The sequence below is a fragment of the Brienomyrus brachyistius genome, chromosome 17 (assembly GCF_023856365.1).
Source record: "Brienomyrus brachyistius isolate T26 chromosome 17, BBRACH_0.4, whole genome shotgun sequence".
NCBI classification, from domain to species: Eukaryota; Metazoa; Chordata; class Actinopteri; order Osteoglossiformes; family Mormyridae; genus Brienomyrus; species Brienomyrus brachyistius.
The window spans coordinates 2,478,820-2,602,335 of NC_064549.1; the positions used below are offsets into that span (position 1 = coordinate 2,478,820).

Here is a 123,516-nt window from a genome sequence, read left to right on the forward strand (position 1 = left end):
GAGGCTCCGAGCTCTGGGTGTTTTGTATTCCACCTCACTGGCGTGCGGACGAGCAAGTGCATTAGGCCGGCGGCTGAGGGTGACACCGATTTCGGCGATGTCTCTATGACAGACTGTAATCGCAGGTGCAGAGAGGTCCTGGGGGCCACCACAGCGGACGACGCGTCACCTGGCCCCTAGCGATAGGTGACGAGTGTGTCGGTGTCCTGTCTGGAGGTCAAGCTGTGTGTTCAGGCAGCCTGTGGTCTGATGGGAGATGTGACCCCCCTCCTCCCGTGAAAGGGGCAGGGCTTCAGAGGCTCCCCCCAGCTCCTTCGGTTCTTGGTGGCATGCCCCCCCCACCCTGCCATGGCAGGTTTTAGTGACTCAAAGGGAGAGAGGTGAGGCAGTGCCTCCCTGATGGAAACTCATAGTAGATGCCACAGCATGCCCCCCCAGGAGGGAGAGATGACATTTTCACAGAGTAAGACCTGAGGCCTCTTTGGGAGAAAGGTTATTTGCTCGGGGGTGGGGGGTGGAGTACTGGAGCAGAAGACTGGATGAGAAGTGCCCTGGGAAAAGGTACATAGCAACTGGGCTAAGTCAGAGTGCGGAGAGGCCATTCTGGGTGTTGTCTAGAGTGGGATGTTTCCCCGGACTCCTTTCTGCCATCATCACATGAACAGGGGCCCCATCATCTCACTCCTCTGCCCATAATCATAGCTGATACTCAACAAGTAGAACTTTCCACACTCCTAGGCTCATGAGGTGGGGGGTGGGTTAGGGTTGTGGTGAATTGTGACCTTTTGCTGTCGGCATTATGTAAACGTGGAGCGGATGTAAACAATTGTGGAGGTGCATGACTCTGCCTGTCTGTCTGCCTGTCTTTCCATATGCCTGTCTGTCTGCCTTTCTATCCGCCTGTCTTTCCATATGCCTGTCTGTCTGCCTGTCTTTCCATATGCCTGTCTGTCTGCCTGTCTTTCCATATGCCTGTCTGTCTGCCTGTCTTTCCATATGCCTGTCTGTCTGCCTTTCTATCCGCCTGTCTTTCCATATGCCTGTCTGTCTGCCTTTCTATCCGCCTGTCTTTCCATATGCCTGTCTATCTGCCTGTCTTTCCATATGCCTGTCTGTCTGCCTTTCTATCCGCCTGTCTTTCCATATGCCTGTCTATCTGCCTGTCTTTCCATATGCCTGTCTGTCTGCCTGTCAGCGTGAGGGTTTGAATAGACACGGGAAGCTGCATTTGTGGTCAGCCATCTTGCCACAGATCGCCCTTCTGGGTTCTTCTTCAATGTATCCCTGCAAAGCAGCGTCACGCTGCTCAGGCCTGCCATCATGGGGCCTGGGTGTGGGGCTTGTTGGGGTCACTCTACTGGGACGTTATCATTCTGTTAGGGCAGTATGTGGTTACTGGTGAGCAGTCTGTACATTGTGCATTGCTATTATCCCTAACAGATACGAGCTCATGTCCAGCACTGTCAAACAGAATCACCTGACTGGATAAACAGATGCTAACAGATGCTAACAGATGCTAACAGATGCTAACGTGCAAACCCCCCCCCCCCCCCCATTCATACAGCTATCAGCTCAACCTTGATCTTCAGGCCAAAGTGGCTGTTTTATTATGTAGACAGATTCCTTTGTGTTGTTATGCCTGATATTTATATTGCTTGAATAATAATGGACGTGTAGTGTGCTTGTTGGGTGGCTCTGGGCATCGCGATGTGGTTTGAGCAGCGGCAGCCATGACAGTGAGCTCCCCCACCCACTTCACGCTCCTGAGCTGGCAGCAGGACCCTTCGCGTCGCCATGGCTACGGTGCCGCACAGACCGCTGGCATGCAGTAACAGCTTTTCAGCAGCAGAGTGTCTCTGAAGTGGATCATTAGGGATTTGGTGGGAGACTCCACCCCCCCCCCACACACACACACACACACACACACACACACACACACACACAAGTGGGTGGATGAGTGGATCGCAGCCACGTGCGGATCTGGCCCGGCAGTGCACTTACCACGGCCCCTGACCGCCCCCCCCGGTTTTCTCCCCACAGCTCCGGATCGGCATCCATTCTGGTTCAGTTCTGGCTGGCGTCGTGGGGGTGAAGATGCCAAGATATTGCCTGTTCGGGAACAACGTGACCTTGGCCAGCAAATTCGAGTCGGGATCCCACCCGCGCTGCATCAACGTCAGCCCGACCACGCACCAGTAAGAATCACATGACCCCCACAGCTGGAACCCGCTTCTTGGGTCAGCAGTCCAAAGGGCTCGCTGGATAGGTGTCATCCAGTGTATTGTTCCGTTCTGGTGTCTGTGTGGGGGGGTTGTGTACCTTCTAGTCACCCCGCGTCCCCCACACACAACCTCGCTGACTTGACATGGTGCTCAGATAAATTATACTTCTTACATATTTTAGTATCTCTATAATTTCTGCTAAGCTGCCCCCCCCCACAACGGGGGCTTCAAAGGAAAAAACAATTTTAAAAAATCCAATTTTCCAATCCCCCCCCACACTGACTGCGGTCATGTCTGAACTGAAATGGAGAATAAGTCAGTGTTGCTGTGGTAACCGTTCTGATTTTTTATTGTTCAAGGACGCCCCCCCCCCGCCGCTGTTCAGCATAAGGGGATGTAGCCAAAGGACAGAGTGCTGCTGCACGTCCGTTGCATTTTTGCCATTACTGGGGGGAGGGCAGGGGTACAGTGCTCTCGCTGGTATCATTATATATTAAGGTACAGCCAACTCCACCTCCACTGCAGGATAGATGCTCTCAGTGCGTGCGTGTGTGCGTGTGTGTGTGCGTGCGTGTGTGTGTGTGTGTGCGTGTGCGTGTGTGTGTGTGTGTGTGTGTGTGTGCATGCACACGTGAACGTCGGAACACTGCTTTCCTGCCAGCTCCCGTCATTCCAGATGCTTCTGTAAGTCAATTTGATGCTCGATATGGACATTCCAGTGGAGTGACATGGATGATGTCACTCTTGACCTCATAGGTTAAATTTTTCACTAAAACTGCCCCCTACACAAACAGATGGCCCCCCAGCCTGGGAATCACTCCAGTCTTACACACCTGCGTGATGTTCCTCATTCAGGATGTGGGTTTCCCCAGACCTGTGGAAATGCCGCTCATTTAGGTTTTCATGTGAAAGAACAGGAAGCATTTGTTCTCTGCCCAGGTGGTTATTTTTGCTCTTATGTGTCCCTGCAGGCTGCTTAAGGACGACAGGGCCTTCACCTTCATGCCTCGGTCCAGGGAGGAACTACCGGATAACTTTCCCAAGGAGATCCAAGGAATCTGCTATTTCCTGGAGGCAGGGTCGTCACAGGGAGCCGCTCCGGTGGGATGCTCGCGATCTACCTCCTCCGCCTCCGCTGCCCCCATCCGCAAGGTGTCCTACAACATCGGAACCATGTTCCTCCGGGAGACGAGCCTGTGAGCACCCCCCGGTGGCGAGGCTGCGCTGCTCACTTAGCGTTCTGCCACCATTACTGGCTCACACTGGGCCGGTGGGCGACTGGAGGACAGGAATGAGGAGAGACTGAAAGAAGCGCTTAGAAATTCAGGAGCTTCTGCTCCTTCAGACTCTCCGCATCACACATCTGACATTTTACTCGCATAATTCGGTGCCTTCTGACCACGTTTGCCGTCGGAGAGACGGAGGATCCCTCAAGCACACCTTCACCGTCCACCGTGCCGCTGCCCATCTAGCCTGCCTGCCTGTTGAATGTCCGTCCGTCTGTCTTCTGGCAACATCCATCCCTCTTCCTCATCTTGCTTCCCGGAATTCCTAACACTAGGCCAGGTCATGTGACCGCGCTTCCCCGCCCCAGATAGGTCTGACGGGGTCATGTGAGCAGCTCTCTGTACTTTATGGGTCATGTAGTCAGCTAACAAGCCCTGTTCTTATTTGATTCCTGTGCAAACTGCCCACTTGTGGTAGAGAAATGCTGTAACACCTTTTAAATAATTGCTTTTAAAAAAAAAAAAAAAAAAAAACTACTTGGCATAGCCCATTACCAGATCCAAATCCTACTGACCATCCCATCCGATAAGCTGCGATTGGGTGGGGGGGGGGGGTGGATAGTGTCCCTTCTGTGGAAACATCACCACCCCGCAGTTGTCATTCCGACAGTCCCTCTCTGGACTCCAGCGGTCTGTCTGCAGTGCCCCGTTACCCAGCGGCCTGGGCCCCCAATCAGAGTGTACAGATCGCTAGCCAATAGCAGCAAATGACAGACTCTCAGGGGGGTCAGTGCGGACCAGGAGCAGGAGGCCTGCTGATTGGTCACTCAGATTCAACGGTACAACAGACTGACCCCAGCTGGCCGCGGAGCCGTTCTGCTGTGTGTTGTCACAGCATGCGCCCGCCCCCATGACCCGGTGTCCCCTTCTCCCATCGCACCATTAAAGCATCATAGGTGTAAACCCAGTCGGGTCATATCAGTGTTTAAAATGCGGTTCTGTGATATGGTGACGAAGAAGAACCTGGAGCTCTCAGTCTAATTTAACTTCATGCTCTAACATTGGAACAGGAGATTTTGTAAACTGTACTAAATGGACACTTAATGCTTATACTAATATATTTTCTGTTTGCCTTTCATATCTGACACTGAAATGCTGAGGTGTCTGTTTATAAGACTCAGATAATGAGATAAAACTCAGAAGGCAAGGCTACTCCACACCAGACCGATCCCTTTAAAACGGCTCCAGCACTTGCAGGAAAGCGAAACAAATATAAAAATAAAACAAAACAAAATAAATTAAAAGCAAAATGCTTTACTTACCTGTTGTCATTATTTTATAGAGTTCGGAGTCGAGTTTGAAACTCAAAGAAATACGTTTCGGATGGCGAAGTTGTCGGCCTGTGGGTCCGTCGTGCGCTGAGGTAAGGAGCCTCACAGATTGGTTGGATTCACGGCAGGTTCCCAGCCGCCTGTCACACACCCAGCACTGTCTGTCACCCGCCGGAGGGTGATGGGCCGTGTAGTGATGCCATGAGACACCCTCGCCACTTGGTGTGCTGTAAGTACAGGTCAATGTAGCACTGCCTGCAAGAGAAAGAGCCAATCAGAGGCCAGCACCTGCTCCCTTATGCGGTAGCTTAACGATTTGTTTTCTAATTAAAATACGAAACGTCAGGCAGCAATACGGATGGACGTTGTTTCTCTTCTGTATGGAAGCCTGCCACGCCTGAGGCTGAGATGTGCTGTAAAATAACTGTACATTATAAAATTTGTATCCAATCTGACATTTTAAGCAATAATGTAAGTGTTCTACTTGTGGCAAGATAATAAAGTTAGCGAGCAAAGCGAGCGCTTTCGTCCCAGGTCTCTTTTTGTGTCCTCCACAAAGTAGCTGATTGGAGGTGAACCCAAATTCATCTGCCAGCCTAAAGATGTGGGGCACTTTACTCACTGCCGGAAAACCTCAATCCACCAGACGCGGAGAACTCCAATATCAATATGAGACTGTTTTTTTTGCTCTCCTTTATAAGACTGATAAGATCTGCAATCACCTGTCACTCTATGTTCCAGGGAATTCTGGGGGGAAATGCTGTGCAAATAGACTACTGTCAGTCCCTGCAGAACCATGCAGAGCAGCTTGTGGGTGGGGGGGGGGGGGGGGGGGGGGTTGAAAGGTATCCAAAGTTACTTTCGATGCTACTTTGCAATGATAAAATGGAGAATACTGCAGTCTCAGTCCTAATGTATTTCAGGAGTCCTTCCCATTTCGATGTTGCTCCCTGTGGCCTGTTTCACAAATCACGTTTCTCAGAAACCAGCACATCCTGTCAGCTACAGGCCCCGTTAGCCACATGCACTGTTAGCCAACACCCTGCTACTAGCAACACGTCCCGTTAGTCCGTTTAACAGCGCGTCCCATTAGCAACACACCCTGCTAGCCACACACCCGGTTTGACCGGCACCCAATTAGCCACACGTCCCCTTAGCCAATGCCCAGTTAGCCACCCATTCCATTACTCGTGTGTCCCACTAACCACATACTTGCCCTGCTAGCTTGGGATGTCACAATAGTAGTTGTTCTCGATACCCAATTTAATACCGCGGTATAAATAAATAAACTCAATTAAATTTTATTATTTAACTGCAGTATCCAGCCGAGACACGAAAAGTATGAAAATAATAAATAATGACAAATAAAATGAAGCCTCTGCATGTTAACATTACAAGGACGGCGCGGCGTTTCGAATTATTTTCTAAAAATATGATATTAAGCCAGAAATGTAAAGCAGTAGAAAAAACTGAGTTAAGGCATTTTTTTACTTGCTTATTTACAGTTTTCAAGACTGGGTCAATCGGATGTGAAAAAAAAGCTTTTAATAACAAAACAAACCACAAGATTATTTGTGGCAGCGCACAAATGCCGTGAAGGTATTTTTCTTCCATTTATGTAACATTTTTGAAATCGGTTTGTGATCTGTTAACATTTCGTGACTGTCGGGATTTAAACTAGACCATGTCTATGAATCATAGTACAAGTGGTTCAAAAATAATAAACATTTTATTTCAGCTTTGTCCTACTTTTTAAACAGGTACCATCTTGCTTTCAAAATTTTGGCATTGACTTTGTACCGACGTGTTGTTTCTTATGACATCTATACTGCTATATCCACCGGCTGGAGTGAGATTTTCAATTAGAGACAACCCTGCACACACATTTACATGCATGTAGCAGTTTTATTATCTTGTAAATAGCCTGTAGGGTTTGCACACTACCCCATTGCTTTTGGTGTAGCTAATTTTAGGTTTATAATGGAAAAATGTAGATTTGCCATAAGATTTCTTGCGTGAGCGGGCGTCTAAAAGTGTGAGTCGTCCCAGATGCGTGAGAGTTGCCACATGCCCTGTTATTGCCGTTACGTTACCCACATGTCCCCTTAACTACACACCCTGTTAGCTGCGCGTCCCGCTAGCCACACGTCAATTGCCCGCCACATGTCCAATTAGTCACACCAGAAGGCAGACAGATAACGGGATACATTCGATACCATCATCAGTGTCTGATTTACACGTCAAACACTCTTATCCAAAAAGCAGAGCCAGCCAGCATGCCCAGTGCCCTCCTGCCGCTGCAAGGGCCAGAGCTGTTAATAATTCACTGCACTTCTGTCTGCCTGTGACTGCTGCTAAGCAGGATCCAGGCAGTGTTTCCCCAGTGTTCCATCCAACCACAGCCTGCCTGTGAATGCAGCTTCACCAGGAACCACGCTCTTGACTCCATTTCTGTTTGAACCACCCCCTCCTTCCTTAACAACAGTGCTGCTGAGGTGAGTCAGTCAATGCTGTTTTGTCTGTAGACTGCAGCGTGACTCGGTGCTAGAAGGGAGTGGAGGTGGTGACCTGCGAGTGAGTCACCTTCCTGTGGGGTTGTATCATTTCAAACACCTTCTGAGGACTCTGGCTGCTGCTCAGCTGTGTGTGTGTGTGTGTGTGTGTGTGTGTGTGTGTGTGGATTATGATTATCCCCTGCAATGTAATAAAAACCTGTTGTTTTGAAATTGAAAAAACTACAAAGGCCAGTAGTCTGTTTTTTTGTTTGGTTACTTATAGTTAAGGTCGTTATGTTGGGATTAGCGTTTTTGCCATAGAAATGAATGGAGAGTCCCCACAAATATATAATTGCAAACCTGTGTGTGTATGAGGAGGGGTGTTTGGTGGAGAGGGACGCAGAGAGTGATTTTGAGCCCCCCGCTTCTGAACACCTTGTGAATCACAATGATGCACCTGCGGTCATGCTACAATCAACCGTGAAGCCCCGCCCTCAGGACAGGCATTGCACCGTGGAGATCACATGACCACCGTGAAGCCCCGCCCTCAGGACAAGCTTGTTACCGTGGAGATCACATGATGGCTATATCGCAATGGACGGTATGTCCCCTTTCATTCCCATTTCAGGTGTGCTTCCATAACATTTCCATAACAGTTTCTCTCAACCAGGTGATTTGTGACATGTGACATAACCTAAAATCAACCTAGGAATATCAGTCGAGCCAACAAAATCACCTTCAGATCGTCGACTGTTTGAAAGCCACTTTTCTGTGCTTTGCCGGAAATCTTCAGAGCACTCCTTTTACCGCTTGGAGGGCTCACCGGTGCTACGTTAACCAAACAAGCCGTCACGCTGATTAAGAGCGGCTCATTACCTCAGAGGTTGTTAGCGATCATGACATCATGATCCTCCCTCTCCGTGCAGCCTCCAGACTCTCGTACCCTCTCTGTGCATGTCGGCATACGGCACTTCACCGTTTCTCAGTATCACTCATCCGTTTTGCAGTCACGGTCATCCTGGACTCCATCCCAGGGAGTATCGTGTGCGGGCTGAGATACAGCCAGGAAGCCCATTACAAGAAATGCCACCACTGTACACATAAACTATAGAAATGCTTTGGACATGACTGCTGATGTCATCAAACATTCCGTTCGACTTCTGCCACACCAAGCGCTCAAGTAATTTTATGCATTAATAACCTGTGAACAATTTGTAAGGTGGGATGAAGAATGGCGGGCTGGGAGCAACCAAATACCAACGCTGCGAAAATGATTATTCAAGGGTGAGCAAATAGAGAATGAGAATGGAACCGATATCAGAGAGGGGGATTCTGCGAAATGGTTCTCAATAGCGCAGCTTCATAGAACAAAAGAGATGGACAAAGTGAAAGGGAAAGTGAAGAAAGGTATGAAGAAATGAAGGATAGAGCAACAGCATCAGATATAGCTAATGACAGTCCTGGCATGGACTTCACGGGGTGGGGGGGGCGGGGGATATACATTTTTAAATCACATCAGCATGCAAATCTAAATGTCAATGTGCCTGAGAAACACAAAGAAGCAGAGTGGAGATGGACTCCTGAATGTCACAGTGCGGCAGAGATCGCACAGTCCTCAGGAAGATAAGCGGGATCCACCCAGGTGGCCCAGGTGCGGGATCCATGCATCTCGCAGTCCCTTCAAGACTCTGGTGACACGTAAGCATGTATCCCATTGAGGTTCATCCCTCATGAACTTAATCTATGATTAATCTATACCTGCCAGGACCAGAAAGCAAAGCTACAATGGGGATTTGGGGTTGAATCGAGGAAAGTTACACAGACACGTAGGTGCAGGAGAATGGCTGCCACTCAAACCACACGTTTGCCCCTGACACCTCAGGGCCCCCCTGTTGGCCACAAACAGTAACTACACTACAGGGGGCCCTGAAATGACTTTTTGAGTGGGGGTAACAACAAACCTGTCCCTGACAAGGACTTCTAGAGCCTGCTGAAGGTCCTGGTGTCTGGTCTGCGCTCCTGTAGCTCCTTCCCCCCGCAAACAGAGCTGCGTGTTAGTCCTTACAGAGCAGGCTGTCTCCTCCTGTTTGTTACACAGTGAAAGCTCCCGGCGCGAGGCATTAGGCTCGATGAACGCGCACAGGACTGACAGCGCGGAGTGACGCTTCAGAGGAAGAGGTTCCTGTACACACCGCCGTGGGAGGACAGCCGGGTAGTTTGCTGCTGAAATCGGCCAATTTTCTCCTTGCTTTTGCAGCCTCGCCACACCTGTGCCTGACTGGAGAGAGAACTTCCCTTGGAGAGGGAGCCTGACTGTAGCTGGGCAGATGACAGGTAGAGAACCCAAAACCACCTGCTGTTCATGGTGGAGGTAATTCATGGAGGGCTCAAGATGATCCTGCCTCCAACTGACTGCTTTAAATCAGACTCCCCAAAAATTTAGGAGGGAGGCCACCTGCAGGATGTCTGGAACGCTGTGGGATTCCCCATTACTGGCAGACTGATCACATCACTTGGTCCTTAGAGCAACTTATCCATATTGTTCCAGGGGTGCTGGATACTGACTGACCTGGCTCTTTGACCCAAATGGACCTCCCCAGAAGGGAGATGAACATCAGAACATTCAGAACGAGCCACTCTTGGAGCTGGGTCACCCCCCCCCCCACTGTGGGAGAGCAGGTCAGCACCAAAGCAGCTGCTTCAGAAGATCACTTCCCTATTTCACATTAATGGAATGGAGGTGAGCAGTGCATATGCAAATGAGGGTGCCATCAAAGTAATTGGGGTGGGATGGGGTGTCTCTTGCTGGGCTCCCACCATGCTGACATGTGACACATCAGAGGCAGGACTCCTGGTGAAATGCCCCTCCCTCTTGCATCATGAACATCACTGTACAGTCGCTGCCACCATCAAAGGCATGTCAATATCCAGGGACTAATTAACTAAATGGAACGCAGGCGCATTCAGCATTTATTAGAACAAACACTTTGCAACACCTGTTGGAAGGTCATCAGTTCATATCCCAAGGTTGACAAAGTGATGTCACCATTGGGCCCATAAGCAAGGCTCTTAAGCTCCAGAGACTGGCCGGTCCTGCTTAAGCTCCAGAGACTGGCCGGTCCCGCTTAACCTCCAGAGACTGGCCGGTCCCGCTTAAGCTCCAGAGACTGGCCGGTCCCGCTTAAGCTCCAGAGACTGGCCGGTCCCGCTTAAGCTCCAGAGACTGGCCGGTCCCGCTTAAGCTCCAGAGACTGGCCGGTCCCGCTTAAGCTCCAGAGACTGGCCGGTCCCGCTTAAGCTCCAGAGACTGGCCGGTCCTGCTTAAGCTCCAGAGACTGGCCGGTCACTCTTAACCTCCAGAGACTGGCCGGTCCCGCTTAAGCTCCGGAGACTGGCCGGTCCCCGCTTAAGCTCCGGAGACTGGCCGGTCCCGCTTAAGCTCCAGAGACTGGCCGGTCCCGCTTAAGCTCCAGAGACTGGCCGGTCCCGCTTAAGCTCCAGAGACTGGCTGATGTATGTCGATGAAAAAAAATCGATGTATGTCGCTTTGGGTAAAAGCATCTATTAGATAAGTTGTAGGTAATGTTTTTATAAAAAAAAACTCTAAGAATTGTGTTGAATCAGATCTACTTGAGTCAGAAGTTGATGTATATTACCATGTAAATAGATCTGGTTGGGTTGGGGGGCTGGGTGTCAGTCAGCCTGGAGGTAGGACATGTCCCACAGCTCCCTCGTACCAAATCGAGCTGGAGAAGCACAGGTCAAAGGACAGCGAGCACTGAGGGCTTCTGGGAAAGCAGAGGCTGACGGGCTCTGCATGTGACGCAGTAAATATGGGGTAGACGTCACTATGGAAACCCGTCACGACAGTGACGCAGCATGAGGAGAACATGCGGGGTAAACGTCACTATGGAAACCCGTCACGACAGTGACGCAGCATGAGGAGAACATGCGGGGTACACGTCACTATGGAAACCCGTCACGACAGCGACACAGTACTGAACGCAGCTGTTTGAGAGGTGATGTTAAAAGCCAGCGGAAGGGGGGCGGGAAGAGCAAACCTTTGTGGTGGGGGCATCACACACTTTTAACACTGCTGTGCACTCAGGGGAGAGGGGGCTTTGATCAGCACCATCCCGCATCACTGGCTTGATTTAGCACCCTCTGTAAAGCCTCTTTGATGAGCGGGGAAGTGTTCAAAGAACCTGGGAAAAATATATATTAAACTATCAAAATAAAATAAGCAAACTGACCTGGAAAATTCTGACCCGATTGCCGCATTGGGATGGTGAGTTAGTGGGGGTCGGTACTGGCCTTAGTGACCATATCACTGTAGCTGAGAGTATGCTGTGCTTAGCCTGGTACAGCCTGTCAGGGGTGGGGTGGAGGTGGCAGGTGCTGTGTGAAGCACTGACTGTGTAAACACAGCCAATGACTAGGACACTCCTTTTCTCCACCTACATGTTTACAACTGGGGTAATTAAACCATTTGACTCTTAGGGGGGGCAAGTTCAATCCGATTCAATATGGGATGCCGAAACGTGCATGAAAATACATGACAATTTGCTAAATGGAGAGGGGGGCTTAGACCAAAAAAAAATGGGGTGGCTGAGGCAAGGTCTGGAATCACCTACATTCACCACTACTCAAACCGCATATTTGCATGTGGCCCCAGAGTTTCGGGGCCCCCTGTTGGCAAAAAACAGTCACAACACAATATTAAATAACCTCGTTCTTTATTTACGAGATGCTGAAGCAACTTGTTCCGCTAACCAGCCAACTACCTATGATCTTCTGACACTACTCACAAACATCTGCAGTGACTTTTTGATCAGGAGTCCCGAAGTCGCCGCTTGGTGTGGATCCGAACGACCCGGATGGAGAGACAGCGTCATCACAGGCCTGTCTGTGAGCGATGTGCTCTGTGAGGCTGTCGGCTCGGCCCGCGAGGAAGCAGACACGGGCCCCCATCAGATCTCCTTGTGAAAACGCCTCCGCGGACCACAGAGGTGCCGGTGACATGGAAGTGAAATATACCGAAAAAAAACAGAAGTCATGTTACACAGTCCATTCCTCCTCAGAGGAGATCTGAGCTTTAGGTGCATGTGGTGGGGGGGGGGGTCTGCTGACAGCTAGCCACATTGCTCAACCCAATCGGATTTCACAGACTCGGCACAGGACACAAAGCTGTCACACCGACTGATTGGTATATTTCTCTCTCAAACCTAAAACTGGGGGGGGGGGGTTAGGGTTAGGGTTAGGGTTGGGGGGGGGGGGGGGGGAGTGAGACAGTACAGTGCCTGTGAAGCACCTCAGCCCGGTGCCAGCTGGTAGCTGGCTGCTCTGCACACTGCAAAACACCGGATGCTCCGGACCCCGACGTTTATGACGTCCACGTCGGCATGGGAAGTGGAGATCAGCAAGTCCATTTTAAGCCAGAGTTTCCGCAGGAACTCGCCTGAGAATAACAGGAGGTTCTGCTTCTCAAAGCTGATTTTAGTGATGAAAACACAAACAAACTTAGACATGGCCCTCCCCTCTCATACCCTGTGCTATATCTGTAGATGCCCCCGCAGAGCTGAGCTTCTGCGCCCCCCCCCCCCACTTTGACCTTCTGACCTATCTCAACTTTTATGTTGCAGCTGCAGACGTGAGAAGTGGCCACCCCCCCCCCATCCCGCCATCAGCCACGCATTGCAGCCCCTGTGAGATCATGCGGTCTTATGGGAAATCAGGAGAGGAATGAATTTTCTCAGCTGTGAATCTCCAGCTCTCCAGGGCGGGGGGGATGTAAAATTACCCACAGGTACGGAAGCAAGCCGACCTCTTCTCTCCTCTCCGGGCTTCAGGCTACACAGCTGCACTCGTCCTTTTTTAAGAAACATCCATCCATTTTGGGACCTGTTTAACCAGACCAGCTTTCAGTGGCATGGACCATGGGGTGGGGCACGGGACAGGACGGGCATGAGCCGAGGCACCGAAGAACGTGGGCAGGGTGGAGGCACTAGAGAGGGCGGGGCATGTGGTGAGGCACTAGAGAGGGCGGGGGCATGTGGTGAGGCACTAGAGAGGGCGGGGCATGTGGTGAGGCACTAGAGAGGGCGGGGCATGGGGTGAGGCACTAGAGAGGGCGGGGCATGGGGTGAGGCACTAGAGAGGGCGGGGCATGGGACAGGGCAGGGCATGGGGTGGGGCACTAGAGAGGGCGGGGCATGTGGTGGGGCACTAGAGAGGGCGGGGCATGGGGTGGGGCACTAGAGAGGGCGGGGGCATGGGACAGGGCAGGGCATGGGGTGGGGCACTAGAGAGGGCGGGGCATGGGACAGGGCAGGGCATGGGGTGGGGCACTAGAGAGGGCGGGGCATGGGACAGGGCGGGGCATGTGGTGAGGCACTAGAGAGGGCGGGGCATGTGGTGAGGCACTAGAGAGGGCGGGGCATGGGGTGAGGCACTAGAGAGGGCGGGGCATGGGGTGAGGCACTAGAGAGGGCGGGGCATGGGACAGGGCGGGGCATGTGGTGAGGCACTAGAGAGGGCGGGGCATGTGGTGAGGCACTAGAGAGGGCGGGGCATGGGGTGAGGCACTAGAGAGGGCGGGGCATGGGGGTGAGGCACTAGAGAGGGCGGGGCATGGGACAGGGCAGGGCATGGGGTGGGGCACTAGAGAGGGCGGGGCATGGGGTGGGGCACTAGAGAGGGCGGGGCATGGGGTGGGGCACTAGAGAGGGCGGGGCATGGGGGTGGGGCACTAGAGAGGGCGGGGCACGGGACAGGGCGGGGCATGGGGTGGGGCACTAGAGAGGGCGGGGCATGGGGTGGGGCACTAGAGAGGGCGGGGCATGGGGCGGGGCATGGGGTGGGGCACTAGAGAGGGCGGGGCATGGGACAGGGCGGGGCATGGGGTGGGGCACTAGAGAGGGCGGGGCATGGGGCGGGGCATGGGGTGGGGCACTAGAGAGGGCGGGGCATGGGACAGGGCGGGGCATGGGGTGGGGCACTAGAGAGGGCGGGGCATGGGGTGGGGCACTAGAGAGGGCGGGGCATGGGGTGGGGCACTAGAGAGGGCGGGGCATGGGACAGGGCGGGGCATGGGACAGGGCGGGGCATGGGGGTGGGGCACTAGAGAGGGCGGGGCATGGGGCGGGGCATGGGGTGGGGCACTAGAGAGGGCGGGGCATGGGACAGGGCGGGGCATGGGGTGGGGCACTAGAGAGGGCGGGGCATGGGGTGGGGCACTAGAGAGGGTGGGGCATGTGGTGGGGCACAGGACAGGGCAGACCTTGGACAGGTCCGCCAACGAAAATGGGGCAGGAAGGTGTGCAGCTTCCTTGTAATAAGCAGATTATTCATAACTGCGGCATTTCACAGCTTTGTTGCTTATTTACTGTCTGTACAGAAGATGCAAAAACCATCACTTACACCTGACAAGGTAAGCTGGAGTCTTCACAGGGAAAAATAACCCCATATTAATCTTATGTATGACTCAGAACTCCCCCCCCCCCCCCCCCCCCCCCCCAAGTGTACCCAGTTCTCTGGCACATTCTATTATCCAGGACAGAGTAGTCAGGGAGCATTTTCTAAATTACTTTGCGCAATTTGCCAAGTCTGTTTTATCAGCACCGATCCCTCATTTACATTGCAAACAAATTATTTTTACTTGTTGCAAAGTCAACAACCACCGTTCTAACAAAAAAATTATGAAATGCTAAATATTGCGTGTGAAAATGTCAGGAAAACCGACGTGTGTTGCACTTATGTCCACCATAAGAATTGTATTCACAAAATTACCTGATGACAAAATTTATGTGAATAAAAATAATGTTTACGCGAAATTATCAAAGTAAGTTAAAAACGCGAAATTTAAGTATATAGAAAACAGAAAAAAGACAGAAGAGGGTATTTTACGATGTTGCTGCAGATCTTGAGAATTTGTATGGTTCAATATTTTCTCAGATCATGACCGGAGCAGCCACTGATGTATTTAAAAAAATGAACAATGTCACTTTCACAACTATATAATGTCAGTTTCCTCTGTATCTACTGGACCTTCCATTGTTATGCTTTGGCATGCATCTCCACATCCACACAGGTCTGTACATGGCAGTTGATCTCTTCAGCAGCCACAGGACTTTCTTGAGCAATCTGTGTTACAGTTGCATTTCCTAAGCTCAAGTAGATCTTCTGGAGCTGGTGCCTTAAGGCAGAAGACTGGCTTGAGTTTGTCTTCAACTGATTCCCCGCAGTAGCTTGTGGGTGGTGGAAGTTGGACAGGGTTTCTGTGAGGACTTCCAGACTAGTACCACGCATTATGCTCTTGATGTGTATGGAATTAATGACCCCAGAGTTGTACCTTCTTTTCCTTTTTGACCAAATAGTATCCACCGTTATTCTCGAATAGAACGCGCCCTGGCATCACCTGTTTTGTAGAGCAAACGCACACAGCGCTCCGGTACTTAATGTGTGAGTCTGAAGTTAGCAGATGCATCCAGAATGTCATTATCTGCTTCCTTCCATGAAAGCCTGGAAAGGGCTCAACGCGCCTTTGCCTGCAAGTGACCCAGCGGTGTCTGTTCCTTTGAAGGTTAGGCGCCCTATCAATGAATCGGCATGCTTCTTACATAGTTTTATGTAGTTCTCTTGAATGGAGATTCTTTCGCCCTTTTCTCTAATGAAGGTAGTTTACTTGGGAAGCTGAAGGAAGTTACCAAGTAACAGCACAAAGACATCAAGTATGTACAGGGAAGACATCAAGGATGGAGTCTGGGTTCTTGTGCATCACATCACATGCATTCAAGTTGGTCTCCTTCGTCAAGGTTGTGGCGACCCGCTGATGTATCTGACCACAGAATTCTCACAGATACATTAGAAATGTAATCTGCATTGTAAATGCCATTAAACATTGTAAATGCCATTAAACATATGGAAATGCCTTAACAGCAATTTCACGCCATGTCGTTTCAGGGCTTTATTATGTGCAAAGTTCCCAGGCTTAATTAACTATGGAATAGCAGCCTACAAACATCACAACAAGCGCTAATTTATCATTTCACATCTGAACTTGCATGTTGTTACCAAAAACAAACCTCCAGATATGAAGAAACGTCCCCTGACTAGAGAGCTGGGACACGGATACGGGAGGCGGGTCCGCGAGAGACCCGACTGCCGTTTGGGATACTACAGCTATCGCATACTGGGGGTGCGTGACACCATGCAAGTGTGTCTTCTATAACTGGGGGGGGGGGGGGCATTACGGAGGGGGGGAGGATCTTGCACCAACCTGCAGGGTTGTGGTTTTGGAGGCAAGAACTGACCAATCAATAAAACATATATTAGCATCATATCTCATCCCATATCTATGAAGCTTGTCTGGAACATTCTGCAGATGGGATCCGAGATGGAGCAAAGCAGGTACTGTAGACGGCCCAGGAGACATGGAGCCATGCCGGACTCTGTCTAGCAGCAGTGGGGGGGGGGAAGGCACAGAGTGACCCACCGCTGGGCTGTGAGGTGCACTTGGTGGCGGCAGAATTAATTAAGCGTGGAGCCTAGGATGCGACAGGGGTGGTGGTGGGGGGCAGGATGGAGATGCAGGAAGTGGCCGTCTCTTAATAGTAGGAATGTAAAATTTGGAGAATTTCTTAATTCCCATATGTTCCCGGTAATTCCCACGGCAACTTTAAATATTTCCAAAATTTCCCCGCTTAACTTCCAATGGATTGGAAAGCTTCTGGAAATTTACTGTCCCATTGCAACCCTAGTTAACAACGAATCACACAATCACTTCAGGTTAATGAGACAAAATCAGCATAACAAACACTAAGGGGGGGACAGTATGGATGCACAGAAATTTACCCAGCGCCTGCTGGAAAGCAGATAAAGGCCATTTCCACATCAGTCAGGATAGTCCAGCAATCCAGGAATTATTATCCTAATGTAACAGATAAAGTAAAGCCAGGGAATAGGAGCGTTAACAGAAAGAACCATCTGCAACAAGTCGTTCCAAATAATCTACCACTTCAAACAAGAATGTTTATTTAATCTGCTTTTGCAATGATCACATTATTACATTGTAACATAATGTTTGTCAGCCCATGCAGGCTTGTACCTCAGCCTCATGCTGCCTGGATAAGTGACTAGAGGATGGATGGATGTAAAATGATGTTTGTTGCTTGTTAGAGGATGTTTCCGGTAAAGTGGGTCAGACAGTCTTTCTTGACAGGTTTTCACACTCTGCATGAGAGGTCTGAGGTTTGCTAACAGGCCACACAGAAAATCAGGCAACTCCGAACAAAGCAATCATTTCCTCACACAGCGCTGATGCCAGGCGATTTTATCTTCCGATCCTCATTGTTTATGACCGTACCGCACTTCCCCTGCTGATTAATCAGGAAACAACATGAGTTTATATATTCAAGCACATTAACACCTGCTTGCATCTGTGTTTAAGTGCCTGGTGAACTAAAGCTGAACCGAATCCTGAGACTATTACGATCCAACTCAAGGCAGTAACAAAAGCGGAAAACACACGTTTAATTTAGAAAACTTAACGAAGCAAAACTATAAACATGGTCAAAGATCATTAATGGCAAACCGAGTTAATCAGAAGGATCGGAATTATGTGGTGTGTGTCTGGATGAGGAAGTGATAAGGTGCTGTGCAATGTAAAGACTGATGGAGCAAACGAACCAACACTGAGCAGGACTCCTGCCTCCACCCCTGGTTCAGGCCTGACAGATTTTTAAGAGGCTATGGCAGAGGAGGCAGGTAATAAGCAGGGAGGAGCCAAGTTATGGAAGGAAACAGAGGAGCCGCTGGATCGTCATAGAGACACATAAGGATGGAGGAGAAAGGGTCCAGTTCAGATTTGCAGTGGGAAGAGGATCTTCAAAAGGCCCACAGGTAAGTTATCCATGAGCCCTCGTATGGCTCTGAACACAGATCAATAGCCCCACTCACTGCCCCACCCTAAACCCCACCCATGACTCCACCTACAAATCACCACACCCCCACCAGAGAACTGTCCTTAGTGCACATGAGTGAGAATACATACACATCTAGACACGAACCTCTGAGGTCTCAAACATAAGAACAAAAGGAATTTACAAAGGAGAGGAGGTCATTCGGTCCATCAAGCTCGTTTGGGGCAAACTTAACTAATAGCTCAGAGTTGGTAAAATCTTATCTAGCTCTGATTTAAAGGAACCCCGCGAATCAAACAAGCACACAAGTCCTCCAAGATGGTGTCTGCCGTCACGGACCCATCAGGGACTGGGCCCAGAATTCAGGTGTATGCCAGGCACTCGGCCTGTCACCTCAAATCAGAACAGACAGGGAAGCAGGCTGAGCACTGCACAGCCACTGCTGCAAGGGACACGGGCCCGACCATGGACGCGAGACGCACTGATGCGTGGCGACACACAGTCTCGGGGGGGGGGGGACTCAGACACACCACGGCTGCTCCAAAAATAAATCTACCTACTGCGTCTGGCTCAGCCCAAGAGAGCAAAAGGAAAGAGGAACAGCCTAGCAGTTGAGGCCCATGCTGCAATGCACCATGACGTCACAGAGTCACAGTGGAATATCGCCCCCTGCAGGGCTGGAGTCACTGATGTAATCCTGATGTTCACATTATACAGTCGCCTCTCCAGATTCATAATTTAATGAGAATATTTTTGGACCAAGCATAAGCAAAAAATATATACACAATGCTGAAAATACATGGGATCACACAAGATCATTTTAATGTTATTTAATACTTGTTACAGTAAGTGCATCTCTTTACTATTAAAAGTTACTTTCACTAAGTGTCTTCAGTACGCTGACATCTTTGTCTCGACAACCAGCCTCATGTTAGCTGGGTCTGTGACCCCGGAATCTCACGTTCGTCACATTAACTTTTAAACTTTTCGGTGTTGTTATTTTTTCAGTTTTAATAATGTACCCAAGTATTATTTGCGAATTTTCACATTTGTGGAGATCATCCGTCCCTAACTCTCACGAATGTCAAGGGGTGACTAATTTACCCACAATTCCATAGGGTTCTGGATGCCCGTCACAGACCTGGTTTTTGAGACCAGATATCTGGCATCTGCCACCATGGTGAGTCTTGAGGAGATTCTTGACAAGTCCCATGCTCGAGGATGCCAGGGCCTGCTTTCAGAAGGTTCCTTCCCAAGGAACCATGCATCAATCCAGCCACAACCTGAAGGTTTAGCAAGTGGGCAGATTGACACCTGCACAGAGGATGTTGAAGCCTGGGTGGGGTGGGGGGGGTGATGTCACTGCCCTCCCCCCACTGTCCTCACCTGAACACAGCTCCTGTACATCTTCACTTGTGTGACCCCCCAGTAGGAAGTCAACTGGGGGGGGAAATCGGACACTTTGGACCCTTGCCTACCTGGAACTACGGGCAAAGGTGGACAAAATAAACATTGAATCGCAAATCGGTTACAAATCGATGTAAATGTATGACGATTTAAACCGGCTGATGTGGAAAATGAATCACTACTTTAGGAGAACTTCACGGTAATTTACTGAAAAACTGGTGTAATATTACATTTGATTTCAATTTCACATTGTGAAAATTCAGATATCACTAATATTCACGTCGACGTCAGTTTTTGGTTTGGACTGCATGCGAGATGGAGTCAATTTGAAATTGAGGACACCCCCCCCCCCCCAATCTTAAATCGGGGGTGTGGCAGTATTTTAGCTTCCCGGTAATCACAAACGAAAACGGCGAGAAAAGCACAGACAAGACAAACACTGCGTGCAAACATTATAAAAGACCGCTAACATACAGAAATAGCACAAGGAACAGGCTTCAGCATGTCCACCGGCACCACAGTGAGCTCAACTCACCACCGCCAGAGCGAAGACTGTTAAAAGGCCAAACCACGCTAAAAAGCGGCACATGCAAGCCTTAGTTTATTTGGTTTACGCTTTACATTCAGTGCACCTTCATAATGCATTCATAGAACATTCAGTGCACCTTCATAATGCATTCATAGAACATTTATAAGCAGCATGCAAGTACACTTTAACATCCTAACAGCTTTAGTATACATTAATAACAAACATTACATGATTATACAGTTATAATGTTTCTTTTTATTATTATATAATGTTTGTTATTAATGTATATTACAGCTGTTAAGGGATGTTAAGATGTAAAGGTATACATGTTTATGAACGATTTCTGAATGATCTCTGAATACTTAATGAATACAATGCAATGCAATATAAAAGCATTATGAACGTGCAGTTAATGTAGTGTTAACGTTTATTTATTTGAAGATTTTACTTTAAACAATATTTTATTCAATTTCAGTTGCACTGTTAAGAAGAGGACACATTCTGCAGTTTAGAAAGATAATGGAATATTTTTGAATAAATTTGTCTGCAGCTCATTCTGTAAAAAAAAAAAAATGTGATAATATCGTATCGTGAACTCAGAATCGAACTGAGAGTGTATCATTACATCCCTACCCTAATAACCCATGTTATTAAATACTACAGTACATTTTACACTGTACTTGGCATTTGAATAATGAATTTTGGGGGGAGGGACGGCATGCTGGCGCAGTGGTTAGCACTGTTTCCTCACACCTCCACAATTCGAGTCTTCACCATGACTCCATGCGTGTGGAGTTTGCATGTTCTCCCCATGTTGTCATGGGGTTTCCTCTGGGTACTCCGGTTTCCCCCTACAGTCCAAAAACAAGTTACCAAATTGCCCATAGATATGTGTGTGTGTGTGTGTGTGTGTGTGTGTGTGTGTGTGCTCTGCAATGGGTTGGCACCCCGCCCTGCCTTATACCCATAGGCTCCAGACCCCCCATGACCCTGAATAGGACCAGTGGTTTCAGAAAGTGGATGGATGGATAATGAAGTGGTGTTAGGACGTAGAGGCCTGTGTAATTTCCCATTTATAAGCTCAGATGGTGTTTGCTTACTCTCCTATAAACAGAAGAGCTGCACATTGCTCTGCTGAGATTTACTGGCCAGTGTATAATGTCCCCATAATCAATACAGATCGTCTTACGGAAAGGGGCTGTTAGGGGAGGCATCCCCTCACTCCGTCATGGGGGATAGCACGGCAAGCTTAACCAGGGCAATTACAACCATTAGCTTTCTCTAATTAATATCAGGGGAAGGGGGGGGGGGCTGGCTGTTTTTATTTAGGCTACCATTGATGGCACACCTATGCATTAAAGGCTGGCATTAAGAATGGCTCCAGTACATGTGATGCGGCAAAAACAGATTCATCACTGGTGCAAACAGGCGATAATGACGCTGCTTACACAGTGTGAATAAACCGTGTCCATCAAAGTGACTGAAGATGTTTGAAATGCGACGGTCATAAACAGCCATTCATTTTTCGTTTCTTTTGCACTGGGAGGGATTAAGAAAATGCCCCAGATGTGGGGGATGGATCCCGACCAGCCCAGGAGGGTGTCATCATGCATCTCTGGGTACCAGGACGGGACTGCGTACTGGGAAATGCAGGAGAGATCATGCATCTCTGGGTACCAGGACGGGACTGCGTACTGGGAAATGCAGGAGAGATCATGCATCTCTGGGTACCAGGACGGGACTGCGTACTGGGAAATGCAGGAGAGATCATGCATCTCTGGGTACCAGGACGGGACTGCGTACTGGGAAATGCAGGAGAGATCATGCATCTCTGGGTACCAGGACGGGACTGCGTACTGGGAAATGCAGGAGAGATCATGCATCTCTGGGTACCAGGACGGGACTGCGTACTGGGAAATGCAGGAGAGATCATGCATCTCTGGGTACCAGGACGGGACTGTGTACTGGGAAATGCAGGAGAGACTGGCTGAGCAGGACTCGAGACCCTCTTTGAAACTGGAAAAGCCAAAAGCAAAGCTGTAGAAGTGAATCAGATGAAGGGACCATCAGACAGGGACCATGATAAGCAGAACCGTAAACCCCAAACGGGACCCATGAACCAAGATTCAAAAGCAGGTAATGGGAAGATTAAACAAGCAAGAGCAACCTGCAAGAATGAGCAAGAAGGGTTACTGAGAGAGGTTAGAGGCTGATAGATGACTGTAAGTGCGGTTGTCTGCGGCGATCGGCCCGTCTGCGGCGGGCACCCCGTCTGCGGCGGGCACCCCGTCTGCGGCGGGCACCCCGTCTGCGGCGGGCACCCCGTCTGCGGCAGGCACCCCGTCTGCGGCAGGCACCCTGTCCCCGTTTTCTTTAGAAAATGGCCGCCTGTCCTGTCAGACTGACTGCCTGAATGCGCAGACAGAAAGACATGGATACTAAAAGCTGATCTAAAACGAGCTGCGATGCAGCCGCCCCCCCGTGCTTGGATATGCGGGGGAACACACAGTGTTTCGCACGATTTAAATTCACGGGGCGCACTGTGGCCCATTAGAGTCGCTCCGTACTCAGCGCTGGCTCCATTACGGGCAATTTGTATCTGAAAGATGTGTCCGGAATGACCGCTTCCCCACACCGGGCCGAGCCGTGGCATGGAAAATCGACCGAGAAGCAGAGGACAAGCGGAGGTATCCCCTCCCATAGCGGGAACAGCGGAGCAGCGGGAACAGCCACAGGGCTCATCTCCACATGTGCACCCTGGCCAAAGACCGCCTGCCTCTACCTCACATACGCTGCTGGGTGCCATTTTATTTATTCATCAGACTCTTCTATCTAAAGCAACATACACTGGAGACCGCAGGGTTAAGGGCCAGGGTATAGCTCAGGCCATAGATTGGTAGGGGCCAAAACAGACCCCAACTCCCTGCCTCCTAAACACACACACTCTTTCTCTCTCACACACACACACACACACACACACACACACACACACACACACACACTTATTGCATATATTCCTATCATTGTAGGGACTCTCCATTCATTTCTATGGGCATGACCCTAACCCTAACTAACCCTAACTTTAACCATGAGTAATCAAACAAAAAACAAGACTTTTGGCTATTTTAGTTTTTGGATTGCAATCACAGATAATTTTATATTTAAAAAATGAGGTTTATATTGTGGGTACCCATAAAATGTCCCCACAAACTAAAAAGTAAAAGGTTTTAGACACTCTGTACTCCCACAGCATTGTAGGGACATCCCTATCGTCCATATTCAAATCGACGCCGTTGACGACAAGCTGGCCTGTCACCGTGTGCTTTGCGCCGTCAAAACATAAACCACTGAAACTGCGCCACATGCACAACTGTACGAAACCTGATCGTTTGACACTGCGAAGGTGCGCGCCTATAACTATCAAGCTGATTGATACTGGTAATCACTGCGTCATGACTGGCTGCAACGCTCCCATTTGCTGCTGGGAGACACAAACTTTGCGCAGACTTGCACATTAGGATAAGTCTCAGTATTTTAGCTTCCTTGTCTCATCTCCTCCGTAAACTTTCAATGAGTAACTGAAACAGACAAGGAAGAAAACGAAATGCGATTGAAACGCTCCCTTAATTTCACACAATGGGTTTTAGCAGGAAACGTTTTACCTTTAATTTTACTCTGATGATCTTAATGGCTGCCAAATTGCCCATAGGTGTACTTGTGCGAGTGAATGGTGTGCGAGTTTGCCCTGCGATGGGTTGGCGTCCCATACTGTGCCCGTAGGCTCCGGGATGGGCTCCAGACCCCCCACGACCCTGAACAGGATAAGCAGTTTCAGAAAATGGATAGAGTGATGGATGATCACAATGTGAAACCGCTTGAGGATCGCTACAAATACTGGTAGGAACATGTTCCTACCATCCATACCTAAATCCAAACCCTTGGTTAAGGACCTTGTTCAGGGGCCCAATGGTGAAATTACTCTGCCAACCCTGGGATTTGAACTAATGACCTCAGTCCCAACCCATGAAGCCTCCCCCTGCAGAGAGATCAGAACTATAGGTCTAAACCAGTGCATCCAGTCATGCTGCAAAGGCAGAATCATTAATGCTGCAGGGACAGTAGGTGGCAAAATGAGCCAATGCTGGTCATTTGTGCTGGTTTCTGTCGTTTAAATTCCTGTGTCTGGTCCTACATTTTCTACCAAGTCACACAGACAAATCCCAATCTGGTCTTTGATTACTGCTAATAACCGCATATCAAAAAGAAGCTTTATGCTTTGAATAATTGAACATTTTTGAGATGCAAGGAGGGAAATGTTTGGCAAACACAAGAGTGCATGTTTTTTTCTATATACATACAGAGTTTGCACACAGAGAGAAAAGGATTTAATCAGTGCCGTTTGCCCGGGTTGCTGCGGAGGGGAGATAATTGGGTATTTATTTCATCCGCTGTGGGAGAAAGGAGCCCCCACTCAGCAAACCAAAAAAAAAAAAAAAAACACCTCTTTGCAGTGCCTGTAGAGGGGTGCTGCAATCGCTTGGCAGAAACAGGGTAAGGAGGAGAGCAGGAGAAGCAGAGAGAGAAAAACCAACGAAGGATAATGAATCTAAGCTTCATCAGCACCTGGAGCCTGCCTGCAGTGGCAGGCTAGAGGTCTGCAGTGTGGACAGTTCGCCACATTAGGGCAGGCGGAGGACACCTACCAGCAACGGGCTGTGGATGCTACCCTCCCAGCCCCCAATATTAATCCCCGGTTGCCGTCAGTGACGACAGATTCACGGTACTCAGGCATATGTCCAAAAGCGGTTCCTTTCTGGAAGCTTCTAATTAACATGCGCAGAGACACGGGCGGCTCTGACTCACGTCTCGGCGTCGCAGGCTGAAGCATCACAGCCCGGTAAAGCAGAGACAGGCATTTTCCTCCTGTGTACCTTCCCATGGCATGTCTGTGCTTGAGGAAGACGATTCCGGTGAATCGAAACTGAGGGGCTTCACAGAAATTCACCCGCAATTATACTTCAGTCCTGGTTATAAATACGACAACAAGCCATAACATTATGATTGCAAGTGAATTATCTTGAGAATCTTAAAAAAAATGGTGCATGTCAAGGTTATTAGGTTATATTAGGCAGTAAGGTGACCGTAAGGTAAATCATTATGGCCTAACGATTGGGTCAGAGCATCTCCGACACGGCCCGACTCGTTGGGTGGTCTCAGTCGGCCTGAGGGGGATCTGAGGAGCTGCAAACAGGGTGTAGGGTGGCCAGGAGGTGAATAAAGGTGATCCCATGTGATACAATCCAGCATAAGCATTATGGCGACACAAATGACAGATAATTTTGATGATGATCACAGGAGTAATGTGTCATGGCACACAGGGCATGACCCTTTTGCGACCCCCCCCACCCAACACCAAGTACTTGAAGACTGACCCCCCCAGGTCTCTCCTGTTGAAGCACTAATAGTATGGCTGTTCTTCCTCCCCAGCCCTCACACAGGGTCTCCCATCTCCCAGTAAGCCCTACTGACGGAGCACATGCTCCCTGCGGACTGCAGGGTGTCTAAATAACAGCGTGATTGGGGGGGGGGGAAGGGAGAGCAATCCTGACGCCATGGCAACAGCACTTCCCACGGTAAAGATTTCATATCTTGGTAACTTCGGATCACAGCAATAAACCCTTTCTGTATAGCTGCAAGTGTAGAAGGATGCAACATGCTTTTTGGAAATCAACTGCGCATCACAAACCCCACTGAAGGGGGCGCTCTTTGAGAAGCCTCCTGGTACCCTGATGCCAGAGTGAAAAACAACCAGTAGACCTTGCAAAACGTTCCCGTGCACGCCGTTAGGATGATCTAACATTTGGACCCTTTTTCCTCTTTTCCCAGCGGAAAGGCGTTGCTCTGGAGCCTGGGGGGCCCTCAGCCGCCGTGCCACACCCCGAGTGGATTCAGGGCGGAGTTACACCAGAGGCACAGGCGACGGCTATAATTCCTAGCGTGCATTAAAACCTGCGTCTCTGCATGGGGGATGTGCCGTTGGTAAATTAGCCAGCTGTTAGCATGCATGCAATTTGCACATTATCAGCACTGGATAAGTGGTCACTGTGCCGTTATCCAGAAAAGGGAAATGCACAACCATGAGAAACGATGACAAATAGGGAAGAGGGGCTTTAAAAACCCACAGGGGGCGGGATTAAAGAACTGTCTATCACTCCACCCTGCTCTCCATTGACTTAAACCAAGGCATAACTGACTAATCCTGTCCTCTGTGAGCTTCAAAAACACATCCTTCCATCAGTATGAAGATAAGGGGAAGTTTTTTGTTATTTCTGCAAGCACACATATATAGGATTGAAGTATGGGTTCTGAGTGTGTGGTCAGTCATTTCTTCTGCCTGCCCAACCCCCTCCCGGGGAACGTCCCCCCTGCAGTGCCACACACAACTGGGTCAGTACCTCCACACAACCCTACGGTCATTTTTGGTTATCACTACAATGAGTGCTTATGACTACCCTGCATGAGAAGCGAGTCCATTTAAAGAATGCCACTGTGTTACAAAACTGGTCTAATTTGCCCCATAAAGTCAATTTGTGTCCATTCTAAGGACTGTTTGTTATTGCAGCGGACGTTGCTTGTTTACATATCAATAAGCCCGCATTGTGTGAGTCAAACACAGCAGTAGCTAATCACGCATACAGGTATGTGTCAATGGTAGATAACCTCCGATCAGGTGACATTTCACATCTCGATGAGAGCCTCCTTTCCGCCGCTGTTCAGTTTCATAACACACCTCTCAAGCCACCTGTTAAAACAGCTGGCCGAAGGCTACAAGCTGGTCCTCACTGTTGCCATGGTAACACACCAGCGCAACACGTTCATGGCGTCCACACTGAACCCTGCAGGCCGGCGACCTTCCGTTTGCGGCGAGACAAATGCATCAGCAGACCAGCGGGAGGCTGATGTGTCTCTGCCTCTGGGGAAATGCCAAGCAAAAGGACACTATTTCTCTCAAAAGCCAAAGTCACGACACCAAAAAAAAATAAAAAATTAACACACATATCAGGTTAAGGCAAAGAGACCTTTATAACAAATACATAACTGAGCTTGTTAACCTGACGAGATTTGAGGCACTGATAGCGCACGGGGAAATCGACAGTGACATGAAAGAGGGATGGAAGCGTGGATTTATTCCCATTAATGTGATCAGTCAGAATCATGCTTTCTGATCATTTGGCTGCATATTCAGAAGCATGAAGAGCAACAGCGCCACGACGTGGTCACAAGAATCATTTCAACGCGCTCACTCTGTACGTCACAGCATCTGGAACGATACGACATCATCTGAAATCAATCATCTGAAGTGATTTGCGAAGCCTAACGTGCAAACTTGACAACTGCAATATTTGGGAGAATGGCAGGTATAAAAAAGCACGGTCTTCCTGTGAAATTTACAGCTATAGTAATACGACGTTATTTTAATAAATCTTTAGACCTTCGGAAGCTAAAATAATTTGAAATATATCCAGCGAATTGGTTGTGTCCCGCAACATGCAGTTGTTGATTCATGGCATTTGATCACGTACTGCCGCTTACAGGTCGCTCCTCAGACTTAACACGGAGTGTTTCAAACGTGTGTGCGGTTAAATAAGCCAAGTCGGGGCATGTTTGATAAATTATGAAGTCACCCAGTGGCAAAAAAAAGAGTTAAGTCCTAACTTATCAGTACCACTTTCAACATAACTGAACGTTTCACATGTAACAATCATGCTTAATAACCGAACTATCAGGACGAATTCAGAACTCCAGGACATGGGCTCCGCACTCACCTCGCGGGCAATCCGAGCGCCGGAAGAACTCCACGAGAGCGGGGGCAAGACAACCACCATTTTACCGAATGACAAACCAGGAAAATAAATGATAAGCCTTTGGACCAATCAAAGAACAGATATTCACACCTGTGGCGGACATAAGTGCATGATTGACATACGGGCAACCAATCAAAGGGAAATATTTCATAGCGTAAGAGACGACAAATGTTTGATTGACGGGCTTTCATCCAATCGGAATAGAGAACTTCTTGCCCGTATTTCAGGTTTTTCCTATATGTTTTTCTTTTTTTTTTTTTTTTACCTTTGATGATGAACCCGATGATATTTATTCTGGTTAATATTCCGGTAAGTTAATTTTGATTTCGATCGGCAGTCCTCTAATACGAGTTGACCAGACCGCTGTTTATTTAACTTTCACGGGCGCCGCCACCCCGTTTACAATAAAACGGTAGTGTTCAGTGTCCAAAATGCTCCGAAATTATGTGGGCACGCATGCGACACCGTCATTCTCCAAAAAAGTGGAAAACAGAGACATCTGACGTATTATTCTTTTACAATTTACGCGCGGACCCCAGGATAAATGTCACGATGTTTAGTAATTAATATTTCACTTACTTATTATATATCCATGTTGCATACATTATATATTAGATTACAACCATTTTTAATTTGTTGATATTTTAAAATTATTTTGGCAGTAGCGCGGTAAATACTATCTGGTTCTTTTTATTTGTATTTATTTTAGTTTTGTGACAATGTAACACTAAGTAACGTCTCAGTTACACTAGGACGTCTCTTTATTCTTGCACACACCTACCTGGCTGTCTGCCTACCTTTCAGGCAATAAAGGTAGGCAGCCTGAGTTAATCTCCCAGGCTGGGTAGCAGCTGTTCTGAGGCGTTTTTGGACAGATCGTTAGTAAATCTGCCTGTACAGTGACTATCTGAGGAATGCAGGCAGGTCCGTTTCACTCGCTTGTGATTACAGGATTTAAATGTCGATGATGTATTTTTAGTGCTGTATTCAATAACACCGCATACATTAGGGGATGCGTTTCATTAATATATGCTGAATATATGCTGTATATATAATAATCATACATTTATTATTTGCCCTTTTGTTTATTGACAACATTAATGACAGGGAATCTGAGGTCTTACCTGATGCTTGGGATAGGATGTTTAAGTTACTGCAGTCCTTAATAAAAGACAATTATGCGTCATTAAGCACACATAATCATCGTGTTAAAATTTAACCTAACCTAACGCAAGGGCGGCGCTATTTACGAAACCGAGACCGCCACTAATCATTGAAATAGAGGTGAAATGTGGAACATCTTAATGGAATTTGCGAGTAACTGAAGAGTATGGTGGAGTAAGGCAGAAATCCAGTACCTATGTTGTGGGGGGGGGCGAGGATGGTTATTGCATGTGGATTTTTCCTAAGACCAGCACAGAAATCAGCAAACCATTCTGCCAGTGATTTTCTGTATTTCTTTTTTACAGACAAAGTGAAGGCAAAGCTCCTGCAGAAAGGAGAAACGCTGCCACATAATTAAGTGAAGCACGTCTAAAACAGCAGGTGGCGCAGCAGTTAATGATTGAGTGAGTTCAGATTTCTATGGAGGGAATTTGCTTCTGTTGATGACCCTTCTCCTGTTTGCAGACACCCTGAGAGAGGCTCCACAGCAGGGAAGGAGAGCCCAAGCGAGCATTACGGCACCCCCACCCTCCGGCAGAGCCGGTGACACGCCGACACCACGTCCTCCCAGCACCCAGCCGCCGCGCTGGACTTCCTCCAGATGAAGCACCTGAAGAGGAAGCGGAAGAGTAACTACAGCGTGAAGGAGACGCAGACGCTGATCCGGGAGATCCACAAGCGGCGCGACGTGCTCTTCTCCCGGCAGCAGAATACTGCCATCAATGAGCTGAAGCGGCGCGCCTGGGATGAGGTGGCCGACTGTGTGAACTCGCTGGGCGAGGGCGAGCTGCGCACGGCGGCTGAGGTCAAGCGGCGCTACCTGGACTGGCGCGCGATGATGAAGAGGAAGCAGATCCGGGCGGAGCTATCAGGCCTGAAGAGTGAGTACGACCACTCGTCACCGGATAATGACAACTCGCTGAGCGGGGACCAGTCTGTGGACCTGAGTGGCTTCCCCAAGGATTCTGCCTGCGACTGGCATGACCTGCCGGACCTAGGAGAACCCAGCAGTCACCCGTTGTCCAGCATCAAGCTGGAGGATGAGGAGGGCAGCACCTACAGGGTATGTTACTTAGCTTGAGGGTGTCTGGTGTGAGTGTCGCCCGCTCAGGTTGGAGGTGAGGGTTGACAGGACGTTCTATGGTGTTTTGCAGCTGGATGGCGAGGCTGGGGAGGCGGATGGCGAAGGGGAGGATGAGGACGATGACTGCTTCCCCTCTGTCCTGCCCGATGTGGAGCGCGAGAGCCGCATCCCAGAGGTGTTCGCCCACATCGATGAGTTTGGCATGCTGAGTGCCACCAAGCCATCCGTTGCCAGAGACCTGGGGGCGGGCTCGGGAATGGGTCTCGGGGCGGGTGTGACCGGAGTGGGCGTGTCGAGTGTGGCTGGTGCCGACGGCACAGGCGTGCTGATTGCCCTGGAGAGGCAGCGGCTGGATCTGGAGAAGCATCGGCTGCAGGTGGAAACGGAGCGCCTGCAGGTGGAGCGGGAGCGCCTCCTGGTGGAGAAGGACAAGCTACGTCAGGTGGAGGTGGAGCGGGAGAGGCTGCAGCTGGAGAAGGAGAGGCTTCAGGTGGAGCGGGAGCGACTTCGGCTGCTTATGTTTCAGGCAGAACGGACACCGGCCCCGCCTCCACCGCCACAGGCCACGCCCATGGATTGCGAGAAAGATCGCAAGCCCTGGCAGCCCGTGGACCTGGAGGCGGAAAAGCTGAAGCTGGAGAAGGAGCGTCTGCAGCTGGAGAAGGAGCGGCTCCAGTTCTTCAAGTTCGAGTCGGGCCGCTTGCAGATGGAGAAGGAGCGCTTCCAGGTGGAGAAGGACAGGCTGCAGCTGCAGAAGGATGGTCAGCAGTTGGCCCTTCATCAGGGCCACTAGGGGGTGCTGTTGGAACAGTCTGGAGAGGGGCACAGAGTGCCAAGCCCACCTCTTTGGGGGGTGGGGTGTCCAGTGGCAGTGAGGCTTGGTGGAGCAGGAGGGTGGGACAGAGCAGGTACAGATGGATGTGCTTCGTTATTTTGATGTGACAAGCCTGGTCCTAGAGAGTTCTCTGCTCCATGTTTCTGCCCTGGAAAGGAAAAGCATGTTCATTTCAGGTTACTGGTTACTTTTCCTTTCCAAACGGTTTGTTGTGGGGGTGTAAGGGGGGCATCACTCGGTCATCCTTAGAGTACACACATTCCTCTGATGTGCTGACTGTTGATGTGTGAGAATCCTGCGGTAGTGAAACCTTTTTCCCCCGTCTAGAAGTTAAAAAGCAGAAGTAAAGAAATAAAATGCGCATTGTATACATGTATTATGTATGTAGTATGTATAATATATATGCACCTACATATGTCATACATTAAAAATGTTGCAGCCGTCACCCGAGTACGAGTTAAAGTTTAGCTGTCAGTGTGTTGTTACCCTCCGTGACCTAAATGAATGACAGGTGCTGTGTGTCTTAGTCTAAGTGCCGCATGTACGCGGAAAATCAAAGCTGGTGTGGAAATACTGTCATTTAAGGCTGTGTACTGTGTGCGTGTTTTAAAGAAGAATCGCCGGGTATTTCTTTACAGTTTGTGAAAGTTGTAAAGTAATTTTCTTAAATGTTGATAGGCGTTACCACTGCCTTAATTACATTTCCTAAGTAAAGAGTTTAACGTGGACTCTGATTGCTGTGTATTTTATGGTAGAGAATAAAATGTTATGGAGTGATGTATTTGACTGCTTTCCGTGTATAGCGTGATGTATGAACATTTCCTGCAAATCATAATTTGAAATGAACATTGCATCGGACATCCGCACAAACACAGCGACATTTTTAATAACAACCTTCATCGCTAAAACTGTCGGGTTGTGAATTAGGCCGTGATTATTTAAATTAATTATATAAATTATACAAGGCTGGAGATTCTGGAGAAATGTCTGTGTGCTCACCGGAAGACGACATAGACCGGATTCCATTGGCGTCGGAAGTAGTCTGACTTTGGGAAGGACAGAATTTCACAAGATACGATGTGAGAAAGATTTCAAAATAATTTTAAAATAATGATTTCCTAATTGGGGGCAGCATGGTGGTGCAGTGGTTAGTACTGTTGCCTCACACCTCTGGGACCCGGGTTCGAGTCTCCGCCTGGGTTACATGTGTGTGGAGTTTGCATGTTCTCCCCATGTCATCGTGGGGTTTCCTCCAGGTACTCCGGTTTCCCCCCACAGTCCAAAAACATGCTGAGGCTAATTGGAGTTGCTAAAATCGCCTGTAGGTATGCATGCATGCATGCATGCATGCATGCGTGAGTGAATGTTGTGTGAGTGTGTCTTGCGATGGGCTGGCCCTCCATCCTGGGTTGTTCCCTGCCTCGTGCCCATTGCTTCCGTGATAGGCTCCGGACCCCCCGTGACCCAGTAGGATAAGCGGTTAGGAAAATGGATGGATGGATTTCCTAATTTAAAATAAGACTAGCACTGTGGGTGCATGTTGTTTCACCACTAAATATAACTAAAAATACATTAGTCATGTCCAGTATGCCTCTTTCCCCTGTGTTCCGTGTGGTGTGGTGCTAACAATCCACACTTGTTCCTCGTTTAACCCTGGCTCTCGTTTCAGCCCTCGTGTGGACGATCCCCAGGTGCCTCTCGTTTCAGCCCTAGTGTGGACGATCCCCAGGTGCATCTCGTTTTAGGCCTCATGTGGACGATCCCCAGGTACCTCTTGTTTCAGCCCTCGTGTGGATGATCCCCAGGTGCCTCTCGTCTAATCCTCATCTGTGGTGTATATAGTGCCTCCTCGTCCTAAGCTCCCCAGTCTGGTCATTGTATTGTTACGCGTGTGATCCTGCTGCTACCCCCTTGTTACCCGGCGCCCTGTGTTTCTCCCCTGCTTTCCCTGTCTTGCTGTCTTGTTTTGACTCCTCGTGGTCTGTTTCCTTTTACCTTTTGTATTGTCTTTCTGTGGACAAAATGCAGCAAAGCAGTACTTGATTTCGTCATAAAATAATGCTTTTTTGTGGCACAGAATTGATTTTGTGCACGAAAAGGAGCGCTTGACGCTTGGTGCCCCAGAATCCCCTGTGTGGCAGCTAGGTGTGTGTGACAAGCTTCATGTATACATCACTTAGGCCTACAAGTTTAAACTGCAAGTGTTTTGCTAAGCATACAAGTGATCTGCTGCATATTTTTGGAGTTAGGGTTGCGGAATGTGGCAAAACACATAAATCAAATTTCCACTCCAAACCATTTAAACAATATCAGTTAAAATATCATAATCTATAATAATGTAAAGGGCCTATATCTTCAATTCTTCAGATTGATCTGCCAGTGCTATGCCCCCTCCCCCATGATTTTTACAGATGGCCCCTCCAACCTCCACCCTGATGGGTAGGTCTTACTGCTGGCACCTCCTGCTTTTCTTAGCATATGATTGATGGTCCATCGTTTTTTAATTCCCTATCACCCCGGAGAAGTTAGTCTGCCCCTGCCCTCTAGGACACCAGTTTGTACCTTTGCTTGTCACTGGGGCTGTAGCCTCAAATGTCTGCCAACTGTACCCTGGCTGTAGGTAATCGTACCTTTTTTTAGGTACAGTACAGAGATGGACTCTGGCCCTTGAGGGTACTGCCCCAGTGACAAGCAAAGGTACAAACTGGTGCCCTTTTTATGGTGGTGTAGGTAGCAATCAGTGTTATAGCTAGAGTTAGGGTTGCTAATCAGGTTAGAGCAGGGCTTAAGGGTAGGGTCGCCTTAATCGGAAATCCCATGGGATCGATGTACTTGTCCAAATGAAGGCTTTAGGGCTAAAGCAAACCCCTTCAGTAATTCCTCACTAGGATTTCTCACTGCATAATCATTTTAGATTTTAATACTTTTTTCATTGCATTGTTGCATTGTTATTCAGACTATATTCTTCTCTAGATGTAGTAATAAATAAAATAAACCGGGGTGGCAGGGGGATCACACATAACAGCACAATGAACACAGCGCCTGTACACCAGCGCTAACCACTGCAATCTAACCAGAAATAAGCACATGCTTCTAGCCCGGCGCTCTGATCCAACGCACAATGGGGATCCGTGTAGCTAATGTCAGTGTTTTATTTCGCTTATGATAGATTACCTGTTACACTGACTTTCTTCTAAAAACACACCCGCCATCCCATGATCATTAATTGCCTTCTCTTGTCTCCAGTGATAGATGATCATCTGCCCAAAGTGAATATGGACGACTGTGGTGACTCGTTCACTACAGCTGGCGCTTAATTACAGAACATTGACAAAGTCTTTTAATTGCCGATGTTGCTGTACCCTCTGTTAGACACACGATTTTACAGGGGTGGGGGGGGGGGGGAACCTGTTCACTTGATCTGGTTTCAGTTCAGATCCATCAATGGTGAGAGAGCCTGGCTTGAAATGCGTGACACTAAATTGATATATTTAACTAATGAGTTTAAATTTTGAAAAGTGTTTCACGGGGGAGGGTTTGCATTGATATAACCCACTACAGCAGTATAGAAAGTTACTAATACTTTAGAAGGCTACTTCTTCTGGTATGCGAGCCAGGGACAAAAATCCACAGGGACTCAATCGCAATTACAAACCCAGCTATAGAGGTGAGCCTGAATGCCAATGAGCAGCTTGTGTGTCAGCTATGGAAGGGATCAGACCATCAGCCCTACGGGCCAATAAACAGACACCCAAAGAGGCCAAGCGGCCAGTGGCCGAGTTTCAGGCACAGGTCACAAAACATGCAGAATTATTTCATGTGTCAATGTGAACAGTCTCAGAAACCGTAACAGCATGTGACAAACTCAATCAGCAGAGGATCAGTGGTCACAAGGACTGAGTAACTGGGAAAACCACCCAGTCAATCCTCAAAAATGGTGACAGAACTCAATCAGCAAATAGGAACATTGGTCTCAAGCTGAAGCTCATCAACGAGGAGAGGTGGACTGGATAGCTGGTAAAGAACATAGAAGTACAGTAAAGCCTGAAATATGATGAAGGAACTCGATCAGCATCACCACTCGACGTTCCCATATTCCAAGATGATAATGTACCCATAAACCATGAACAGATCAGATCGGTTTCATGAGCACCGGGATGAAGTAGAATGACCTTCCCAATCACCACAGACAAACATCGCTCAACATTAATGAGAAGTTCTTAACCGCAGTGTGAAGTTACATTTTCACCTCCTTCATCCCTCAAAGACCAGGGGGCCTATCTTCTTACATAGTGGCCCAATATCCCAGTGTACCTTGCTCAGATCTTGCATGACAGCATTCCAAGATGGACTGAATGTGTTCAGAAAGCCAGTCCTGGCCTTACTCATCAGATACTTGATATTAATGCCCTGCTAGGTGTCTCCATATTCCTGTCCACCCGCTGTACTTAGATATGTCATCTGTGTGATATAAATACACTGAGATGTCTGGCTGTTTCTCTTAATTCTGAATTTGCCTAAGGGCTTGTCTGCGAGTTCTACTCACAGATGACATATTTTAAAGGATAATTCCTTTATTGTGAGAGAAACATATGTCACATCTACTATATGTTTACTACTGCTGAATGTAAAATGAGAGTCTGTCTCTGCGAATTGGGTTCTTGCATTGGGCTTGTTTTTACAGTAAAACCATCTTGTAGCCAGTTAAGTTAATATTGTTGTTACTACATTTCTCTCTGTGCTGAGAAGCATTTTTCCATCCAGGACAGACAGGCGGTGCCAGAGAAACCACAGGTGGGGACCACAGGAGAATGGCACTTAAGTAAGTAATTTTCTGTAAGGTGTGTCATCAGGGTCTGTGAGACCTTCAGCTAATGTCTGTAGGTCTGTGAGATTCAGTGGGGACATTTGGTCCACACAATGTAATACATGCATGAGTCGGGCACCCTGTGAGGTCCGTTTGCCCTTGTGTCAGACCATCAGAGATGCCTCTGTTTTAGCAAGTCTGTTTCGTTTCGTCGCGTTCCGAGTTTCCGGTCGAGTTGCGGTTGGATTTTTCTCAACCGACTTGTTCAAGTTCCAAGTTCCAAGATTTCGGGTTCCAAATCTTTCGGGTTCCAAGATTCCAAGATGCAAGTGGAAAAAAATCAATAGACCCATTCGGTGTCAGTTGAGTTAAGAAGTGTTCGAGTTCCAAGGTTCTACTGCGCAAGAGTTTGGGCATTTTTAGTATATTAATTGCAGTGACAAATTTTTATAGCTTTGAGTTTCCCCTTGTGGGGACCAAATAGGTGGTCCTCACAATGTTAAAAATGCAAGTTTTTATCACATTGCGGGGACATCAGGTCGATACAATGTAATATATACATGCTCTCTCACATATACACACACAAACACACACAGCATTATGTGGCCCATTCCCAGTCAAAAATGCACAAAACACGCCTATGTTGCAATATATATTTTTACTAGAAAAAAGTGGCTGAAACAAGAAAGTCCAATTAAAGCCAAAATGAAAAGCCAGTGAGGTTAGTTTACAGATAGAGGTGTCGGAACCGAAAACACGTGCTCTCTCCCTGACTGCGCTTTTTGTATAACTTAATAAACACTATTATCGCCTGAGAGGAACACCATGTCACAGATTGTTTCGCAGTAATATAAGCACCTCTCACGTCCTCGCAGGAGAGGGAAAACAGATCGTAAAATGTGAATTTTGCCCTCAGGGCCAGGAGATTGTCTTCTGATGACTCAGGACCGCTGGAAATGTCCGAAATAATAACAGACACCGCATTCTCTCCAAAGGAAATGTAACCGCTTGTGGATAAGTGGATTTCAGAGTACTGTGTTTCTAAGTGCAAGTGTTAGGAAAACAAATCAAAAGGCATACAGGAAGAACACAGTGTTAAAATATAATGGCCAAAGCCGGACACTTCTTTCTGACCGTGGCACTGATTACTGCGACATTGTCCGCATTTCATATGTTTTTTTATTATTAAAAATTATTTCAATTTGAAACTCTAATACGGTTGCTTTAATGAAAAAATAAAACTTTCTATATTTTTCTTTCTGATTTTTTAAACATTTTTATTTACTTTTTACACCCCTAACAGCTGAAACATTAGTAGTCCCCCCCCCCTCCCCAAAAAAAAAGAAAGAGGATAGTTAGACTACGGACATTAAGATATGTGCACTAATCATACGGATGTATCTGCTCGCCTCAAATGGTACGTTAAAAAAGCATTTGATGGCAGAACCGGGAGGGCTGGGTCCCGTCAGACAGAAGCGTGTGGTTCTGCTCCACGTTAAGCATGGACTCGGACGGACGCACGATGTGCCGGTGCCGCGACACACCGATTCTCCGTCCATTTATATATATGTACAGAATTGTGTATATACTCTACCGTTTCAAAAATGTCCTAATTACAAGTGGTGTCTATACATTGTATTTTCATTATTGCGATGAATAACTTCCTACATGGTCGTAAAAGAGAAACGTCCTTATATCTATGTATTTACATTGGTTTAAAAATCGTCCGGTTCGGTTACTGACGACATCATACTTTGTATAATATCATTAGTACCTTTCTCCATATAACTTATGTTTTGTAATATTTCTTTCTGGCTCAGTACAGTGACGCTTTACGTCTGTCAGTAATAATTTTATGAATGCAATTAATTAACCCCCGAGACACTGGCCGGTGTTACCCATGTCAACAATGGATAGTCGAAAGCTAATATGTTCTGGCTGCGGGGATCACAGCCAGGTGTTTGACAAGCACACTCACGTAACAGTTAATGGAAAACGCTAATTAGCACAGTTTATGTTTCAAGTACAGTTTAGTGGTCTTGTAGGCGTGTCCCTGCCCGTCCTCCAGCAGGCGGCGCTGTCCTGGTTTTGGGCTCTCTGCCTGGAGCCCAGAGCTCAGCTCATGCAATGACTTTGGCCAAATAAAGTCGTCTGCAGGGGGCGACGGCGCATCTAGGACGTGACGCGGTGAAAGTCAGCTTTTGTCAGTTCTTGTTTGTTCTTGGTGGTCTGTGCTGCATTGACTCGCCTGCCGTTCATTCCCGGCTGATGGTCCCCCTCCACTCCTCATTCTCTCCAGATTTCATTAACAGACGTTTTATTGGTGGGATTTTGCTCAGTATCTGTTCCCTCGCTCGCCATTGGTTCGTTGGACTGACGGTTGTATTTGTGATAAGGCACTGGGGTGTTTTTTGGTATTCACGGCAGCTCAGCGGACACCACGGCCAGACCTGGGCCCTGACGCAGGGGGTGAGCAGCGTGTACGGCCTTGGGGCAGTCGGGGGTCAGGACGCGGCCGTTCTCTCCCACGCTGCCTGTGATCGACAAGCGTGCCTTGTTCCGCATGGCTTCTGTGAACGTGAGCTGGAGGTGTGGCCAGGGTGGGGGAAGGTGTGGCCAGGGTGTGGGAAGGCGTGGCCAGGGCATGGGGAAGGCGTGGCCAGGGCAGGGGAAGGCGTGGCCAGGATGAGGGAGGGTGTGGTCAGGGAGGGGGAGGGTGTGGCCAGGGAGGGGAAGGCGTGGCCAGGGTGAGGGAGGGTGTGGCCAGGGAGGGGAAAGGTGGGGGCCAGTGACAGAGGAAAAACAGGAGAAAGAAAGTCTAAGTTTCCTTGTATTTCTACCTTTTTCTTTGAAAATACACTGAAACATAGAAGTGCACAGAACACACATGAACAACAATGCATTCTCACGAATGCACGCAAACCGCACACACTCGCATGCACACGCACACACACGCGCACACACACGCACGCACAACTAACAATTAACGAATGAGGACGACAAACAGCAAAACGTGAGGAATACAGATTTTAGACATCTGCATTTTCTGATGATACTGGAAATCCACGCTTTTTAGCCATAATGCTGCTGCTGGTTTGTCATAACGGGGGAAGCCGTCACCTCATTGGAGTTTTATAGATGCTCTTAGGTTTACATCTGCAGGGTTTTTTTTGCACGGGACAGTAACCCTTTACATGAATGTCTTGCTGAGTGACTTGGGGAGGTTCCTGTACGTCACTACAGAATAAACAGATGTCATTAAGTGTCAGTAAAGCACTGTGGGTGAATCACAGCAGGCTTCAGACTGTTCTGAGCTTCAGAGAAGGTCTCAGCTGTTCTTAACCACAAACACAAAGTTAATTCATGTCTGGTTACCACAAAAGGGACACATGCACTTAATGAGTCCGGCCATCTGTTACCCTTTACTACAAACAGTTGTGACCCAGCCAGAGAGCCTTATTGACGTTTAATAACACTGTGTGTGAGCCGTGCTTACGGTCACTAAATCAGCCCATGAAAGCAGTCAGCAGCACTCTGATGTAAAGCGTCTGTGTGTTACACTGTACCAGCTTCCGCTTAGGCTTCTCTCGGGTACAGGGGCGCTGTAAAGGGGGGGTAAACGATGACGATTCTCGGGGCCCATGACTGAGAGGGGGCCCAGAGAAGCCCCCAATAAACTGTGTTGGGGGCCCTGTCAAGATTCTTTTCATGGGGCCCAAAATCCTTAGCAGCACCCCTGCTCGGGTAAACTCAAGTCCGACCCAAAACACCTTTCTGTTTGACTTCGCTGTCATTATTATTATTAGTTTTATTTTGGTCTTGCATCGCGGCCCATCGGGACGGATGCCGTATATTTCGGGCCGGTGCGTGCCAGGTCGTACCCAATGCAGGTGCCTGTGAGCCAAAGTCCACAGCGGACACAACCACAAGCAGCCAAAGGACAGAACGAAAGCCGCGCTAGCAAGTCTGCCCCCCCCCGACAGCTCAGGAGGAGGGCAGCTCAGAACGGAAAAAAAACCGAAAAGAACCGAAAGAGAAACTGAAAATAAAACACAACCTGAAAAACGAATCAGAAAACAGAACAAACATGGAACTTAAAGACAAGAAGCTTTACAACTCGCCACAAGACGTAGCTCTATGAATAATGCACCACCCCACTTACTATAGGAGACCCTAAATCCTACCCCTATATCTTAATACTCTCGGTGCCGTACACGTTGTACCCTTCTCTATAAGTGGCTAAGTTCTGGGTGCTCTGGGAGAGATTGCGAGCTGGGCTAAGATTCTGTTCGGTCGATTCCACCTTCATTTTCTTGGCTTCAGCTCTGGACTTGTAACAGAACTCAATGAGGGCCACGAGCATGGCCAGGCCAAGCCCCCCCACCAGGATGTAAAACACCCCAGCCACGTTGCTCAGGCTGAGTGCCTGGGAGCTCTTGTCCTGGCGAGAGACAGGGAGAGAGCCAATCAGGAGGGTCGACAGTGGAGGGCGCGAGCAACACATTAACACAGCAGAACAACACTGAGTCATTCAGACGTTAACTACGCACTACTGCACAATCTGCCCCTACTTACAGCCCCCTCTCACAGTTCTATTACTATGACAACACACAAAATGGCTACAGCACTTTGACAACAGTTTCAGTGAGAAAAGTTTGAGCATAAATGGAATCTTGATGATACAGCACGGGCCGTTGGTGAGCTATGTACGAACACCCTACGTCTACATGTGATCCTCCTGCTCTCTCGCTGCTAGTCATGTCTGGGTAGAGCAAGATAACTTTGCACTCTGTCACTGGAGTTCACATTACTGCTGTTTTTTTGCGAACGGTTTGTTCATTAATCTTGTTAATTTGCACAGCATAGTGACTGTTAGTTAAGCGGGTGCTGGTCTGTATTGCGTAGCAGAGTCAGCCTTAGCTATCAGGGATGCTAGTGTTTGGTCTGCGTGAGGCCTCGTGGCAGGACTTAGGCCGTAAGTCACGCGTGTTTATGGGCGCACTGGCCCCTCATAAACATACACGTCTGTTAACACACACATGCAGCTGGAAGCTTCTTGCTCTGACACCTCTCTAGCCCTGGCGTGTGCTGTGAAGCTCTCTGGCTCCCTCTAGTGGTGTGGGAGTCTTTGCGTTTGCAGCAGTGGGTCCCCAGACTGTGGCGACTGACCTTACTTCCCGAGTCCTTGGGTCCACATTCTCCTTTATCGTACCACCATTTGTTTTTCAGCTTGTCTAAGACGCCTGATTCACTGAGTTTCAGAACGGCAAGGTTTACGGGGGTTCTTCACGTGGGAAATAACATAAATAACATCATATGACATGTTATCTTATGTTATTGAGTAAAAACTACACAGATCTGCAGTGCAAAGTGAGCGGAGTGCAGGCGCCAGCGGTCACACGGCCACTGGAGGTCGGGCCGCGGACGCGCGGCTGGGGCCTGCTCCGTCACTTTAAGCAACAGGCGCATACTGCGGTGGCCCCCGCTGTGACAAACGGGGGCAGTTACTGTGAACCCAAAACTATTGGCCATGGCCGCCCTCCCGTAGCACTTCCATGCGGATGAATACGTCAGCTGTCACATCCTGAGCTTCCCTGCCGAGGTCCGTGTCCCTTTCTGAGGACACAACGAGGCTGCGACCTCCTCATGGGAAATCAGCTGTCATTCGGCGCCAGTAAAGTGAAATAAACAAAAATAGCGACGGCACGGGTGTGGCAGCGGCTGCTTAAGGCCCCTGTCTTATCGCAGACGTGTTGAGAGCCGGGGGTAGAGCGAGACAGGCAAGGGGCGAATATTTTTGCTTTGACAGTAACTGCTCTCCCTGTGATGTTTCCATGGTTGCGTGGGAGTTCTGAGGGGTGTGACCACATTGGTGTGGGCGTGACCACACCCGTGAGTGGGCGTGGCCATTTTCAGTGTGGGCGTGGCCATGTCAGGACATGGGTGTGGTCAGGGCAGATGCGCTGGTTGCCCGTCGACATACTGTTTACCCGCATGTGGTGACATAGAGGCTAACCTTGGAGTCACTTCCTCCGCTGCCACATTCGCCCTTGTCGTACCACCATTTGTTTTTCAATTTGTCCAACAGGCCTTGCTCATTCAGTTTTAAAACTGCCAGGTTAACAGCATTTCTTGAAACGATAAAACATATTTTGTCAGAAGATGAACAAGTCATCGAGGATAAAGATAGGACAGGAGTGGACAGCTTTGTTAGTGTCACCCTACTCGGGATAAACCTCTCTTGTCCGCAGGTTGCCAGCGGTGACTAACGGCCGCCGGTTCCCCCCAGATGCTACAGCGGATTCCCCCCCTGCGATTTTGTGCCTGTGAGTCTTTGTTGCCCCTGCTGGCCAGAATCTACCCTTGGGGGACAGAAACTGACCATGTGATTCCAGAATGCAGGTGGTCTTTGCCAAGCCGCTAAGGCAGGTCACCGTTGGTGTCTTTCACATGCGTGTGTTTGCATGTTTTGGTGCATGTCTGACTGCAGCACCTTGGGTATGATTGCTGGGCCAGATCGATTGCGTGAGAGAGGTTTATCCAGAGCGAATTGTAGGCAGTGTCAAAAAATTAATCTGCAACAGTAAAAACAATCAAATCATGTATTTTGAGAAAACAGTACAATCGGGAAATTCCTCAGGCTTAATTAAAATAAATTAAAACTGCATAACACCAGCGTTGTTTTGGCGAGTTTGTGTCTCGCTGCCGTGCAAACAGCAGCGCTGCCTTTGGCCATGTGATCCCTGCCTGCGTGTCACTAGCTGCGCGTGAGAGCAGAGTGACGAGTGACAATAATCACTAACGTCATGGACCCACCGACAGCCCCCTGTCTGGCGTGGCCTGAACCCGCAGCCAGCTGTAACCACGAGCCTAAGACAGTCTGGGCCGCTCCGGCCCCCCGAGGGTGACAGACTGTCTGTCTCACCAACCGAGTGTGACCAGGCTTATGCACGAATGGGCTTCCCCTGCGTGAGCTCGAACCCGGCTCGTCATTGGTCCACCACGAAGGGCAGGGCATTGGAGCAGGAAGAGGATCCTGAAGGGTGGGGTGTGGGGAGCTATGGAAGCTTAAAAACATAAATCGGGAGGCAGTTCTTACAGCAATCTGCTACCGGGAGACTGATCCAGCTGCGGTATTTATCATCATTCGGTCCATGCACCTGCATGGTGCCCGTTGACCATGATACATAAAGTCATGGCCGCTGATGAATATTATCTGACCCCCCCTCCCTCCCCCCCCACCCAGTAACACGGGCAGACCCTGGGGGAGGGGTTGGGTTGGGTGGGGCGGGGTCACTGGCGTCAGGCTGGGGCTGCGTATCTGCACGGCGTGAGCGGGTGGCACGAACGCCTGCGTACGGCATGTGCAGGGAGGGAAACGGCAAATGAAATCCTCCTTTAGCTTGATGAACGGCCGTGGTTTTACCTGGGGGGTCTGAACCTCCTGCAAGATAAAAGAAGAGAGAGACAGACAAGGCCCAGGGCACTGTGCCTGGCGTGCACGCTCGTGGGGAGGTGGGCCGCAGGAGGAGAGAGGCACATCAGGGTAGGTGGAATACCATAACAACAGGTGAGGCATTGTTACACTATTCCACCCACCTTAACTGTGAGCCCTTGGGGGTGGCAATGCCGTAGCCCTTGGAGTCCAGGTTGCCCCCGACCTTCATGGTGTCGCAGGGCTTGCGCTGCTCTGTGTACTCGTTCATGGTGGACTCCAGCAGGAAGGCGTACTTCCCCTTGGACTTGCGCACACGGGCCACGCCCTCCGCCGTCGTCTTGGTGAACACCGTGGGCTCCGCCGACTTCATGTAGCTCCACATCTTCTCGTACACTGCTATTTTGGAGCGCTGTGGCGGGTGGGGTGGGGGGGGGGGGGGGCACATCATATTATTAATCAGGATATGAACCATGTTACTGCTTTGTCTTCATTCAAAAAAAGTGATGCTCATTATTTTAAATAATTAACCATTAATGATAAATCGCTCCTTCATAGTATTACCCTAAAAGTCAGAAGGCTAATTACAAATACTGGTTGTTTGGTTTTGTATACATTTTCACAGATGATCAGATATAGGGCTGTACTTTATGTGCTTTTGTTTTGACGTAGTTAAAAACGTTCTGGCTTCTCCATCGAGCTTCTGCGCGCCGTGATTTAAAACGTAACATTAACATCTCAATCATGCCTAATTAATGCTGAGCCTCCCTGCACAGAGAGGCAGCGTAGGCGGAGGGTGAGGACGACCAGGGTGGGGTAACTCTCAGCTGGAGGGTGGGGGGTGGACGATCATCTGTCTGTGGACAGAGGTGGTGGTGTGGGGGGAGATACGGTATATTTGTTTGCCTTGTCCCTGTTACTGTGTTCTGTGGGCATTTCTTTAGGATTTTCGTTCATTTATGCTCTACTCCTGCATCCCCTCTACCCTGCCCTGTGACCCCCCCCCCTTTGCCCCATAACCCCCCCAGAGCAGACTTAACGGTGGCAGGCTCCTTTATGGCGGTGGAGGTAATGTAGGTGCTGACAGCCTGAGAGGCGCTGGTGGCCTCCAGTGAGGAGAGACAGAATGCTTGGCAGAGTGTGACGGACGTCGCCGCGAATGTCAGTCACGTCTATCCCGGCCACCTCCCAGCCGCCCCGAAACAGGCTCCATCTTTCAAACAGTCTGCGGTCTGAGACCGCAGATGGAGTCGTGAGCCACTAATACCGGCCCTTTCATCATAAAAATCCCCCCCCCCCAATCGCGCTCCTGACCTCTCTGCCCACTTGAGAGCGGCCCTCGCGCCCACATGCACGACCCGGGGTGGCGAGGGGGAGCGGGACCGCACGCGGTGTTCTGAGAAGCCGGGATCATTAATTAGAGTGAGGCCCCTTTCCAGCCCGACGGATCTCCAGCAGCACGTCATGCCCAGCTTCTCGCTGCAGATGCCAGCCCATAAAATTCACATTAACCCCACCCTCAGCATTGCGGCTTGGCAGCGAGGATCGCGTCACACACGCAGGCATCTTTACCCTCGTTGTGTTTGACTGTATCTGCGTATGTCTTAGCATAGACGTACGTTTGATTATCTTTATGCAATGCATTTGCATTTGGGCTCCTAAGGCCCCCTGCTGGCAACAAACTATCATTACACTAAATATTAAATCGACACATTCCTTATTTAGGAAATGCTGAAGCAGCATGTTCTGCTAAGCAGCTAGCTACCTCTGATCTGACATCATTTACAACCTACTGGATTTTGAAACATCTGGGGGGGGGGGTTAATGGGGCCCCAGAATTAACAAATTCAGCAATGGTGAGGAATCACAGAGCCTCAATGCACCTCCACACTCTCCACATTCTCCGCACTCACCACACTCACCGCACTCACCACACTCTCCAAATTCTCCGCACTCACCACACTCACCACACTCTCCACATTCTCCGCACTCACCGCACTCACCACACTCTCCACATTCTCCGCACTCTCCGCACTCTCCGCACTCACCACACTCACCGCACTCACCACACTCACCACACTCACCGCACTCACCACACTCACCACACTCTCCGCTCTCTCCGCACTCTCCGCACTCTCCGCACCTACCACACTCACCACACTCACCACACTCACCACACTCACCGCACTCTCCGCACTCACCACACTCTCCGCACTCACCGCACTCACCGCACTCACCACACTCTCCACATTCTCCGCACTCACCACACTCTCCACACTCTCCGCACTCACCGCACTCACCACACTCACCACACTCTCCACATTCTCCGCACTCACCGCACTCACCACACTCACCACACTCACCACACTCTCCACACTCTCCGCACTCACCACACTCACCACACTCTCCACATTCTCCGCACTCACCGCACTCACCGCACTCTCCACACTCTCCGCACTCACCGCACTCACCACACTCACCACACTCTCCACATTCTCCGCACTCACCGCACTCACCGCACTCACCACACTCTCCACACTCTCCGCACTCACCGCACTCACCACACTCACCACACTCTCCACATTCTCCGCACTCACCGCACTCACCACACTCACCACACTCTCCGCTCTCTCCGCACTCTCCACTCCCTTTACTGTCACTCCAGAGCTTAGATTTTCATTACATCCTCCTGGTCTGACGACTTCAGGTTTTCATGCCTCTTAGAACCTGAATCTCTATCAGAACCTGCACGCCTCAGAATCGCCGCAGTCTCACCCTGAAGAACTCCTTGGTGGAGCCAGAATCCAGGGTGCCGTAGGCAATCTCCGTCTGCTTGGCCAGGTCTTCAGCGCTCTCGATGGGCGACACCATCCTCTCCACAGTGAGGAAGGCGGCCAGGTTGGCCGTGTAGGAGGAGATGATGATGAGGGTGAAGAACCACCAGACCCCACCAACGATCCGGCCAGAGAGAGACCTGAGTGTGAAAAGTGCTCACTGTCAGCACGAGGGACCATGCAGGACTGCTTCTCCCACTGGAGCAGTGACTGGGATTCCTGCGCACAGTGAGAATGGTGCAGACACAGTATACACTGCGCGTGTTGTTGCGGTTCTTTGTAGATCGTTTGGGAGTATATTTGTGTGTTTTTTTTTCAGTCTTCGTGAGTGTTTATCTGTCCTTGTCACTAAAGTGTTACCGGCATTTTCTGTCCGCATAGCTTCACAACGAACATCAGTTGTGGAGCAAAAGGACAGCTGTTCCTGAGCTTCGGTCACCAGTCAGGACTGGGAGGACTTTTCAGCTTTTTCCCGTTATCCTGTTATTCCTGGTTTCTTGCGCTTCTTCCAAACTTCGCTTTACGCGGTTCAGTAGGAAGTTATCCTCTGGTAAGTAATAGTTAATTTAGTTATTATAAGGGTTTAATGTTAAATGTTTTTATCTCTCTGACCCTATCGGATAACTAAAAAGATCTGTTTTAATGCGTTCACTCTGTTTTATTGCACTCAGCACTTTGTTGTATAAACTATAAGTTAATTTAATAAACTAAAAGTTTAATACTGTCAATAAATATACTGGACTGGGTGTAAGGGATGGGGTCATAGTGAGATTAATTAAGTGAGTTAATTATGGTACCAGCTCACTGTTGTGTTTGCAAGATGTTTGCGTCCAGTCGGACTTCACCGGCAGGCGATTTCAGCTGGTGGACTCACTCATGGTCAAGGTTCGTGACCTTGAGGAGTAACTGACTCTCATCTGACTGACGCACAGATGCGAGAGGGAGAGACACATGAGGACATGCTAGCAGGTCACCCTGTGCACGGCCTTTAGCCCCTGCAGCTCCTCACTTTCTGCGAGATTCCGGAAGATTCCATTTAAGCCTCTCCTCTCCTGGCCGCCCTAAAACTATGCATACTGGCTATATGCCGTAATCTCCGAGCCACGCAGGGAAGCTTCATTTCCCAGGAGAGGAGAGGGAACGAGAGATTTACAGGAGATGGAAGAAAGAGTGATAGAGGGAGGGATGGTGGAGCTGACAGGACCCCTGCCACGCCCCTCTGAGGTCACCTTGGAAACCTGCATCTGCATCTCCATGCCGCTATTGATGGAAAATTTCGCATCCCCTGTCTGTGTCGGATAGTGCAGCGCACAGAACACACGTTTCTACACGCTACATGCACTTTTTGGAATGATTCCATCCTCCCTGTTGTTCAGACACACACATTAAATATCGCCGCGTCATCATCTCCCAAGAAACAGCGTCAGAAAAGCTTGTCCCTGATTACATATTATGCTGATAATGGGCTCCTTAACTCACTAATTAATAAGGCAATTAGAATGCATTTAAATGAGCGTTAAGCAATCAACAGGAAGGTGTATCGTAATTTTTGTGACAGAAGTCATATTGAGGTTGTCAACAGGATGTGAAGGTCATGCTGCCATCTCCACTGAAGCCACACACACACACACACACACACACACACACCCCTACCTGTATTCATATCTTTGTGAGGATCGTACATTCATTTCTATGGGCAAAACCCTACTCCCAACAATGACAACCTTAGCCCCCACCCAGCCCTAACTTTAACCCCCACCCAGCCATAACCATGAGTAACTTTTGGCATTTTGCAGATAAAATTGATGCTATCCTTATGGGGACCGAATGCACACACACAGAGACACACATACATGCACATATGCACACACACAGACACACACACAGGATCAGCCATTACCATTCTAATGCCAGCCTGCTGTTTTGCACTAATCCGTTTCACACCAGGGAGCTTCGAGTCCCTTTTGCGCTGATCAGACGTTATCTCCCACAATGCACTGCTCTAACCCTTTCCCCCAGATCCATCCCCGGGGGGCATCTTCACCTGGCGTCCCCCTTCCCCTACCCATTACCATGCAGACCTATCACTGGCACAAGGGGCACATGAGGCATCCCGAATCATTAATTATTATCCAAAATGATGTGGTATTCTTGGGTCCCTTGACACAGTAATTAACCTTTGTCTGAAGATCCCTTCTGATGGTCTCAGGCATTGGCTGAGTAGCATAGTTGCCCCCTAAACAGGGGGTTCGAATCCTGGCCGATACCAACCAAATTTACGGAGCGCTTACTACCATTGGGCCCTCGAGACAAGCCCTTTATCCCAGTCGTTCCAGGGACTGTTTAACGTTCTTTCTGAATTGCATGTCCTTTGGATAAAAGATAAATAAATCAGCAGAAACCAAACTGTTATCCTCACCTTCATGGAGTAAAGGAAGGTGATGGAGGAAGGTCAGGGTGACCCTGTGATCACCTCAGAATGGAACGGTCATGCATGTGGCCTCCAGGGCTCCAACACACCGAGAGACAGACATGTGGTTGGCCGTAGCGTGGCGGTGTGCAGGTTACTGTCTGGCCGCCTTTCAGCGAGTGTCCACCGGGTGTCCTCAGTGAGCCAGCATTTTATTGTATCCCCTTCCTCCTTGGCTGAAGACCCCACCATTAATTTTTCACCAAAATGCAATCTGAGCTTATCAATAATATAAGACCTTATTCTTATAAAAACTAAAAATAAGGGTAGGCTTTTTGAAGGTACCGCATCACGGATTTATGGAACATGTTCCCGCAAATGCAAGCCCGAGCAGACGAGCTGAGGTGTGACCCCTCCCGTTGGGTTGGCATGTCCAGTGCCACCACCACTTTGTCCCCTCAAATCATGCATGAATTAACACCCTGCTGCCTGGTTGGGTTTCAGGAATCTGAACCACTAGACTCGTGGACTGAAGTTCTCCTTCTCCGGGTCCAATGTGACGTGGATCCAAAGAAATTGCTGTCATTCACGTGATGTCGCCATTTACGTCTGACACCAACACCATGTTATGTTACTTAAATACTGGCAGCTCTCGACAAGCATAAGCAATTCGTCCCACAAATCCTCATGTACATTATATTTTCCGTAAGTCGGATTTACCTTCCCATACCATTCAAGACACCTTATAGCAAAAAAACACAAGCCAAAAATATACTAAATATACCAAGAGCACATATTAAATGGAAAGATGAGGTGTAAATTTACTTACAGGTATATGTTACCTGTTTTCCTTGGTGCATCCATAAATTCTGTGCATATTTTTTGCGTAAATGCAGATTTAAGTTGGTTTTACGTAAATCAAGACCTGCCTGTACAACTGAAATGTTAGCTGGACTTTCTGCACGTCAGCATCTGCCTGATGATTACGACACCAGGAAAAGAAGAGGCGAGCGTCACCTGGGGGAGATGTCGCAGCCCTGCTGCATGAAGGCCCCCAGCGAGAACCAGAGGCTGTTGAAGATGCCGAACTCGTTGGGTGGCTGTTCGCCGGGCTGACCGTCGCTGTCCTCCTCGGGCTCCTCCGTGTGCCACTCGTAGGGGCTGAAGCGGCTGACCAGGAAGAGCACCACGCTGACGCCGATGTAGGCGAAGACGATGCACATCCAGATCTCGTAGGCAAGCGGGTCCAGGAAGGAGAAGACGCCCGGCTTGGACTTCTGCGGCTTCTTGATCATGATGGAGATGCCCAGACTCATGAAGGGTTTGGAGAAGTCGATGACCTCCTCCCTCACTAGGGTGATGGTCAGGGGGGCCACGGCAATCTCTGCTTTCTGGGCAGCCGGTTGAGTTGGGGGGGGGAGGTGGATAACAGAAGAGCATCTTAAAGTTTACAAAGTACTTACACAGCCTTTCCTTCCCTAATTATTCACCAGGTTCAGACAGATTCACAGAGGGACCACCTCGTCCCCTTCCCCCAGTATCAGCCCCTCTCCCCCCATAGGATCGCCGGCCCGATCCCGCCTTACCCCGTACACCAGCTCGCCAACCATGCCGTTCCAAATTTTGGTCTCGGGGTCTCGGGCACCGTACTTGCCGTCCGGCACGATGGAGATCTGGTACTTGATGCCGATGTGTTTGGCAATCTCGGAGGCCAGGTCCACGCAGTAGCCTTCGTACTGGTCGTTGCCCTCAAACATCTCCCAGTTCTTCTTCAGCATCACGTACGGGCCCTCCTGCAAGGATAGGGGCGGGCTGTGAGCCTCTCACTGCAATATCCGCCCTCACCTCTGCAGCCCCCCCCAGGCTCAACCCCCCCCACTATTCCAAAGGGCATCACAGATGGACAGCAGAGATAATGCCGATTGATTTAAAAGCTGAATGCATTTGGACTTTAAAAAAGACACACCAGCCATTTCAGTATTTCTGGGATATCTGCCCCATAGTCATGCCTAATGTAACCATGCAAATACCCAAGTTTGGGGTTAAGAGAAACATGAGGAGACCGTCCTCATCAAGCGGAGACTCCTCTGAGAGCATCCTCCATGTCTGCCTGTTTGCCTTTATAATAGCATCACAAAACATGACGCAGAAATATTAAATATGGCCTCAAAAGCTAAGGCGATATATAGCTCACTGATGATGTCCAACACTGATAGATGAAGGCATGGTGGAGGTATGGTGGAGGAATAGCAAGGGCATGACCAGGTCATGGAGGGGGCATGATGCGGGAAAGACGGGGGCATGAAGGCAGAATGACTGGGGCATAATGGGGGTATGGCGAGGGCATGATTGAGAAATGGGGGGAATAGCAGGGGCATGACTGAGGAATGGGGGAATAGCAGGGGTATGATTGAGGAATGGGGGGAATAGCAGGGGCATGACTGAGAAATGGGGGGAATAGCAGGAGTATGATTGAGGAATGGGGGGAATAGCAGGGTTATGATTGAGGAATGGGGGAATAGCAGGGGCATGACTGAGGAATGGGGGAATAGCAGGGGTATGACTGAGGAATGGGGGGAATAGCAGGGGCATGACTGAGGAATGGGGGGAATAGCAGGGGCATGATTGAGGAATGGGGGGAATAGCAGGGGCATGACTGAGGAATGGGGGGAATAGCAGGGGTATGACTGAGGAATGGGGGAATAGCAGGGGTATGACTGAGGAATGGGGGAATAGCAGGGGCATGACTGAGGAATGGGGGGAATAGCAGGGGCATGATTGAGGAATGGGGGGAATAGCAGGGGTATGATTGAGGAATGGGGGACTAGCAGGGGCATGACAGAGGAATGGGGGGAATAGCAGGGCCATGACTGAGGAATGGGGGAATAGCAGGGGCATGACTGAGGAATGGGGGGAATAGCAGGGGCATGACAGGAATGGGGGGAATAGCAGGGGTATGACAGGAATGGGGGGAATAGCAGGGGTATGATTGAGGAATGGGGGGAATAGCAGGGGTATGACTGAGGAATGGGGGAATAGCAGGGGTATGACTGAGAAATGGGGGGAATAGCAGGGGTATGACTGAGGAATGGGGGGAATAGCAGGGGCATGACTGAGGAATGGGGGGAATAGCAGGGGCATGACAGGAATGGGGGGAATAGCAGGGGCATGGTGGGGGCAGCAGGAACGGTGCCAATCCTTGGGTGACTGTCAGTGCTGTTTCACTTCTGCAGAGCGGCAGAGGGCTGACAGCACATCTTATGACATTCTGTTTTTTATGGGGGGGGGGGGGGCTGCTGAGGAGAGAAGCTGCAGGCTCGTCGGGGAATGCCAGGCGGGGGGAACGTGGCCTGCTGGCCAGAGCGTCCCTCAGAGGAGCACGGCACCGTTTAAGGACACGTAAGGCACAAGCCCGCATGGCTCGAAGGCGGCAGGTGAGGCATCCCAAACAGAAGCTTTCTCGTGGAACCACACACAGGATGATTCGCTGCACGTCTGGTTGAACAAATCGAGCAGGCAAACAGGGAACCCACAGGGGATTCTGGGAAGTGTGGCATGCAGACCCGAGCAGACTGTCCCATGGGAGTTGCATATGAACTTAGGATGGCTTGCTGACATTTGGACCATTTAATTGACTAACGGCGTGCTTGGTCTGGGTGAAGTGTGCGTCTGGTGGGGGGAATTATTGACCGGCACCGAGTGGCCCTGCGGCGTTACTCCAGTGATCCCCGGACCACTCCTCTGAGTAGAAACATGGGCTAATGACACTAATTAAGTGGTAGGTCAGAAGCAGCCATGCATTACGTCACTCCTGGGGTTCCCGAGCGAGCAGCATCAGTGCCAGTACCCAGCATGGTCCAGGGAACTGCACATCTCACCCGGAGGGTGTGGATTCAGGTCCTGGGAGATTGTGATTGTGCTACTCCAAGGAGATACACAGAAGGTGTAAAGAGAAAGGGTATAACAGCAAGCCCTCAGGGATTGGAACACTCACCCTGACAGGGCATGTGACCTTAATCTGCCGGGCACCTGCTGCCCAAACCCAGAGATTTGTAACCTGCTAGCAGGGAGCTGCCTATTGGTCAGTCTGAGACCCCTCCCCCCAGGGTTGTTCCAGGTTCCCTTGGCACCATCAAAGAAAACAGGATGACAGGTTCAGAACACTGACTCCTGGTCGGGCCCCGTCGTCACGCATGGCCTGGCAGCTTCCGGCAAAGTCCGTGCAGTTAAATGGGTTTGCCGAAGCCAATGTTCTGCAATTCAGAGATGCTCGGGCGACTTGAACAGGAGATAGAGAACAACATTGTTTTCTTATTTTAAGAAAGTTACAGTTTTTATTTAGGGCAGGGAGAGTGAAACTGACATCATTCAGAAATTCTGAGGACAATTTTTTACAGAGGGGGACAATATTCATGACTCAATTTAAGAGCACGGTAACGGGAAATAAATTTCCCGCTCTCTTTTTTTAACGATGTGTGTCAGGAGCTAAGCTACTCGGAAGCTCATCCACAGGTTAGGCTAATAAAGACTTGATGATGTCTCCCTGCTTCAAGGCAGCAGAAAGGTCAGGGTAGGACAACGACAGCTTACACTGAAAAATAAATAACATACAAACAAAAAACACTGCTGAACGACAGACTGCACAATCAGAAAACAGGACAAATTAATAAACTAATACATTTTTAAAAATAAAAAAATAATAATAAAAAATTAGGGTATCTGCCTGCAGAGGAAAGGTTTGAGATTAAAAAATACAGGCAGTGGTGGATCTTGGAAAAAGAGCATCAGTTAACTGTCAGGTGAAAAGGCTCCAGAACTGGTTTCCACAGTGACAGCGGTTATAGGACCCACACAGCTACACACCCACACAGCTACACACCCACACTGCCACACAGCTACACACCCACACTGCCACACAGCTACACACCTACACTGCCACACAGCTACACACCACACTGTTACATTCCCACACTGTTACACACCCACACAGCCGCACAGCCGCACAGCTACACAGCCGCACAGCTACACAGCCGCACAGCTACACACCCACACAGCTACACACCCACACAGCTACACACCCACACAGCCGCACAGCTACACACCCACACTGTTACACCCCCGCACAGCTGCACAGCTACACACTGGGGGGAGAACCTCGAGGGCCCATGCAAATACTGTTGGTATCCACACTTCATCCGGCCCTTGTTTAAAATTTCAACGACACGATCCTTCAGTTCACTCCACTGTCTCACATGCCTGCCTGCATACTTCTGTCCAGAAGATGTCAAAGGTGAACCATGACTACGGCCGCCTGGAGTGGGGGGCCAGGGAGGGGTGGGGTCCCACGGTGCCTTACCATTATTGTCGTCACCACAACTGTCCTGTTCTCCAGTATTGAGCTGTCGTTGCCGAAGAGAATTTCACTCTGGATCAGGACCAGCTTGTCGATATCATTCCAGTAGCCAATCTGGAGGGAGGTGGGGGGGTCGGGTTAGCAGTCAGTCAGTGAAAGGCGGGACTCTGCTGGTGCTTTGAGGCATGGGGGGGGTGTGTGTCAGTGTGAGGTACTATGGTGTGGCTATCACTGTAGGTACCGTTGCCACTGAGCCCCCATAGCACCAAAAACTAAAGAAATAGGTGAAGGAGGGGAACTGTGAGGTGCACGTGGCTTCCATAGGGCGATTTTAGGATTTTTAAAAGGGGGGGGGGGATCTAAGAGGGGTAATTATTCATATAGAAGGAGAAGAAGCCAACCTTATTATTAGTCAATGATATATTTGGAATAAGTGATTGACAGGGGAGGAGCCAATGAGCTTTCAGCTGGGGTCAGCACTGCTGTGGCCCCGCCCCTGTATACGGCGCTCCCGAATCTCTGCCGGTCACCGATGACTTACTCACTTAAGCCGCTGCCTCTCTCGCCCGCCGACGCGCACAGGCCTTAGCAGCGGCATTAACACTCGCGTTTGGCCATGGCAGATAAGCGTGCAGCAACTGCTTCCCAGGGGACACTAATCAGACACTTTCAGATGCTGCAGCGGGAACCGTGGCCTAAAAAGCCACTGCTCCGTGCACCGTTCCAGACGGACCTCAGCGTTTCCATCCTCCCCCGTAAAGTGCTGAAAGGTCAAACGGCCTATTCCTAAAGGAGCTCATTAATATGTAAGGTCCGGGGCCCTCTCCCTGGCTGCAGAATGCAGCTCTCATTGTAATTCCTCAGATGAATAAAGGAACTGCTGGCAATGGCAGCAGCTGTGGCATTATGAGTCCTTAACTACTCTGCCACCTGCTGACCTATTTTATGTGAGAGTGACATCTGCGGCGCTGCTGATGCGAGTGTGCTTATAGGCCTCTGGTGTTTGTGTATGCATGCTGCATGCCCACGCTGACTGGCGGGGGAGGGCAGGCGGGGAATAAAGGCTTTCTGGCTCTGCCATCTCGCGTGGAAGGGGACTGACAGGAATGACAAACTGTCACACATCAAGGACGAGCAGTCCTGTCCTTCAGTAGCGGCACTGGTGAGGCGTGTGGCCACAGCATGAACCTAAACACACCATGGGAACTCGGGCTGTTTTGTAGGTTCAGCATGCAGCTGGAATCGAATTCCAAGGACACGAATTATGACTGACGTTGTGCTCATTAGCTAAACGTTCAAACATTTATATTTTAGTTTTATTACTGTATACTTTTATTCAGACAAATGTCCGTGGGATTTGAACCGGCAACCTTCCAGTCACAGGCACACTGAGCCACGCACTATCACAGTCGAAATTTTATTGTACAGAAGTGGAGCTTGAGTGGGGGGGAAAGGGGGTAGGTGGGCCATTCATAAGCGTGGTTTTGGGGCCACCCTTTGAAATGTGCCTCTCAAGCCTCCGTTGTGAAGATGCCGACTTCCACACACCACGCCCACTCACCCTGCGGGGGCCGTTGCTCCGGAGCTCGAACACGTCCATCGTGTAGTTGACTCTGCGCCCATAGTGGTCAAACTGCACATTCCCGGTCAGGCCCTGGATCCTCACCTTCACAGCGACCACAAGAGTGACACTGTCACTTACAGAACCACTTTGGACTCTCTTATTTACATTTTTATTTACTTAACAGACACTTTCGTCCAAAGCAACATACCTTTAAAGAAAGCCAATGGGGGCTAAGTGTCTTGCTTAGGGACCCAGTGCCAACTCTGGGATTTGAACTGGCAACCTTCTGATCACAGTCCTAACACACACCCCCCATCTACCTGGGCTATCACAGCGTCACCTGTCTGACCTGAATCACAGCCCGTTCCCCCACCTACGGCTAGAATCTCCTCCTCTCCAGTATCAAGTGTGACTATTACAACTTACCCGGCAATATTTCCAATCTAAGCGAAATTAATGAATAATTATCTTTTATATCTAGAATTTAGCCATATTTTCTGTTCCAGCCATTTCTTTTTATTTCATAATTACCGAGGATGACATAACTGGTACGCAAACATGCATTTTCCTTAAAAGCGATACGTGAGCCGATTGATTGTCGTAACAGCATAAATGCGTCCTTATGCGCATTCGCGCTGCTATGACAAGAAATTACTGTGCATTTTAACCTGCATACTGCAAATGAAGTACAAATTAGCATATAAAGGTTAAAATGCAGAGTAACTCCTTGTCATATAACAACTGCACATAAAATGCACATGGAAGGTGAATGCGTACTTGCTTACAACTTATGCGCATTCCTGTATGTCTACTTTAATGCACTGTGAGGACTTTTGCCTTGTGCTGTCTCTTCCCGTCGCATGTTACAGACTAGATGGTGTGAGTAAGTATTCCTATGTACTGATGTGCAGGATGAAGAATGCTGTTCTTTGAATCACTGGGCAGTGCCTGTACCTGCTCTCCTCTTACCCCCTGCTGCTCACCTGTTTCAACGTTCGCTCCATGTCAATGCCCTGGTTCCAGGGCGCTGCCGGATTGGCCAGACAGTCGCCAGCGTTCCCGCGCCGAGAGATGTCGATCTTCTGCCTCCGCAGGTTCCGGAAAGCCTCGGCCATCACCAGCACGCCGTCGTAGGTCAGTGCCGAGGTGTACTGCGTAAGAGGAGGGGGATGTTCCTCGTGAGAATCCTGCCCAGGGGTCCCATCATCTCAAAGACCATGAGCAGGTGACTTACGGGTGAAGGAACTGTGCCAGAATGCTACACACACAGGTGATGCTCACTGCTGAATCACAACCACTGAGAATACTGTCAGCATGCTTGTCTCCTCCCTGTCATTGCTATGATACTGTCATGAGCACAAGAGCTGTTTCATGCTTAGCTGCAGGTCTGTGGAGGTTGCTTAATAAATTCAGATAATTTCATTTGGGAAACATTGATAACCCTTTAAGGAGAATTAGGCCTCATAGAAGGAGCTGTTAACTGTCCCCGGTGCCTTGATGAGACCGAGCTCCAGCGACTCCACCTTTAAACAGGGATAATTGCTGTTTAATACGCAGTGGACCATATTAACACAGAGTGTACACGGTACCCAGAATCCCCCTCAGGATCAATGGGAACCGCAAGAGGCCGGGCGGCGTCGATGCGGGGGAGGACAGCCAATCAGAGCCGTGACAACCAGATTATTATTCAGAGGATGGTGTTCGGGGGAGGATCGATGGTGGTGCATCGAGGCAGGCTTGCTGATGTAGGCTTGTCCCCATCCTCTCTGCAGGATGCACTGGGAGAGGGCTGGGGCGAGGAGTGGGGGAAGGGGTTGGGGGGGGGTGACTCCCACACTGAGGGGCAGTCTTAGAGCAATCTTAGAGATAGAGGTCATCTTACAATAAGGCTGTTAAAGCAGCTCTTAATGGCCTCTTTTAACACCATTATCTTAAAATAGACTAAACAACACCTTTGAGTGCTAACATTTCGTGTATATACACATGCATTGCTGTCGACACAAACATGTAAACAGGAATCTATAAACACACGCGTCTCTTCCTGCCTACCCGAGGTGATTGTATAATTTGACCCTTGGTGGGGGGGGGCCAGCCCCCACATAGGGCTGGCACTTTCAATCTGAAGAAATACGGTAAAATACTTTTTTCATACGGGCTGAGATAATAAAAAGGCTGGCTAATGTGTCTCTAAATGGGGTCTCGATCTGCTCTCCACACAAAGCTCACTTCCTTCTCTGAAGGTGGGATTCAACCCTCTCACTTCATCACAGCATAAGTGTGTCCACGGCTCTGACCAAACAATCCCTAGGAATCATATCAGAGGTGAAGCAGCATCCTTCAGGAATCAGCAATCTCTGGCCACAGAGGATTCTGTGTACAGTGGCTCCGAGTGGTAACCTGCTGCAAAGAAGGGTGCGGCCACTTACCTTGGGCGGGCTCTCGGAGCCAGGGTACTCCCTCTGGTCGAGTTTATTCCAGCGTTGCATGAGCTTGATGACCTTGGGCGTGCTGAAGTTGACGAGCTGGAAGCCTGTCACGTTTGCCCCGCCGTGCATGAAGCGCTCCAGAGAGATGTCTTTGAAGCCCTGGGGCCGGAGAACACAAGTGAGTAAATGCATCAGCGTCGGATTCACCGAAGCATCTGAAGCAGAGACACACTAGAGTCCTCTGAGGCTGCTATCTCCCTTAGACCCTAACATTACAACCTAATTGCCTACTGCGACGACAAATTCATTTCCTTCCACGCTTAAATCTTGCTGCAAATGATGTCCCTACTCAAAGTGCTCCGATTCACCCCCTCATGATGGAGAGCAGACTCGGCCGTCCCCAGCAGCCTTGACAGCGCCTCTGGGGAGCAGTAATCATATCGCCGTGACAGGAGATATGTTCCTGCCATAGCTTCTCCCAGCGTCACCTGTGAATGGATTAGCAGCGATTCCCCACGCTGTCTCCTAGCTGATAATCTGAAACTAATCGACCGAACAATGTGCTCCAAATAAGTCCTGGAGGTGCAGGACCCTCTATCAAATCCAAAGCTCATCAGGCTTTATTTACGTGGGGGTGTCCCTGCCTCAGGAAGGAGGGGCAGGCTGATAACACTGAATCCACACGGAATGCAAGCACAACTAAATAACCGATAAGAGTGCCTCTTACCAAATTTGCCATGATGTAATGGTAGCCCTTGACATGTTTTCCAACGCTGACAATCTAGAAAGGACAGTGGGGGGTAGGGGGAGGGGTAAACCGGACGGGGATAGATTAGTGTGACTTAATTGTTTCTTATACTTGTCAACACGAGAATTACGGCGGCTCTTGGGCAATGGTGGCGCATGCGACATGCAGCAATATCCTCGCGTGTGATTAATTAAGTGGCGGGGAAATTAACAGCCGGTAATCAGGGCTGCGTGAGGACACATGGAGGCTGGAGAGAGAGAGCTGGGCGGTCGTAATGTTCCTAAAGATTATTTTATGACCTGTCTCCATTATAATTAATAATCAATAAGGATATTGCAATAATAAGTATGTCCATTGAGGGTGCGTAACAAAACTGGGGGCTGTTTTATTGAGCTGTCAGACATCCCCCCTCCCCCCAAACTCACAGCTCTCTCAGGCGTGAACATTGCCTGGTGACCCTGTTTATACTGGATGCTGGGTGGCACTGAAATTTTGGCTGGTGGAACGTGGCAGCAAGGAGAGGAAGAGTGGCCACCGAATTAGGGAACTGAGGAGGAGGAACGGAGCTAGAGAAGGGAGAAACAATGTCCTCCTTTGGAGCAAATCAGTACAGCAAATATCGTGCCCAGGGGGTCATATACCGGTCCCCCTTTTGAGCTCCTCATGTCTGCTTGGCCGTGGTCAGATCAGTGTGATGCAAACAAGACACAGATCAGCTTCTGAGCAAAGCCTTTGGTCCGAAACTAGGATCCTTGGAGATTACGGATTCCCAGAGTCCATGAACAGCCTGTGGATTCGAGTGAAACCGTGCTAACCCTGCTGCTGGACGGTGAATTGAAATGCGAGATAAATGAGATATAAACAAGAGGAGAGGAGTGGAGAAACTCGCAGAGACTCAGATATTTCATTTTAAACACACAGAGGGGGGCAGCTATCGATCGCCCCCCCTATCGGATTTCTGCAGCCTGCCGGTTAGCTTTGGCCTGGGGTTACGCCTTTGCTGTTCGGACAGCAGATGAATGAGATCCCAGAGGCGATGAAGACTGGGACAATAAGAGGTCCGGGACACTTCTTGCTCTCGCCTCAGGCCAGTTAGCCCCTTTGAAGACAGGCAAATTCTTTTTAGAGCCGACCTCTGCAGCTTCGGACCGAGTTAGAATGGAACAAGTGCCAGGAGCCATTTGCCAAATTATGCATGGAGGGATGATTAGTTTGTCAGATGGCCAGGATAGACGGTGGTCTGGTTCCTATTGTGGAGCCACACAAAAAGACAGGGGCACAATCGAGGCAGATTGGAGAAGGTCCCGCCGTGCCCACCTGCTCCAGGAGGTTGTTCAGCCTCTCAGGCTCCAGATCGATGACGAATTTCTTCTCCTGGCGACGGTCAAGGTCCTCAAGGAGGCGCCGGTAACTGGCATCGTTGAAGCTCTCCACACAGATGGCACTGACCTGCCAGCCGTTCTGCCCCGCCTTCTCCATGATGGCCTGTAGGACGGCGTAGCCTGCCGAGCACGCAGACGCACCCGTTAGGAGACGAGGCAGCGCGGACCTGGCCCGGCCATGGCACGGTACTCCCTCAGTCCTCCAGCACTGAGAGACACCCTGCCCTTATATAATCCTTGCCCAATTTGCTTCAAAACATTTCAGGAGAAGGTCTCACAGTGCTAAAGGAATCCAATAAACAGAATAACCTTCTGAAACAGCCTTGACGCGCTCCTCTGCCGGCATGAGGAGACTCACTGGAATGATGCTTTTCCCAAGACCTCAGCAGTGTTAGGATCGCAGAATCATGTCTGACGTTGTACACATAAATGCATTTCCTCCCCAGAACGGTTTTCCCTTTAAAGATATCAAGAAATAAGGAATCGGGAATGCTGTGAAGCAACTGTGAATCTGACCCTTAGGAGAGATGAAACAGTTAAACAGATTTAGAATAATAATTCTTCATGGAGGCGGAGACAAAAGATAAGGTGGCTGATGTCTCCATAAATATGGTCTAGAATCGCCTGTGCTGTGAACTGAAAGTAAAATGATATGAGATGATTTATTTCGACTATATAAATGTGTCTGTTTTGTTACTGCAGGTAAATATACAAACAGTCCGCTGTAGCTTTAAAACTCAAAAATCAAAAATAAGTGACAAGGAAAGAACAACACCAAAGCATCCTGAGGGGGACAAAAACTAATTTCCACAAACGGTAAGTACAACTGTTTTAAAAATGGGGAAATGGGGCCCCTACAGTTTTTGTGGGATGGGAACCGGGCTGTGGAATGACAGATCTTTAATGAAGAAGTCAAGCTGGTCCTGAGGGAAATGCTCTACGTTGTTTGTTTGCACTTAAAGATGAATGGCATCGTATGCCTCTTCATCACCCAGTGGAGAGGCTTTTGGGGCTGGCTGGCATGGCAGACGTGTATGAGGACCCCAATGAGTCACATATTCCCGTTCAAGGTCCCAATCCCGACACTCATTCATTACACTGATAAAATCAATGGCTTTATAAGAAACTGGAGCACCGCTCAGACCGAGTGGTATGTAATCGAATGGAAATGTTCCGACTGATGTGTGGGTTCCAGAGCACAATGAGCTTGAACTTGAAAACATAAAAAGAAAACCCTCTCTTCTCCACCAGGCCCACGTTACCATTCTTCAACTGATATTTTCCACAGAAGTGGCTCTGCATCCGTACTCGGCGAGAGGCTGAATTCACTTCTATCAGATACCTGTAATGCGGGACGGACCATTTCGAAGGACAGAGTCTGCTTTGGTTCTGCTCGGTGAATTCTGGCGTCTAGTTAGCCTGGGGATACCCGACTGAAATCAAATCGTAAATGTTCTTTGCCGTCAACCTGTTTGTACTGTTTGAGCCAAAATTATGGTCTCAGAATGTAAGATTAGGTCCGGAATTTAAGCAAGCTGAGTAGTCCTTTATCACACTGTAATGTTTTAGAAAGGTCATGGCGTATACACCTCTGCTCCTACAGGAGAGCTAGTTAATGGTTCCACTGGTTAACACTGGCCAATGCCAGCCGCCCCCTCCTCTCCCTATTCCTCATACACTGCTTTCCTGGCCTCTGGCACCTGCCCATCACTTCCCACAGCACAGGAGTGGGTAGGGGAGGGTGCCAGGGCAAACAGATGTGTCTCCAGGATGAAACTCCTGTTCGCCATTAGCGGCTGGCAGTGTGTGCCTCGCGCTTCGAGGTCCAAGCTGCGGCATTATCATCCAGGACGACAGAACGAACATGGAGATTGAACTCGAGCTCAAAGCAAATTGGCACCATCAGCATCCCTTTAATGGAATTGGCACAAATTTAGCCTGAACCACCTCGCCGGTTATCAAGCCAGCGATTTGGCTATCGGACACATCTCTCCAAGGTCAAATCATCCGTGTCTGCTTTTAGAAGGGAGTTGATCCTATAATGTGACAGGGGACCGGAAGTCCTTGAGATATTGTTTAATAGGGCTCTGAGAAAATGGGCAGCCCTGAATCAACTGGAGTCACCGTGCCAAGGATGACCTCAGAAAATGGCCAATGTCACTAACGCACATGGAGCCTTTCTAAGGAGAAATGCATTGTGGGTCTGCACCTGCCCAAAGCACTCAAACACCGGAGCACAGGCCTTTCGCAGAAGAGACTAATGCAAATGATAAAAAAAAAAACACACTGCTAGATATAAACAAGGAATCTGTTAAAATGCCCATCCTACAGAAATCATCAGATGCTTCCCACAGAAGCAGTTCCTGTATGTAGAGATGAAATTTACTGTGTAAAATCCTGGCCTCACAGATCATCACTCCTGTGCCTGCAGCATGTTAGTCTGCAGTTTCGTTTAATTTTCACAGGTTGTCTGGCTCCGCCCACGTGGCCCGCCCACCGCTTCGCCTCGCACGCGTCACAAAAAAGGATATTATTGCAAAACTCAACTGACCAATAGGTGGCAGCTGCGTTTCACAGGTGCCAGCTACGTCCGACAGGTTTACACAAAAGGAACAGCAGTGGCCATTTGTGTTTGGGGGCTCACAGAAAAAATACCAAAAATCCCAGATACAGAGAGAAACTGTGTTTATGCCAACCAGCTTGCTAATGGGATTCACACTTCACAGTTCTGAGCTCACCTGTCCACTCAACTTGTGCTGAAAAGTGTCTGAAACCACCCTTTTAAGGGAACAAACCTTTATTTGAGTTCATTGCCCATCTCTTGGAGTGGCATCAATGCCATCCAAAGACTCTCAGTCATTGCCCATCTCGTGGAGTGGCATCAATGCCATCCAAAGACTCTCAGTCATTGCCCATCTCGTGGAGTGCCATCAATGCCATCCAAAGACTCTCAGTCATTGCCCATCTCGTGGAGTGCCATCAATGCCATCCAAAGACTCTCAGTCATTGCCCATCTTGTGGAGTGGCATCAATGCCATCCAAAGACTCTCAGTCATTGCCCATCTCGTGGAGTGGCATCAATGCCATCCAAAGACTCTCAGTCATTGCCCATCTCATGGAGTGGCATCAATGCCATCCAGACTCTCAGTGACATTCATTCAAAAATAAGCCAGCAGCGGCCTGGGGTATATAAACGATAGCATGACAAACAGCCTTCCTTTTTCATGAATATAACCAGCTAGGAAATTGAAAAGGAACACAGATTTATCAAGCCACAGCCTAACCCCTCCCCTACCATCTCTTAAAGACAAAGGTGAATAAATCACACATCAGCTGCCAGGGACCCCGAGGCGAGTCAGATGCTAACAGAAAGCACAAGGTCTGCTATCCAGCACTCGATGAGCCAAGAATATATCACCGATTCGTCAGTGATGTTCTCACCCCCCTCTCTCAAATCTGCATTCCTTCCTCATGACCACCAGGTGGCGTCTCGGTGTGGCAGGTCAGACAGACATGAGCACCGGGCTGCAGGAGGGTCCTGAGAGTGCGTGTTCTACTCTCAAGCCCAATACATCATACCTGAAGATGCAAAGACGTTACCACAGGATCCGTTGTTAATGTTTCACTACTGTGCCAGTCATTCTTTAAACGTGTGGGAGTAGGCGTAGGTCACATAAAAAGATCTCATATTAAACAATTCTGTTCATCTGCTAATTACTCCTTTTATTTATTATTTCACAGAGTTGATATGACCACACTTTCCTAAACTATCGGACTAAAAATAAGTCTAAAGTCTAAATAAACTGACTAGTAAACAAGTGTTGTACAGGGTCTGATTCAGCCTCCAATATCTCTTTCGTAAAGAAACACAGGGCTTCTTGTATCAAAAGGAAAAAAACGTTTTAGCTTTTTTTTTCCATGCAAACATGCTCGAAATTGACACAAACAAAATGTTTGCAATGATATGTCAATTTTCAGCTTGTTAGCGTGAAAAAAGTTTTGACACTTCCGACATTCCGTTTTGGGGGTTGAGAGGGGGTCCGGGGGGGTCTTAGGCCCCTCCTGCAGCCAGACGCCTCTCCAAAGAGAGGTCATATTACAGCCCAGCAGATACTGAACGTGTCACTTTGGTTCCTTTCGCTGATTCTGTGCTCACCCCTGGATTCAACTTCAGCAACGCTACCTGCAAGTGGGACAGTCTAGCTGACAGTTACGGGGATTTTCTAACTCTGACGGCTGTGGATTTGAGCCACAATTTAGTCCGAGGCAGCGTCCCTCAGAGATGCTCACACATTCGGCAGAAATCCAGCTGTGAGCTGTGAGCACAGCAACTGGAAGAAAAAGACCAGCTCAGCCCAGGCGCGGCAATGTCACTGAAAACAGTAAAATATTTAAGGTGCATTTTCTGGTGTCTTATAGATTCGAGAGGATAAGGCTCGTTAGCAAATCTGACACTAAAAGCAGTGTTGCCCACTGGGGGGGCAGAGAGGTCCCATGATGCATCTGGGTCATGTTACATCATAGGACTAGGCAGATGAAGGCAGGCGTATACAGGCTTTTCCCATTCCAGGACTTTTCCGCTTAATTACCTTTCCGAAGTGGCATGTTTGCAGTCGGCCACCTGGGACTCGTCATTGTCCATTCCCGTAAACATCAAAACCCCTGTCACCCAAACTAAACATCCACCATACTTCCCAGCATTCAGCTGTAGCTCGATCAGGCCAGTGCCCTGGCTTGTTTATTCGGGGTGAGCTGGACATCTGTAAGTGCGGAGCGCCACGCGAGTATTTATCTGCTCTGTAACGTCTCACATATTGAAGCTTTGGGGGGAAAAAAGCATTCAGAGATGCCAAGTTGCCTGCCTTGTTTATGGGGGGGGGGTTTACTTCATCACACCCTTTGAAGAGCATATCTACACACTGCAGACATAAACAAGAGGAGCTGGAGGACTGGAGTGGAGTATTAAACTCAAACTGCGAGCTGGTGATTTAAATGCAAAGCCCAGATCGCGGCAGGGGCGGAGCCAGGGCCCCCGTGCGCCTTCGTCTCACCCCCATTTGGGCTCCCGTTAGCAGGAGGATGGCCCAGGAATGCAGCCAAAGCCTCTGAGGAAGCCTGCACAGGCAATTAGGTTAACAGGAGGCTTCCAGGCCGGAATGCTGACCCCATTCCCAAGGAGGGCATGACGTTCTGCGCACTCCAAACCAACAGCTACCATTCCCTTTCCAAGGCATTCAGTGCTAAACCCTCCTAACAGCGACTGATTCCATCAACCGCGAACAGGTGCGACCAAACAGTCAGCAAGCCACAGACCGTAGATGTGGAATAAAGCCACAAAGGTTAGATTTACAGCAGCGTACTCACCCCGGTCGGTGTCATAGAGAAACACAAAGCGACTCCAGTCGTAGTGGTCCAGCAGGCTCAGCAGCGCCCCCCGGATGGACGGCCGGAGCTGCAGGACGAACTGGCTCTCGCCCTCAGTGGGGAAGCTGGGCGTGATCAGCGAGATGTGCAGGGCGCTGCAGAAGGAGGTGAGCGTGTGAACGGAGCGCTTGTCGTAAAGGCCGAAGATGGCGAAGACGCCCCGGGAGTACTGCGAGCAGACTGGGGGGGGTTACAGAGGAGGGAGAGAAAGGAGTGGGGGGGTTAGAGTCTGAACTGGTGTTTGCACAAACTATAGAGGCAAAAGGGCTGAAACAGTAGATTGATATACAGAGAGCTGCCGAATCGCACCTGAAGAATGACCTGATGGAAAGACAGAGGGAGAGAAGAGGAGCCAGGAAGAGTTTAAGCCTGCAAGCAAGGCAGGATCTGACAGTGTGTGGCTGACACCCCCTCAGGAAGCCCACCTCCAGCACACCTACAGCGCTGCTGACTCTGTAGTCTGATATACATGTAGATCTCAAATGAGCGCCTCCCCCCTCCTCACTGTAATGCCAGTCACACTGATGTATCTCTGCTAGCTTCAGGAGACACGATCATCCTTCCTTCAACACCAGTTGTCTAAATGGGGGGAGGGGGGGCACAGTGTGTTAGGGCAGCTCCATGAGAAGGGGGCACGCATTTCATGAAGGTAAGAGCTAGGGGCGAGGAGATCAGAGAAAAGCCGGGGCCTGTGCGTGCGTGTGTGTGTGTTCGTGTGCGTGTGTGTGCGTGTGCATGCGTGTGTGTGTGTTCGTGTGCGTGTGTGTGTGCGTGTGCATGCGTGTGTGTGTGTTCATGTGCGTGTGTGTGTGTGTGTTCATGTGCGTGTGTGTGTGCGTGTGTGTGCGTGTGCATGTGTGTGTGTGTGTTCATGTGCGTGTGCGTGTGTGTGCGTGTGCATGTGTGTGTGTGTTTGCGTGTGTGTGTGTGTGTGCGTGTGCATGCGTGTGTGTGTGTTCATGTGCGTGTGTGTGTGCGTGTGTGTGCGTGTGCATGTGTGTGTGTGTTTGCGTGTGTGTGTGTGTGTGTGTGTGTGTGCTCATCCAGATGAGAAACCCTCAGTATGACATCCGGTGTGAGTGACTTGTACACACACATGCACACATGCACACATTCACCCATGCACACGCACGCACGCTCGCTCGCACACACACACGCACACACACGCACACACACATGCACACACACACACGCACACGCACACGCACGCACACACACACACGCACACACACACACACGCAAACCTGCGGCCGAAAGCTTCGTCCTGTAGCCTGCAGGCTTCGTGAACCGGCATGCAGATGGCAAGTCCTGAACGGTGACAAAAAAAGCTAGGAGTCTCGCCATCAGGAGCCGGCCAATCAGAGATCTCTTCACGGGCCGGCATTGAGGCTGCCGTTCCTGGCAAGGCGAGCTTCCTTGGTCCGATGGAGCGCTTTGTTCTTCGGCAGCTGCCGGCCTGCGGTGGACTAAACCCAGAGGCAGAAGAGGGGTTTTCCTGGAGGCCAGACACGTGCTCGGCACGGCTGCGTCGTCCCAGCCCACGCTGGCGAGGTCCACCACGCCGCGGCGGTCAGGCAGGTGTGTGATGGGGAAGGGGGGGGGTCACCGAGAGCCTGAATTCATAGGAGCAGGGATTCAGGAGCCTGAGCCCTTCGTAAACAAGCGTGAATCCTTAACGAGCAGACGGCTGAGTCTGAAGGCCCCCTTTCTTCTCGACGGCGGGGGGACAGCTGTTAGGAACTTCAGGAGCTCTGGCCAAGTAAGCGAGCAGCCGCTGTTTGAGCGGCTTTAACGCCCGCGGCTTTACTCTACAGGGTGTTTAAACCGCACACGTGCCCCACACGCACACATACACAGAAACACATGTCTTGCTGGCTGCACCACCCCGCCCTTACCCACAGTGCTTTGCATGAGATGTTTTCATTGCTGTAATTGGAGAGGCAGCGAGTGGCGGTGATGAGCGAGATACTCGCTGAGCCTGTTGCTCCGATTTGCTCCGCTCTAATTGCCTGCTGTAGCTTCCGTCAGAGCTGTCCCCCCCAACCTCCCCCAAATAAGACCAATTCAATTAACCCCGCCCAGTCCCGTGCCAGAGTGCCATTTCACACACCCCAGGCTGTGCGGAGTAATTAAAGCGGCACGGCGCCCCCAGTGGGAGACCCCCACTCACAGAGAAGCCCCTTAAGACAGATTAATCTAATTCTCAACCCCCCGCATGCGCCCGTTTAATTTGGGACCCTAAACGCACGTGGGAACGTTCCGGAACAATCTTTGAGATGTGACGGAAATTGCGGTGCTTTTGGTTCTTTTATTCCACTTGAGGTTTAACTAGATAATATGCTGTTAATAGCTGAAAAAAGCGAATAAAGATCCAGTCGTTCGTGGAACTAAAAACAACAAAAGGGAGTGATATTTGCATTTAATTTGGGGTTTGGGTTTCAGTATAAAAACTTGCTGGCTCTAAATGTCTTAGTTTGCAGTATCTCCAGCGGGTCCCCGGGGCATGTATCGCCATTATTTGTAAATTATAAGTCTGTGCCACAATCAAAAATAATACTGGACAGTTTTCCAGACATAAAGATCATGTTGAGATGGACGTAATGGCCATGAGGGGTGGGTCAGATATGACAAAGAGACCCTGCAGTCCCGCACGGCCGGAAGATGGTACCCTGAGTGAGGGGTGGTGGCCAGAGCCCCTCCGAAATGTGCTGAATCCCACCTTGTGGGCGTCTGCAGATAAAGTCAGAATGGGCTCCTTCCGTACAGTGCAGTGTGTCAGAAAAGACCATGGCTGCTGGAAGGCCCCAGTCGGAGGCCCCCAGATGGAGGGCCCCTGACAGAGGGCCCCAAACAGAGAGCTCCAGAGAGAGAGCGCCAGACGGAGGCCCCCAGATGGAGGGCCCCAGACAGAGGGCCCCAGACAGAGAGTGCCAGACGGAGGCCCCCAGATTGAGGGCCCCTGACAGAGGGCCCCAGACAGAGAGTGCCAGACGGAGGCCCCCAGATGGAGGGCCCCTGACAGAGGGCCCCAGACAGAGAGTGCCAGACGGAGGCCCCCAGATGGAGGGCCCCTGACAGAGGGCCCCAAACAGAGAGCGCCAGACGGAGGCCCCCAGATGGAGGGCCCCTGACAGAGGGCCCCAAACGGAGAGCCCCAGACAGAGGGCCCCAGATGGAGGGCCTTAGATGGATCTCCGGTTTCAGCCACTATGGAACAGTTGGGGAGGGAGGGGCGATGAGGGGGAACCGGGTGTAAGAGCAGCCCCACCTCCATCCTGCTCCAGCGCCCCCCGGCGCTGACACCGCGCCATCTTTTATTTACCGTCAGCTGGCCCATTCATTCCAGCGGCCCGAGGGCTCTGCCTGTCACCCCAGCATCTCTCCCCAGGCGGGGAGGCAGAGGCAGGGCTGCAGGGGTTCTAAGACCCCCATCAATGGAGCCGCTGTTGCCACCTGCCGCAACCCCCTCCTCCCCCGTTACTACAGATTGCAGAGCCTGGTCGCGCCTGGCGCCCCCCTCTGCTTGGCGCCAGCACTGCGGCCTCATACCCACTAGCGACAGGCCTCCGTTGGTGTGGGTGCGAGGCTCACTGGATAGATCCAGCTGACTGCTGCCTTAGCCGGGGGGAGAAGACAAAGTGATGTTCATCCCCATTGACGGACATCCAAAGGGCCACCGCGGGGCCCCGGCTTTCTTTGAGCAGACCCAGCACGGCGTGGGGGGGCGAGCTGCCGGCGCCGAGAGCTCCGGGAGAAAGGCTTCATGGAGATGCATCCTCATTCACTCTGTCCTTTATTAATTAGAGCTTTCTCCTTCCTCTCGCTCCCTCACAGAACAGAGCAGCAGCTGTGCCCCCCCCCCCCCCCCCGGCTATGGTTTCCTCTGATTCATGGGGGCTCTGAGCTGCACATCGGTTTTGAGGCTGCCTCTGGGATCGTTTGGGTAATCCTGGCCATATTCATCATCGTGTCCATTTCGGGGATCGCCCCACGATCCTGACTAGATGTTCGTGGCGACGACTGAAATAAAAATTTTGATCGTCTTATCGATCGCTGTGAGGGCAGCTCCGGCTCAAAAAATCTACGACGGCGCAGACTGTCCCCTTGTGCTTTCTGTGGCCGGAACGTACCTCTGCGGACCGTGCAGTCACCTGATTCTGGAAAAACAAGCGAAAGAAGCCAAACTTTGAAAGCAAGGTTTTAAAAGTAAAAATAAGCCCAGGCACCATGCAGAGGTCAGCCGCGGAGCTGCCGTCGCTAAGCTCGCGGGACGTGTCGTTTATTAACGGAGGTGTTTGTTCACATAGTGACAGTGAAGTTAGGCTCTTCTTCTTTTATAACTGTGACGGCTCACACACCCCGGGGGCAGCTGGTCCAGCCCACTGCTTGCTGAGTCTCATCTGCATAAGGTCACTACCCCTGAAACATGAGAGCTCATTTGCATATTACTAATACGCATAATCAGTGATGTTACAGTTTCACTTTGGCACGCTGAGATTTTCCTCTATTTAACGAGCGGAGAAATAAAGAAACGTGCATAATTAAAATGTAACCGGACAGAAAATTAAAGGAACAGAATTAACGGGGCGCTTTGCGCTTCCATGGCGAAGCCTCGGATCGCCCTATCGGCTCGCTCTCTCCACATCCCGCGGGACGCAGCGGACTCCAGTTCCCCTCAGAGTCTGCGGATGGAGGCTTGACACATCCTTCCTGGAGTCGTCCTCCGAGGACCCCGACGGCCGCAACGTCGATGGCGATCCACAAAAACGCCATGTCTTAACTCGCCGGCCCTCTTCCTGAATCTCCCCCTGCCATCACAGGCAAACCAAGCAGCTGCTTTAACTGGACAGCCTATTTCTTCACAGAAATGTCTCCTGCTGCCGGAAGCCTTGGTAACCTCAGCCGGGAGACATTAATAGCCCTATCGAGCGAAGGGTAACGTGACCCTGGAATCACGTTTCCTACAATAAATATAAAGCTGGTACTCGTAGCTAGTGAGATAAAATACAGTCTGAACATGGAACTGAGACAGTAGCCATAAGAGGCCCAATGGTGACATCAATCAGTTGCAGGATTTGAACCAGCAACCTTCCGATCACAAGGACAGCAGTATAACCCACTGAGCTAGTCCCTCGCCTTAAGCATTCGGCCACGCAAGACCAGAATAAGGCAGGATATCTACTGTGGTTCTGGTATAAATGTAATTGCTCGGCCCGTTACTGGAGTTGTGTTCTCGACAGAGAAGCGCGTGCTTGAGATGGGAAACGGCAACTTAGTATCGTGGAAATCAGGTATGGGAGGTGACGATGGGGCACGGGGAGAAGGCCATTAGTGCCCCAACTCCCCCCCCCCGCCCCCCAACCCTGTCCCACCTGCACAGTGATCTTTGGACTCACTGCAAAGCAACAAAGTCAATCCATAAAAATCCACTAATCCCCCCCCCCCCCCTCCTTACTCTTAGGGGAGCTCGTGGAATCGCAGTAGCTGCTAGTCTGATTTTACAGCAACAACCCCCCCCCCCCTCATCTGGTACTGGCGTCCCTGGGGCGTAGCGCTCTCCTCAAAAGACCCGCTGCGTGAGACGTGTGTACGCGCAAACGAGCGGCCTCTCGCTGTCAACGAAATTAGAAAGAAGATCTGAGACGAGACGAGAGCGGCCTCATCCTTGGGCGATTTCAGATGAACGAACAGAAATCCTCATTTCCATTCACCCTCTGCCCCCCTCCACACTTCCCTTATTTCTGAGCCCATTTGTTTGATTGCTCTTTCGTTCACTCGCAGGCAAACCAAACGTCTGTCTCACCAAACAAACCTTAAAAAAAAAAAAAGTTCAGTGAAATGATGTCTTTATACTGTCCGTATGCCAGCGATGGATACGTCTGTCTTACATCTGGCTGTGTCGTATCAAATAATAATCACACCCACCGTGTCACTGGGGGGAGAGGCACAAAAGAATCCTGAGACTGGGGGCTTGTGGAGCAGCAGAGACCCCAGAGCTCCTCGGAGCCAGAGTCTGTCCTGGCCTGTGGATGTCGCTAAAGTGCCAAACGTGACTGTAGATTTGACGTCGGGGAGGCAGACACCCCCCACCCCAGCACGAGGAAGCGTCACTGGCTTTCCAGTGCAATCCAGCACCAGGGCTCGATGCTGAGCTGATCACAGCCAGGATGCCCATCCCCAGGTTGTCTGATGTTCTGCTGCTTGTAGCAGCTTATCCCAGCATCTGCCCACTGACCCTCCTTGCTGATCTACAGTGATGTATACAAGCAGAAGGTCCCCTCACCATTCTGTTCACCCTGTAAGCAGCCATCTCCATTAATAAACTACAGTTTCAATCTCCATGGCACCCAGGAACCAAGGGTGACCTCACAGCAGTGAAATGCTGCTGTTTGCATCCATAGCAGAAGGTCCCAGCTTCAATCTGCCTCACGAAGAGCCAATCAGAAGCCAAAGCTATAACATAACAGTCCACTTATTTACCCTAAACATCTAATTGGCCAATTGGAATTAGAATTAGAGCCCACTTATTTACTCTTACCATATGATTGGCTGATTGACAACAGGATAACAGTCCACTTATTTACCCTAAGCATCTGGTTGGTTGGACAAGAAAAAAACTATATATTTTCTAATTTTATTTCAAATATCCATTTAGGGTCCAAATCTGGAAACACTAAGAACACAAGGCAAGAAATACACACACACACAGACACACACACACACAAAAGCTGTTTAACTTTAAAAAGGCATTATACCATATAAGGTACGTCTATTTTTCAGAGTTTACAGCAAAAACTTCCCCACAAGGTTAGCAGAAAGTATAAACACAAATGGGCAGTCTTGGAGTCGTGAGGCCGGCCAGTGTGGAAATTAAACTCGTGGGACGTGCTGATGCGAAGCTCGAGGTTCAGCCCGACAGCAAATTATCTCCAATGAGATTCTGGAATCTGCTTTGCAAGCAAGCGGCTCTTATCGAGCGGACAAGTGAAGTTCCACACAAAAGTAACAGCGAGGACCTGAGAAAACAGGCGTCAGCCACTGCGGAAGACTCTGGCGACAAAGAAGCATGAAGCGCAGACCGCGAAGGCGTGTCAGAGCGGGAACGTCGCCCCACTGCCTCACCCCGGCGGCTGCAGTGGAGAGCCAAGCGAGTAGGCAGTGGACCGAAACACGGCACGGGATAAAAGCGCTGTGGACTGCATGTGACGCGAGTGCCGCAGTGACTGTCAGGACCGCAGAGACGTCCGTGGGGGGGGGGCCGGGGGGGGTGCTGCGGGGATCAGTAAGTGTTTGTGGGTGTTGTCTATCAACGCTGGTCAAATTTGTAATTATGATGCAGGGCCAGCAGCCAATGAGAATGCAGCATATGTGCAATATTCACCCACAGAGGTCAAACAGACTAATATCACAGCAGCGATAAACTCACGACCCTCTCCTCAGACCTTGAGACACATAAAATACTATTGATGGATGTCTGGGAAATGGGCTCAGGTCACATGACAGGCAGAGCCAATGGCAGATCAGCCTGGCTGTGAGTGACAGCAGGTCCTGCCCCAGTCCATGTGCCACGGTGACAGCTGTCTGGCTCTATGCGTCCCTCCCTTGGGGGTATTTAGAGGGGTTTTTCCACATGCAGTCTCAGCCTCAAGGCCATTAATCACAGATGAGGTGTGTGGTGAGGACAAATCAGGGCAAAGCTGAGGTACCATCGCCCCTGGTGCCAGGACAGAGGGCACAGTGACCTCCCTAAACGGGGCTGCAGGACCCCCTCCCCTGCCTGGTCAACAGTCACCCACCCCTCCATCTCAATCTCATCACCTCCACCCATCGCCACTGATCTTAAACGGCAGAGCAGAGGCGTCAGATTGGATGACCGGTTGGAGTGTTTCCAGCGCATGTCTGCTGTGGAAGCTAACGGTGAGGTGTGGGGGGGGGGGGGGTTATACGGCATTACAGCAAGGGATCCTCTCCCTTTAATGCTGAAGCAAATTCTGAAGGCTCATGTCACTTCGCCTGTTGCGATCTTCTTTACCGCCTTTAATTAGCAGAACAGGGGCTGTATTTAGGCAGAGATGAAAGGAAACTTCGAAACCCAAAGCTGCTGCATGAGGGCAGAGCCTCACTTCAGTCCTAATGAGCCACCAATAATTATTTATGAGTTAAAGCCGAAACCATCATTGTAATTTGTTTTTTCTTTTCGACTCCCACGACTCCATAACAACAAAACCCAACTGACTCTGCTGATTACATGTAGCAGGACATGCAGAATTAGAGATGCCCACCATGTGTCTGTTGTGTAACAGAACACAGGAGACTTGGCCGCTACAGGTGACATCAACAGCAGGACAGCCAATCACAGGAAGCCAGGGGAGCAGACTTCCTGTCTGTGAAGGAACAGGAATCCCAACACTCACTATAATAAGAGAGCAATGAGAGGAGCATTTGGAAGATAAACAAGCAAACCTAACTCACTTCCTCTTATGCAAATAAATAGTAGATAGCTCAGGCTAACTGACATGGGGACAAAGTTGCCCTCCTCTGCTCCGGACACTCAGGATCGGCAGAAGCCCACAGATTCGGGCAGGTTTGGCTCTGAGCGCGCAGATGGCACATGGTGAAAGGGCGGTGTGAGCCAGCCCATTTAATCACCCGGCGATGGCGCCAGTTCCGAGGGACCTTTCTGACGGGCCGCTGCTGGGACAAGGGCTAATAGAATTAAAGCACGGTCAGAGGCCTTAATGGACAAGGCCTGTCATCGGCATGGAGACGCCAAGGCTGCACAGGAACGAGTGTGGCTTGGCGGAGGCCTGCTGGCCACTAAACCTCGAACCTGTGCCTTCGCTAGATAATTTCATACATTACAGTGCCATCTGCAGTCCCCTGGGTGAGGATCAGGCCCATCACACATAATAAGACAGGCAGATTTCGCCCGGTCCAGTCAGGATTTCAGTGGTGCATGGACCTCCTTCGAAAACATGATAAGTCCCCCCTCCCCCCCACCTTGCTTCCACCGGCCCCCATACTCTCGCTCTCACCCACTGTCTGCATCTTGATTCAATTAACCTGACAGTGATGAAAGTCCTCAGAGCATGACTGGGAGGGGGGCAGACAGGGGGCTCCGCATGTCCATGCTGGGTCCAGAAGGAATAAGTGTTACAATGTTCAGGCTAAAATCTGCACTGACTGACAGCCCCAGTGTGTGTGTTCGTGCGCGTTGGACTTGTTGGGACCGGTGTGATTATCGTAAACTAAAACTGAAACGAAAACAGACGCTAAATAAAAGAAAATAATTCATGAGCCATGTTTACAAAAAAATAATTACGTGTCGGACTTTAATCTGCGGAAAGTTCCACCACACTACCCACAGTATCTCCTCTTTTAGAAGATGTTGTGGTCGCTGATCTGTCCCTTCAGTGCTTATCGCCTGTGTTGCGTGTGGCCTGCTCTGCTAACCAGATTTATTAGGGATGAGGATATGCCGAATTTACACAGATTACTAACTTTTGGGCGTCACGATACGCATCTCATGAATATTTTCAGGCATGTCGCTAATATGCTTATGAAGTTGTGGGTGCGGATGCAGCGGTTCATTATCTAAGAGTTAGATAACTCAACTTAACTTAAACGGTCAAGCTGATTTTCTGGAGGAAAAATAATCGTTTAGATTAATTGACCAATCAATAAAATCGCCAATAGATTAACCTATAGAAAAATTGCCGTTAGTGGCATCCCTAGACCCAATGTATCGCTGTGACATGTTTTCCATCATGATGAAATAGGGGGACTTTCTCAGCGACTACTTGTGAGACACGGTAGTAGAGAGCAAGTGCAGACACAGCCGTAAAAACACAAACAGGGGATTTATCGAACAGATAAGAGAATGCAATGGCGCGCAGGCAGACCGAACACAGCACAGTCAAAACAACAGGGTAACTGACACATGAGTCCAGAGCAACATGTCCAATAAACAAAGACGAAAGTCCACAGTAAAATTCAGTCCATGAGAAATCCACTCAGAATAATCCACAGAAAATCCAGAAACGCTATGGAGGATGCGAGCGGCAGTTTTGTTGGTACTGACTAAAATAACCTGTTAAACTTTTATATCAGATTTGTGACACGTAAGATGCTGTTTGGCAAGTGTTTGCCACATTCTGATGACAAAGATTAGTTTCACTCAGGAGCAAAAATCAGCCTTTAAACTGGAAAAAAAAATAACGATTTGACATTCATCGGATTCGGCGGATCATTATTGATACTGACTGATATGACCATCTTTCTCACAATTACTGGCCATATCACCCAACCCCAACATACCCAACACCCAAATCACGCCCTTCAGGCTCCAGACCAAGGCCTCCATACTGCCTGACATCTGTGAAGCTGGTTTGGGCCCCAAGGGACATCAGGGTCCAATCAGATGATCGTGTTTTATCCAGTGTAACTGACATCTGGTTGTTACCGTTAACCTGACACACTTCACCATCCCACATCTGATTTATGCAGCTATCAGAAAAAACCCTCCACCTACCCCAAATCCCACAATGCCGAGCGCTCCTTGCAATTCGGAAACCCCATTCAGAAGGTGCCCATGGTAAGCATGCGCTGTGCGAGTCACCATGGCAGCAGTTAGGGGCAGGTCTCAGGACCCTGAGGGGTGCAAGGAGTATGTGCTGACATATATCAGTCACCGTGAGCCCCTCCCATCACCTGTAACCGTCTGACAGCAAACCTGCTGAAGTTCACATCCATCCCCTATAGCCCCACTGCTCTGCTCCACCGCGATAAATACTGTATACTGGGGAGGTCACCCCCCTACCCACATTATACCAACACTTCCAGTAAACACACCTCCTCCTCAGGTGCTGCCTTGTGACATCAGCATCTTTGAATAACTACAAAGAAGCCACTTTTGTGGTCAGACGGTTGTTCATCCCCATGAATTACACTCAGCCAGGTATAACACATTCATGCAGCTGAATATTTCATAAAGTTTTGGTCATGGGCCTTTTAACTGCTACGCCCCCTGCTGACCTTTGTTTTAAACCAAAAGAAGGTGTCTTCCTTTGTTGTGCAGCCTTTTATTTCAGAAGAGAACAATCCCAGATACACAGCCACTATCTTGAACACACATCCATCCATCCAATTTCCAAACCGCTTATCCTACTGGGTCGCGGGAGGTCCGGAGCCTAACCCGGAAGCAATGGGCACGAGCAGGAAACAACCCAGGATGGGGGGCCAGCCCATCGCAGGGCACACTCACACACCATTCACTCACACATGCACACCTATGGGCAATTTAGCAAGTCCAATTAGTCTCAGCATGTTTTTGGACTGTGGGGGGAAACCGGAGTACCCGGAGGAAACCCCACGACGACATGGGGAGAACATGCAAACTCCGCACACATGTGACCCCGGCGGAGACTCGAACCCGGTTCCCAGAGGTGTGAGGCAACAGTGCTAAGCACTGCACCACCGTGCCACCCCCATCTTGAACACACAATGTGATATAAACGTAATCCACAGACACACAGACACAGACACACACACACCTCACAGCAATATCCATTTCCAGACACGACCTGCTAGCCCTCCCGACATGGACGGCTCTGGCCTTCCCCTCCCCCGGGCATTATGAATCACTAAACTATTTTTGAAGTGAGACGGGCCACTCGTCAGCCATCGCCATGGAAACGCGGCGCGTACACAAGCGGCTGGAGCCCTGGGCACGAGGAGCACCTGCATTCACACCCGACACATTTCCACGTGTGGACTCAGGCGCTCGGCCTGATTGGGTTTCGACCACCGCGGGCTGGACCGTGTCAGACCGGAGCCTACAAGGCACTGTAAAAAAAACAATGAAGACCACAACGCAGCTCAGACCGCATGACGATATGGGAGAGGTTCTAAAACCAGCCAGGGATGCAGAGGTTCAGAGAGTGAATCAGCCTGGGGAGATTCTGACACCAAGCACTCATCTCCAAATTCTTCGGATTATAATGTAAGGAGCAGCTTGCAGAGATGCCTTTGGGAAAGGCAGTGAGGCAGTGAGGCAGCGAGGCAGTGAGGCAGTGAGGCAGGCCGCTTCCCGCCGAGATAACAGCTTTACTCATTTTCATTCTCAAGGAGACGACGATTCCCTCAAAGCCTTTCTAATGGAGTGAGGCATCCGGACGGCGTGCGTAGTGCAAGATACCAAATAACAGCATGTTAAAAGCTGCTGGTATGTTAGAAAGCAGTTCAACACTTGGGGTCTGGGACTGAGGTCCTCGTCATATTTAAATCATACATAGAGGCGCCCTTATTATGGAAGCCTGTATGCTACAGAGAGTCCCGTTTATTATGGCGCTTTCTCCGCCTGCTCTGGGTCAGAACCTCACATGGCTACAGATAAATGTTACTCCACATACCTCCAAACTGACCCCAGATCAGCTGTGGAGAACGCCGACTACCCCCCTACCCGCCCCCAGCCTGCTTCCCCGGATTAGACGGCCGAGTCCCAGGGAACCACAGGGGTCGGATGTTTGTTGCCAGGAGCCGCCAGTGGGGGGTGTCCGCCTCATTAGCTCAACAAAGACACTCCCCAGGAAGGGGGGGGGAGAGCGGAAGAGTGTCGGGAGGGGGATGCCGCGCATTCACATCCAGCCGTTTGCCAGGGACAATGTCCCAGAGCTCGCCATGATATCCCGCTCCCCATGCCGTTACCGAGCCGCGAGTGTAACGGGGGCAGTCTCACGCTCGCTGGAAAGGAGGGCGCTTCGCCCCCGATTTCACTCCGGGGCAGAGAAAGAATCCGTCACCCAGATTTTTCATGGAAGGCGGCGGAATTCCTTCTGAGCGTATGACCTGGCATTCGGAATTGGAAGGCGTTTTAGCGTATGGCGATATCAGCATTCTGGCTTATAAACAAACATCACACAGAGCGTAACTCACACGGTGACTGAAGAATGTCAACAATAAATGGAGGGGGGGGACACACACACCTACATTCCTCAGAAAATTGGTGGGTTATGCTGACCAGGCACATCACCCTACCCCTGTGCAAGCCCCCCCTTCCTGGGCCAGTAGGAGCCCCACAACAGGCCTGTAGATGGACTCTCCTTTCTTCCAGACTCATGACTAACTTCCATCACAAGCAAATCTCAAAAGTGAGCAGAAAAGTAACTAGGCAAGCAGCTTCTCTAGTATGTGCAGTGACTGGCTGGAAACCGTCATTAAAGATCACACACTTCCCTCATGACTATTTACTTCTCAGAAGATCACTCACTTCCCCAAAGTTATTGGACTTCCCTGAAAATCACGCTCTTTCCCCAAGGATCATGCACTTATCCAAAGATCACGAGCTTCCCCAAAGATCATGCACTTCCTTAAAGATCACAAGCTTCCCTAAAGATCACAAGCTTCCCCAAAGATCACGAGCTTCCCCAAAGATCACACACTTCCTTAAAGATCACGCACTTCCCCCAAAGATCACGCACTTCCCCAAAGATCACGCACTTCCTTAAATATCATGCACTTCCCCAAAGATCACGCACTTCCCCAAAGATCACGAGCTTCCCCAAAGATAACGCACTTCCTTAAAGATCACGCACTTCCCCCAAAGATCACGCACTTCCCCAAAGATCACGCACTTCCTTAAAGATCATGCACTTCCTTAAATATCATGCACTTCCCCAAAGATCACACACTTCCTTAAAGATCACGCACTTCCCCAAAGATCACGCACTTCCCCGAAGATCACGCACTTCCCCAAAGATCACGCACTTCCCCGAAGATCACGCACTTCCCCAAAGATCACGCACTTCCCCAAAGATCACGCACTTCCCCAAAGATCACGCACTTCCCCAAAGATCACGCACTTCCCCGAAGATCACACATTTCCCCAAAGATCACACACATCCCTGAACACACCCCCGTCGGCTTGAGGACACAGACTTTAATTGCACCTCCAATAAGTTATATCCCTTTTCTTTTCTGATCTCCTAAGACTGATAATATCTTTCTAAGCCCATCAGTCTCTGCATCCCCACGAACTCCCTAAGCCTCTATCACTAAATCTCCGTGATCTCCCAATAAGTGAATATATCTCCCATCTCTAACACTGACCACATTACTTATGTTCTGCTTCACAAATGCTATGGAAAAAGTGAAACATCCCATGACAAATTTTTCGTTCTGTGGATCCTTCCGTCACGGACACTGACCAGGCGAATGGGGGCCGAACCTGATGGGGGTGTGATGTGTGCTTGCAGACGAAGGTGTCATTTTGTAGTGCAATGCTCAGACCATCCGGCAGCTCGGCAATGCCCCCCCCCCCACTGTTTTATTTAAACAGAAGCAAACCAGTGTGTAAACACCCAAAGCAAAATAACACAGGAACTGAGATAGTCCCATGGATGATGAAGGGCAAGTGGGGGTAATTTTGGGTGCACAACCCCCCCCCCCCCCAGTGCAGTGCTGACAGGTGAAGCATCAACAATGACGAACAGCAATGGTGTGGTAGGTTTCTCAGCAGGTTAGCCCTGTGATTGGAAGGTTGCCGGTTCAAATCCCAAGCTTGCCAGAGTGAGATCACCATTTGGCCTCAAAATACTAAAATAAATAGAATGCAAAATGTAGTGGGCTCAGTACCCATGGGGTAGCATGAATCTGGGAGGAGTCTGTCCCATACACACAGGAATAAGTGATGAGGAGTTGTGGAGTGCATGCTGATGACCCACAACAGAAAGCCAGCTGGCGAGATGTTTCAGCACCAGTGATTCAGAGTCACACACCCCACCAGCATGCAGGACCCAAACAGAGGCCCAGCAAGCCCAAGATCAGGCATCTTCTCACACACCTTCCACGTTTTGCCCCTAAACTAGTGGCTGTCACTCTGCATGCTTCTGCTCACATGTTAAAAATGAGAGAATGGCGGTGAATGACGTGTGAAGTTACCCGCAGGACGGCAGGCATGTCGAGCCGCTGCACGGCTCTCAGTTATACCTTCTAATCACGGTACGATGCGGAACCAAGAAACTTCCAATACAAGCAATTAAAACACGGAAGCACGATGTCAAAACTTTAAATGATGCAGCCAGAGGCGGAATGGAAAATGACAAGTGTAACAGAGAGATCTTGTCCTCTGTCATGACGCAGTATATCTCTCATTTAATCTCCGGAACACAGACCAACCACAGTGCTGGGCTGGGGGGAGGAACATCCGGTGATTGACAGCTGTCTTACACCTATTATTTCCTTCTTGTTCCCTGGGTAACTCAACCTAGCTCAACACAGCTAAGCACAGGCAGACACAGCACAGCCCACCAAAAGCCTGTACATTGCTGTGCCCGACAGCTCAGTTCATCCTCCACTGAGCAGCAGCCAATCAGATGCCCCCTTCCCCAATTCACACACCCTCTCACAGTCAAACAGAGCAAACCGTCAGCAGTGCCGCCCACGGTGCCCAATGCCATAAAACATGGTGGTTGCCACCCGTGCTCTGTGACAGATGAGCGCCTGACCCAGGCCGTGCTAATCTCGCCGCGTCCCAGTCCGCTACGGGCTGCCATGTCACTGGCTGTCTGATAAAGGGACAGAATAAATAAAAGGCGAGCAGGCAGCACAGGCATGGCTGTGCTGTATAAAACCCCCTAACAATGTCTCCGGCCACACTGGCTGGATCCCAGTCACCAGCATGCTCACTCCCATCATCAGCCCGCTACAGTCCCTGAGCTGCAGCCTCGCCATCACATTCTGGGGGCCGCCCTCCCACCTGGTTTCCAAAGGAAACGCTGACAGCTTAGCTCCGCCCCCCCTCCCTGACCTGGATGGACCCACCCCCACGCTATCTCTCCTGGCAGTGTGGATAGACTAATCCCTAATTAAAGAGCAGGACTTCCTGCCAGGACTCTCCCCCTTTCCCATTAACCCAGTGGTGGGGAGGGGCCGGGGCTCCAACTGGCCAGCGATAATCCCAGAAAAGCCCCCCCCCTCGCCCCATACCTTAAGCAGGTGCACATGTCCACTGCCCTTCCAGATCCCCGCCCATCATTGAACACAATCTGCGCCTGATATTTGTGGTAATATTTCTACCGATTAAAGGAACAGTACAGAAAGGTCAGAGCTCATTTGCATACTGTGACATCATCGTAGGTAATTGTGTACCAGATTCGATGTGGGGGAGATTTTGGGCCTCATGATAGCAGATCAAGTTGGGCCCCCAACCCAGACCAATCCAACCCTGTGTCACTTCCATCACTTCACACCCCACCCTGAAACCCATATGACCCAATCAAAGCTTTAACAACCTTAATTATTTTATTAACTTTATCTTTGCAGGCTGGCATCTTGGGTGTTTACTTAATGCCCTAAATCACAAATGTTGAGCTATGAAAATGTATTTATAACTGTCAAAACATACGTTGAAACCCATTTATTTTGTGCATGACATCAGGGCAGAACTGATTCAGACAGCGAGCATGAATTACGTTACCTTTCTCCAAGTTCAAATTAAAGTTCAATTTAATAAAGCAGGAAATTGCAAACTCTTCTCAATTTTTCAGGGAGATGACGATAGGTTAGAAAGCCCATTTTATTCAGTAATTATTTGTTGGACTAGCCAGCTAATTTCAGTAACGTTAACGTTACCTATAAAATTTGAATTAACCGATTCATTTGCATCGCATGGAGATGAAGTATGATCAAACACTCTAACATAAATGAACCTTTCGTTGAGAAAAACCAAGCAATACTCTCCCTCTCATCTCTTTCATCTCTTTGTAGTCTTAGGCAGGCTAACCAATACTGGCTAACCGATATTAGCTAACACATACTGGGTAACTGATACTGGGTAACTGATACTGGCTAACCGATACTGGCTAACCGATACTTGCTAACCCATACTGGTTAACCGATACTGGCTAACCCATACTGGTTAACCGATACTGGCTAACCCATATTGGCTAACTAATGTGTTGGATGTGAGGATGAAGGCAAGGCTAAAGGAGAGGGGGAATACAAAGGACGTCTGATTTGCTTCTTTTTGCCAAAAAAAGAGGAACACAATAGGGCCCCTGTCACTCACTCCCTGCTTCCGTAGCCTAAAAGGATGAAATCTTCTGGACAAAGTCTGGTGAATGATTGAAAAAAACTGCACATGTTCACAGCGTTGTGCTGTTTCCATATTTCCCATCTCCTTCCCATCCCAGACCCTCCAAGAGGCTTCACTTTTTCATTATCCGGCAGCACATTAATGTATAAGCAGTCCCAGTAGAAAAGGGGAAGTCCTGGCTCTCACACCAAACCCCCCCAGAGTGGCCGCTGTCAAGCCACACAATGCGTGACCTCGCTTATTAACAAGGGGGCGGGTGCAATCAGGTCCCACTTTGTTCACTCTCTCATTGGAACACTAGTCATCTGGACCATTCATGTCCCATAATTCCCTCTGATTGATGACACCTGGGCCGGCCCCCATCCTAGCCAATGAGTGCAGGAGGCGCATGCCACGAGGCACCCCCGAATGACCCTGTGATCCCATGAGGAAGGAGAGCCACTGGGGGGGTGATTGGGAGTATGGAAATGGGGGGGGGGGCAAATTGCATATGACCACAGGGGGCTGATTGCACAATTGCGAAAAACACGAAAGAGTGAATGAGTGAAACCAAGAGAAAGAGGGAAAGCTGCACATACAGCCCCCACCCCCCCCCCCCCCCGTGTCTAAAAGCGACTGTGCATCAAGCACTGGACCATCAATGAAATTCATCAGTCTGACCGCCGGGGAAAATCCCAAGTGTGACCAAAGGGGGGCAGTAGGCAGTAAGTAGGCGGTCAGTAGCCAGCCCATGGCAGGTGTGTGATTTTAGGGGAGGACCCTTTATAAAGTGACCCCCAGTGCAGGAACTGTGCGTTTAATCTAAGGAAATATTTTAAATACTGACAAAAATCTAACTTAAATTTTAATTTCAATTCAATTCATTTTATTTCGCACCTCTCACAACACAGTCACCCTAACGCACGTAACAAGAGTGTGTAGCAAACCATTACTATCTCATTTACACCACATGGCTCCTGAAACAGGAGAAAATAATGCCGGAAGATAACAGAGGAGAGAACCCAAAGGGTCCAGGGGGCCCAAGGTCAACTGGGTGCCCCCCCCCCCACCCCGAGGCATGCTAACATTATGTAATACAAGGGAATGGGGCTGCTTCAATAAGAGCAAGGTGACAACGGCGATCATTAAGCCTCCAGAGAAGCTGTAGTGTCATCATGCCTTTGACAGCGTCCTAATAATTCATGACGTCACGGATGAAGCAGTCAGTGGCCCTGTGAGCAAAGCCGATATCGAGGACAGACCCCAGCAAGCGGGACGCGGCATTCACAGCTCACAGACGGGCGTTCGGTTAATCGGCGCGCTGACGTGAGGAGGAAAGCTCCTAGCCACATTTCCATCTGAATATGATCTAAATATGAAACTGCTGAGCTTACTCAAGGCTCATTGTTCACACAGCTCCTCCTGTCCTCCAGCTCTCAGACTGAAGATGCTCATGGATCCATGATTTCTGCTCCAGTTCAACTAATTCATCATTTTATTGGCTCTTTATGCCTCAAGAGATCTTCAGCGGGTCCCCAAGACTTTTCCATTTGTTCCTGCCTTTGAAGCGGCATGCATTGCACAAATATGCCCCAAGTTAGCAGACGTCACCTCACCGTTATAGGGTAAGAGAAGGCCACAGATAAAGATCCTCATCTATACCTCAGGTAGTGAGACAAGAAGCGGAAACTGGACGGAGTAGGTAGTGATGAAAAAGGAAGAGGAAGCTAGACAGAGCAAGTAGTAATGAAACAGGAAGAGGAAGTTGGACAGAGCAAGTAGAGAAGAAACAGGAAGAGATACCCAGACAAAGCACATAATGATGAGACAGGAAGAGGAAGTTGGACAGAGCGGGTACTGAAGAGACAGGAAGGGGAAGCAGGACGGATCGGGTACTGAAGAGACAGGAAGGGGAAGCAGGACGGAGCGGGTACTGAAGAGACAGGAAGGGGAAGCAGGACAGAGCGGGTACTGAAGAGACAGGAAGGGGAAGCAGGACAGAGCGGGTACTGAAGAGACAGGAAGGGGAAGCAGGACAGAGCGGGTACTGAAGAGACATGATGAGGACGTTGGACAGGGGGCATTGATGAGACAGTAAGAGGGAGGTGGCCAGATCATGTAGTGTGTATTTCCCATAGCTTAGATAAAGACACGGCCGACATTTACACGGACATTGTCCCCCCCCCCCCCCGCACAGCAAAACCCCCGGTATTGGCCAGTGGCGGCAGTGATGTGGTGCTGGGGAGCATCACCTGCCCTTGCAGGAAAACCCGCTTATGCTAAACAAGAAAGGCTTGATAATGATTATGCCATGCAAACAGAGCCCGCAGTTCTGTACAGACTCAGGGAAAAAAAAATCTAATCTCCATTTCAGGACTAAAAAATGGGAGCATTATATGGAAAACATCTGACTCCTGAATGAAACCGATTTTATGACTGGATTGATAATCTTTTGATGCTGCCGATTCAGACAAATTGTCAGGTTCAGCATTCCTCCGCCCCCCTCCATTTTCAGAGCAGATTTCACACATGCTCTCTGAGCTTAATTTAGCTATTGATTTTACTCACCACTGAAAAAAATATGAAATATTGCCTTGCCTTGTACTGCCTCTGGAGATAGAAACCATTGGAACAAACTAATAGTTCATGGAACAACTGCTCATTGCACAAATAGTTTCCTGATGAGAAGTAAAAGCCTTCTAATAAACCAAACGACCAGGATGTAGCATCTTTGGCAATACAGGTAGAGGAGCGCACTGGGGTTCCCTTCAGAAGCACACAGCAGGTTTCCCAGCTAGTCATTAAGTCATAAGCAGATTACCACCCACTGCCTGTATAAATTCTAGTTTTAAGACTAGAAGCAGCCTTTCACAGAGCTACAAGGCACATCAAAAACCCAAATAAATAGGTCAATAAAAATGCACAAACATTTTAAAAAATAAAGAACAAAAAAGCAAAACCCTAGTTCTTAAAAAAGAAATAAAATACAAAGTGTTAAATGCTAAGATAGCAAACATTAAAAAACCGAAAGCCAAAACAAATAAGATGAATAGCAAACTGAAGCTGATGAAACACTGGAATGCAGACAAACGCTCCCACAGGCTCCCACTGCCCCGGTGTGACGGCCAGAGGCATCCAGTGAAATCCACTCTGTCACGCTGGCTGCTACGAACGGCCCTGAGGACAAACGGCACGGGCTGCTCCAAGTGTGACTTTCAAACTGCATAACAGCCGGGGAGGGGGGAGCTGGACTCAAGAGAGACACACGCCAGGAAAGAAGGATCACTCAGGAAGGCAGACATAAAGGGATCACTTAGGGAGACACAACTAAGGAAAAGAGGATCACTCAGGAAGACAGACATAAAGGGATCACTTAGGGAGACACAACTAAGGAAAAGAGGATCACTCAGGAAGACAGACATAAAGGGATCACTTAGGGAGACACGTGTAAGGAAAAGAGGATCACTCAGGAAGGCAGACATAAAGGGATCACTTAGGGAGACACAACTAAGGAAAAGAGGATCACTCAGGAAGGCAGGCATAAAGGGATCACTTAGGGAGACACAACTAAGGAAAAGAGGATCACTCAGGAAGGCAGACATAAAGGGATCACTTAGGGAGACACAACTAAGGAAAAGAGGATCACTAATTAAGGCAGGCGGCAGAAAAAGAGGATCACTCAGGAAGGCAGACATAAAGGGATCACTTAGGGAGACACAACTAAGGAAAAGAGGATCACTAATTAAGGCAGGCGGCAGAAAAAGAGGATCACTCAGGAAGACACGTGTAAGGAAAACAGGATCACTCAGGAAGACACGTGTAAGGAAAACAGGATCACTCAGGAAGACACGTGTAAGAAAAAGAGGATCACTCAGGAAGACATACGGAAGAAAAGGGATCACTCAGGAAGACAGATGGAAGATAAACAGGATCACTCAGGAAGACACAACTAAAGAAAAGAGGATCACTCAGGAAGACAGATGGAAGAAAAGAGGATCACTCAGGAAGACACAACTAAAGAAAAGAGGATCACTCAGGAAGACAGGCGGAAGAAAACGAGGATCACTCAGGAAGACAGACGGAAGAAAACGAGGATCACTCAGGAAGACAGACGGAAGAAAAAGAGGATCACTCAGGAAGACAGACGGAAGAAAAAGAGGATCACTCAGGAAGACAGACTGAAGAAAAAGAGGATCACTCAGGAAGACAGACTGAAGAAAAAGAGGATCACTCAGGAAGACAGGCGGAAGAAAAAGAGGATCACTCAGGAAGACAGGCGGAAGAAAAAGAGGATCACTCAGGAAGACACGTGTAAGAAAAAGAGGATCACTCAGGAAGACACGTGTAAGGAAAACAGGATCACTCAGGAAGACACGTGTAAGAAAAAGAGGATCACTCAGGAAGACATACGGAAGAAAAGGGATCACTCAGGAAGACAGATGGAAGATAAACAGGATCACTCAGGAAGACACAACTAAAGAAAAGAGGATCACTCAGGAAGACACAACTAAAGAAAAGGGATCACTCAGGAAGACAGATGGAAGAAAAGAGGATCACTCAGGAAGACACAACTAAAGAAAAGAGGATCACTCAGGAAGACACAACTAAAGAAAAGAGGATCACTCAGGAAGACAGGCGGAAGAAAACGAGGATCACTCAGGAAGACAGACGGAAGAAAACGAGGATCACTCAGGAAGACAGACGGAAGAAAAAGAGGATCACTCAGGAAGACAGACGGAAGAAAAAGAGGATCACTCAGGAAGACAGACTGAAGAAAAAGAGGATCACTCAGGAAGACAGGCGGAAGAAAAAGAGGATCACTCAGGAAGACAGGCGGAAGGAAAAGAGGATCACTCAGGAAGACAGGCGGAAGAAAAAGAGGATCACTCAGGAAGACAGGCGGAAGAAAAAGAGGATCACTCAGGAAGACACTACTAAGGAAAGGAGGATCACTCAGAAAGACAGACGGAAGAAAAAGAGGATCACTCAGGAAGACAGACGGAAGAAAAGGGATCACTCAGGAAGACAGGCGGAAGAAAAAGAGGATCACTCAGGAAGACAGGCGGAAGGAAAAGAGGATCACTCAGGAAGACAGGCGGAAGGAAAAGAGGATCACTCAGGAAGACAGGCGGAAGAAAAAGAGGATCACTCAGGAAGACACTACTAAGGAAAGGAGGATCACTCAGAAAGACAGACGGAAGAAAAAGAGGATCACTCAGGAAGACAGACGGAAGAAAAGGGATCACTCAGGAAGACAGGCGGAAGAAAAAGAGGATCACTCAGGAAGACACTACTAAGGAAAGGAGGATCACTCAGAAAGACAGACGGAAGAAAAAGAGGATCACTCAGGAAGACAGGCGGAAGAAAAAGAGGATCACTCAGGAAGACAGGCGGAAGGAAAAGAGGATCACTCAGGAAGACAGGCGGAAGAAAAAGAGGATCACTCAGGAAGACAGGCGGAAGAAAAAGAGGATCACTCAGGAAGACACTACTAAGGAAAGGAGGATCACTCAGAAAGACAGACGGAAGAAAAAGAGGATCACTCAGGAAGACAGACGGAAGAAAAGGGATCACTCAGGAAGACAGGCGGAAGAAAAAGAGGATCACTCAGGAAGACAGGCGGAAGAAAAAGAGGATCACTCAGGAAGACACTACTAAGGAAAGGAGGATCACTCAGAAAGACAGACGGAAGAAAAAGAGGATCACTCAGGAAGACAGGCGGAAGAAAAAGAGGATCACTCAGGAAGACAGGCGGAAGAAAAAGAGGATCACTCAGGAAGACAGGCGGAAGAAAAAGAGGATCACTCAGGAAGACACTACTAAGGAAAGGAGGATCACTCAGAAAGACAGACGGAAGAAAAAGAGGATCACTCAGAAAGACAGACGGAAGAAAAGGGATCATTCAGGAAGACAGACGGAAGATAAAGAGGATCACTCAGGAAGACACTACTAAGGAAAGGAGGATCACTCAGAAAGACAGACGGAAGAAAAAGAGGATCACTCAGGAAGACAGACGGAAGAAAAAGAGGATCACTCAGGAAGACAGACGGAAGAAAAAGAGGATCACTTAGGAAGACATGTGGAAGATAAATAGGATCACTCAGTAAGACAGGCGGAAGAAAAAGAGGATCAGTCAGGAAGACACGTGTAAGGAAAAGAGGATCACTCAGGAAGACACTACTAAGGAAAGGAGGATCACTCAGAAAGACAGACGGAAGAAAAAGAGGATCACTCAGGAAGACAGACGGAAGAAAAGGGATCATTCAGGAAGACAGACGGAAGATAAAGAGGATCACTCAGGAAGACAGGCGGAAGAAAAAGAGGATCACTCAGGAAGACAGGCGGAAGAAAAAGAGGATCACTCAGGAAGACACTACTAAGGAAAGGAGGATCACTCAGAAAGACAGACGGAAGAAAAAGAGGATCACTCAGGAAGACAGGCGGAAGAAAAAGAGGATCACTCAGGAAGACAGGCGGAAGAAAAAGAGGATCACTCAGGAAGACACTACTAAGGAAAGGAGGATCACTCAGAAAGACAGACGGAAGAAAAAGAGGATCACTCAGGAAGACAGACGGAAGAAAAGGGATCATTCAGGAAGACAGACGGAAGATAAAGAGGATCACTCAGGAAGACACTACTAAGGAAAGGATGATCACTCAGAAAGACAGACGGAAGAAAAAGAGGATCACTCAGGAAGACAGACGGAAGAAAAAGAGGATCACTCAGGAAGACAGACGGAAGAAAAAGAGGATCACTTAGGAAGACATGTGGAAGATAAATAGGATCACTCAGTAAGACAGGCGGAAGAAAAAGAGGATCAGTCAGGAAGACACGTGTAAGGAAAAGAGGATCACTCAAGAAGCTTCATGTAAGGAAAGGAAGATAACTGAGGAAGATACCCTGAAGAAAAGAAGGATCACTCAGGAGGACACACCTAAGGAAAGGAGGATCAGTCAGGAAGACAGGTGGAAGGAAAGGAGCATCATTTACTGTAGGAGGACACATGGAAGAAAAGGAGGATCATGGTTGCAGATATACATGGGACCCCAAAGCAGGTGTCCTTTATACAGATGAACATGGGGCAGATAAACATCCCCCTCCCCATGGTAAGGGTTATCCTTTGATCAGCAGGATTCCATTATGAGTACAGAGGGACCTGGGCTTCTGCCACCAGCTGTGGGAACTAATTCTCACTAAGTAGTGGTCCACAGCCAGGTTACATCTACACCATAATAATTGACACCATAATTTTGCTTGCAAGCTCTAGACTAAGAGCCATATTAAGCCCAGCTTCTGCCTCAGGCCTTGATGAGAAGCATCCACCCGTCCCCCCACCCTGCGTGAGGGGACCACGTCATCACCAGGTCACACACTCACAGGCGTTGGTCACGGCGAAGCTGTTCGCCGTCTCAATGTTGTCCACATGGGGAACCAGGTTGAAAGGCGCCTCCGTGGCGTTGGGGCTGGTGTTGTGCAGGAATATGGCCAGTCGAAAGGCTGTGTACTCCTGGTCCGTGTTTCTGATGAAGAGCCCCCCTGCGGAGCGATAGTCGGAGTGAGAGAAACAGGGGGAGAGAGAGGGAACGAGGAAGGGAGGGAGGCAACAGAAAATGCTAAGAAAGGCATCTCACCAAAGAAAAACGCACACATGGAAAAACGAGACAAACCGGAACAGTTTGGGCGACTTAGAATGTTTAAAATTAGGTACTTTGGACCCTGGTTTACGCCTGCATCAAGATTCAGATGTGAGGAGGAAAAACGAATCGTCTCCCCGTTTCCTAGATTGTACTTTAAACTCGGTTGCTTGTAATAGCAATTAAATTTGATTTCAAACGGGTGGTGTGTAATTCGGCGATATGCAAATGTCAGGCCAAAAAAAAAGGGAGTTTTTACGTGGACCCGGCGAAGCGTGTATAACGCATGAAGTTCAGCGGCAGAGTCTCATTAGATTACGTCCTCCGTCCCCCCACAGTAAATGATGCAGCGCTAGAATAAATTAAAGCATCCCCTCTTTAAGGATGCTTACGGGGCAGGCGCACTGAGCGCAGATTTGGGGACGCACGATAATTAAGTGCAGGGCTACATTGTATAAAATGAAAGTTTGAAGGGAAGCCATCAGTGATGTGACAGTATGGCAGAGACGGAGCATCCCATCCCGGACTGACGCCGAAGCCGAATGCTGCAGTGACGGCTTGAAACAGAAAAACAGCCAAAAAGCCAAGAACAAAAGCACACTAAAACATTAATGAGTCTAGGACGGCAATAAAATACTAATAACACTGGCAAAATACTAACACGCCCGCTACAACCTTCGGCTCAAAATAAAAAAAAAAAAACAAACGTCAATAATTTGCAAATTTCAGTTAGGTGCAATTGATAAAAACGGCTGATCTCTATTAAACACACTTTGTATGATTAAAGGCATGTACGCTAAGCATAAAGTATACCATGTTATGGAAATAAATCATAAAACCCATGTGTTTTTCAACAGCACTGTTTAACGGAGCGGTGCATTTTGAAAAGCCGCTACTTAATTACTTACCAATTTGAACGCTGCTTGGGAAAGCCCCCATTGTCATTCCCCAAAAGCCAGAGAAAAGCAAAAGAAGCTGTTGACAAGTAATCCTCATTTTTAGTTAAAAACTGTTGATAGACATCGAGGATGAGCGCTCACGGATGAAAAAAAGAGAAAGCGAGTTTTAGCAATCCATCCTGGCCCTTTTCCCCCGCAGTGCCCACTGCCGCTGGAAAGGGTTTGTCCGGCGGAGGATCTAACACATGCAAGATGGGGGAGCGACTCGCCAGTGGTGGGGTCCTTCTAGTGGCTGCATGGGGAGATGAGACATGCGCTTTCTTTCTTTCTCTCTCCCTCTCTCTCTCTCCTTTCCCTTCACACACTCGCGCGCTTCTATTCTCTTTCCTCTTTTCCGTATCCCCTCCCTCGGTCCATGCCGTCCTTTAAAACATCCCTCCTTACTTGGCGGTTACCGAAATACACTCAGTTCTATTGAGTGAGAAAGAGCCGCATTCCGCCGAACGGAGCGGATTTTACCCCATGACGGCGTTCTTAAACGCGTCGGCATTACGGTCTCTTCGCAGCTTTTATCTTTCTCCCTTAGTCATGGCTGGCTGCGTTTTCCTGAATTATAACGCTCCTGTCGGTTTCTGGAGCGAGTACAACTTTGGTATGTACGCAATTTGTATTATCAAAAGCAAAGACAATCCATAAACCACAGCTCTGGGGTATCGTGTTACACCAAGCCGTATTCATTTTGCATTTGTATATGGCAAAAGGTATAGTTTTATCAGTTGTGCAGTATTAAGGGATGCCAGAATTCAGGGGTGTGTTCTGAAAGTTATGTAACCTCACAACGTAGCTGGTTATGTGAGATAAACGTATTTACTTAAAAACCCAATATGAAAAATCTGAAGACTTCTTACCTTCTAAACTATGTGCTTAGCTTGGTTGCACATGAGAGGGGACTGGAAAAACATCAGTGCATGTATGGTATTAAAGTCAACATTCACATTACTTCACATTGGCAGTCGTTAGCCCCATATAATATAATCACAGAACGTGTTAAGTGCTTCTCATGCAGCTGTCATCTGCAGATTTATGAGTCGACTCAGGAGCTGAACCCATATAAAGAGCAGCCAGGAAACATGAGGAGTAGCAGCTGATTTTCTGCGCTCCTGGCCCAGTGTCCACCTAACGAGAGCTGTGTGTGACCCCTGCCCGCAGCTGTCCGTGGTCCTGAAGTAACAAGGAGCTGCTTCTCAGGTCAGGTGGTTGCACGAGATCTTTAAATAACGCTTGAAACAAGCATGAACCACACACGGTTTGCCATCTGGACCTGAAACTGGACTGGTACCCTGGCCGAGCTGACGAGATCCACTCTCTGAACTTGTGGCAGGTGTCTCTCAGTGATAGCTCACACAGGAACCCAGAGATGCTCTAATTACCTCCGCAGGATGTAAATAGCCTCTTACTGTCGTGTCAGCTTGCAGGATGCTTCCATCTATCAAGAATATCCAGATGTTTGTTGCTGAGCAACTAGAGTTCAAGAAGTCAAGCATCTTCAGCTGTGGCTCCTTTGTCTTCTCAGCTACCTTCCTGGGAGCTCAGCCTTGGCGAGGAGCACAGTGGTCCAAAGCACCACCCTTAAGTGTGAATGTGCTTCTAAAAGCTTCTGAGTTTGTCCACAGCCTAAGGTCCCACCAACAGCCAATATTTAAGTCAAGAGAAACACCCTCAACCGACCTTAATGACTGACATGGTGTCTGAACAGCACAGCTACTCTCATCGACCGAAAGATGGTAATGAACGATGGATCTACAAGATTCCCAGTGAAACACTGACATGGTGAGACCCACCATCTCCCTTCAGGTGATTGTAATGCTGGCAATTATTTCACAAGGATGAAAAAGCAATTTTCCTGAGACCATCAATATGGAGCAGAATCCCACTGGCAATGTTACATAGATTATCTCTCTCCATGATGAACGGTATGTGCCGGATGCTGTAAACGTTTAAGGTGGTACATTTGTGTTTTAAGGTGTGGGCATCATTTTTGATGGGTCACAGTATCACAATAAGCAGGGACATGGGCCCTAAGGAGAAGCAAATAAAGACTGAAATAATATTTTAGACAGAGCCAGTGAAAACAATAACCTCCCCCCCATCTCGTCATGGACCCTCCCCGAACACATCCTTATTCCCAGGTCATAAATACCTTCCTCGTAAAGTCCAGCCTGGTGTGTCCTTCAGGAGGGCCCATTCGACAGCATGTTTCCAGGGAGCGAGCTGCTCTCGGCCCCAGAGGACATAAAGATGGCCCCAGCCTTCAGGGCTATGAGATTTGACAGCACACAGGATCGTAATGTCTGGCGGCGTTACAGAGAGGCAGGGCAGAGGGCTTGACGTGTGATGGGATGTGTCCTGTGAGCACGACCCACAGGTGATGCATCGCCCCCGCGTCTGTTTATGTCCCATATTAGCAGTGGTAAGTAAATTATTACTGGCAGTGGGAGAATCTGGGTGATGATTGGTCCAGCTCTGGGTTTTAAGGTGCTGGGGAGGCCTGGGAAGGGAGGGGGGCACTTGGCTGACCTTCAACCCGAGCAGTTACTTGCCAATTCCATGCAATTATTTCCATAATACATGTTTTTTTATTAGGATGGGGGGGGGGGGGCACAAATACCTCTACCCGCAAATTATTTACATGATATGTCAGACAGATTAATTGATAAAAAATGCCCCAACCCACCCCTCCCCCTAGAACAAATGAACCAGTACAGGATCTCAGAGTTTGCCAGTGAAAGGTTTCATCGCTATGCAACCATTCCCAGTTTGAGTCCACTGCAAATATTTGTGGCTGTTTTGACATGACGCACTGAGCATGTCGTCTCGCTGTGCCAGCCAGGGAGAGCGAGAGAGCGAGAGAGCGAGAGAATGCGGCGCCGGAAGTGGAGAGAGTCGGAGTTCATTCACCGCAAACGGTCTACGACTCTGGCGCTTGTGATAGCAGAACAATGACTAACTGCGTTGTTTAGGTGCTGGGAAAGCGAGAGAGAGAGAGAGAGAGAGAGAGGGAGAGAGAGAGAGAGAGAGATGCATGTTTTATAGATCAGATGCATTCAGTTAAGGTTCCCTTAACCCATCAAGAGCACATATCTGTCCAGATGACCTGGTCTTTTAAACTGTCAGAGGTGCTCCTCGTTAATTTACTATAATTTAATAGGGTGTATTTAAGTCACGTGCCGGTCCAGCATGCTTCCTAATCACGCGGACGGCAGGCAGGCAGACACGCAACAGCTGGGGAGTCAGATGCTCTTTAATGACATGTTACCGGCATCATGCAATGGGCCCACAGTGGCAGCGTGCAGAAGCATAGCATCTCTCTGTCCGCTCGCCATTAATATCCAGACGTGACCAACGGGTTGGGGCCCAGCCAGAGCAAGATCGCAAGCGGGAGGTGTTGGGATCCGAGCCCTCGGGGCGTCTCCAGATGGCACAGGGAGTGGCCCTGTCCATCTACATGATGCGGGGGGTGGGGGGGCGGACATCGATGTGATTCCGGAATATAATCTAAGGTTAAGGCAGTCTGACATCTTGAAATGATAGATCCAGGGTAAAACGTGACCTTACAAAGATGTCAGGTGTGTTTCTGTAACCTGGAAGCATGTTACAGAGAGGGACTGATTATGACTGACATTCCATGACATTATTACCTGCCCTTTCCAAGGTAGAACGATCTACCACTGTTTTACAGTTGAAAATGAATTATTCATATATTCATATTCTTACTATAAACATCATGGATTCTTCCCCAAGCTGCCATTCCGTCAGCTTCTCCTTGGCCGTTCTCTGTTGTACATGACAAATGTGCCACAAAGGAGCAGGAAATGAATAAGTGTGTTTTGACACTCTGTGGCTGCACCATGTTTGGGCTTAACGGAACTGAACAAGGAAAACGGCCAAAAGAAGACAGAGGAGCAGAATGAGGCCTGGCAGAAGATAAGGGGCCGAGGCCTAATGCTTTCAGAACGGTGTAGACACTACAGAGGGAGCACCATCAAGACTGCAAACAGAAAACTGTGGTCACTGTAGACAGAACAGTAAAGACAATAACTACTGTTCTATAGTGTTCTGTATGCAGTATTTACAAAATTCCCTTTACAGTGTTTATTGTGATTTTATAGAGTTCTGTTTGCAGTGTTTATTGTGTTGTTCATAGTGTTTTTTGCAGTGTTTACAGTGTTCTGTTTGCAATATTCTATTTACACTATTTACTGTGTTTACAGTGTTCTGTTTGCAATATTCTATTTACACTATTTACAGTGTTTACAGTGTTCTGTTTGCAATATTCTATTTACACTATTTACTGTGTTTACAGTGTTCTGTTTGCAATATTTACTGTGTTGTTTCGCAGTAGACAAACAGAACACCAGTATAAACAGAACAGCGGAAACACTACAAAGAGATCAACACCATGAACAGTTCAGCGAGTACACAGTGAACACAGTGAACACAGTGAACACAGTAAGGAAAATGTGGCTGTTGAGCAGTAATGCGTCAGAAGCAATGCGCTCACCCAGATGCCGCATGTTTAGCTGTGTGCCTCTCGACACAGGATCACAGTGTCTTGCATGCCAAAAACCGGGCTCAGATAGATGTAGCTCCCGGCCATCCTGTCTTTCAATATGAGCTAATAGCAGTGAGCGTGACCCCATGACCTCCGTGGTGGTGGTGTATTGGGGGGTGAGGGGGGGCTCCCCGCAGGCCAGCCTCTGGAGTGGGCGATGACCAAAGACAGCTAATGAGAACTTCTCCCCCTATTGTCCCTTTAATAATGTGTCTGCAGCAGGATGGATTCAATGCAGAAACTCATAATGAGTCTTAAAGGAGAGAATTCACAGAAGGATTAAGCCTTCTGGGTAAGCAGCATTTTCCTCTCCATTTTCCCTTCATCCATTTGTTCTGTTTGTTTATCCGTTCCAGTCTATAAAACACATATATATGCAGACGTACACAAACAGAATCTCACAGCCGGGCACGATTTCTCAGATGCACGAAGATGTCAAATATTATACTGGCCTTCTGGAAACATCAATGGAGAGACCTTGTGACCTTGAGAGCTTTTCATTGGGTCTTCCCTGGGGGGACAGGGGGGGCTGTGCTGTTAAAGTGCCATGGCACAAATCTAATGTGTGTGGAGTTCACATGTTCTCCCTGGCTTCATGCATGTGCTTCCCATGTTCTCCCTGGCTTCATGCATGTGCTTCCCATGTTCTCCCTGGCTTCATGCATGTGCTTCCCATGTTCTCCCTGGCTTCATGCATGTGCTTCCCATGTTCTCCCTGGCTTCATGCATGTGCTTCCCATGTTCTCCCTGGCTTCATGCATGTGCTTCCCATGTTCTCCCTGGCTTCATGCATGTGCTTCCCATGTTCTCCCTGGCTTCATGCATGCGCTTCCCATGTTCTCCCTGGCTTCATGCATGCGCTTCCCATGTTCTCCCTGGCTTCATGCAAGCGCTTCCCATGTTCTCCCTGGCTTCATGCATGTGCTTCCCATGTTCTCCCTGGCTTCATGCATGTGCTTCCCATGTTCTCCCTGGCTTCATGCATGTGCTTCCCATGTTCTCCCTGGCTTCATGCATGTGCTTCCCATGTTCTCCCTGGCTTCATGCATGTGCTTCCCATGTTCTCCCTGGCTTCATGCATGTGCTTCCCATGTTCTCCCTGGCTTCATGCATGTGCTTCCCATGTTCTCCCTGGCTTCATGCATGTGCTTCCCATGTTCTCCCTGGCTTCATGCATGTGCTTCCCATGTTCTCCCTGGCTTCATGCAAGCGCTTCCCATGTTCTCCCTGGCTTCATGCATGTGCTTCCCATGTTCTCCCTGGCTTCATGCATGTGCTTCCCGTGTTCTCCCTGGCATCATGCATGTGCTTCCCGTGTTCTCCCTGGCTTCATGTTTGGTCTTTTTTTATAAGACCTGTAAGAATCCAGACCCACTGGGACCCTGCTCTGGATAAGTGATTATGGAAAATGGATGGATGGATGGATGGATGGATGGGTGAATGGATGGGTGGATGGATGGGTGGATGGATGGGTGGATGGATGGGTGGATGGATGGCCTCAAGTTGACTGTGTGGGACCTGAAATGACTGATTGATTACAACTCACAATGGCTCCAAATGACACAGAAAACCGCCCCTGATGTCACTATAGCTGACTGTGAATGACAGACACAAAAGGTTTTTATTTCTATGCCAAGTAACAAGGCGCCGTTTTCCGTTCACCGCAGACAGCACTGGCGGGACTCCAGTCCTCCCCCAAGGTAGGGCCCCCAGCCCCAGCTGGCCCCTCTCTGAGGATTTCATCCCCCCAAACCACTTACACACTCAATTTGACTAATTATTTCCTAATTGCACTAATTTAGCCTTGACTCTCAGTACCAAGGTCATTAACTGTGTAAAGTGAGCTGGCCACCCTGGATATACACCAGGATGGCAAACTATCACCCCCCCTTGTAACAAGGACATGGATCCACACGTTGCTGGGACACGAGAATGGCCCCGCCCCCGCTTCATGTTGCCCGGCGACATTGGGCTCCCAGACAACCATGGCAGCTGTGCAGGAGGTGAGAGAGTGGCCTGCGCCGCAGGGGCCACAATGGGGCCCTGTGGGTTTCATGCAGAAAGAGCTGCCACTTCAGCAGGTGCCAGCACACGCAGCTGAGCAGAAGAGTGGCCCCTCTGTCTGCCCCCAGCCCCAGCTACCTTCACTGTGTAAACACAGCAGTACAGACCGTCTCTCATCTCTGCTTACACACAGTATGGACCATCTCTCATCCCTGTTTACACGCAGTACAGACTGTCTCTCATCTCTGCTTACACACAGTATGGACCATCACTCATCCCTGTTTACACGCAGTACAGACCGTCTCTCATCTCTGCTTACACACAGTATGGACCATCACTCATCCCTGTTTACACGCAGTACAGACTTCTCTCATCTCTGCTTACACACAGTATGGACCATCACTCATCCCTGTTTACACGCAGTACAGACTTCTCTCATCTCTGCTTACACACAGTATGGACCGTCTCTCATCCCTGTTTACACACAGTACAGACTGTCTCTCATCTCTGCTTACACACAGTATGGACCGTCTCTCATCCCTATTTACACACAGTAGAGACCGTCTCTCATCTCTGCTTACACACAGTATGGACCGTCTCTCATCCCTATTTACACACAGTACAGACTGTCTCTCATCTCTGCTTACACACAGTATGGACCGTCTCTCATCCCTGTTTACACACAGTACAGACCGTCTCTCATCCCTGTTTACACGCAGTACAGACTTCTCTCATCTCTGCTTACACACAGTATGGACCGTCTCTCATCCCTGTTTACACACAGTACAGACGGTCTCTCATCTCTACTTACACACAGTATGGACCATCTCTCATCTCTACTTATATACAGTACAGACCATCTGTCATCTCTGTTTAGATACAGTACAGACCATCTCTTATCTCAGTTTACATGGCAGTACCAACTGACTCTCTCTGCTTACAAACAGTAGACTGACTCATTTCTACTTACATGCAGTACAGACTGATATCTGCAGTTTCTATTGGATCTCCTCTTGCTTCTCTGATGCATGTACTAACTGCAGAGAAAGACAGACAGACAGACAGACAGGCAGACAGTGTCAGATACCAATCAAGGTGACAAGCTCCTTGCTAGGCGATGGGTGGGGGAGGTAATATTAGGGCAGAGATGTCAAGATGGGGGTCTCTAAAATTGCGGTGTAGGATTCAGGTCAGGGTGTCAGGGAAGTGGGGGAGGGGGTTACCACACCAGGAAGCGAGAGCGTGTAGAGCACAAAGCCCCCCTGTGGCCCCCCTGGAGAGAGCAGAAAGTTTGTTAAGGGCTCTGCATAAAGCACCCCCCCTCCAACTCCCAGCCCTGAAGGCCTGGGAATTAGACAGAAAATGGCTCTCAGACTCGGTGTGATTTTATCCCATCGATCCGGCCCTCGACCCCTCGGTTATACGGAGACCAGACTGGGCCCTTCAGAGACCAGAGGATTTTTATTGCGTTTCTTCTCCATGCTCTGGAAGGCATTTCTGTGAGACACATCCGTCAGCATAATGGCCAAAATCCGGCTGCCTTGTCCCGCAATTAAAAGTGAGAAATACTGCTGAATTGTTCTTGGTGCATATTGATAGTATGTGTGTGTGTGTGTGTGTGTGTGGGGGTGGGGGGGGGGGTCGTTATGTTACTGCGTCTTATCAAGCTGTATGGCTTCAGAAGACCAGTGCTGGGGGGGGGAGCTTCATTAGAGCTTTGTAATGTTCGCACCCCTCCCCCCATCCCCCACAAGGTATTCTTACCTTATTAATGTCCCTGTCTGCGCTGAGGAATCCATCGTGCAATCTTCTCTGCTACTGCTTTCCCATTGGCTGTGTTTGGAGGGGGTGAGACTTGGGTGTATGGGCAAGATTCTGAAGGTGTGGTTGATGTTGACGTCATGCCCCCCCCATGACCTGACTAACCATCCTGGCTGTCACTCCTGGTCCTGACCCTGATTCCTAATCACACCCCCCGTTATCACATTGGGCAGGTTGAGCAGTGCTCAGTACCATCAGCTTAGGATGGAACCCCCCTCCCCCAACTGGTTTATCCTTCAGGTGTCTGTGTCCAGGGCCCCCAGTGCAAATCCTCACCCCTGACGACCAAGACAATATGATCGTCACCATCACCACGCAATCATTCCCCAGGATGATATTTGTCCAAAATACCTCGATTCCTCATGCAAAAGGATGATTGTTATCACTTTAATATATGAAATGGCCAGTCGATTCCATCACAGGTCTGATAGGTGCTGCGCATGAAATGGATCCAATGTGTATAAACAAAATGCATTATTATTGTGATCATTATTATTCCCCGGGGGCTCGGCAGATGAACGCTGTCACACACCTGCGATGCCCGTGTGTGCTTAGCCGTCCTCTCCCTCCGGGGGTGGGGGGTCCATAATGTAATATATTCACTCCCCGCCCCCACAAACGGGGCCGTTACGTCGAGATTTCTCCCAGTGATGGATACAAGCGCCTTACAATGTCACATAAAAGGGTCCATAAGGAGTGTATCCCGTAAAATCGCCACATAGCCGACACCCCCGTACTCCCTACCCCCACCCCCAAGAACCTGCTTATTAAGCATAAGCGGAATGAAGCACCTGACCGATAAATGGCTGCCTGACAGAACCGACGGCGGGCCCCCCCCGGGTAGCCCCAAGGCTGCTTCCATCAACGTCCACCAGTGCAGAGTAAGAAGGAGATAATCTGTCCCACAGCACCCCCTGGGGAGAGGGGGCTTAAATATCAATCACCTCTATCATTTAAGGTGGGATGTGGGTCTACCAGTGATGGATGGTGCCCTTTCTCTGCCCCCTTGTCGGCGATGATGACCCAGTCAGACCCTATGACTTTGACACACTGCCCGATCAGGTGAACAGAGGAGCAGAAGTCAACATGATGTGTAGTTTGATGGCACTTTGTTCAAAGATGAAGGAGTAAATAATTAACACTTTATTTGATGTTGCTGTAATTGGTCTCACCCTGACCCACAGGCAAACAGTGATACTCAACATGAATCAAAGCAAACAGAGTCTGAAAGGGAAGTCCGATGATTACAGGCTGAAATGGGACCAGTAACGGCTCAGGATGAACCGTCAGTCACCCTCTTCTCTTCCTTTCCCACTTAGGCACCGTCTCTTCTGCTTAAAGATAAAATCATATTTATGAAACTGAGAAACCCTGACCAGAGCAAGGTGACGACAGCATGAATGTCGAGCCCAACAAACATGGGTGACAGTGGCCCTCCGGATACAATGTTTTTTGGCAGATCTAGGGAGGTTGACGCTGTGTGTATGCATTGGCGCTGAATGATTATTACATCATATATTGTTCAATTATGTGGCCTTATACACAAAAGGTTGTAGGAAACTGGCCCACAAACGCCATTCTAATGGAGTTAATTAAACCTGGAGTTCTGCACCCCAGAACCTTAAAGAGTCACATCAGAAACACTCGTCCTTGTTTTCCATCTCTCTTCTCTGGTTTGAAGCGGAGGATTCCCAGCCATGAGGCATGAGGTCTAACTACACCCCAGAGACCCATTGTGATGTCAGACGAGGTCCATGAACCTGTCACAGGCTGCTGTGATTGCCCTGGGGAATTCCCAAGAAACCACTATGTGCTTTCCCTTAAAATCACAGCGGACAACAAACCAGGAAGGATGACGTTAATAAAAAACTGTAGCTGGTTGAACATGGAATGGGGGGTTGGTAGGGGCTGCAACAGGACACCGTCAACAGCTCCTAGAGATTTTCCAGAATCTTCTTTCTGGTAAGATCCGGGCTCATTTCACACACCTTTACAAAAGCTTAATAAGAAAGACATTTAAAGTGCGTTTGTGTTTGCTCTGTCAGTGTGTGTTTGTCATGCATGGGTAAGTCAGCAGAAGCTGTTTGTCTGGGGTTTCCGCTGCCCATGTGAAAACGCAGGGATCATCCCTGCCATGACCTCGTCGACAGCAGCTGCTGCATCCAAGCCTGCTGATGAAAGCTGATCCACCCCCCCAATCTGGGAAAATTTATAACAACCGTGATATTTGGGACTGGCTACACTGGGTAATTCACAGGACATGAACAGGCCATTTGCACAAAGGCCCTACATAGCCTCTTTACACTGCATCAGCCAGGTAAATGCATCATTCTTGTTTGTCGAGATGGAACAATCAGATCGTTAAATGGCCTCATTTCTGCTGGGGACACTTCTAGAAATCATTCTCCTGGCTGGGAGGCTTTCAGCGGAGCTGCTGAAGACAGGGATGCAGAGGAGTGGCGTGCCCTGGGGACATGTGACATCACGCTCCCACATGACAAGCCTGCTCCATTATTTACAAACTACCCGTACTGTCTGCTCACATTTAAATCAGCGAAGATGCACTGGGTGGGGGGAGGGCTGGCTGTGGTCCTCACATCCCCAGGGTTTACTGTGTACAGGCAGTCTTGACCAAGTAACGTGTCCCACAAACCCTTAAGTCAAATCTAACGTAAATCAGCTTTACCTTCCCATACCACTCAAGAAGCCCTTTTTAGCAAAAGCCACTAAAAACAGCCAAAAATATAGTAATATATACTAAAGATCACATGTTAAATAAATGAAAGTCCCGAGTCCAGATTTACTAATGTTAGTTTTACCTAAATTGAGAGCTGCCTGTAAATGGAAAGCAAAGCAATTCCTTTCTCACACTCCCTGGAAGTGATTCCATCTTAATCCCCTGTTTTTCACATGTATGATGAGGGAGGGAATCTTATGACGGGACGACAGCATGAGTCAGTGATGGAGGCTGAGGGACCGAATGGCCTTTTTAATGAAGATCCAGGCAGCTAATTCCCCCAAGGACTCTCTTACAATAGGGGTGGTAGTGGCAGTTGGAATATGACTGGGGTAAAAGCAGGTACTGATAACCGCCCCCCCCCCAAAAGACTGTGCTCTCCCTTCACCTCCCTCCCTGAGATTTAATCATATAATTTGTGTGTTACTATAAAGTGGAGTGGGGGCAGGTCTCTGCATCTAGGCTGCTTCCTGTTTAAACACTTCATAATTAACGCAGGTATCCCATAATGCACGCGGGGAGTCCATTTTGAAAATTAAAGGGGAAATGTTTTCATTTATTTTCATTTCTTAAATGTTTGCACAGTTGAACAAAAACAAGCCGGACGTCTGAGCAGAAAGGAGCCGATTTCACATTACACTGCTTATAACAGCATACATGCCAGTACACTTTCATAAAGCTTTCATGCTACAAACGCTTTCTGCAGGATATAATTAAAGGGATTTTTCTCATTTTAACCCGTTATGGGTGAGCATGCTTCACCCAGGGAAATCTGACGCATCACATCATACTTTTTACATGTATACACATACTGCTATTTCCAGAAGTATTAAAAAGTACAATTTATTTTTCTCCTATTTAGCATATGATCTTAGTTTACTCTTTATCTATTTCAGGGGTCACCAATCTTTTTGAAACTGAGAGCTACTTCATGGGTACTGAGCCATACGAAGGGCTACCGGAACAGACTTTACCTAAACTTATTATCTAAACTTCATGTATAATAAACATGTTTTAAATGCTTTTTTTTTAGATATCGTCATTTTCAAATCTATGTAAATGCAAATATGATTAAAGAAGAGTAGCAACAGGATAAAATAAAATTTTAGACGCTGCTAACTGGAGAGTTATCTATACTCTCTATACTATACTCTCTATACTATCTATACTATACTCTCTATACTATCTTTCTGCAGAAGCAAGCCAGCATAACTGTGTCTATGACAAATATGGCTACGTTCACACTGCCATGCTGAAGTGACTCAAATCGGATTTTTTGCCTTAATGTGACACAGATCTGACCTTTTCAGGGCCATGTGGACACGCATATCTGATCTTTTCAAATCGGATTTGTGTCACTTTCATATGTGGTACTAAATCGGATACGTATCCGATCCGATATGCATCCGATGTTTGAATGTGAACGCTCAGATCGGGATTCATGTGGCTTTTTGCTTATACGCCTGCGCTGACATCATCAGCCTGCGCCGGGAGGCTCGTACCCACACATCTCTTGGTGCAGCAGTTCCAGCAATAACTGCTAAAACAGAAAAAGCTGGCTGCCTGACTTTTATTCTCCTTTTCGACCCGCGTAAAAATGTATCAATGTGCGCATGCCTGACGTTTCGGAGGTTCACATTGCAGTCAGATACAGGTCACTTGTAGTCATGAATGTGAACCGTCAAGATAGATAAATCCGATCTGAGCAAAAAATTGGAATTCAACGATGTGGCCGGCAGTGTGAACGTAACCTAAAGTCATGAATCCTGAAATCTGAAGAGGGATTGTTTGATCCCTGGATGGTCAGGCAGAGAAATCTTGGCACGATCCTTCCAGCTCCTCACTTTCCCCATTTCCAACTTTCATCCTTTGAGAAACGACTTCCAATCAGGGAATTTAACCTCTGACCGCAATCACCAGCCGCACCACACCGTTGCCCCGGCAACTGCGGCGGCCAGTTCGAGGTGTGCTGGGCGCAGACCGTCCTGTACATACAGTGATTCCACAGCACACCGATGTGCCGGCAGCCTGGTGTGGGGGGGGGAGGGCTATTATCCTGAACAGCCCGCTGAATAAATACCCCCAAATGGGTGGATACAGTAAACTGGCAAATAATGACAGCAACCAAAGGTGGGGGGGGGGGGGGGGGGGGGTGTAGTGTCCCAGGGCCAAAGGGGGGGCACCGGCTGATCAATACTGTTCTGCAGGATGCTGTTTGCTGGATTGCGGGGGGGACAGTCAGTGTCTGAAGAGGACAGACGCAGCAGTGCGGTGACTTACAGGGAGGGGCCTTTCGATTGGTTACACATCACAGGCAGCGCGGAGGGCCACTGCGCATCCTAAACAGAGATCAGAGATGGGGGGGGGCGGGGGAGCCACAGACGTGTAGACAACAGCTCTGAACTGTCCCCTCCCCCCCCCCCCACGCTGCACCCATCACATCCACTCACCTTCACCACTCCTGTGCCTCCTGCCCCTTTAAATGTATGTGAAGTGATATTTGACCCCGCCCTGCCTGCACCCCCTCGTAAAACACACCCGCACTAAGGCACCCATGCGAACACGAACACCACACAGATATACATACAAAGACATCCCCAAGGACGCGCCCCCCACCACCTCGTGTGACCTTCAGCCGCGGGAGGAGTACTCATCAGTATGCCAGGTCGGGTCTTGGTGCGGGGCGCTGCAGTGAGCTGGCCTCCCAGAAGAGGGCGCCTCGCGCTGGGATGGCAAGGACGTCCCGCAGCCCCAGGAGGTTAGTAGAGCTTCCGTTCCCTCCTGGGGTCCGTGGAGAAACGACTACAGAAAAGTGAGAGGTGGGTCCCTTTGAAAATGCCTGTGGCACGTGGTCCAGAGGCAGGAATGGAGTCCTGTGCCGCCCCCCAGCGCCCTGCAGGAGCCGGAAGGGGTCCGACAAACTTAATAACTTTAGTCAAACAGTGGAGATGGGCGTCTTGAAGCTGCAGTTCGAACCACAGGAGAGAACCCCCCCCCCCCCCCCCAATGAATGGAGGCGGGAGCGGGGACAGGTCTCTAACGCTTACTCAAACAGCCCAGCAGGCTGATGAATAATTACATTTCTTACAAACAGTACATTTAAATTAAAGTGATGAATAATTGTTTATGTAAGAGACCTGTTTGTAGAAACAGTTTAAGCAATCAGCATGTAAGCATGCAAAAAGCGGACAGCAGGCAAAGGAGGGAGTCGTTATGCTAATTACGTTAAATGTTTTAATTAACGTGCTTGTTTGAGTCTCAGGCCAGCTCCTCTGATGCGAGAGCGGTGAGCTCAGCGCCGTGAGACCACAGCACCACAAACCTGGGCGGAAAGCCATAAGCCAGCCGACGTGGTGTCCACGCGAGTGCCGAGGACCCCGGCGATAGGCGACCACACCGTTTGCCCGATGGCACGCGGCCACTCAGTGAAGCAGACGGAGAGGAAAGGCTGAGCGACCGTCCCCACGTCCCCCGTTCCTCCCGGGGAGTTTTACTCAGGCTGCAACAGCACAAGATTTCTGCTGTGAGCTGCACTCCTCGCTGAAAATATCAGGGACGTTTTATATGATTACCGCCATGTAATTCACATTCCACATGCATAAACCGCAGAGGATGCTTCATGAAATTAGTGTGTATGCATAAAGCCTGCTGATTATTATGGGGTGGCAAGCTCTCTCAGGCAGCTGCGCTAATGTATAATCTGCCTCTAATGTCTGTACAAATGTTCGCTTTGTAAATGACTGACGTCTCCTGATATAATTTTCCCTTCAGCCTCCTTCCTTAATTTCATAATTAGCTCCCAGCATTTTTTTTATTTTATATATTATATATATATATATGATTTATTTTTTTTTTAAGAATGAAGTACATCTGAAGATTCAGCTAATCGGAACAGGCTGCGTATCGGCGCTTTGTTCGGCATTTATAATGCATAGAATTAAATGCTTTGTGCCGCGATCGACGGGGAAGGATAGAAAATGGACCCCCCCCTGTAAACGGAAGAGCCAGACAGTTACCCCCAGATCCTTGGTGCTCGTATGTCTTGCAGGTGGAGGACCGGCGGAACCAACAACAGTGTTTACTACTACTCAAATCATGCATTTGCATGGGGCCCCTGAGGTTTTGGGGCCCCCTGTTGGTCACAAAGAGTCACTACACTTGAGGGGGAGGAGTGAGACCCTGGAGATAACGAACCATAACAGAGCCATAGTACTGGCCGCCCCCCACACCGTGAAGAGCCAGTACCCAGCAAGGGGGGGGGGGGGGGGGGTTCTGAGAGGCACAATGCATGTCAGTATTCAGAAGGTTGTCCTGCCACCGCCAGCTGTTTCCTTCCATAGCTGCTTTACTCCTTGTAATTGCTTAACGAATTGTTCTGTTACTCTCGAGGTTTATACAGCTCATACTAAATGGCCCCTCCTTCGCCCCCCCCCCCCCCCACCCACCCCATCCAGCCCACAGCCTGTCATCCTCCTGGCGTGTCAGCTTCTCCTCTGCATTTTTCACAGGCCTGGAGGGCGCCCCCTGGCTTCGGGGCGAGGCATATCAGGGTTCATTTGCTCTCATCAAATTCACGTGCCTCCGCCAGAGCCAGGATCTAACGGAGGAAAAGACGCCTGCCTCGCCTGGCGCCCCCAGCAGGGCCTGGAAAGTAAAGCGCCTGAGCGATTATTCACCCACCCCGAGCCGCCCCTCGGTGCCTGTCGCATGCATGGAGCCTCCTGCCTTAAACGCGACCGCGGGATGCTATCCGCCGCCATCTGGTTTGGGCTCCTCTGAGGCAAAGCAGACCCTGAGGAAAAGGAGCTTCACTCCATATCTGACCGGCCCTAGATAGTAGAAGCCACTTTCATGCAGTGAGACACGGCATTTATTTTTGTACACTTAACGAAATCACACTTGTTTGCAACTAAATAAATTATATAAACAGAATCCAGGTTGTAATCCTCGAGAAAGAGACAGACACTGGGGGGTAACATCCTAATGATGAATATTTCCTTCTATAGATTTACTCCACCCTGCTTACAAGCCCCACCCATCCACGAGGCTGTGCTTATATTTTACGGCCCACCCATACTAAAAGCCCCACCCTTGCCCCAACCCTATTGGGCGATGCGTGCTTCTGCACATACCCAGTGTGGGGTGCATTGCTGTGACCTGAAGCCATCATGACTCCCCCCCCCGCCAAAAAATATGTGTACAGTTTAGCTGTGAGGAAGAACAGCGCATGTTATACAGTGCCATAAATATGTAATTTATCTGCCTGGCTAAACACAGAAACTCCATGGCATTAGCACCGTTCTTCTGCTCTGCTTGTAATTCCTGAATTTTTAATCTCGGCAGGAGACACCAAACGCAAACGGTATTCCGACTCACCTACACCAAACGCAAACGGTATTCCGGCTCACCGACACCAAACGCAAACGGTATTCCGGCTCACCTACACCAAACGCAAACGGTATTCCGGCTCACCGACACCAAACGCAAACGGTATTCCGGCTCACAGACACCAAACGCAAACGGTATTCTGACTCACCGACACCAAACGCAAACGGTATTCCGGCTCACCGACACCAAACGCAAACGGTATTTCGGCTCACAGACACCAAACGCAAACGGTATTCCGACTCACCGACACCAAACGCAAACGGTATTCCGACTCACCGACACCAAACGCAAACGGTATTCCGACTCACCTACACCAAACGCAAACGGTATTCCGGCTCACCGACACCAAACGCAAACGGTATTCCGGCTCACCTACACCAAACGCAAACGGTATTCCGACTCACCTACACCAAACGCAAACGGTATTCTGACTCACCTACACCAAACGCAAATGGTATTCTGACTCTTACAGAATCAGACCACTGGATCCGAAGCCCATGTTTCTTTGGGATAAGAGGTCATAAGGAGCAGGTAGCATGGGAGTCAGGCTCAGTGCAGCAAGCGGCCCACCTGCGTATGTGTGTGTGTGTGTGTGTGTGTGTGTGTGTGTGGGGGGGGGTCAGGCACTTTTAAGAAGGCAGTGTCGATGAATAGACTGGCAGGTGCCCTAAGGTGTTTATGGAGGGGGTGGGGGTGGTTTGTATGACCTGTGTCCCTAAGAGGAGTACGGTCCTCTGTCCATGGCCCCCACCCTCGCTTTACCATACTTGGACTCACCCCCAACTCGCCGTAATGAGCCCGCCTTTAACCATGGAGGTCCGGGCCCAGACGGATGATGTCATGCGAATGACAGCTTGAAGGCAGACATGTGATGTCAGCAGGAGTGTGAGCCTCCCTGCACTACTGTTTACAGAGACCCCCCCCCCCCCCCCCCGAGATCCTGAGAATAAGGCAACAACCAGAAACTGAAATACCTGACGTACCTCCTCCCTCACAGAGGAAAACGGAGACATCTGTTTATTCTCTCTCTCTCTCCCTCCAGTCTTCCAGATCCTGCTCCCTTCTTCATGCGTCCACTTCCCTGTCTAACATCTAACAAATACAAATCACTTACTTCCCAGTGGTCTGACAGAGCTACACTCTACGGCAGATTCAGCGATCACCACCCGAAAGGTAAAGGTCGTACTGTCGATTCGGACGGATTCCCTCCGCAGGGATCCTCGCAGCAAAAAAGAATCCCGGCATGGCCGCACAAGCGCAAAACTAAGCGCAGGTGTTGCGGCGAGAGAGTGAATGACAGAAGTTCTTCCTGCGGCGCCGGGGACATAGTGCCGTTCCGGAACCCCTGCCCGCCCCTGCGGCTCCCGGCATTTTCCGAGCAACGCTTCATCTAGCCCCGACGACAAGCCTTTAAATGCCTCCCGTGGGGGGGTACGGTTTGTGGCAATGAGAGCTCATAAACACGCCGGCAGACCCTGACATGCGACTCCCTTAATCCCCCCTGCTCCTCGAGCAGCATTAGGGATGAAACAACGAGGACGGCTAAGGGACCCCGGACTGCCCCAGCGCAAATTACAGGGATAGAGAGCAAAGCCTTAGAAAGCCGCTTTTTTCAGCTTAACAAAGTCAAACGAACTATAAATACACCAATTAAGCTTGAGTTGAGAGCGCGTAATTTAGGCCGCAAACATTTCCACTGGTAAGAGCGAAGGCAGAGAGAGGGAGGATTGAAGGTGTACTAATGACGAAGAGCCGTTCTCCACTGTGACTCTGAAATAGCTGGTGTGGCTCGCAAGTAGAATCGAGAGAAAATGAGGATATAAAGTAGTATTCATTCATTTTCTGTTCCTGCTTGTCCTATATTCAGGGCGGCGGAGGAGGAGGGGGAGTCCAGGGCCTATTCCAGAAGCTATGGGCACAAGGCAGGGAACAACCCAGGATGGGGGGCCAACCCGTCACGAGGCGCATCCACACCGAAAGGCAGCTGGGTAACTTCCATTCACCTTAACATATTTTTGGATGGTGGGGGGGAAAAGCACACAATGACATGGGGAGAACATGCAAACTCCACATACGGAGCCGGATCCATGGCAGAGACTCGAACCCGAGTGCCAGAGGTGTGAGGCAGCGGTGTTCTGATGGATAATGTGAGACGGGATTCAAACGCAACCAATGATGTGACTCCCTTTGCATCACATGATCGTGGATGACTTGGTCCAGACATCCATCTCTCATATCTGGGCTTCGCCCAACCTGGGCTCAGAATTGGGAGGCCGAGTGCGAATAACGGCCGTCTGAGGACGGCTTCGGTCTGCTGGTGCCACTCCCAGTCAGGTGCCAGAGCTAACAGGACGGCACATCAATAAGCTTTTAGCAAGGAGGCTAGGCGAGAGATGGAACTTTCAAACCCCACCCCAGCCTCCACCTGTCTCTAACACACACACACACACACACACACACACACACACACACACACACACACACACACACACACACAGCAGCCAAATTCTCTTCCCATCAGAAAACAGCTCCAGTCTGCCATGTTTACTTCATATTTATTTCATTAGTATTTATCTGCTACTCACCACCCCCACAACACAAGCTGTAAGTGTGAGCTTGGGAAATACTCACAAGGGGGTAAACAACACACACACACACACACACACACACACACACACACACACACACACACACACACACACACACACACACAGTCATTTCTCCCTCTGCTCCCATTTGTTAAGTTCTGCATTAATTAACTTTCAAAACTAGCATGTGATTCTTGCCAAAACAACGACTGTTTTGAAATTAAATTGAACCACCGAGTTACATCCAGAAACATGAGTCACACGGTTCCTTATTACTTTCTCTAAATCAGTCGGATTGGTCGCATCACGCGGTCCAGCTTCGAGATGGCGGCTGTTAGGGCCACGTGTTCGCTAAAGCAGACGGTCAGGCGTGAGAGGAACCAGCAGCCAGCCAATGAGAGAGCGCTAAGCGTAAGCGCTACCAGCAGTTAGCCTTTAGCGTGTCATGTCACTCCATATGGTGACGGCTGACTGATGTCTCGTGCATTAAATGCATTTCAGCTATATTCAGCTAAGGCAGGCAGGCACACATGCGCACGCACACACACACACACACACACACACACGCAGGCACACACACACACGCACGCACGCACACACGCAGGCACACACACACACGCACGCACGCACACACACAGGAGAGCATCGCAGCTCTGCTCCACCTGAGCATCTTTTTATCTTTGAACGCTTAATGAAAATTAGCAGAAAAATCCGTAATGTCAGAGATCGAACGCCTCACAGATGACACACACCATCTGCCACTGTCATCGCCCAGCCCTCCTCCTTCATCCCCCCGCTTTCTCTGCCTTTTATGCCTCCCTCAGGTGCACACAACCCTGCTCTTCCTCTCCAGCAGACCAGACAATTTGGCTTTTTATGGTCTATTAATTTTTAGAAATAAAAGGTAATCAGTATTTTCTTAAAGCCCATTCAGCTTAAAATCTTCCCAGTACTCATATGTTACAAACTCTTCTCTTTAAACAACTTCTGTTTTCAACATAGATCATCGGTCTTGACCTACTGAGACTAGCCAGTACAGATAGATGCGATTTTGATTAGCACATGTTTCCTTTCTGAAATAGTAACTGGAAATGACGAAACACACCAGCAGCTTCACCAGCATCTTCTGATGAAGAGAATGTCACTCGTCACCAGAGGGCTGGAAGGTCCACACTAACCCATCAGCACCTGCCCAGGTAACAGGGAGACGCCTCTGCTGACAGGAGCATCGCAAAGCAGCTGGGGCCCAGGACAGCCGTCATCAGAAAGGATCATATTTATACAAATGTAAATGTAATATAATCAATGGTCACACAGAAAAGATCTGTCACACTCTACAAGGCGTAACTGGAAAATGACCGGAGAACCTGGACTAGTGGCTGTATTAATGATACTGTTCATTCACGATGGAAAATTAAGCTGAAAAGCTGTGTTTCATAAATCAGGAACCCCAGAAGAGGCCGACAGGACAGACATCTCACTGATGGTTTACACACTCATTTTGGAGGTAGAAGCCGCTGTGCGTGTGATCAGAAGGTTGCTGCTTCAAGCCCAGCTTTGGCAGAAAAGTCACATGTCTCTGGGCCCTTGAATGAGGCCCTTAACCCCCAGCTCCATTGGTCTTGCTATGGGTGGATGCCCTTCGCTACCAGGCTTGTCCTCACCTATATGTGTGTCATGGAGAGCAAAATGGGGTAGGTTAGAAGAGAATTTCTCCATAGGGATCAATAATCTGTCATTATTGTAATTGAGCAGAATAAGTTACCTAAAGAGACTGGAAAAGGGTACAACAGCAGAGTCCGTTTTGGGATTTGAACAGGTAACCTTTGGGTTATGAGCCGAGTCCTCAGAGATTGGAGATTAAAAGGTTGCCTGTTTGGTTAGTAATTTTATCGGGTCTGGCAGGCACCGCATGAGCCAGAACCGGAACCCACAGTGATGACGGAACATTCTGAAGAGAGATTCCTGTGGGTCTCAAAGCCCTGGAGATGGAAGAGGAGGGGAAACGGGCCGAGGAAGTGAGCTGGAAAGAGGCGGGAAGTCTTAAAGGAAGACGGGAACAAACAGCAGAGAAGCAGCTGAATCCCAACATGATAACAATGAGTGGTAAGACTGGCCGTCCAGCCCACTATCGTTTCGGTTTGATTTGGACCTAAAGCTACAGTCAAAGTCAAAACGTGAGGCTGGGGTTGAGGGGGACGGGGGGTGTTATTCACTGGCAGGAATAAATCTGGTGGCAGAATGATTTCTGGAAGCCTAACTTGCCTGTCACGGTTTGCGTCATGGTGTAGAGATTACTTATGGCATGGCTAAATCAGGCTAAATAAGTGTGAGAGATTAATGAGGCTGAACACCGGCTGACCCTTTTAATCAGACTGTCCCCCCCCAAGCTGAGGGTCAGGGAGCAGCCTTAAGGCAGACACACGCTCACTCCTATTACACGCCTGGCCGTGACAGCTGTGGACGTTCCCATTTGGCTGGTCCACATGCCCAGCCCCAAAACTCACTAGCCCTCCCTCCAGTTTTACAGCTGCACAGCCAATCTCTCCCTGATTTAGCCACATAGCTTAGATTAAGCCCTAAGACTCATAAAACTGCCTTGGGTGGGACATGCACGGGGGGGGGGGGGGGGGAGCATTCCCATAATGCTCTACTTTTAAAGAAACACACGCATATACAGGTGAGAGCAAAGCATGGGGTCTGAGCGCAGGGCCAGCTATCCATCCACCACCCCCCAAAGCATTTTTGGGGGTGAAGGGTCCTTCTTAAGGGGCCCAACGGCGATGTGGCTACTCTGCCAAGCCCACGATTCGAACCGGCGACCTTTCAATCACAGGCAGCTAACCCACTGAGCCACACCTGCTGCCTTTTTGGGAGAAGCGGTCCATTCAGAGGGAAAATGTAAACATCTGAAAAGCATGAACCTTTGACAGCCGCAGGAAAAGTGCTACACGCTTCAGTCAAGAAAGCTGACGGAGACTCACAGTGGGTGGGTGACCAGTGCCAGACTGCTGGGTTAACACACACACACACACACACACACACACACACACACAGTATCCAGAACTGCAAGCTCCACCCACTGTTTGGTGATTTTTTTAATTTATTTTTTTTAAACCGGCGCAGGAAATGTCAGTGCCGGCAGAAAAACCTTTTACTGCAACTTGCAATTAATGCGCTGCCAAAAAAAATTATGCATGCCTTTTCCAGATGTCACTCATAAAACAAATATCTCATTAAGCAGAAAAGCAGAAATTGATCATATAATTAATACACGCGAGTCCTCTTTGTGCAGAACACCCAGCCAAGCAGCACCAATAAATTCGGCGGCGGCTCGTACATGATTGAATTATTTAAATGAATGGTTTGTTAGAGTCTAACTTATATTTTATGGTGATTAAAAGACTTGACAATGTCTCAAAGATGACTCAGAAGATCACAGCATTATATTAGACGACTGGAAGGGATTATTATTATTAACAACAGGGCAAATGGCAGCACTGCCAAACTGCAGTTCAGTGTGAGCCACTTGGTACATTTGTCAGCCAGCAACCCACAAAGGGCATGATGTAGAAAATGAAAGGGCTTCGACTGCTCACCAACAGCTGGCTTCAGCACCACAGCTGTCGTAACATGCCGATTTGTGACCCCCCCCACAGAGCAGCTAGCGGTCAGACGCACTTGTGTGTGTGTTTGTGTGTGAGATTCTGCTTTTAAAAACTCAGCAGGTACCGTTTCAGCTCAAATACATTCTTTAGCTCATTGCTGTGCTGATAGCTACTTTCAGTTATGAAAGATGCAAGATCCACACACAGCACCCCCCACTGCCCCCCCCCCCCCCGACAATTCGGCAAAGTGTGTATGTATTTGTGTGTATCTATGTGTGCGTGTATGTATGTATGTATGTGTGTGTGTGTGTGTATGTATGCGGGTGTATGCATGTGTGTGTATGTATGCAGTTCATGTATGTATGTGTATGCATGTATGCACGTGTGTGTTTATGTATATGTGTGTGTATGAATATGTGTGTGTGTGTGTATGTGTGTGTGTATGAATATGTGTGTGTGTGTGTGTGTGTATGTGTGTGTGTCTGTGTATGTATATGTGTCTGTGTATGTATATGAATATGTGTGTGTGTGTGTATATGTATGTGTGTGTATATGTATGTGTGTGTCCTTTCAAGTTCCCAGCAGCTGCTTTGGGCCCCAGCATTACTGTCACCTCATCACTTCAGGCCGAGTGCCCCATCTGTGTCACATCCGGAGAATCGTGCATTTCTCATGTCTGGGGTCCCCTGGCATAGTTGGGCTCCAAAATGCCCTGAACCACATAGCAGGGAGCAGCCGCACCGTCCCATCCCAGGGCTGAAAAGGCAAAGGGCCCAGGCTGTCGCTTAAATATTCATCACTGTCTGGTTCACTCCTCGCTAATCGCTGCCTCTATTTCCGAACCTTTACCATCACTGTGCTCGTCTCGCCGATAACTGACATCTATTTCAATTTTACAGCCAGTTATTAATTTGACATACAGGTTTTCCTAGCTGGACCGCCACGCAGTTTTTACCTTCAAACGGCGACAGCGGCGTTTCTCTTTCCCATGCGCCCAAAAAGACTTTAATCGTCGCTGAGGGATGCAGCTGTTGGCCCTTTAGCGAGCCTGACGCATGGACAGGCCGCGAACATCAAACCGCTCCGATTGCACCATGCAAATGAATGCATCGCTAATTCGCCCCGCTTTTAATTAAATCGTCCGCCAATTAGTCCGGGTAGCAGGCGGCTGACGGTAATGCGCACGATGGAGCAATGTTTCAAAGATAAGATCGCTCTCTCCCCACTTTACAAAACAGACTAAGAACAAAAGGCATATATAGTGATATTTTATACTTATACCGGTGATCGAATTATAAACTGTCCACGCTTAATTGATTATTGAATTACATATATAATAGAATTAAAACGCAGGTCTTTGAATAATTGCTTTTGGGTTCGTTTAAAATGCACAGTTTTAGGGGGGGGGATATACCAAAGATGTGTCAGCTTCCTGGATAATATGCGCTTTATGACACGAAATGAAATGCGAGCGTTTCTCTCGTTAGGAAATATAGTTGCTATGGTATTATTTGCCATTTCTTGTTCTTCATGTGTTTACGTTGTTAATCATAACGCCACATTTCCTCACGGCTGACTGCCTTCAGCTTAAGGTGCCTTATAAACTACCCGTAATATGCATATAAAAAAACAACCACCAGTTTAAACAGATAATGAGTTTAAATATAGGATCACAAGCCTCCAATGTCAGGGAGAGTCACCTGCACACAGAAAAGCTTTGATCTACCGGGGTGAACAGAGTATGTGTGCAAATGCGAGTACGTCACACAGATCCACACACATGCAGATGACATGAGCATTAGCACACATAATAAAGAGGGTATTTTAGAAGCGAGCGTATTTAAGAAAAAAACGTACTTGCAAGAATTAATTGTGCGTGTGGGTGTGTATTTTTTAAGAGCAAAGAGAGTTTGTGCTTCGGTGTCAGTGAGGGAAAAAAAGTCGAGCAAATGTAAAGTGAGAATGTAATCAGCCTCTCAGACACGGAGCAAAGAGGCTCCCCTGGGCTCAGAGAACGAAAAGCCGTGGACACACGCGCTGCACCCTGCTGACTAAGACATGGCAGGAGGACGCTCCTTAGTTCACCTGCAAAATTAAATACGGGTGTGTATCCCAAGCGAAATCGCAGATGTAACCCGAGTCGTGCCTATTTCACAGCGGTTACCGTTTTCCTCTTGCTCTAATGTTCCGTTAAGGTCTTTTAACGCACGCATTTGAAATCAGCTCTGTGTGCAACTTAACAAACGACTGCATGTTTTTGTAAACGCTAAGGACTGCAGGAATCCGGCTGCGACTTCGGCCTTCGTTCGTTTAGCCACTTAATCTGACCCACTTAACTTACACTGTCACCCCATATTAAGGTATAACTGCTGCCGGTCCAGCTGACTAACAGATACCGTGTGTATTGGAAGGGGCAGTGATCACGCCCTGGAGACGGTCAGCATCCTCATGAATAATTAAGTGGGACGTCTCTCAGGATCGAGCTGGTTCTCCCACGTGCCATTTTTCCCTGGTCATTGGCCTCCATCCTAATGAGATAATCACTCTGAATTGTATTGAAGGAAATGATTTGAACACTTATTTGATGTGTTTCATTTTGACAACTGAGGACCGGCAGTGGCGTCGTTCCGGCACTCTCACCATCATTTGTGCCGTGTGACTAACGTGACTGGGAACTGTGTTTGTATTGAATTAAAAAGTGTGAAGGATGGTGAGGGCAGGGGGTCGGTGAGGGCGGGGTTAGGGGGTGCACGGTGATGCGGCTCTCCTGAATATTTCATCACCACTCACCGTCTTTCATGTCAGGGAGGACATTGCCTCAGTGCCGTTTGTCAGACTGAGCGCCTCGTCCAGCTGTATCGGCGGAAAACCTGGCATCGCTGCACCCCCCTCCACAAACACACACAAACAAACAAGCCTGAAGCGCTGGTCCCCCCCCAGCAGCTCACAGAATGCCCTTGAATTAAAGGGACCCTTTGATTGTCTTCAGGGAATGGCACTGGTAAAGTGGCACACACACATACACACACACATACACACACACTCGCCCTCTGGAGTGAGAAAAATGGCTGTAGTTAAGAGGACAAAATGCCACGGTGATTCACACTGAGCAGGTGTTTCAAAGAAGGACGGATGTAAAGAAGAGGGAGTGTGTGAAAAAGAAAGGAGTCAGAAAGGAAGGAAGAAAGGGAGGAAGAGTGGAAGGGAGGGAAGGAGAAAGGGAGAAGGAGGGAGGGGTAGAGGAAGGCAGAAAGGGGGAGGAAGAGAGGAAGATAGAGGGAGGAGGAAAGAGGGAGGGAGAGAAAAGGAGGCAGGGAGGGAGGAAGGGGAAAGAATGAGAACAGAGGGAGAAGTAGGGAGAGAGGAAGGGAGAAAGAGGGAAGGAAAGAGGGAGGGAGAGTGGGAGCGAGAGGGAGAAGGAGGCAGGGAGGGATAGGGAATGGATAGGAGAAAGAGGGAGGGAGGAAAGGAGGGAGAAAGGGAGAAGGAGGCAGAGATAAAGAGGGAAGGCAGGAGGGAGAAAAACAGAGAGAAAGAGGTGGGAGGGAGAAAGACTGGAGAAAGAGAGAAGGAAAAAGAGGGATGGAGTGAAGCCTCCACTTGCTGTGCCAGACTCCTGACCATGAGGGCGTTTCCTCTGCCAGATCAGCCCCCCCCCCCCCACACCCCATGCCCCACACACACACATCAGGCTGGGCCTGCAGAAGCTCACAGAGCAGGCTGGAGGGTGCAAAGGGCTGAAGGGCAGGGGGGGGTCCTCAGGCCTCTGTGTGAATGGCCAGATCTCCCCGGAGACGGTACCCACAGGTTTGTAAACATTTTATGAAGAAAATGCTTCTGACAGGAAGTTTTTCTGAATAAATCATGCCTGGGATCTCCTCTCATCTTCACGTCTGAGAATCGTATCAGACCTGATGTTAACAGCTGCCTCTCAGACATTCCTGTTCCATCAGGAGGGAGGCTGCAGATCGTTCGTCTGACAGGCCCAGATGCACCCCTTTCCTGATATAATTCCGACTGCAGCCTCTATACGTGCCTTTTGGAATCACACAAGACACACGCCATTCTTGAAAAAGCGACCTTTGACCTGTCTGTCCATCATCCTCACGTCTAAATGTTTGGACTCAAAATCCTGTCTAGTATCGTTGTTCTGTCTCTCCTGGTCTTTAGGTTACGCCTCTTTTGAAAGCACAGGTGACATCTCAAGGACAGATTCCAGGACTCTCCAACCGGAAGCATTATCCAATCCAGGTTGTGTCATTTACGGGACAATGACATCAGAGCTAGAGCGAATAAAGGTGATGTGAGTGTCACTGCTGCCTTTCGTAACTTCGGCTTGGAGTAAATGTCACAGGTAAACAGAATGCGGATAGCAACCTTGGTCTCGCACCTTCGGTTCCTGCTTCCTTTTTCGGGTTATTTGATTTTGTGTCAAAGAGCAGATGAGTCATGTTCGACTCAAACCGCCTCAGAACAGTTACATAACTTCACGAAACTGCACACAAAAAAATTTACTCATAAGGATCCATGCTCTTCATTCATAAAACCCAGGGCCCAGTTTTGGGTCTAATTAATCCTCTGCAACTGGGCTTATTTATAGCACTTCCTCAGCCAACTCATGGTGGGGTGAAGGTACACAAAGTCATCTTACCCAGAATGCCACACGATGTAGTGGAGCCTTCACACGATGGATGAGTAGGGATGTCACAGGGCCTGGCAGGACGTCCCAGCCCAGCCGCCCACCACTCCATCCTGATGATTTTACATTATGTGCCCCCACAATGTGTGAATAACGCCCTCAACCAAAGACCTGCTGGAATTCGTAGGATGCAGTGCCACTCGCTCACCTCCCAACATTGTACCTCTCACTTCCACATAGACGATGACTACACTCATCATCTGATCCTGGGGGAGGAATGCAGTGGGATAAGTCCAGTCCCTTCTCCCCGCTTCCGTGACACCAGACATAGGTTCTCAGTTCACCTTAGTGTGATCACATAGAGGTTGGCGTCAGGAGAGGGACAGTGAGGAAGCTGGCAGTGTCTGGGTCCTGTTCTGGGGAATATCCCCGAAGCCGGCGTGTCCCCCCACCCAGTCCAGGGGATCAATGACACGCTCCCACAAGTCAGATTACACAGCAGGCCTTCCCTGTGCACCGGTGCTGTAATCAACGCTAAATGTGATTCATTACTGCCTCTATCTTCCAGCCCAAAGGCTGCCTGCCAGCTTGTGTGAAAATGCATCCCAATAGGAATGGCCAGTAGGGGGCACTGCCACTGCAAGACACAGGGGGCTGGAAGCAGAGTTAGGCTGTAATGAACACGCTGGCGAGCGGACGGCATGCTGCTGAAATTATCCTAAACAGTCTCATCTTCTCTGGTTTTTATTTTAAAGGGGGGGGATATCTGCTAAATGGAAGACAGGATAGCGGCCCGGATGCATGAGTCACATGACAAACATGCAGCTGTCACATGACAAGTGCTTGAGCGTCACATGGGCACTGTGCCAAAAGGGCTTCTGGGTTCAGTGTGATGCAGTGTCTTTCCAGGAGCGATAATCCCAAACCTCCACTGGCCGATTCTCCCCAGTTTTGATGTGCCAAGGGGGGGGGGGGAGAAAGGCCCACTCGATCATTCTGGGATTCCGTCTGTGTTTAGACGGCTGGGCAGGTGCAGGTCAGAACATTCCTCTCACATACAGTATAACCGAAAGTCAGCCCTGTTGGGTGAGTCTTTTCCACCCGCTAAAACCGGGTTTGAGTCTCCGCCTGGGTCACATGTGTGTGGAGTTTGCATGTTCTCCCCATGTCGTCGTGGGGTTTCCTCCGGGTACTCCGGTTTCCCCCCACAGTCCAAAAACATGCTGAGGCTAATTGGAGTTGCTAAATTTCCCGTAGGTGTGCATGTGTGAGTGAATGGTGTGAGTGAATGGGGCTGGCCCCCCATCCTGGGTTGTTTCCTGCTCGTGCCTATTGCTTCCGGGATAGGCTCCGGACCCCCGCGACCCAGTAGGATAAGCGGTTTGGAAAATGGACATACTCATGTACCTATCTAAATGGGGATGGTCCATTCATTTCTATGGGAAAAACCCTAATCCCAGGCATGACACCCTTAACCCCCACCCAGCCCTAACCTTAACCGTAAATAACTAAACAAGATTTTGGGCACCTGAAAAAATGTCCCCAAAAGTAAGGAAATTTAACATTTTACCGCACTTTGGGGATGTTTTGTGATCTCTGCAAGCACCCACACACACACAGACCCACACACACACACACACACACCCACACACACTCCACAACAAAAATAACATCAAATTAATTATCCTGTATTATGGAATAAATTTTATGACCGTAATCCAGCTGGAAATGCCCTAACAAGACTAGTTAGGGTTGCTTTCTTCTTATTTTCATATTTCATCGAGTTCCCACTGCAATGGAAAATTGTTTCATACGGTTCATTTGAAGGCGAGCATTTTGGTTTTGAATTATTTAATTTTACTCTGAATAAATTGTGGAAATTTAAACAAGGGTACTTAATTAGTGGCTGAAACGATTCATGTGGCTGAAACGACGAGGCCTTGAACATTAGCGGGGAGAGCGTCTCATGTGGACAGAGCAAACTCACAGAACTTTAAACTCGTTCTCAGCCTGATCCTAATCACCGAAACTCCTGGGTTTAAGGAGCCTCATGGAGGCAGACAACCTCTGCCCAGCCTGTGATCATAAACGGTGAGATTGGTCCTGTGCTCTCGATCGGCTGCAGGTCACAGACAGGACCTGTGGTCTGCGGCCTGCAGGACAGGGTCTGGCTGCTGCTCTTGCTGTTGTTGCTGCTTATTGTGATTTTAAAGGACGGCGGCCCTTTAAATAAAACCCTCAAGCCACCCCAACAGTCTCTGACAGCAAACTGGCAGTTTAAAGCCTGGCATTATCTTTTTATCCATCTAACTAGAGAGAGTGTAAGGATCCCCCGCGGAGCTGAGTGCCGCTCCGTTCTGTCTCTCCCCACGCTGCGAGATGTTCCTCTGCTGTGCCGTTTCTCTCACTCCCAGGACTCCTGTTTATGAGTAAACGCATTCCAGCTGCAGTTAATGCGCAGTTTCCCTTTGATGCTGGGCGCATTCCTGCTCCAAAGCACCCACTGATGCTGCATGTTTAGCCGCAAGAAGCACAGTGGGGATGTCCTGCTTTATTTGTTCCCGGACCGTGTCAGTGCTAAGGTGAGCTGCACCCCACCCCCACCCATGGTCATGGTGTGTCAGTGTTGAGGCAGACGGGGGCGTGTTTTCACAGAGGGTGTCTGTGTCGTCACGACGGACTGAGCACATTTCAGCCCCTCCGGAGCTGAGATCATCGGTCAGAATTGCGCTTATTGAATAATGACCTTAAACACCGCAGCCGAGTTGAATCCGACGGCAGCAGCTGAGTCTCTTATATGCATCTCTAATTAATGTCACGGCAAAGCCTCTGATTTTAGGCACTTCTTTCGCCTTCGCCTGCGGCTATTAACGTCCGATGGTGCATTTTGAAGATTGCCCTCGGTGACCTTGGGTGTCTGACGGAGTAGGACTGGTCCGGGTCGGTAATAATGGAGCTTTGAACATTGCCTCCCTCTGATGGACGGTTTTCCACCTGCTCCTGCCACGAGTGAATCAAAGGCCCTCCTCTTTGGACCGAGGCAGCCTTGAAGAGACCTTTTCAAAGGAGATAATTGAGGAACCTCCCCCACTGCCCTGCACCTCCTCCTCTAACCCCTTCCTGCAGGGTCTGTGAACTTGCACATTTCTTTGCAGGATGGGATATAATTACACCGTAGATGTTTTCCTGAGTGAAGCTCTTTGACGGCGTGGTCCTTTGAATGACGAGAACATGCCGCTGGGAACAGAATCGCTAATCCGAGGGGAGTGGGCCCCGATTGGTCAGAGCCAGATTTGGGGATTCCTCCAGCTCCATTCCTGGTCTCAGCCAGGCTACGTAAAAGACGGAAGCTTCCAGAGTATGCCTGCCATGCTATCTCACTACCTGCCTGATTCGCACGCCTCATTTGCACCTCGATGATTACCATAGGATACTTTCTGGGGGCAAATGAGGTCCAGACCCTGGATGAGTGCCCCTCCCTTAAGAGATGACACCAAGCTAACCCGCATTAGCTCATAGCAATGAGATCAGCACGTGACCCTGGAGGACCCCCCCCCCCGGCCTCATTCACACACACCCTCATCTGAGGAGAAACCCATCACAGCACAAGCTCAGGAATTAAAGACATTCTACACGGTGCTGAGAAGCTTAAGGTCAAATTCCTGCGCAGGTCAGCCCGTGTTCTGCTGCTTAAACGTCATCTCTTCATCAGCTACATGCTTTCTCAAAGGCGGGAGCGTCGTCGAAGGCAAGGGCTCGCCTCGTCTTTACCGCCGCGGTCATGTTTACAATCTGACGTGCAGCCAAACTCTCAGAAAAAAAAATTAAGAAAAGTGTACCCAAGTCTGGCATGGATCCATTTCCCCTATTAAAATGGACGACCTTCACATGAAACACCCGACTGGATCCTCTCTCTGTGTAATAAAAACGGAGGTATAACTAGAGCAGAATGGGTTGCTGGTCCTGAGATGTGAAATAAGCCCCAAAGTAGGGAAACTCTCTGTGGAGACGCTGTACAAATATCTGTCTCCTGGGCTGTTTATCTGAAACGGGGGATTCTGCTGGAATAAGTGTTTTGTCTAAACTGGCCGTCGGTGCCTGCTGAGGATTCAGCCACCGCAGTGCTCCACGCCAGGCAGGCTGTCATGACGGGCTGAGATCTGCTGAGCTTTCGCCCCGAGAGCAGCAGCCAGTCGGAACTGGACCCCAGGCTGCCTCTTCTCATACTAACTGGAGTGTGACTTGCCTCTCCTCTGCTACTGGCCTCTGGCTGATGTTTAACACTGCGTGACAGTAACAGTTGCCGTGGCGACATGTGACGCAGTTCCTGTCGCACCTCGGCTGGGTTCTCTGGGGCACGTTATAAAAGCAGGTTTTACTCTGCTGATTCACGTCTGGCTCTCGCTACGCGTCAGACTCTCAGGGACATGGTGGAAGAGGCGCATGCGAAAAACGTCTAGACCAGTCACACCAGCCTGCGTCACGGTGGAGAAGAACGAGGCTCAGGGGGTTAGAACATTGCTCTTATCACCTGAAGGTTGTTGGTTGAAATCCCAGAGTATATATATATATAAACATACGTAGGTTTGTAAGCATTTTAATACAGTATACCTAACCTAAGAAACGTCATAGCCTAGCCTACCTTAAACATGCTCAGAACACTTATAGTAGCCTGTAGTTGGGCAAAATCATTAAGACAAAGCATGTGATTATATTTAATATATGTGTATGTGTGTGTGTGTGATTATATATAATGTGTGTGTGTGTGTTATATATAATCACACACACATACACACACACTGATGTTTTGGTGTCTTACCTTCACAGTACAGCTGATACATGCTGGCACCTCAGGGGTCCTACAGTGGTTGTCCACAACACTGCCTGCAGCAAACACCCGTATGGGGAAAACCGTTATTCTCAGTCACCAGAACCTGCAATTCTCCCTGAAATCAGCTGCAAAACTGACGGGGGACACAGGGACAGCAAACTAAAGAGTTTCTGGTACAGTGTGAGGCCAGCCGATGTAGATAAACCGAAGAGGGCAAAGCCAG

General features: G+C 49.3%; 3 protein-coding genes and 1 long non-coding RNA gene across 13 annotated transcripts in view; 2 read left to right on the top strand and 2 right to left on the bottom strand.

The window, feature by feature from the left end:
* gucy1a2 (guanylate cyclase 1, soluble, alpha 2) overlaps positions 1-5,299 on the top strand; it is a 21,702-nt gene extending 16,403 nt beyond the window's left edge. For both annotated transcript variants that reach the window (XM_048980931.1, XM_048980932.1), the window contains 2 exons: positions 2,041-2,195; positions 3,194-5,299. In XM_048980931.1, coding sequence (XP_048836888.1) covers positions 2,041-2,195; positions 3,194-3,422 — 384 coding nt within the window. In that variant the 3' untranslated portion in view covers positions 3,423-5,299. The remainder of the gene's footprint in view (positions 1-2,040; positions 2,196-3,193) is intronic.
* Positions 5,300-29,713: 24,414 nt separating this feature from the next.
* On the top strand, positions 29,714-31,863 carry msantd4 (Myb/SANT-like DNA-binding domain containing 4 with coiled-coils). Its single transcript, XM_048980933.1, has 2 exons — positions 29,714-30,221; positions 30,313-31,863. The coding sequence occupies exons 1-2, from the start codon at positions 29,760-29,762 to the stop codon at positions 31,033-31,035; spliced, it is 1,185 nt and encodes a 394-aa protein (XP_048836890.1). The 5' UTR covers positions 29,714-29,759; the 3' UTR covers positions 31,036-31,863.
* A 4,664-nt stretch (positions 31,864-36,527) lies between these two features.
* Positions 36,528-91,523, bottom strand: gria4a (glutamate receptor, ionotropic, AMPA 4a). Of its 9 annotated transcripts, none has more exons than XM_048981760.1 (16): positions 91,075-91,522; positions 89,910-90,068; positions 65,401-65,640; positions 59,972-60,156; positions 58,634-58,687; positions 57,907-58,065; positions 56,464-56,631; positions 55,478-55,582; positions 53,920-54,030; positions 50,150-50,356; positions 49,581-49,954; positions 46,095-46,293; positions 43,484-43,731; positions 41,054-41,168; positions 40,188-40,325; positions 36,528-38,467 (listed from the first exon to the last, which is right to left on the bottom strand). In XM_048981760.1, exons 1-16 carry the CDS (start codon positions 91,160-91,162, stop codon positions 38,303-38,305), a joined length of 2,715 nt encoding a protein of 904 aa, XP_048837717.1. In that variant the 5' UTR covers positions 91,163-91,522; the 3' UTR covers positions 36,528-38,302. The 9 variants fall into 9 exon arrangements, 6 of the variants coding, with proteins under 6 accessions (XP_048837717.1, XP_048837716.1, XP_048837718.1 ...); XM_048981759.1 differs by lacking the exon at positions 41,054-41,168 and adding an exon at positions 41,901-42,015; XM_048981761.1 differs by lacking the exon at positions 41,054-41,168 and adding an exon at positions 41,901-42,015 and having other exon boundaries at positions 38,335-38,467; positions 40,047-40,325; positions 91,075-91,523.
* Positions 91,524-100,664: 9,141 nt separating this feature from the next.
* LOC125711961 (uncharacterized) lies at positions 100,665-114,898 on the bottom strand. Its single transcript, XR_007383169.1, has 3 exons — positions 114,779-114,898; positions 114,437-114,579; positions 100,665-100,836 (listed from the first exon to the last, which is right to left on the bottom strand). It is a non-coding gene; the product is annotated as an uncharacterized LOC125711961 (long non-coding RNA).
* Positions 114,899-123,516: the final 8,618 nt, after the last annotated feature.

What these genes read in the sequence shown, in the direction of transcription:
- msantd4 (XM_048980933.1), top strand. Translation starts at nt 29,760, where the DNA reads ATGAAGCACCTGAAGAGGAAGCGGAAGAGTAACTACAGCGTGAAGGAG. An exon ending in AGGAGGGCAGCACCTACAGG is followed by an intron (nt 30,222 to 30,312) that starts GTATGTTACTTA and finishes GGTGTTTTGCAG; the next exon opens with CTGGATGGCGAGGCTGGGGA.
- gria4a (XM_048981760.1), bottom strand. Translation starts at nt 91,162, where the DNA reads ATGAGGATTACTTGTCAACAGCTTCTTTTGCTTTTCTCTGGCTTTTGG. An exon ending in TCTCTATGACACCGACCGGG is followed by an intron (nt 60,157 to 65,400) that starts GTGAGTACGCTG and finishes CGTGCTCGGCAG; the next exon opens with GCTACGCCGTCCTACAGGCC. An exon ending in CCACCAAGGAGTTCTTCAGG is followed by an intron (nt 43,732 to 46,094) that starts GTGAGACTGCGG and finishes CACCCGCCACAG; the next exon opens with CGCTCCAAAATAGCAGTGTA.